Consider the following 144179-nt stretch of genomic DNA (forward strand, 5'->3'; position numbering starts at 1 on the left):
CTGTTTTTGTACTATGTGGAGTACGGTGACTATGGCATCCACACTAAAAAAAAAGAAGATCACCTTTCTGGAAGAAACAACGTTTACAATGAAACCTCAAAAAACCTGGTTAAAGTAAGGAACTGTGAAGCTGAGCAAGTGGGAAAATTCAACCCTGTAGCTTCAAATTGTTATTAAAGCAGCCTCACGTCCGCATTGCCAAGGCCCACCGAAAAGCTGCGCCTTCTAGGCCAAGAAAGCCTTTCAGTTTCTCACAGATAGAAGTGGCAGGTTTCTAACAGTGTTTTGTACATTTAATAACAGCCACAAATAGCAGCGCATAGCGGCGTTGCCAGCTCTCTCAGCTTTATTTATGAGTCCTGCAATACTGGTGTTTTCCTGAAATCCCTGTTCTTAAAGTCCCATTAAAGGAGCATCTCAGCATCCATTTTAAACCAATAGCCAAGTTCCTGATGTACCATGGACATGACCCAAGTATACTTTCAAGGCCAGGAAGAAAGTAGGGGGGGAAAAAAACCCCACCTAATTGCCTATTTTAAAACCTTTTTAAACCTGATTTTTAAGCTGACATTACACTACTCAAAAGCTTGCATCATAATTTTGAATACTTGGGAGTACATGCAATTACTGAGTTTATATCATTAGGGTGAAATGAGTCAAACTGCTAAGATCCGGCAAGAAACTCCACCTTTTCTTTTTTTTTTTTAATTTAACTTAGATGATATGACAGGATTTAATCTTCGCAGCAGCAGTTTCTGTTAATGATTCAAGGAGACATTTAATCACCTCTCCTTGCCTCCTGCCCCATCAGGACACCCCCACGGACCTCTCCAATACCTGTGCAGACAGACAGGCACACAGCTCTCCCGCTTGGCTCGGGCTGGTCCGGGCGGCCAAATGCCGTTCTGCCCCGCCACTGACTCGTTGTGCAACCCGGGCATGTCACTTAACCCGTCCCGGTTACCTCACAGGGGCTTAATCATACCCGCTTGTCGCTTAATTACTCCATTATTATAGTTTAACACCTTCCTTTGCCCACACACCGGGGGGCACCGGCCCTGCCCGAGGGCGCGCGGCGGGTTACCTCAGCGGGGGCGGGGGGGTGTTGAACCGGAGGTTGGGAGAGCCGCCCCTCAGGCGCCGCGATCCCAACGGACGCGGCGCCTGCCACTCGCAGGGCCGCCTGGCGAGCCGGAGCGACTGGGGGGGGGGGGGGGCCTCACCGACACCCTCCGTCCCGCCGGCGGCACGCCGAGGGGAAGGGAGGGCCCAGGCCCCGGCCGCCCGCCCCGCCAAGGCCTCTGCCCACCCGCCCACGGCCCGCCCATGGCCCGCCCCTTCCCTGACGCCCCGCCCCCTCGCCACCGCCCCGCCCTCACCAAGCTAGGCTGCGCCGTGCAAACAGATGATGTCATGCTCTAGAGCCGCGCGTGACCGCCGGGGCCCGCCCCCGCCGGCCATTGGCCGGCCTCCGTCGCCCGTCAGGGCAACGGCGCTTCCCATTGGTCAGCGCCTCCGCCCCGCCACCGCCCCCTGGAAAATAATAAACAATCGAGTAAAATGCGGCGCGGGGAGGGGGCGCGAGGCGGGGGGGTGGGGAAAGGAGGTCCCGGTCCCGGTCCCGGTCCCGGTCCCGGTCCCGGTCCCGGTCCCGGTCCCGGTCCCGGTCCCGGTCCCGGTCCCGGGGTGAGCGCCGGTCGCCAGGCCCTGGCTGGCGGGAAGGCGGCGGCTGGTGCGCGGGCGGGGGGGACTCCGGTAAGGGCCCCTGCAAGGCCTGCCCGGGCCCCGTCGCATGAAGCCGCCCCTTCGTTCAGCCCGCGTGAGCTGCGGGCACCGCCTGCCGCGGCGCCGGGAGAAAAAGCCTTTCCTGAAGGTACCGTGACACCCGCACTAGAAGTGGAGGGTCAGGTGAAGGGGTCCCTCGGTTTCCTGGTTCCCCTTATCTCAATGTGAAGTCGAAGCCCCCCTCTGGGAGTGGTGACTCGCAGCCCTGCGTGAGGGAAAGGGACTGGGTACCTGTCTGGCAGTGGGGCCCGGTGTGGTCAGTACCCAGAGGTAGGGCACCCCTGGGGAGACCTGAAAGCTGCACCTCTGAAACGGTGGTGTTGCTGCTTGCCCGCATTGGGACAAAAAAAAATGTCCTTGAGGTGGCCGTCCTGACTACGTGGAGCTGTGCAGGGATGTAGCCTCAGTCCTTGCTTCGTTAGAGCTGCGCTTGTACATCACGGCCTTAAAATAACTGCCTTTCACAGTCCTGCTTCCCTCTACCTGCAGAGACAAGGCACGCTGGTACAGCTGTGGCTTTAATTGGGGATCGGGTGAAGAGAGCGGGTGGCTGCAGGAAAGGGTTTCCCTTTGCTGGGGCTGGCAGCCTGGCCTCGCCTTCTGAGAGCAGGTGCCTACGTACAGCCTATTTCAGTTCCTTCAAAGAATTAATTATTCTCTCCTGTATGTGGCCCCTGGAGGATGAAGTCCAAGCACCTCCCTCCCTCTGTCGTTCTGTCTCTGCAGTGATCAGACCACTTGCTTAGGAGCTGGAGATGTGGCTCCTGGTCCTTTTCCCAGAACTTTGTGTTTTGTCCTCTGACAAAATGTTCGATGTATAGTACATAGTGCAGACTTGGAAAAGGGGACTGAAATCCAAGGCTGTTCCACTCCCTTCCCCGTGGCAATGTTATTATTGCTAGGTCATGGCCTCTTCCTTGATTGCTCCCATGAATTCTGAATCCCCACCCTCTCCCCGAGGCAGCAGTACGGGTTCAACAGGCTGGTTGAAAATGGAGCATGTATTTGGCTAGCCTGTCTCTCTCCCAGTGGTGGGTAAGATACTCTTTGGAAAGGTCAGAGGGAGGCATTGGAACCCCATCGGGCAGAAGTGGGCGAGAAGTTGACCTTGGGTCTCCTGGCGTGGGGGGCACTGCAAGGCACATGGAGGGGTGGGGGAAGGAAGTTCCCCCTCAGGGAGTTGAGAAAGGGTTCAAAGGGGCTGGTGGAGTGTTAAGCAAAAGCAGTCAGTGGCTCAGCACATGGTGGGGAAGTTGATGATAAGCATTTGCAGCTGGTTCTCTCTCTTCCTCCCACCCGGGAGGAACCGGGTGGCTGCTGACTCAGGAGCTGCATCAAGTCAGAGGAATGAGACTGGGGGTCACGTTTCCCGAGTGCCTGGGACACGCTGCAGCGAGCTATGGCATAGCGACGGGCACCTCCTACCTGCTGTCCCGTCTTGGAAGAGCGATCAGAGCAGCGTGCTGTGAGGAGCTGGAGCCCGCTGGTATGTGGTGGATGTGGTCTGAGCGGGCTGCGCAGCTGGGGCTGTGGGTCTCGCCTTGCACCGAGACGTGTCTGAGCTCCGAATTCCAGTGCTGGGCCCAGGGATAAGAGAGGCACAGAGCTGCCCAATGTGGGGTGGTTCTGGGTGTGCCAAAAGCAGAATGCCCTGTATCTTGGGATGCTGACAGCCTAAAAATAGGACTCCAGAGCCTCCAGGATTAGACTTCGGTTGAGCTGTGGCTTTTGGGAGGGCAGTTCTGAACTTTAATACCTCAGTTCTGCCCCGGTCCTGCTTCTGGTATTAAAGGCCTTACATTCCTTGTGGCTCATGTGAATGTCACTTAAACGTGCTCGGGGCATGCAATTATAGCTAACTGCTCTGCAAACTCCTCCTGGAATCTGAAGAGTTGAATTCTTCCATTTGCGCACACCCTCGCCCACCTTGCAAAATCATTTCCTTCAGTTTAGCAAACGGCTGTGTTAAAGGTGTGCATCTCCAGTCACTCACTGCTGTTTTACCTGTGGAGAGCCAATGACAGCAAGAGTGAGACCCAATTGTATTTTTTTTAATTATTTTCTGGGGGTATCATTTACGTGAGCACACATGATTGAATACACACTGAGAACCGATCTGCTGAAGAGCCTGCTGTTTCTAAATACAGTAGCTACCCTTCATAATAGGCATTAAATATATAAAGCTTAAAATATATCTAGGTAGAGGTATTATAAGCCTTGTTTTACCAAAATGGATTTTTTTTTTTCCTTGGAAGTAAATACGGAAAACTGGGGAGGAACTGTAGCTGAGGTCTGACAGATGTTCAAGTACGTGAAGCTTAAAGAGGAACGTATGCTATTCAGTTTGCTCACAGAGGCTTTGTGACCTGTGTCTTCGCAGTAATGATGACACAAGCTTTTTTGAATAAAAGGAAGAAATTAACTGCCTTGGCTAATTGTACCCTTGCTAGCTAGCTAACCAAGGACACCATTTGACTGTGAAAATTGTTGGTGCACCCAAATCTCTCAGCTGGGAAGAATATCTGAAGTGAGAGTGTTTCTATATCTGTGGGTTAGAAGGGCTATTTAAAAATCTTCCTAATTGGAAAATTAAACGCTATTGCTTTAAAACAGTGGTGCACTGCCTTGAAAAATTAAGACCATATGGAATCATTTATTACTTTTCAATATGTATTCAATCTCTGGTGCAATTTTATGTACCCACTAATGCATAAAGTCTTTTGGAGCAGGAATAAAGCACCACAAAGCATGATTTAATGCTATAGGGTCACCAAATCTGTTTCAGATTACTGGATGTTTCAATCTGCTGAAAAGAAGGGGATGTCCCTGAACCAATGAAACAATGACTGGGGGAGCGGGGGAGAAAACCATAAATCTGAAACACTTTGGAAATATAGTGCACATATCAACAAAAACTTGTAAAGGATGCAGTGGGGTTTTGGTCATGTAAGAGATACAGTTATGAAAAAAATTATACTAAGTAACAGGAAAGTTAAAACAAAGTCAGTATTAATAGTATAATACTTGGTTGCAATTTAAGGTGTCTTAATGAATTATGTTTTCAAAGAGTACAGGGCCACTTAAGCATGTGACTGTAAGAGAAAATAAGAGCAAGTAATCCATGAGTGCACAAAAGTGCTTTTGTTTATAGTTGTGCGGTCACTGGAAGTGCTATTCTTGTGCTTATTCACAAACACCTCTAGCTCTTTCTTCCAGAAATCCTATCCAAACATTTTTGTTCTGACTTTGTTAGAAGAGGACTTTGTGCTTCGCCTCTTTTCGTACAACTTCTACGAGGTTCAGTCTTACAGTGCTGTTCCTCGGGCAAGGGGCTGAGATGGCTCCAACGCCTTAGCTGCCTTTTTTTTTTCTTTTTTTTTTTGTGTGTGTGTGTGCTGAGTGACAAGCTGTGGGGCAATCTTTGCTCTCAGGGCCTGGGCATTTTCTTTTCACTGGTTCAGCAGGGACCAAGAAGAGGCCAAGGCTGACAAGTTAACCATGCGTGGTCCGTGCCACCTGGCAATGAGCTCTGTAGGCATGGGAGGCAATCTTTATGCCTTTATCATGAACCTGAGAGCAGTATAACCCTCTGGCTAGTTATACTTTAACAGAAAGCCCATTTTTCATCTTGCTGTGGTGATGTGCTTTCTTTTAAATGTCATCTGTAGAGTCTCCCAGTGAGTGGGAGCTTTAGTTTTGCTTTGTATTTCTTACAGCTACAAAAAATTTTCATATGAACCTGATCCACTAGGTTACTGAAAAAGAACCAGATTCTTTCTTAGAGGCATAAGCAAGTTAAAAAGAGTTTGCAGTAACTTTTACACTTCAATCAGACTATTTTGTCAGTATATATTTGTCATAAACAGTAGATTAATTGACTGGTTCTTTTATTAAGGTTGAAATCTTACATTTTTAGAGAAGTTATTAAGCAAGTAAATTAATCTTCAGCTTTCCTGTAGCACTGAAGCTTGTTCATCACTGCTGTGCCTTCCATCATTCTTTAAACATTTGATAATTGATAGTAGTAATTTCAAATAAATTCAGATCTTTTGTTTAAAATATATAGAGGATGTGTACTTCTTTTGGATTGACACCTTAATTTGACCTCTCCCACCTGCTCAAATTCTAGCATCAAAATAAAATTCTTTAGGCAAAATGAAGCCAGTTGAATGAATGCGTACTTAGGATTAAGACAAATACCATGAGAAGTAATTGCTATCTGTGAATAACTTTTATCCAGATCCCATATCTTAGCCACTGGAAAATCTTAAATAAAACCCTCTTTAAAGTCCTTTAAAACTTTGCTGAGAGTAGTTGTCAGCTTAGGTATGTACTCCGACTTTAACTTGTAAGTATGACTATTACTTGCCCATAGATGGCAATAGCATTACACCGTTCAAGTAGCCCCCAGCCTATGAAATGAGGCTGTGGTGGTGGTGAATATTAACGTGGGGAAAGGAAAGAAAAAATATCTTGCCTTTTTTATTTTTGGCTGCAGCAGTGGTGATGGGGACTGTTCTACTTGCAAGAATGTTGGGACTAATCATGTGAGAAAAGATCCTGGAGTGATGAGGCAGCGTATTTCCCATGTCTGAGGTCAGGATTTGCTCTGTGAAGCTGACCTTTAAAAGAGCTTGAAAATGAGGAATGTGGCACCAGAGAGCAGAGCAGGAAGCATGAAATGATGTAAGATATGTTTCTTCTGCATATGAAACACTTTTTTTTTTTTTAAAGCTCCAGGTTTGTGATTCAGCATTTTCTGCCACTGACAGAATATAAGAAAGGGGAAAATTCTGTGGAAAAGGAGAGTTCTTATTGTTCTATTAAAAAAGTCAAATAAAATATTAGCTATCAAGTATTTTTGTTCCCCTCTGAGATGGGGGTGGGGGTGTATCTTTTCCCCAAATCACTTTTCCCTCAACCTCCTGATCTGAGAACCCTGGAATGGTAGAAAAAGTGGTATTTAGGCTCAGCCTGGACACCTCATCTACCTATATCAGGTGTGAAGTGCCACCAGCTTTGTTGGCGTTGCATACCTGGGGTACTGCTGTTTCAACTCTGACAAGTGACAGCAGGACAGGTCTGCCGCGTGAAGGCTTCAGGATGCCAGTGTTGGCCGGGTGTTTGATGCAGGACGAGCAGCTCAGGGACCCCGCCATGGCTAAAGCATCAGCCCAGGGGAGGTTGCCAGCCTGGTTTTGGTCCCAGTTGTATGGTGATGCAACACCTTAGACACAAGCCCTCCTCTCTGAGCTTATGCAAAAGTGCCTTTACTGCCTTTTCTTCCTTACTTCTTGCCTTTTCTTCCCGTGTCCTTTCTCTTGCTGAGACTCGTGAAGCTGCACTGAAAGGCCCAATTTGCCTGCCAGAGGCTCTGCTGTGATGGAAATTGTTAAAGAAGTTCTGAACCAGTAATATTCCATATTCCTTTACAGCTATCTTGCCTCTCTGGTGTCAGTGTGAGCCCTTAGACCACCACTGGGCAGGAAAAGGATGCCCCAGCCTGTTGCCACCTCTCTGATCTGAAACCCTGCTGACCTGTCAGGAAGGGGGGTTTAGAAGGAGACAGCGAGGGAGTTGCTTCATCCTCCACCCTTCTCTGTCAGTAAAGGGGGTGGCAGGGGGGAGCACTGCCAGGTGCTGGAGCTCAGCTGAGACTGTGGTGAAGCTGCAGAATTGTCCCTGGCACAGTGTTGGCCCAGGTTGCTAGTGTTTTCCCAAACAATTCCCAGGCATGGATGTAAAAAGTCTGGCTGCAGCCACTCCGCTTAGATACATGAGAGGGTTTAACAGCCTGGACATGGCTGCTCCGTGCCTGTTGGCTAGTTTATCCCTATAGATGTGGTCTGGGTGTGCCTGGGGTGATCTGTGCTCAGGGCGGTATCCTGTGCTGGGGCAGCCTTGCTTTCCAATGGTGACTCACATCACAGCGAACAAGCAGGGAGACAGCCTTGTCATACTTTCTCTTTACCAGCTGAGGTGGCAGCACCACCAGTGAAGGTGACTGATAGCTGTTTTTCGGTTGCTCCAAATGCCAGCCAGAAGGAAGCTAGTTTGCATCTGCCGAAGCTTCTGAATAGATTTTTTTTTTTTTTTAAGAATCCGAAGGGACAAGCAACTGGATTATGAGCACGTACTGTATTCATGAGACCGGCACTGGGATGGCTTGTGTGTTTTAAATTGATGCTGAAAAATGGGTGGTGGAACATTAGAGCCACATGAAATGATTCAGAGCCTGAAAAAAATGCTTTGCAATGTGAGACATGAAGCACTCGGTCTCTCTACCTTATCAAAAGAGACTGAGCAGGGAATTGATTATGGTGGTGAAGGAACTTCCTTGGGAGAAAAATATCAGGTACTGAAAGGCTCTTTAATCTAGTAAATTATGGGAATGTGTAGCAGCACAATGAAACCAGATAAATTCATATGAAAAACTGGGCACAAATTTATTGGAATGAAGGTGATTAATCACTGTAACAAGCTGTCAGGGCGGTTGGCGCGTTTTCTAGATGTGTCCAAGCCAAGACGGGCATGTTTCTGATGGATGTGCTCTAACCGCAGTTAAAAGCACGAGCGACCCAGTAGTCGAGTCTCAGGCAAGGTAAGCAGGTGAGGTTTGAAGGGCCATGACATGCAAGAGGTCTGACTAACAGTTCCCAAAGGAGCTGCAAAGATCTAATGGTCCCCATCTGTCCTTAACCTCTGAGAGGCTGAGGAAAAACAGCACTTAGCAGAAAGGGGGAGAGTCAAAATGACAGCCCTGTCACTGGCACGCTAATGTGCCCTCTGTTTCTGCAAGGACTGTATCTTTCACCTGCTCAGGGCTTTACTAATGTATTCTCAACACCTACTGCAAGACGGATCTTTCTCCAGTCCACAAGCCCTCTGTATGGATTGGCGTCAGTGCCTTTCATCTTAGGAGAGCATAAGCAAAAATTTGTGATGCTCATTGGCTCATGTGGTAGCTTGGATAAGTATTTTCCTTTTTGCTAGTTGTGATTTCATCTTCTTGAGCTTTGGACTTGCCTGTTCTCCATGCCTCCTAGTTTCCTGAGTACCCATTTCCTTGTATTGCCTTTGTAGCCACCAGGCTCAGCGCACTGTGCTGCATCTATCATCTCTGTTGCAGTAGAACTTGGAGGCTGCTTGTTTCTCAGTCTGGCACAATTTGTTCCTCATAATTTGACAAAATGGACTCTGTCTTTCTTGCACAGATTTCACACGGGATGGATATGTCAGTGATGTGCTGCATAGATAAGAGCTTGTCAGGAACTTTTTGATAAAGTGCCTTTCATCCAGAAGTGTAAATTTGTAGATGCTGTAGCTATTGACAGGAATGCACTAAGGTATCTTTGCAAAATACCTGCAATCTGTATCTAGAAAAGTGCTCCAATCTCATTTTAAAAACAAGACTTCTCTCCTGGAAAACCAGTTGGTGGTGGAAATCAAGAATTTCTCATTCCCGTTGCCTTTTCCAGGGTCCCAGTGCTTTCCTGCTTCCTCCCCATCTGCTCGGGACGGTGCAAGAATTGTATTCTCTCAAGCCCTGAGTCAAGTCTGCTTACTTCTCCCTGCTCCAGAGGGTAATTTTGTACAGAGTCGGAGCTGAAACAAGGCAAATGAAGGGGTGGAATTGTCATCCAGTTGTCATCAATACCCATGAGCCATTAACCTGGTGCATGCACTCTCGAACATGGGAAGTCAGAGGCAGAGCAGGATTTTGAACTGAGATTTTCAAATAGTGAGAGGCCTGAGCTCATTTTTACATGGGGCGGGGCGGGACACGACTTTTTAAGAATATGAAATGGTTTAAAATCTTTTTTTTTTTTGAGGAAGTGCAAGCATTCTCCCATGCAGTTTTCCAGAGGCCCATGTGCCTCTGGAAAGCAGTAGAAGTATCCACATGAGCAAAAAGCTCCAGCTCAGGAAGGTCCAGAGGGCGTGAGAAGAATAAGACTGTAGCTGGAGAGACAGAAATGGCTTATTTGGGGCACCAGGTGAAGTTCTGCAATGGCTGATTTTATTGGCAAAGACTGCAGCTGAAAACAGACACAGGCAGGAGCTGATCCAGACTATTCCCAGCCTTTGGGGAACATTCAGTTTTGGAAATGAACGACCCATGTTTTAAGCCTAACTGAACCCATGAGTCTGAACTTCTTCAAAACTCTGGGCAGATGTTGCTTTTCGCTTGGACCCATTTGCTTAGTCACTAACCAGATGAAGATCATTCTCAGTATCGGGAAAAGATCTGCCTTTGCTTTCTGGCTCAAATTAGTTTAATGTCGTCCCTCCCTCCCCAGTTTATATGCTTTTATATGCACATCCTGCTGCTAAATGTGGTAAAATAAGGGGCTAGTCCTTTTACTCTCTTTCCTTCAGCTTGTTGATCGCAGGATTCAGTCATACACATAGTAATGTGTAATTGAAGGATGGTAGCTTTGCCCAGCTGTCTTAGATCTCACCTCTAAGCCTGTACTCAAAAAGACCTACCTATTCTGAGCGACATGGGAAACTCTTCAGGGCCCAGAATGTGACAAGTAATCAATTCTTGTAGAAACGTTTCTGTGATGCCGTGGAATCCAGCCAAGAGACATGATGAAAGTAAAAACTGTTTTCTAGGACATCCAGTTTCATTTAATTTTGTCATGCCCCTAGAACTTCTCGGCAAACGTCTGTACCCTTCCATGTGCTGATTATGTCCTGTGTCCTTTTGTGATTTGGTTACCTTGGCAATCCAGCTAATTTTCCAGAAAAGTCAGCTCCATCAAAGTTCATTGACTTGTTACATTAATGGCCTGCTTGCTCCGCCAGTAGACTTCAGCATCCATTGATTGCAGGTTCTTTCATGGTCTTGGACCCTTAGGAGAAGAGATCTGCAGAGACGGTTATGCCCTGGCATGCTTGATTGGAGTTAGTATTTTTTTTTTTGCTTGTTTCTTCTTCACTCTAGCCAGACTGATCATCTTGTTTCTTGAAACACTGGGGCAGTTTTTCTACGTATTACCAGGCTTCTGTTCCAGCAGGTTCTCTATAGGACTGAAGTTTTCCAGTAAAAGTCTCTTCTTACATGCCTCCCTTCGACATGTTTGTACAATAGTTCGGCTTGAAAAAGTCTCAACATCATTTCTGCCTCTAGGCAAGCCACAGAGGGACCAATGCATAACAAGCTCATCTATATTTTCCACTTGAATTTAGTTTTTTTTAGAGCTTGCAGATAAAAAGATAAAGCCTAAAACATATTTAAAGATGCCACAACACTGAGCATTCAAATGCCATGTGGGGTGCTTGTACTCTGTATGGGGAGAGTCAGCTGCCTCAAAAGAACAGAACTTGCACCAGCTGGCAGAGAATATGAGCCTGGAAGGGTAAGTCATGGGGAAGTCCGGGCAGTCAACAGCTGTTCACATTTAAAAAATAAAAAATAATTTTAAAAAACCTAAACATGAAATGTTAACCAGAGGTTGACCCATCTCTTTTGCTATCTTCCTGGCTTCTTTGCCCATGTTTTGGAGAGGATACAGTCTGCATGTTCTCGTCAGGATAGTGGCAATGGAGAGGATCACTGCAAGCTGAACCACATGGGAGGAGGAGGAGCGGAGACACTGTGGTGACGAAGGGGTGGCAGAACAGGACCGGGGAGTTTCCTGAAGCTTTTACTGAAGCAAGCCCAAGCAAGGGCCATCTCTTTTTATAGAGGCATAGTCATGGGGTTTTCTTTTAGGAGTCCACTGTAAGCCATATCCTACAAGTGCTCTGGATCTCAGAGCATGGGGGTTTCAGGTTTGTTCAAAAGCCAGGCTCCTCCCAGATGGAAGGGCACTGGCTTGTACTACTGGGGAAGAAATGAGGCTGTATCAACCCCAAATCTGCTCCAGGTGTCATGATTTTTTGAGAGCAACGTCAGGATCCCAGCAGATGAAGGAGAAGAAACATGGTATTAAGGAGATCTTTTCACCGAGATACAGAGAACACCTTGTCATCTCAGCTGCCCTTGAAGTTGAGTAATTCACAGTTGCACGTGAAGTTGGGTGAGTCTCCCTTTCTCATAAGACCACTTGTATGCGCAAGGAGCAGTCCAGAACTAAATACAGTCCCAGGCATGGATGGCACTACTCACCAGCTCCACTTGCCAAAAAATCCCCGCATGCAGGGGCAGCAATGACTCCTCCAAAGAGCTTCTGCATCCCAGGGTGGAGAAGGCCTCCCAGCACCAAGCCAAGGTGGTACCAACACATGCTAAAAATGGTAGGCTGGAGACAGCGACCCAGGCAGGGATATGCCTGCCTGGGAAGTCACAAGGTAGCTATGCAGAAGCCCTGGGCTTCCCAAACACTTTCGGGGGGCCTGCCGGTCGCTTCGCTCAGGAGCACCCATGTCTCGTTCCCCACACCAAGGCGTCCTGCGTGGTGCTGTGGCTGGCTGGGAGGATTTGCTGGAGGCATCGCAAGGCAGAATCTGGCCGTGGGGGGGAAGGCTGGGACAGGATCAAGTGATCCACGGCAGGGGCGTCGGACTTAGATGATCTTTAAGGTCCCTTCCAACCCAAACCATTCTATGACGTGAAATACCACATTTACCTGAACGTAAGGCAGCCTCACTTCCAAGGAAGCCCTCACTTCACAAAACTGAGTAAGAATTGCCTGCTTGTGGCTTAAAAACATAAATCTCCCGTGTCCTGGTGAGGGTCAGGTCACCCCAGTCCTGCACGGGGCTCCATTGCCCCCCTGCCCCACACAACCGCCCCTCCGCAGCCCCATGCGGAGCCCCCCGCGCCCTGTGTCTGCCGTCACCCTGCCCGAGAGGGGACAGGGGTGTCCCCAAGGTGCCCGGTGCCACCACACGCCTGGCTCCTGCCCCCGCTCAGCCATCCAGCGTGCCCCAGAGCTGCTGCCCAAGGGCCCTGCCGAGGCGCTTGCGGAGGGTTTATTCCATGCCAGGAGCGTGGGTGTTGGAGTCTCCTTCCCGCCCCCCCCCCAGCACTTTCTGAAGGGAATCTCTACCGGGCATATTTTATCCACGTCTTTTTAAAATTGCCTTTGCAGAGGCGGCTGAGGCCTTGTGCCGTGGCACCTGTTACCCGGCCAGCGGGGCCGGGGCCGGGGCCTGGTGTGCCGCGGTGCCGTCCTGCCATCTTGTGGGCCTCGCCCGCCTTGCAGGCCGCCCGCAGCACAAACCTGTCTGCTCATGCAGCGTGGTGTTTGGGTTTTTTTGTTTGTTTTTTCCATAAGTTTTCCAAAGCAGTTTTAAAATTTGGAGGATATTTTAAAAATAGGAGCCGGGGAAAGCCCCCCTGGGTCACACAATCCGTGTAATTAATCACCAGGGAAATGACTGACTGCAGAGCAAGTGGACGGGACAAGTTAGTTGCAAGCTTTGCGGGGGTCATGTACCGTCCGGATGCCTCCTTCTGTTATCCTAAGGGCATGTATCCCGATATATCTTTGCCAATCTAGAATTTTGTAACCCCAGATCGCTAATTTTTTTACCATCGGAGAGGCAAGCTCTTGGAGAAGGCGAGTGAAGGAGAACAGGGAATGGATTTCAGTTAAAAGTGCTACCAAACCGCACAAATAACGAGCATGCTTTACGTGGAAAATGCCTGCTTGGTGCTATTGGAACACACCACTGAAGAGAGAGCATTGCTAGTGCTTGCACGTCAGCGTGGGAAAGGGTGGAGAGAAAAATTCCGTCCCCTGTGGCAAGAGGAGAGATCTCGACGCATGGTGGAGCTAGATGATGGCGTATGATGTGCCCAAGCACAAAGATATTCCTACAAAACAGGATTAGAGACTAGCTTTCTCTTCTCAGTCAGCCTTTCAAGCTTAATTTACTGCTTATCCTCTCTTATCCAGGGTTCTCCATTTTGCCTGGATCACGGAACAGTGGTGCCTCAAGTCGCTTAAAAATACAGCATTGAACTTCTCTGTTGCCACTGATGCACCAAAGTTAGGGGAGAAGGAGCCACAAATCCCGACTGTGTGTCTAGCCTCTCCCTTTGTTGGGAGCATCTCAGCACAAGTGAAATGGTAAAATCTCCCCAAGAGCCGCAGCGCAACAGGGCTTTGTGCATCTCCCTTGCACGCCCGCGGGAGAGCTGTGGAGTGAAGGCAATGGGAAGATGGGAGTTTGTGTCTGGTTTTAAGCCAAGAAATGGGAAGCTCTGCTGAAACCCACATTCCTCTGCTTTTAGCCTTTGCTTGTTTGCTCTTGTTATTAGCAAGACAAAAATTCAATCATCTTCCTGTTTAAAGGACAGGAGGTGCTAAAGCCCAGCTCCTCCTTTGTAGGGACCTAACTTCCACTCTAGCCAGGTACCCAAGAACATTGCAGGATTTAGACCCAAGGGCTGAGGTTTTTCCAGCTCTCTTCTCATTTGGGACACAGGCAGAAGCGTGTGGCTTTAACAGCTCCAGTGGCTTCAGCTGCAAACGAGCTGGCAAAGGTGTTCTCAGCCCAGAAAGCTTTTCTCTTTTCTTTCCAGCTGTAGGAGTTGATCAGAGAAGCAGGTAGTTTACCAGGCGGTTGTGCTGTCCTTGCAAACTTTGTTCCTCTTCCACACCAGACACTTCGCATTTCTTTCATCATCACTTTGCATTTTGGAAAACTTTTAAGTTAAATAAACCCTGTACCAAACAGAAGAGAATTGCAGGGCTGCCTCCTGATGTTAGGATGCTGAACTGTGGTGGTGGATGGTTAAACGGGAGGCGGCTGGCTATCAAGCCTTTGAGTTTCACAGAAGGAAGGGCTGAGGTGGAGGAGTGGGGCTGCGGGAAGAGGAACAGTGGATGCCCAAGCAGCACTGTACAGCCGACCAAGGGCAAGCAAAGGGATGGCAGGTGGGTCCCCACTGGGCAAGGGGACGCTAGTAGACCAGGAAAAGGCAATCTGGCAAGGACAAGGGCATAGCTTTGTAATGGTACAGGGGACTCCTGGAAAGACCGTAAAATGAGAACAATCAATTAACAAGCTGCTGTGGTTTCAGGAAAGCTGTTACAGACATAGTGGTGTAATGAGCACATCTGATGCACAGAAGATATTTAACCTTCAGCCTTGTGCCTTATAAAGCACCTCTGGGGCACTGAGTAAGGCTGTTAATTATTAGGGTCAACCTTAGCAGACGGAGGTGTCCTCAAGTATGGGTTGCTGTGATACACTCAGATAATTTCTCCATTATGTCAATAACTAATTTCCTAAATAGTTCAAGAATTGACAGACTGCGTCCATTAACCAAACCTTAACTCATGGCTATGGGAGCAGTTACAGGCCACAAGGACTGCAAAACCCATTCATAGGTCCTTGAGTACGTCTCTCTCTGTATATATACACACACACACACGCATACATACACACTACTGTTACAGCTTAGTATTAGCCATTAGTAAAATAAATAACCAATGCATATAAAAAAGCTAAGTAGACAATGACAGATGTTGGCTTGAGCAGATGTCTTGATGCTTTCAGTGCTCTCAGAGGATGCTCTCATCAAAGGATGAAGTCAGTCTGGCTTTTAAAGAACTGTGTATTGAGAAACTGTAAATGAACAGAATCACAAGCAGACAAAAATACCATTATATTTACTACCAGAAGTGTGTATTTTTTTTTTCTGAATAATATTCTGTACAGCAAACATTTCATGGATTTGATACGTTGTGACTCATTACATCGTTATGTTGCAAGACAAATCTCATTGCACTTATTAATACAGGCCATATCATTTTTTGTACTTAAATTCAAACATTTTTTTCTAAGCGCAGCCTGTGAAGAACCAGTACATTTGGAAGCTGCAATAAGTAGGCAGGAAATCCCATTGATTCACGAAGGGGTTTTATTGTTTTGTCTCTGCCTTTTATTGTTTTCCACGACTGGAAAAGCAACTGTCCTAAGCGGAGCTGTGGCAAAGGGGCACAGCGCTGAAGGCTTTGCTGCCCAAGCTGGCACGCTGGCTGCACGCAACTCGTGGAGGAGAAGGGAAATGGCCGTGTTACTGAGTCACAGCGTTACATGTGTCTGGGCTTACCTGCCTGAGACTCCTCTGGCTGGCTGCCTGGAGTGAAATCAAAGGAGGCTGAGGAAAGACAGGAGAGAGGAGGAAATGAAACAATGATGGCCATAGAGCCTAATAATACCGATGGTCCTTCAGGGGATCAGTGGGGAGCGTGGTTCTGGAATAACTGCTGCCAGGCTGCTGCCAGAAGGGTGACAAGCTGTTTTTCCGAGGCCAGTGATGAACACAAAAAGATATTAAACCCTCTCGCAGCACAGATGAAAGGAGCAGGGAGTCGGGGTGTGGAAAGGAGGGAAGAGCAGCCTCTTAAGGAGAGACATCACTGGAGTTGCAGATGCCCCTGGACCCTGGGTTTGCAACCAAAGCCAGGGACTGATGGGCTGTGGGGGGGATTTCAGGGGCTTCGAGCTGCTGGAGAGGTGATGAGGGGGAAGCCCCAAACACCGAGACCTCCCGCAGGCTTAGCTCTGTCCCCTGGTCTGTGGTGGGTTTTCTGCTGTACCACCAGCCATTCTGCCCTGAAGGGACAGTGACAGCTGTCCATCGCAGGCTGTTTGGAGGGGAAGGGGCTGGCAGGCAATGGGTTCAAAAACAGCAATCCTGTTTATATACCAACACTGGGGGGGGGAGGGGGATGGGACGGACGGACAGACAAAATGGGGGTGCCCAGAGGGAGGTGAACATGACAGCAGCCCCCATCTACTTAGCTTGTACCCTGGCAGAGATGGCAAAGCCGGGGTGGGGAGGGACACTGCTCCCCAACCTGGAATGATATCTGGCTTTTTTTTTTTTCCCCCACAGACATCCTTTATTAGACCAGCCATTACCACCTTTCCCCACAAACCTCATCTTCCCTGTGTCCTTAGACTGCCACGGCCGCAGCATCACTGCCGTACCTGTGAGCCGGGGGCAGGTGCCCGCGGGAGAGGCTGCCGGGGGGAGAGCAAGCCCAGGTGCACCATGCGCTGGAGCCATCTTCCCACCAAAACCGGCCAGGCGTCTGTGACTGAAATTTAATTTGCCTGGTGCGTTCAGTGGACATTTTAATCAGCATTTCCTACAATCTACTTGGCAAAGAGGCTCAACTGGCAGCTGCCTGACTGAATGGGCTTTGCACCCAGTCTAACCTTCTCCATTCGCAATTTCCAGTGCTGGAAAACCTCTCTGTCTCGCTCTCAGAAGTTTCTATAGCAATCACGGCCGTCCTAGCGAAGCACTGAAAATGGCAGCCCATTCAGATTGTAATTTTGCTGGTCAGTAATTGCTCCTCTTTCCATTGGCCTCTGAAACGTCACTTTTGGGGAGCTATCAACCACAACTGGAGGAGACCGGTCCTCTGCTTGTGTTTTCAACAAACTTCACTCTCCCCAACCCCAACTAACTTTGTTAGCTGTTTCCGGCTTGTTTGAACCTTGACTAAGAGGGAAGTGGTGTTGGGCACATCACACCTCAGCTACAGGAAAGACCTGAGGTGAGTGATGCTCTTAACAAGCCTGCAGGAAAAAAACCTCGTTGCCTGTTGTGACCTGAACATTATCCACCACTGTAAGTAGACAGAAGTTACATGTGCCTGTTTGGCTTTACTAATTGTAAAAGACCAGAGGATACGAAGAAAGCTTTTTCTTCATGTCATTGAGCTTACTTTTCCTGGTTCAGTTAACTTCAGCTTAAACGATCACTTGATCTTTTGTTCTGTGCTTCATCTTTCAGCAGCTGTCATCGCTCTTAATTACCGTGACACTGAAGAACAGCACGCTAAATATATTTTAAGTAACAGAACGGAGGGTTTTGCTTCTTGCAAGAAGAGGATGTGGTAGCAACACACCCCAGCTTGTGAAGGAATCGATCAACCATTTCTCGAGCTCTTCTAGTAATCTTTCCCTATACTTTTACGGCTATTGTTGCCTGCTGGAAAAAATTAGCTTAAAGCTGAGTAAGGGGAATTGTGGATAAGTGTTTGCAATTTGGCTTTGGACTGACACAGTATGATTGCACTCAAAGAATGTGAAGTCTTTGCACTGGCAGCAATACTCAAATCTGGGAATATAGGATTCGCATTGGAAAAAAAAAAAGTGGATTTTTATAACGATTTAAATGAACAATTTCAGCTAGAGAGTGGATTAACAGAGCCAACTAAACCCTTCACCCTGACAAAGAACTGGCGGGAGGACTATAGAAACTCATCCAAAATTTTACCAACATGAATGCAGAGTAATAGGTCAGCGAGAAGCATTTCTGTATTTTAATGGCGCTCTTAGAATTCAATTCAATTTAAAACAAAAGTTGTTTTACCAATATGTGGAGAATGCAGAAGGCTGGAGAGGGAGCAAGTGGCCTGCATCCTCCATCTGCTCCATCCTCCCTCTACTCTGTGCGAGGGACTGCCACTGCGCGTCCTCCTTCTCGACAGACAGAAAGACAAACGCAGGCACTGCCCCAGCTCAAGCGTCAGAAACGTCTCCCATTCTGCAGGGGCAGGGGTGCACCCCCAGACCCCACACCCTGTGTTTCATCTGCACCAGAGACCTCAAGGCCCAAAGCCAAGCAGCAGGAAACTCCAAGCCCAGTGAAAGCAGATCTTGAACAATAAGAATCCCAAATTAACAACAAAAAAAAAAAAAAAAAAAAAAAAAAAAGGCACTTTAACTGTGGCTTGCACTCAGCCGGAGCCCCCCGCCCTCACATTGCTGTGGAAGAGAGTCAGAGGCATGGAAAAAAGGTTTCAAAACCCAAAATCAGGGCTGCCGGCAGCACTAACTGAGGAGGACAAGTCGAAGCTGCCTCTGGAGGAGGACCTTTCTGACAAGCCCTGGATACACCTACCAAAAGCTGAGCCGTGTGCAGAGCAACGGCCCGCGGTGCTATGGCTCAGCCAGGCAACCAAGCACCCAGAAACTGGCAGGGCTGCCAGTCCGGGGTTGCCCCCTGGAGAGAGAGGCAGAAAAAAACCCCTCTGTCACCAAGTAATTAACACAAGGCCTATCTATTCAGAACAACATACCTAAAAATAGCATGAACAGTAAGTGAAACGTTTAGAAAATCTGGATTTGTTAGTTTTTCTTTATTACAACATAAATTCTTCTCAAATAACAGAAGGATTTAACAGTGTTCAGTTTGTTATACATTAGACTCAAAATTATGTATTTTTTAAAAAATCTCTCCGTTTATAACACAAGGAAAATCCCAACAGAACTTATAAAGGCACTGTAGTTCACAAGTACTGGAGCTAAGGCTGTAATGAATCATATAAGAAATCTGTCATTAAAGGTAGAAGAAAAGCCACATGGATTGGTTAGGGTTTTAATCACAAACTTTTTGTTTTTTCTTTTTTCTTTAAAATAGATGCATTATACAAAAAAAAAAAAAATCATCACTACAGAGGGGCACGTGGTGTTTAGTTGATGGCATTAATTCTGTAACCCAAACAAGGAAACTAATCCACTTTGAGTAGCTAAATTATTTTTTGCACTGTTTACATACTTTACTGAAGTATTTTCATCCCAGAGCCTCAGCAAGCATCTTAGAATATTAATGAGTGAAGCCTGGCAGCACTCCAGCGTTACCAAATAAGAAAGTAACATCGTTCCCACTTTAGCAACAGGGAAACTGAGGCACTGGGATTATTCAGATCCGGGTAATTGCAGAAAGAAAACTCCTGGATCTTGATCCTCTTAGACAGGTCTTGATGGGGAGGACTAGTCTTCCTCCTTGTTGGATGGCTGGTGACTGTGCTGCGCGCTGTTGGAAACCTGGTCGGGTTTTTTCATGTTTAAATTGCTGCAAAATAGGTGACATCTATCCAGCTATAGTGACATTACGATCACCTTTACTCAAAAAAAGCTCTTAATGGTTTTCCTTTATAGATCAAATAGCGACAACTGCAAGAAGTGCATCTTCAATCCCTGCAAAGACCCGTGGCAGGCGGCTGTCTCGTTATACCCAAAATACTGCAATTGTTCCCTTGATCTGTGCAAAGGTAAATACTGAAAACCAATAGCTTTGAAAGACAGGATTGCAGTATTTATTAAAAAAAAAAAGGTAAGTAAGAGCTACTGCACAAGAATATGAAATGAAAATACAGCTTTAAAGATAAAACGTCTATATGGATAGAGCAACTATGCTCACAGAAGCTGTAATTTAAATTTTCAGGCACAGGGATCATTCCTTTGTCAATCAAGTATTTGAAGTTAGCTAGCTGAGATATTCTCAGCCAGGACGTGGCCTTTATATACCAACATAAAATGTTGCACGTGGTCCGTAATCACAAGGATTTTACTTCTTGTGACAGCAAAATATCATACCACATCAATATGGTTACTCAAAAAGACCTTTAAAAATAACTCAGCAGTAATGTTTGCTGAATGACTAAAAGGGAAATAAGAACACGTTGCAGATCTGAGATGAAATGAATGTGCAACACTTGAACTTGGGACAGAAGCATCCAGTATAAATCCAGCAATTTTAAGGCCACTAAAGAGTGTGCATAATTTATTCACAGGCATCTCACTGTTTACATTTTGCCAACTAAAACGTCTTAAAGTGGGAATAAAAAGTCATGGAGGAGCAGGCCAGACAGCAGGGGACAGGACTGCTGAGAGCGTAGGTGACCCAGCGCCCTGGGGCAGGAAATACCCAGCGTGGTCCACCGTGCCCCAGGGAGAGATTCTGGCCAGCACCAATTGCCTGGAAGTTGTTTGGCCTCAGAAGAAGCGCCTCCAAATTCCCTATTGGAAAGAAACTCGATACATACCACAGCATTATTAGCAGCCTCATAAAATAAGCACACGGGGCCTCTGTTTTTTTAGGGAAGCGGATGGACATAAGTATGCTTCTGTGGGTACTGTGGGGATCTCTGCCCTGGCATCCGGGCTGGCTGACAAATTGGTCCCACCAGTCTCTCCTTCTGGTCTTGACCTAAAAGTGGCAATCCACACTCTGCAGTGCAACCACAAATACTGCACAGTCATTCGAGCAGTTTTTCTTGTTTTCAGCCCCAAAACACTTCTATAATATTCTTCATTTCTTCTCCTTGATTACTGCCAGCACCTACCAATGGCTCCCAACACACAGTTTCCTTGGTGGCCAAGGAAAGACTGCACTATGGGTTTTTTTAGCAATAAGCCCTGGAAGCAGGGCTGGCTCTGGAAGCTTTTAGGAACTTCCCTCCTGTGGTTTGACAGAGCTCGCCTATATCCCAGGAGGCTTACAGTGATTCCTCAGTCCCACCGCATTTAGAAGCTTCCAAAAACCTGGGATATCTGAGTTTGGGATGGGCGCTCAGATTGCGGAAAACCCTCAAATACCAACAAGGCAAAGCTGCACCATTTTGAACACAAACAGATCTGCCCGGGGGGCTCCAGGGGGCCCCTGGTTAAATGAGGTTGGTCATCGCCCACACAGACCACAGAGAAACTCTGCAATTCCCTGGCCTAAGACAGTCTCCATGGGAATGCAGAACCTGCCAGAACCTCCTCTCTCACACGTCCCGAACGTCTCACCTGTGTCGTGCAGAATTATGCATTTCCCCTGTACCACGTGACAGAGGTGGACATACAGGCTAAACATATAAACAGCTTTTAAAATAATGCAAATAAATATCAAGATGCTTCAGGGTATTACCACCACCTCCCATTTTCCCACAATACGTTCTGGTTCAGACAGGGCAAGAGGCATTTGATTGCTACTAGAAATAAAGTCAAGGCTGAAGCTTCAGGAAAGTTACTGGTGCAGGCCCAGGCCGATGAGTATAGACTGCCATGTATAAATATAGAACCACACACACTTAAATGACATATATTAGTTTTATCTATATTTTTATATATATGTATAAATTAAGTATACATATGTGTGTGTATATACAGACACACACATGAAATCTCAATAGTCTCTCTATTGAGAAACCTAATAAAAATTTCTGAAAATATACATCAATTATTTGGATATTCTTAAGTATAAGCAATGTATTCAGATTAGGTGTTTCATAAATACGCTTTAAAATTCTCCATGGTAGTCGCCTTTGTGGGAATAACAACATAGTTGCATAAATTGTAAATTATAAATATAGGCTTTTAAAATTCTTTGAACAACGGGTATAGCCGGTATAAGGTAACTTCCAGGACAACCAGAAGTGATCAGAACAGAAAACCAGACTTGAGCACATGGCTGCAAGACACCTGTATTGCCGTAACACACGCAAACGCACAGGACCTCCAGTGCTCCCCCACCCCCAAAAGTCCCTTTTAAAAGCTTTCTGTAATTGCGATGGGGGTTACAATCGAAACAATTTAATTAGGCTTAAAGGCAGAGAAGAGTATTTGTGATAACAGATACAGTACAAGAAAAAGGTCACATTGCAAAATCCAAGAAACGCCCTCAGATTTGGGGACAGCATGTTATATATTGCCTCCCTAAGAAATGGGGGCAATCTTTTCCAGTCCATCTGCATAATATTTTTTCCCTATTCAGGGTTTCTAAATATGCTTTTAAAATTACTTTTTATAAAAATACAGTATAAGCCAATATGCACGATACCATATTTTGGTTTAGTTAGATTAAAACCAAGAATGACACAATTGTATTTTTACCTAAAAGAAAGTTTCCAACTACAAACACGAGGATGGGTGATGTGTTTTGAGGTATCAGTGAATGTCCCATCTTTTCCATAAAACACATCCCTATTGTCACATGATGAATTGCCTCAGCAGTACTACGTACTACTCCTCCCAGATCAGAGCAGGTGTGCTAGCAGCAACGGAGGGTTTCATATAGATGAAGTCTGAGAAAATTCAGGGTAGAAATATGTCACTGGTGTTAGAGGCAGCATATCCAGGCTTGCAGGAACTGCAGAATTTAGGAGGAGTATTAACTTGCACTGTTATGTTAGAGTATGACCTGTCTTATCATAGTTTCTTTTCCCATCCATGATTACTTAGATCTTAATCCTATGCAATTTCCAGTACCTTCGAGCTCCTCCTCAGGCTTCTCTGTTGGTTCAAACCATTAGTTTTCAATGAACCAGACAGAGCAACAGTTTGATTACAAGAAACTCTTAGAGCTTGAAAATCAGCAGATGGCTACACACAGGAAATAGGAAAAAAAAACAACCCCGAATACACTACAGAGGAGTTCCAGGATTCTAGCTTGGACCTATACAATATCAGGAGTTTTATAAAGCAAGCATTTGATTTTTCTTTTGTGCAAACGGCATTGTACGTGACAGAAGGCAGTGCACGAACCACAAAGCGCCCTCTTCACATGACGTTATAAATCTACTGCGAACCCTGCATGGCCCATTAACTTTGTCTCTAGACCAATTCTCCAGAAAAATTCTAATCCCATTAAACTTCATGACTGTCAAAGTTGTATTTTACAGAAAAGAAAATGAAGGCAAAATTTCACATGTCCACAGACTGGTGGTACAGAAAAGTAACTGAGTCCTCATGTCTTAAGCACAAAAAACAACTGATGAAAGAAAGGCATGGTCCAGATGATAAAGTGCAATTATTATTTCAGTTGTGCTAAAAAGCTTTCCAATTCTGTAGTTTTACTTCTTGGTGATTTTATTCAACTTTTAATTATGAAGTTTTTTTGCTTCTGTCCCCATCTTTCCAGTACTGTTCAGTTTGCATTTCTGTAAGCCGTGAGACAGTACGCTGAAAGGCAAAGATTTCCTCTTCTCCTGTAAACATGGAGAGTCCTTTGGCAGAATCCTACATTAATACACAAAAACAGTACCACAAAACTGTGAGAGACGCAGCTGTACCGAAGTGCATCCTATCTAATTCCTAAGGCCGAGTGCTTTACAGGCTTTGACAGCAGCATGGCACCAGAAAACTAACATTAACATCAAAAATTAAAGAAAACCAAAACAGCTAGGTAATCCTGTGAAGGAACATAGCTAAACAATAATTTGGATTTAAAACAACACGATGACATGTTCACCATCTATTTTCACTTTTCGTTTGACTAATTGTATGCTGATTTAGACAAATCATTTAAAAATTCATTAACAATAACTATGTTATAGGGAAAAGGAAAAACAGAATAAGCAGCATGCAAAATAGCACCATTTGTGAGGCAGTCCTATACAGTCTAGGAAGAAGTAGAACAATCTTTTATTTCTGTATTTTAAATGTAGGAGATAAATCAGTATTTTCATACATGATTGAACGGATATAATGATTAACAATTAAAATGACCTTAAAACTTACGCAAAATGATCCTATATATTGTGACATTTTCTTTGACTATGAATAACTAACATAACATGCAATTATGAGTGACGGATACACTGCAGAAAAAGCAGCAAATCACTAGTTAAATGTTTACTTGATTCCTCTTCCTGAAATGCTGCTGTAATTATGAGACCAAAACCAATTTTGTTACAAAAGGGAGACGATGTTAATATCATGTACCTGGCTCAAGTCCAAATCATCCATCAGCACTCTGTTGTCCTCTAGCTCACCATTGTCATGTTCTACCAGGAACAAGCTTTGGAGAGGAGTCACTGCAGAACAAATAATACGCACCTGAGAGAAGGAAAACAGGCAATAGTATCATCACTTGGGCTTTGCAGAAAAGGGATAAAATACATGTTTTATGAAAAGCAAACTTTAAATTATAACGTTGGGGTTTTTTTCCAGGTATTTTCCCTTTCTCTTATTAGGACTGCTGTTAAAGATTTACCCGACTTTGTCATTTTGAATATTAACCTTACAGGATCTTTTTCTCAAAAACAACTCATGTAACTTTTACTGAGGGAAGAGCATAACTGCTATTAAATACTCAGAATCTCTACTATATAGGCAATGAGTTCACAATCAAGTTTACTTTCTAAAATTAGAGCTATAAAGTATCAGTAACCAATGCTTTCTTTCCCTCCATAGTTATACTCCTCTAAGCAGGTAAGTGCACCACTCACATATTTCCATCTAAAGAATGTTTAAATTCCAAATTTCCCAGAAGGCTGACCTGAGCCACTCTCGCTTTCACCTATGCCACTCAAGTGCACATTATTTGCTAACAACAATAATGATGCTGCTTTCATGTCTGCTGGGAGGAGATACAATGTGCAGTGAGCTACAGTATCTCTGGGGGGCTGCAATGAAGACAGACTGAAGGATTACTACAGGAGACACTTGTTGAGAGCATGCAGGCAAAACGTTTGCGTTGTGGACAGGTCTCCACAAATACGCTCTCTCAGGTAGTTTTTCCAAACAACTACTTGTGATGGGAGTTTAACACTTGCAGTTTTCCTGTGGAGGAAGTAATAGAAAGCAGCTGTTTGCTTGCAATTCTTAATGACAGCACATACATAGAGCAGATCACACATTCCCCCCTATTTCTAATACACTATTACTAGTTTATAAATATAGAGCATATCCTCTTAGAAATTGTCCACTTCCAAATCATAAAGCACAAAAGTATCTGGCTGACCTGAATGAAACTACTCATACACTTCATTCAATACCTTGCTGAATCAGGGCCTTTCTAAACATCTTGCCAGGACATTCTTGAAAAAAAATCTCAATTGATATTTCCTGATTGCATAAATATTTAAGTGTGTGCATATACAATCACACATAAGATAGGGTTTCATATCTTGTATTACTTTTTAAAAAATCACCTTAACTATGAACTTCTCTTTGTTTTAGTAGTGTTGATTTTGCTTCCACGATTGAAACCTCTGTAAATCCACATGAAGTGCTACATTTATCATTACTATTCCATTAGCAGTTCTGCAACCTAATGTAAAGCCTATAGTGACTGTTTCCTTTAAACTGAATGATGTAACGATACTATTAATTCCTCAGTACCCTGTTCAGGAACACACTGATTCTTGACCAACTGCCCATACAGATTAAAATGTAAAAAGTTTAAATTTACTCCAGCCCAGTTGGCAGCACAATCTTTCATTATTAAAACGATGACATGGCTTCTGCAGTTTTCCTGGGTTAGAAAAGAAATAACATCCCTATTCAAGAAAAGCAAATGAGCTCAGGCTTATATTTATGGTCATGCTTAATACTCACAGAAATAAAAAAAATCAATACCTGCTTATTTGCTTTTATTGCAATGGGGCCTTTTTTGTGAAGCTGGGATGATGCTTCTTGGCAGTGCTCATTCATTCTGTTTATGTTTTCCAAATCATTACTACAGAAAACCTTACTTCAAACCAGTTACAACAGTCAGGTTTTAGGGCTCCCAATATTATTCCTATACGTACAGGAAAGGTTTGGTTCTCACCTTATGCTCATAAAAGGTATCGATAAGAGTAATGAAACGACGAGCTTGTGTCCTTTTTGCCATTGTAAGAAGTGGTATGTCACGAACAAAGACGGTGTCAAAATGCTTTGATACTTCCAAATAGTCACTGGCCCCAAGTGGCTGAAACAAAACAAACCATAAGAAATGGAAACCCAGGATAGAATGACACATAAACACCGTATCTTGAAATACTATAATTACAGAAGAGAGGGTGTAAAGTCCTGATCATATTTTTATTTTTGTTTCTTCATATCTTGCTTCAAGAATGCTTGTTTGCCCTTACTGATATAGGTATATATGGGTGCTCATTCATACTGTTGGCTTTACCTGAACAGTGTTCGATAGTTAAAAATGTGGCTCTTCTGCATCCTGACAATGTTACGATCTCTCTGACAACGTCAAACAAAATAATCACTATAAACCATAATCCGTAGAAGAAAACAAAAAACGTGGTTATGCTACAAAGTCAACCTAAAGCATAAATAATTTGAACAGCTATGAGGATGCTTTCCAGCAGCAAGATTTTTAAAAACAAATGCATAGGCTAGTTACTAAATCATAAGCTGACCTGCATTTAGTTCACCCAAGACTAACATAGACTGAATAAAAATCTTATGTTCTAAGTACTGAAAGCAACAGGAAACAAACAAAAATACAACTTTGTAGCAGTTCCTTTGTTCATGGTTTCACCTGTAATGATGAAATAAAAATCTGTAATAAGAACTTACTAGTTTCTATTTGTGTATCTAAACCATCAACAGAAGATATGAACAAAGAGTAGTAGCACATTCAAGTAAACATTTAAATATATTAATTTAAAATTACCTTTTCATTCCACGGAAAGTAATTTTTTCTGCAAGATCTACCCTATTAGTACTGCAGGCAGTACTTTATCTGGAGGTATTAAGTTGTCATATTTAGGAGAAAAACTTAATACGCCTGAAACTCATCCCATTAGTTTTACTTGTGCAAGTACTTCAGTATCTTGGACACAACTACTCCATAGAGCAAGATCAGCAGCATTTTGCATGAAAATGTCACAGCTCCCTTCCCAGGTAATGAAATGTGCTGTACCAACAGTATAATATGGTTATAAAGCACTGCAATATTGCTTATATCTTAAAAACAGGAAATAAAAAATATTTTCTCTAACCGAAATTGCTAAACAAATTTGCTGTAGGCCAAGCATAACTACGTAACTAGAAGCCTTCCGCAAGAAGATATTTTGAGCAATTATTAAGGGCTGTCCATGACCAGGGCTTTTGGTTTTATTTAGATGCAAGAATGAAAAACCCATAGAAATGGTCTATACGCAAGCACAGGAGAGTGAAGCCCTGTAGGCATTCCAAAAATTCTTCTGAAAATTAATGTGAATAAGATAGAGCTTCTCACTAGCTAACCCTCCAGGCAGGTATTAAAGTCTCTGACTCTAAGCCAGTTCTCCCATTTGCAGTCTCACGAATCGCCCTGCTTTCCCATTCACACCAGCACAACTTCCCTGAGGCATCTATGGAAAACAATTATTACAAAAACTTTCAAGTGTTTTTAGCAGTGTTTAAGAGCAGTATATACTATATCCTCTCCTCAAAGTTATGTATACTATTTATTTTCTCCCTCCGTTTCAGGCCCCCAGCCACTATTATGAACTTAACCAGGAATCAAGAAACTGATCATCATGAGGGCCATCAGCAACAGCTTCATGCATCACCTCTGGAAAAAAAAAAAATCTCATCTCATCGAAGAGTAGCTGAACTTGAAATGTTTTGATGAAATTAAGCATGAAAAGGTTAAAGAAAGTGAAAGGAACTGGTGGATAGCAACATCAGAGAGCTAGCCCACCACCTATCTCACCATCAGACACAAGTAATAGCCGGCTGGACAACAATCATATCAAGTGCAAAAGAAAACAAGGGAAGCAATCAAAGCAACACATACTAGGATGCTGCTGGAGATTTTAAGATTGGTGGTAGGCAGTTTAGGTAACAGTAATTTTTATTTCATACTTTGGGCTGAAGTACTAGTAAGTACAGAGGAGATCAAGTACGGCTGTGTGTACCTGAATACCTGAAAGGAACAACAGCAGCGATACAATTATGTGTGAAAAAGGAAGTCATTTGTCATGTCTCTCTTTAGATAAGAAATCATAGACACCACTGCTATTCAGGTTCATTCATTTATCACATGAAGAGCCCAAGCACTCTCCTGCCAAAGCCCAAAACCCTGAGGAATTACTCTGTCTTGCCCCAAATGTGATATACTTTCTCACCTAATCCATATGAATACACCTTCCTCAAAGTATCAAATATTAAAAGCAGAGTCCTAAAATAAATAAAGAAAAATTAAAGGCTTAAAACTTGCAAAATCTGCAAACTGAAGTGCCAAACTGCTGAGCTATATATATACATCTAAGAACTTTGTGGGCACCTTGGTGAGTGTCCAGACAGGAAAATGGAAAAGCTGGGGAGTTGGAGGGCAGAAACAGGTACAGGACAAAAATAAGGCTAGTGCATTTCAAATGGGAAGAAAGGATGATGGAATAATACTTCTGCTTTTTATACAGACGTAAAGGCGTAAAGTTCATAGAGGGTTACAATATGTATCTTTATCATGGGTTAAAAATAATTCAATCTACTTCAGCAGTGCAAAAAGCAGGAAATCCAAAAATTCCTCTAATTAAGGAACTAAAAGGCAGATCATTTCGAGCTGTTTAACAAGAATTTCTGAAACCCCTACACCAGTGCTAAAAGATAACATCCTGTAACTGTTGGCAGAAACGTGCCTTTGGAGACTCCAAAATCTTATGATCAGAAAGATCTGAGCCTAGCAGCCATGAGTATTTTAATAGAGTAAGTTTGTCCCTCCCTGCCAAGACTCAAGTTTGGTGAGACACAACTGAAACTCTGAGTCAGCCAGTCTGTTGCTATGTATGGCTCAGCTGTAATTCTTTACATAGAAAAGTTCTCAAACCCTCTCCTTTTAGAGTTTAGAAAGACATAACCCTGGAGATGAAGACAGAGCTTTTAATATTGCTCTCAAAATGACGTACTCTCATATTGGACAAGTCCTTTAATTCCTTCTTCCTTACTCTACTTACTGTAAAAAAGAAGGAAAACCAGCAAATTTGCAAATGCTACAGGGACAGTTTAAAGCCCTTTTTGTATTCCTCTAACCTTGGTATTGGCCCAATTTCCACGCTGTGTGCAATTGCTTCGAAGCTCTTCTAACTCACCAGCTACACTCACAATGCTCCGAATGCAGGAGGACTGTGATGCAGGGGCACCCTGACAGCTTCTCAAGTCACATTCTCACTGAAGGCCTGTTGCCCTTGCAAAACTGGCATGAGGCTGGCACAAGCGCCCATCTGCCAAGTCTGTGCCATGCAGCAAAGAGAGCCAGGGAAAATGGGTTCAAGGCCAGATGACACCACTGCTAGAGATTCTGGCCGTACAGTCCATATACAGAAGGTCCACTGATGAGCAGATTTCTGCTGTTTCAACAGACAACAGCCCTCCCCTCCCCTTTACAGTATTGCCTGCGGGCTCTTTTTCCTCACTTTGCAGCAAGCTACTGGCTGGGCCCCGACTGCCAACAATGCAGGCTTGGGACAAGATGACTAGACTAGTGGCAAATGATTTCAGACACACACCACTGTCCTCTGTATAATCCTCCAAGGCTGACATTTATTTTGCAAACCTCACCCAGTCACAGCAAGTATTCCATTTTAGTCAGCAGCATAAATGAAGGTATTACTTCCTCTGAAGTTGCTAATGAAGCTACAAATCCTCCCAATATTGACAGATATATATGCAATCCTCTTATTAAAACTTTAGCCTGATTAATCTGGTCCTCTGAACAACATTCTAAAAACAACAACTTGATTTAATGTGTGTTTCTGGTACTGTCTGATCTTTTTTTGTTTTGTCAATTATCGATCAACACTCAACCATAATACATTTATGTAACAATTGTCACCATTTGTTACCAGTTCTTTCACATGCTGCAATATTTTATTTTTTTAAAAAAACAAACATTAACAGAGAAGAATCTTTCTTATGGTATTATTGTTCCTGCTTGTCTATCTAAGGTAAAACTGTTGTAGATTTTTGTCATTAACTCTGATGCCAAGAGTCAGTATTTTACAGGCATCATACTAATGCAAAATGCATTAGCACTAACAGGGGCTACCCTCCTCACAAAGTGTTTACTCCACTTCAGGCTGCTTGACTGAGTTCTCACCTGCGTTTGGTTTTGTTTCTCTGTCTACTTAATGCATTTTCAGCTACCGTGATCTCAGTTCAAGTAGGACGTTTATTATTTGGGGCTCTCTGTGGACTGTTTTAAGAGTTAGTTGTCTCCTGTTTCTATTATATATTCCATTTAATTAAAGTATAAAGCATCCTTCTTTGTTGATACTCATCAATGACAGAGTAGCTCATCTTTTAGAGATTGTCTGAAGAATACAGAACACTTTACATATGTTAGAAAAAGATATTTCATCTCAAGAGAAAATTTATTTTTGTTTATGTTGGAAGATATTCCAAGGCCAGTTCCAGTAACGTCCCGAAGAGTTGTGACTGACAATAACTACAATTTAGTGCAGACACTTCAACACTCCAAAACTTCCTAAAACCAACATACAGTTTAAGACTAGATAATATCTGCAACTTAGACATTAAGCAAGAAAAGAAAAATAAATATAGAGCTCTTTCTGTTATTTCCAAAGCAGCCACACACTACCACTAGTAGGGCTGATAAAATAGGGCATTGAGGTAATATTTCAAGATCATAATTCAAGAAAGGAACAGAAAAATCTAAGGTGTGTTCTGTGAGGCAGCTGCCTGCTGAAGTTTAAATAAAATATGTATGATAGTTAGGGTATGGCTAACTTGGTTAAAAAATTTAAAGACACTGATGGCAGTGCAAATCTATCAGAAAACTCCGTAAGTTACAGGCAAAGATAAGAAGTTCATTTGAAACATTACTAATGGAATGAGAATTTAATGAAGAAGAAAATTTTCTATCAAGTTTTACTGAAGTTTTCTGGTGGGGAAAAAAAACCCAAAACATGTCACCGTGTAATTAGAGATCACATCAGAGGGTATACTGAGGAAAGATTAAAATAACATGCAGTTTTGTTTTGAGGCTTCCTAACTAAGCATTATGAGTTGGCCCGTAACTTTAAGATCATTATTTTAATTTGTTTGAACACTACTTGACATGAGGCTAAACAACTCGTTTGTTAAAATATTCACTAATTGATTCACTATTCTTTCTTTTAAAATGTTCTTTAATGTACGTTTTAGTTACTAGGAGGGAAGACACCAAAAATAAACAGACCAACGATGTTTCCAGCAGTAATCACACAAATGAAAGCTGCATTTTAAAAGTGGTATTAAAGCTGAAAAGTTAGACACAGATGTTAGACAGCAGTTGCCTGTGCACCCTTAGTCTTTATCTCTTGGATACATGCTATAGTTTTGACTTACATTAACTGATGCTTCCCCCTCTCCCAGGACCCTTGACCTACCCAGTATGCAGAACAGTGGTTCTCACATAATGCACAATTTTCAACATGTGTTTTGTCCTCATTTCTGGTGTGTCACAAGATCTCGTTTTTCACAGACTTTTCAAACGCTTGTGTGGAAGAAGAATTATGCACTACTTCTTCAGGTTTTGTTACCACAACAGCTAAATTCATCACTGCATGTGAAGTACCTATCTCCGCAACTACAGCTGTGAATCAAAAAAGTGATACTACCTCCATTTTACAAACAGAAGACAGAGAAATTCAAGTTAAAAGCATATGCAAGCTCTTGGTGCCAGGTTAAGGACTTCCAAAAGCTGATTTTTTTAGGTTTCAAGCAACACTGCCAATTCAAAGTACAACACCCACTGACTTCAGTTAGACTCATCACTACAGCAGTCTAGAACTCAGTGCCTCAAGAAGAATGTCCAGAAAAGATTACAGTTGCCAGCAGTGAAAAGGTGGGCGTTTGGTTGCGGGGTTTTTTGTTGTTTGTTTGTTTTAAATAAGAATAGTATCACGCGCTAACTCTGGTGCAGACTATGACAGAAGCCAATTATGCAAGGCAGCATTCAACTGTATGTGATCATCCGCTTACAATATCACATAGCAACGATTATTATTGCACCGCCTCTACAGAAGGAGGGAAAAACTCAGATAACACAAGCCACAGCCATTCTGGAATTTCCTAACTGCATTTTGGTGTTGATAGCACCTTATCTTATACCTACTGCACATCCTTTGTGTAAGTTGTTTTCCAGCTTTGACACCCACATGGATAAACAGTACAGCACGAATCTGAGATTTTCTACCCTGGGGTAGAAGATATTTTCTAGAGCAAATACAGCCCCTTGCTATCTCAGGTTACCTCATCACAGAATCCTGCTAATAACTGATTTTGCTTGATCTTACAGCAGAAATTTTTTCAGTCACATTTCTCATAGTGGAAAGTTGTTTCAGACCTTTGTTCTTCTGATGATTAAGATGCTGCTTGTAACTTCCAGCTTTTTTTTTTTATTTATAAACAATTTTATATTTGTGTATGACAGTGCTATCTACCAACTGGAATAGTGCTTTTCCATTCTTGGTCTTTATTTGGGGTGACTGATGTGGATAAGGTTCTCACATTTATTTTATTTTTTTCTCCTGTGGGGAGAACATGCACGCCATCCTAGCCTAGACTCTCCCAAGTACACCTTTTCCGCACCTGCTCTGCTTGAGTTCATTTTCTTGCAGACAGCTGAATACTGCTTTAGTCATTGATATTTGCCCGTTTCCCCGTTTTACCCCGAGTTGAAATGTGTCAGTCTCACTAGAGCACACTCCTGTGTTCATTCATCATTCAGCACAATCACTCCGGCCTTAGAAGAGCTTACCTACTAAACAGCAACGGACATCCATACTGAACCCACAAGAAGTGAGATGTCTCAAAGACCTATCAGCTGGTCAAAGCTGGCTACAGCCTGGTGGAACAGCAAAAGGCGTGCTTCTGCTCCCAAAGCCCTCACTGACAAATTCCCAGTGCCAACCCCAAAGGCATTTGGCAACAAAAAGGTCTCCAAAAATACTTACTTGAAAAAAAAAGTTTCTGTTACTTTGTACAGTAAGCAAACAAGCCTACAACCAATTTCAACAGGCATAAACAGGTAAAACACAAAAGACCATAATAAAGAAGTGTATATACATAAAAATTACATGTAAGTTCCCCTTAAGTAAGCTACTAGATCACAATTCAAGTGATCTGGTGATTTTTTTAAGTTTTCAAAAGAACCTGGATTTTCAAAAGAACCTACAGGATTTATATATGGGTTTATAGGTTATTCTATTTATAGGTCTACTTAAATATTGGCACTTCCTGCTAAGATTTCAAAACCATGGCCAAGAAAGCTTTAAAAAAAAAAAAAAGTACATTCAGGCATTTAAGAAACAAAGAATTGAATTAAAAAGGCAAACCCATAAAACTACAATCAGCTTCAAAAATCTTGTCTTTGTGTATTCCCCCAAGGTTTATGCAGCTTTCTCTGGAGGGAGTGCTTTCTAAAATTAAGCCCCGATACACATAAAATAAGGTATAAAACAGAAAGGAGGTTTGACTAACAGTATTACTACATTACAATATTTCCACCTGAAATAAGTTTCTTACGTGTATTTCATAAAACATACTTGTGAGTTACATAAGGCAACTTTTTTGGGGGGTGTAGAAACTGATTAAATTCCACAAAGAAAACGTAGCTTATGAAAGACGGGCTCTCAGTCCAGATGTTAAGCTGCAAAAGCTAATCTCCTGATGGGAATAAAACTAAGATCAAAATCAAACTAAAGAAAACTATGATTCTAAAGTTACTGAAAACAGTGCTCATTTCTGAACAACTCCATGGTATGTTTATTTACAGCCAGCAATCCTAAAGATGACACCAAATTATACAGTGGATACATTTAGCAGTTTTTAATGAAGGTATTTTCCTTGAAATGATTCAGAATCATTAAACTGCAAACGCAGCCGAGTTGTGTCATCATGTAGGGGAGAGAGACAATTGACTTGAAGACAGACACTTGCATTCCTAAACCACTGGTTGCCTGTGAAAATGGTGACTTTTTTTTCTTTTTTTTTTTTTTTTTTTTTTTTTTTAAAGCTTAGTTACATCTTTCATTTTGAAGTGCAAGCTATTCAAGTTCGGAACCACATCTACCCCCTGGTCTGTAGAGTGTGCCTTTTGCAATGGAATAACAACCTAACAGAAACTGTTTGCCACTTCTTTGTTGTGTCAATCTACACAAATACTGTGTTTTGCCAATTACAGAAACACTAAACAACTTAGAGAAAAAAAAAATCACAGTGAGATAGCCTTTTAGAACATAGATATTAAATTTATTTTCTTAGCTTTCTTATGCCGTAGCATGTTTGCAAATGGTTCGTAACCCAAATTCCCTGGCTCTGTTTCCCAGCTCAAACTGAAAACATGACCTTATTTAAATTACTTTAAAAATAAGAAACCCCATAGATTCATCCATCCCCATATTCTCTAACAGGGGCCAGAAGCAGTTGTCTAGGGTGAATACAGGAATAGGATATGCATATGGCAATACTTTGCTGATAAACTTTCCTAGGTACCAGTAACTTGTTGTTCATGAACTTCCATGCATTTCTGTATTAAACCTTTTGCATTTAACATGACTGTTTGTTCTTTCGTTTACCCACCCACAAAATCAATTATATAGATATACTTTCCTATCACGTTAAGACACTATGCTCGTTGGTACTTGGCAGCTGGATGAAAGGATATATTTACCTAGTGAATTTAATTACCTACATGAAACAAAGTTATTCAGCTTTTGTAAAGAAAAGGCTAAAATGTCTTTGAGTACACTAAAAAGTCAGTATTCCCAGCAGAGGGCAGTAGTTGCTATGCACAAGTGAGAGGAAGACTTTAAAAGATAATATTCTGAGGGACACTGTATCTCCTTACACCCTTAGGACCTTGGAAGATTACATATTCGGTACACTGTTGTCTAAATTATTTATACCAGATCAAGATTCAAGTCAAAGTGTCACAATTACCAGTTTTTAAGCAAAATTTTAGAAGGGAAGTGAAGAAAGAGGAATGGCAGAGGGTGATTTTTCTAAGGCACAATGAACACTGACTTTTATGTGTAAACACAGCGAAATGAAACCACTTTGATGGGGCAGTAAGACTGACATTTGCGTGATTGCTAGTTTAGGACATTGAGATTTTTAAAGTCAAGTTAATATGCACATTTGATTTTAAAAAATATTTTCATCTGAACCTGGGATGTACATACAACTGCTGAGAAAAGGGATACGGGGAAAAAAAAGTTTTTTATAAACACGTTGTCAAGTTCAATTTATCAGACCTGACCATCCAAAAAGCTTACCAGAATTTGTCAAGGACAATTACAAACTCTACTTGCTTGTGAAGAACTAGCTCCTGAGAATCCACTATCACGGCAATCTTTTATTCACGCACTAACTCAATGTTAATTAAGCATTAACGTTGCTTAAAAATTAACAAATTATGTTTTGAAACAATCTAACTCCATTGGTAAACTTAGCCCTCATTGTATAGATGGAGAAACTGACAGGAAGAAATGAATTAAAGGCCATGATGTATGGGGGAAGTTAACATTAGCATTAAAATTCAGGAACTGTATGTCAGTATTCTGCTTGGTGCCTCTCTCAGCCTTCTCTGGCTACATTTGTTCATTTTATGGGCCTTAGAGAAGATGGTAAGATAAAAACACTTTGATAAAAAACCACCACAGTTCTCCTGGATGATTACACTGGAGAAGCACATTTACAGGACTCCATTCTAGTGAGCAGGTAACTACTTTCAAGCCACAACAAACGCTACCACGTGCCATACTGCCACATAAACCCAGGTGTCGCATCTGAAAAACGACTTCTCGTTTTGCTCTGAAGCAACTAAAATAGATCAGTATCCTCTTGTCCAGCATTTTTTAGTTCTCCACGTGTTCACATAAGCCAGTAATGCAAAAAAGTTAAGTGTATCGATTTGATCTTTACTAAATTAGCTAAAACTTGTAATTTTCCTCAACTGAGAAATTATGATTTAAAAATTTCTGTAAACAATAAAGTAACAAGATGCTTCCTACCAAGTCAACTGCATATTGCACCAGCGATCAGCATTGCATACAATATATTCTCTGTGTTTCATTTTTAGAAGTAGTAATGGGCAATCAGTAATTTACCAATCTCTGATGCCTTTTTTTTTTTTAAACGCAAAATACCTTGTTATTTTCTCGACATGAAAGAAATTGAGGCTAACCCATGAAAAAAGAAAACGCGGACTATAATACTAGAAGGGCACTAATTCTATCTCCCAAGGTCATTAGGTATTAATTACAAACGCAGTTATTTCAAAAATTACACTTAAAACTAGGAGATGCTTCAAATAGTATGAAGTTACAAATGCTGATTTTCTATTTTCATCTATTATTTATTGGCTGACATTTCATGAAATCATGTGATACCAAAGTGGAAAATGTTTTAACACTTCCCTTTAAAACAGAATTTTGATTTTATTTCAAAGCAAACATCGCTGAATTTGAAAAGAGTTTCACAGACTGTTCAGATGAAATGTCTCATTACAGAAGTTACTGTCTAAATAAGTAATCGTTTGACCAATTTCAAATGCATCTCCTTAATCCTACACCAACAAATTTAGGTCTGGATGCTCACCCCTCTGGACTGTGCAGTTACAGTTATCCAAGACCAGACTGTAAGACATATTGTTGCAACTATGTGAAAACAGAGTCATTTGGGCGACAAGCTATTTCTCAAACGTAACAAAAGCATTCATCCTGTCGCACACTGACTCTTGCAAAACTTAAATTCTTCTTTCTGGAATCATTAAAGGTTATGGATGGCCAAAGGAATAAATTCACCACATTTTGACTACGATGTTGTTTGTTCGTGCTGCAATGACTATTGAGAATGAGCACTGGTATTCACCAGTTTCAGAAGACTCCAAAAAAATGTCTTCCAAGATATTGTTGCAACAATTCAATGTAATCAAAAATAACTTCCTAAAACAACTGATACCTTTCATTACATTCACGGATCCCTCTACCTTAAGTTATATACTGGGTTTGGAATTATGAACCAAATATTACAGAGGAAATAAATTTAACCGCAATTAACCGCATTAACTAAATCAAATTGTATGGTATTTTAAGTTGTTCTGTCAGAAGATTTTGACAATGTAAACTTTTCCACACACACAAAAAAATCTTGCTATCTTGTATTTAGTAGATGGGAAACGTGCAAACAAAAGCCAAGCCAGAGTCGATATCCACCTTATATTATGAAACTAGTTTTCATCTTCAAACTTTCCCATTCTGAATGGATGCCTCAAACTGACTTCATATGGACATGCATCTCTGTGTGTGAGTGAATATTTATTTGTAAATGTTTCGGTCAATTACTGTATTTCTGACAGTAAGGCTATTACATACACTGCTGCTTAAGCTAGACTTTCCTTTAGTAGTGGCTTTGTGAGAAGTTGCAGTTCTTCCATGTTGTGGACCGGGAATGTCAAATTCGGAGGAAAGGTTGCTTGGTATTGGGGAAATGTCTTATATATGTCCTGTGAAACCTCACTCAAACCCAAGGAAGTTACAAGCCTCAGAAAAAGGCACAAATTGATAGACTAAGCATTGTCTGCTCCCAAAAGCAGGAAGGTGCTGAGTGCAGGTCATTCCCTCAAGACAGATTGGGCACGTTCCCCTGCCAGCTGCTGAACTCTTACTGCAGGTACAGCGAGACAGCCGCCAGCAGGGACCCTGACTCTCTCACGTCCCTAGTTTGTGATGGTTTAAGAACAGAACAGAGGACAAGATCCTCCAATTTCCCGAATTTTAGAGACAGCTAAGCTCAAACACTTCTTCCTAAAAGGACACACAGTTTTGATCTGAAACACAGTACAGAGGCTCTGCCGCTTCCTTCTCTGTTTCAAATGTGTGCATGGATGCTTCCCCCCCACCCCCCCTTTTTTTTTTTTTTTTAAATCTGAATCTCTCTGTACTCTGCGGTTTTCATTATACCTTCTTCTGCAAGATCAACCTGGTCTAGTGGGAGGTGTCCCTGCCCATGGCAGAAGGGTTGGAACTAGATGATTTTTAAGGTCCCTCCTAACCTGAACCATTCTATGATTTAGGAGCCCACTAATACCTGTGGTGTTTTTTCCCTGTGAAAACAGTTGTACATTATAAAATCATCATCCAGTCTTCTTTTTGATAAGCTGAACAAATTGAACTGTTAAGTCTGCCATCTAACTGTAAGTATGTCATCTGAGGGCCCAAATTTTCCAGCTCAAATGATTTGTGGCTTTTTCAACAGCCTCTTCAGGCTTTTCAATGTCTTTTCTGAAATTCTGATGTCAAAGCCACATCTAACATTCTGACATCAATCTGAAATATTTTCAAAATTAAAATAATCTTTCTACCCTCCTGTTTATTTCAACTCTACCCATCTCAGATGAAATAAGGTCTAAATGCACTACCACTGGACCACAAGCTCCTTTTGAGCTGCTTGTCCATTACAACGCTTACATCTATTTCCAGTCACTACACCTAGAACTGAGCCTCCCCCTCCTGTAGGTATGACTTATGTTCCAAATTTCTAGATGTAAAGTTTTGTGTTTGCTCAGATTTAAAAAAGCCAGAACAAACCCTCTCCCTCCTCCCCAAAATCTCAGTTCTGCTGAGAAATAAACTGCACGCAGCATCCTGGTTTTCATTGCTCCCCCTCCATACACAAACCCCACTCTTCGTATTTAGAGCAAATTCGTACCAGCGTTTATATTATATTCAAAACTGCTGCGGAAAAAAAAAAACCTTACTGTAATGGGCTTAGTATAAAAATATGCTCATTAGAAATGCTGCACTCAACAACAATCCTTCAGTAATAATTCTTTTTATATGTTACTTAAGTAACTTATCAATTAATTTAACAAATACTTTCTTGACATTGCATAGTGCCAATTTCTTACTAAGAACAGCAGCTACAAAAAACTCAACATCTTCCACAAAATCAGGGAGAATGGAATTAATTTCTTTTCCATTCTTTAGTTATCCACTGTGTGAATCCAGAACCAGCTTCTCCATTACCCTTTCTGGAGTAAAACCTGAGTGCAGTTATACCAGTCATCATGCTTGGGGAGATTTTTCTTATTTATTTTTTTAATATTGGCACACAGTAGCACTTTTCTAGTGCTGTGGAATTTCTATTGAACATCAACATTTATCAAAAACAAAAAGCTAGTCAGAGATCTCAGCCTAGTTTTCCAGGACTCCAATGATTCAAAATGTATTTGCAGGCTATTTTTAACATATGCTAATTATTAACAGACTGAAAGTTATTTTATTATCCTTTAGTGAAACAAATATCTCGCTCTGCTTCACTATAGAACAAATATTTTTTGCAAAACCTTTCCTTTTTCCACATCATTATTAAAAATTCATCTACCTCCAACTAAGGATAAGCCAACAACATCCAGAAAATACAAACCGTATCAAAACTCCCATTTTACTTAACAATAACAAAAAGTCTTATAGCTAAGCAGACGTGATATTTCCCCATGACCTTTAGTTTCTCTTTAATTTTACCACACTTCATAACTAGCTACCATTTATTCTATACTACTTGATTCTGTCTCAACAGTGACGCAGGATGTACTTTTACTGTCTTCTTCCTCACAAAGTCCTTCTTGTTCCTTTTTGTTGTTATTACGCTTCCCTTTGCAGTTAGTTTTGGTCATATTTCCCTTTTGCTTTTCAAAATTACTCTTCCTGAACACTCTAATATGTAATTTCACTGTTTGGAAGTATCTTTAGGTTACACTGAATGTTAGAAAATTATGGAGAAGATTGTCCCTATGCAACACAAATTTCTAGATGAATTCCTCACTGTAAGCTTCCATAAAGCTGCTCAAAGCAAATGACCTTGTACTGGATGCAGAACATTTTATGCTAGAAAATTATCATTTGCAATTTTCAGGCTAATTACATTTCACCATTTCCTGCATTTCATCTACAACATAAGCTTCCCATACAACGGTATTTTTTCTTTATATGCTTTTTACAGCCAAGTGCTCAAGAAGCAATGCACCTCATTCTCCATTTGCGACAGACCCCTATGAGTACTACCCTCTTGGGCCTGTTAATTAGTAGACTGATTGATATGTACTCAAGATCCTTGTACTAATTAACTTTAAGGGAGGTACCAGTGTCTTTAACATCGTATACTGTCCTCCGCTCCTTTTAGCCACTGTCCTTAAGGAGGCTATAAGCACTGATTTCGCATTCTTATTTTATTATTGAAACCTCGTGGGACAATTCATATCAATTATATCTCATTTTTCCCCATTACTGGAATTTCCCATTTATCATGCTTGTCACCAGGGTCTTATCACCGACATAAAAACAACTGCAAATCTTGTTTTCAATTCTGTTATACGTTTAATTGGCTCCTACAACACCAACTTTAAGTTGCATTTATCTACCTAAGACACTTTGCTTGGGCTGCCAGTTAAGCCCCCTCCTGGTTGCTACAGGCTCCAGCGAGGCAGATTCCCCACTCCGTGTCCCTTCACACAATCTGCCATCCCATGAGACTCGGTCCCCACATTCTGCACAAAGAAACCTGCAGATTCACTCTAGCCAAATCCAACAAACTCCCCTCCAGTGTTTTCTTTTGTGGATCTTCCTTTTCATTACATCTTTCTCAGCCTCCTAGTTTCCTTGTTCTGAACAGTTGCAATCGTGATGCCTGTCAACTTACCTAGCACTTGGTACCACAAGCAGTACCAAATACGTTGTAGCTACGTATCGCACAGTTTATAGTTCCCACAAATAGTTCCCACTATTAGCCAGCATACTTGAATATATGTGAATAACTTTATACTTCCTGTCATGTTGAATGTTCCCTGACTTTGTTTGGGTTTTTTTGGCTATGAACCACCAGTGCACTCTTCTAGATCCTACCTATTTTTCCTTTTCTTCTGTGGCATTAGTGGGAATAACTTCTCATTTTGACTGTTCAAAAAAGATGTGGCATTTATAAATTTTTTCCATTAAAGAGTTAAAAGATTTCATTAAAAAAAGGAACATGGTTTCATGGTTTGACAACTGAATTTTTCTTTTCCCTTTTAGCAGATTTTAAAGGCAACAGGGCAGGCAAAGTCAGTTTATACCAATGGGAATTTTTTACTGTTGCTATGAAGCCCTATAAAAGTTTACATTCATGAAAAAAAAATCATATTAGAGGCAACTCAAGCCGTTCATCCAAATTTAATGGACAATTCTGAACTTCACAACTATAATTCTCTACATATGAAGCGCACACAGTGATGCTACCTTACCAATACACTAATGTAATACTTATGAAGGTACACCAAGTGATCTGAAGAGAAAAATGATGGCAAAATAAATAACTGTATATAACAATTTAAGGTAGAAACAAATGGAGGCGTATGCAAAGAAAATAAGTGATGACCGAGGAACCTGTTAAAGAAGACATTTATTGTCTGCTGTGTTGTTTTAGTTTTAAGCATGTGATTATTCCATTAGAGACTATCATAACACATCTGCAGAAGGTACCTGAACTGAGACAGCATGACTTCCCAAATCCTGGGTGATCAGTGTAAGAACAATACTGTTAGATTATATTTAACATTTCATAAGTATTCTCTTTACTTGTTGCGAGCAAATACCAAGCAACTCAGCTCTGTTACAACAAGATGGTCTGAATCCCACGTCATTCTTCAACAAGATGAGAACCTTCAGACCCAAGGTAGTGCCCGCTGCCATGTGAGCTACCAGAACACTTCTCTTAAAAGCAATTTATCACCCTATTTAAGTACATAAGGCATTTGCTGGACTAAAGAATTTTACAAGCATCTGTCATCAGCGTAGTTTCCTGATAGATTAAGAGGCACAATGAAGAATAACTCTCAAAACTTTTAGTGAAAAGCAAGCGGTTCTACCCGTGACATACCTCCATTCTCACAAATGGCTAACTGGTTTTGTCTGAAACTAAAAATCAACAAAGCCTAAAACATAGGTCTGAAACATAAGCAGTGAAATTTCTGGCCAAATAGTTACTAACTTGGTAGCTACAAAGAACTGAAAACATAATGTTATAACCAACAGGACCGGTCAGCATCCTGAATCAAAGGTGCTATCGGCCGACTTTAGAGTTGGGATGATTTAACAATAAATTCAAGCATCAGCAGAGAAGTCACTGAAGTACAATGCAACTTCTAGGGGACTGTCTTTGAACTCACTGGCAGTCATATACAAAGAGAGCTTTTCAGGAATCACACCCCACATGTTTAGCAGAGAATCTGGCAGTATTTAGCAAAATTTGGCAAATTTTGAGAAGGCCTGGGACCAAACAGCCCTTGTACAGCTAGTCACAACTAAGTCATGCAACAACAGCTTTGCTCTAGTGGTGCCAGGATTACTACTCCTTTGCTTGAGTAGGTTAAACCCCAGATTTTAAAAACAGTATTTGAATGCTATTTACACGTTGATATGTGGTGACTACTAATATTCCAGCATTGATGTTAGCCCAGGCACATACTGTATTAGGATTTTTGAAGACAATCCGTGATATATTTGAGTGAATTTACTGTATCATTAAAAAGAAAATTACTACTGTTCTTTTGGGGAGTTCTTTTTTTTTTCCTGTTAAATTAAAAATCTTTTTGCCAAGTTAAAAAAAAACCTTCTTAATTTAGTACGACTTGGGAAAATAATGAGTTTTTGTGTTTGGGGTTTCTTGTGTTTTTTCTTTTTTTTTTTTTTTTTAAAACTGTGAAAAGTCTAAGCGTTAACTGATCTAGATTTGACTGGGTACTCACTCTGTCGCACAGCTCTTCAAACGTGAAGTCTGCAATGGTTCCACACGCTTTATTCAGCCTCAGCTCTCTGCCTTGCACTTTTAGAATCCTTGGTCTAGTTACTATGGGAACATGAACAAAGACTCAATCTTCTCTGGATAATTACTATAAAATTCATCTCTTACAGATAGGAAATGCATAGCTTGATGAATAATAGCACATGATTCAACACATAAATTAGACAAAATGCTGATACAATGACTGCCACTTGAGTGTGGCATCAACCCATATACAGCAATGGAACTTATTAATTGGTCAGTGGAGATTGGGCATTGTGTTCTAAATGTATTCTCTTTCAAGAGAAATTAACTTACGTACAATCATTTTGTTTCTGAGCCAGCTCATCAAACAACTTATCCATGACAGCCTCCGCATCAGCTTCACTTGTGCTACAGTGAAAAGAATAATAGAATATGAAATTAATAACACTTGAAGCCAACATCAAACAGCTGCCTGAGCCTGCTTAGCTTTTTGCCCATAAAAAAGAGAACAGGATGTTATGCTCTAAATACAAACATTAGATTTAGAATACACTTAAAAGTAGAGAATATTAACTCTCAGGTAGATGATTCTGCCTTATTTGCATACACTGAAAGACTTCTGTGTTTTGAGCCGTTTCCAGTAATGAGGCAATAGAGGCAGAGCAGATCCATTAACACTATGTGTACACAATGAGAAAAAAGGCTTCTGGCTCTATCTTGCATGCAAAATAAGAGCAAATAGACAAGGCAAGGCAGTCAAGCACCTAAAGAAGTATCCTTTGAAATTTCTGAGGGGACTTTGTGAACTAAATATTGCAGCAGCTTCGGGGGGGGGGGGGGAGGGGGAGGAAAAAAAAAAATCAAAGTCAACTGATTGTATTGATGAAACAATCTGCAAAATTCAACTGTGAAATTCAAAATACCAGCATGATCTCGGCATTAGTAATTTTATCAGTTTCCCTCCTCTGTCCCCAATACTATTTGGGAACAGATCAACCACAGACAGTGAAAATGCAAAATATCTGTGTGCTGGGAGCTGAAGTAAAGTTTATATTCAACTTCTGGTTGTCACAAGAATTATAAATCAGTCTGATTAGAGAATATTTTTCATCACTGAATGGGTTAGAGGACCAGCCTTTCTGTATTTCATTCTTAGAGAAGACAGATAATATTTGTATCTGAGTTTGAAAGCTGAGCTAGTAAATTAACGCTACAGTAGACAACAAACCAGAACTAGGATATAGAATGCTTCACTGAAGTTTGTATGATCTCATTTGGTGTGAAAAGCCTACTTTTATAGATCATGGATACACTGTAGTTGCATTGCGTCACACAGTTCTAGACCTCCTCTAAATGATGAGTGATGATCAGCGTTGATGATCAGCGTGTTACACAATTACTTTTCTGTTCACTAGGCCTTAAGCACCTTAAAAATCTTAACAGCAGAACTGAAATAACTATATTTTAGCTCAAGCTTAATGATAACAAACATCATTGATACAAAGAATTGGGGAAAAAAAACCCAAACCTTTTCTGAATAGGAGATTATATCAAATTCTAACTTCAAAAAAAAAAAAAGCTTCTCTCAGCATTGATGTTTGTGTGCTGCTTTCCTGTGACAAAATGACAAATGAAAAGGAACAGATAAAACCAGAAAAAAGCCAGAAAAAGGGGAAAAAGAATACATATATATTGACAAGTATGCACAAGTGTATGCTCATAACTATCAAAAAGTTTGACGTAAAGGCTACAAGAAGAAACAGCCAGATATGATGCCTAGGTAGATATTTGCACGTAATTGCCAAGAAAGTTTGTTTTGAAAATAGACACCTGAGACTGAGATCAAGGAAGTTCCTTCGATCAGGAATCTTGTAATTGTGTTACACTGATTGCCTTCAGATAAGTATGAAACAGCTTTAAGCAACCCTTAGCTGTGTATTTTAAATTAAGAAAAGGCTACACAAATTACAAAGCACGGAGAAGATTTTTTAAAAAACGTGATGATGATACTATAGCCATTAATAGGGGAATGCAAACATGTTGGACAAGAACACTTTCTTTTTGGGGCAGTACTGCTAAATAAATCTTTAAAATCTGTAGCAAAATACTGTATAGTATCTAATTTTGAATCAAAACAAGAAAAAATCCCCACATACTATGCTAGTTCTGCAGGGTTAAAAGCTCCAATGAACAAGTTTGAACAGAAGAATGAATGAGATTCCCGCAGAAAAAAAGAAAGGACAATGAAGTAAGTATTTTATTTCCATTGGCAGCTACAGGATTTTTTCTTGTTATCCCCGCCCCCCCCCCCGCCTTGCTTCCTAATGATTTAAACAAATTCTAGAGGTAACCAACATCCCTTCCAATAAGAAAACATGATACAGAACTTATCACCAATCTCTGCCACTCACTTGATCACAAGTTTTACAGCGGAACACCATGAAATACTTTGGCTGGGTACTACCTCTGGGGCTTGTTCGTATTTCTTCTCCCCTGAGTACTGATGCCATAGGCACCATGTTTAGCCTGCTAGAAACCACATACGTGCTCTTTCTTTCTCTGGAGTATGGACAGTGAGAAGAGAATATGGTAGGTGGTCTCCACAATTATCAAACAAAGTCGCAGAGTGCAACGGGCACAATAAGCAGAGCCATAAGGACGGACAACTACGTAGACATCGGAACAAGAGCCACAATGAGCAATTCTGAGATAACAGTGGCGGCTTCAAACAGTACTTTCAAGCAGGCACCGCAAAACATAAAAGAAAGCCAGGCAAAAATATAGAACAGAAGTTACTTTTCTTGGGTACAGATGGAGAACGTGCATTTGACCCATTTTCCACATATAAAATTCTGTCATTTCCTTACCGAAGCAGAAAGAGTTACCTGTTGCAATTCTACTAAGCAGTACTCCTCCTTCCAGATGAATAACTACAACTTCTAACTTTATAAAGTGATGCAGACATACTTCGTTTGAAATATATACCACATCGATGAAAATACTACGTATTTCTTAATGGAAACATGATATTTAAATCAATATTGTATGTTAAGTTGAAAGATACAATGGTTATAAATCTCATTTTAAGTTACTGTTGTCTGCCTTGCTCAGGTTGTCATTGATTAAATAATATTATAAGAGCAAATACAAGATAAAAAAATGTCTGCAATGCAAAGGTTTCAAATTATTATAAAAAAAAAAAGGATGTTTCTATTAGGCAGATATAAGCTGCAACCATAAGCACAACTGTGAAAGTACTTTTAAAATATATTTATTTGCAAATATACAATAAAGTGCTAAAGAAATTTTGTCATGATAAACAGAAACAATCTGTCAAAATAGGAGGGTGCTGATTTTTTTTTTTAATCCGCAGCACTGGAAACACCCAGCATTAAATGAATCCTTGTCATTGGATTTCTATAAATACTTAATTACTTAAATACAATAAGGATGTTCTTCTATTATAAGAGAATTGTGCAATCTCTTACAAGAGGATATTCATTACTTTCTAACCATCTGTCACTTCAGTTCTCCAAACACCACACCTCCCCAAAAAATCTAATTAGTTTTTATTCAGTCAAACATTATAAATGATGCTAGTGCAGATACTGAAAATGTAGTTTAATGAAGTTAATATCAAGGCATAATGGAAGGCGGTTTGCTGAACAAAATGGACCAGAAGGCAAAGAAAGGAAAAGTCACACTCTGCTAATTCTACTATACATTTCTCATTTCCCATTGACTAGGAAATTATTGGCTAATAACAAGGAAAAAGAGGGCAAATACCATATCATAGATAAACTTACAGGTAGTAGAGTTTTCCAGCAGCAGGAAGCACTCGTTTCCTGTAGTCTATTCCAGAATCAAGTTGGACTGTGCTGCAGTATTTCTAGAGAGACAAAAAAAAAAAAAAAAGAAAAAAAAAAAAAAAAAAAGAGAATAGCTTTCCTCAAGCCAAAGCTGTAGTTATTATTGTCTGTGTTACAGAAAAGACACACTGCTGTGATAAACTATCAGCAGGAACATCATCTGCAAAAATGAAGTCAAGATCACAAAATTGAAGTCTCCTTTACAATAATCGAAGCAAAGAACTAAGCTGGAAATCATTCACATATTCGAAACAAAAAAGTAACCATTTTCAAAAGTCCATCAACTAGAAAATTAATGTAGATTAGAAGCACAGGGAATTAAATGAGGGTAGATATTGGTCGTTCTCTCTGGGCAGTGCTTTGTTGTGGGGAGGGTGTAAAAATAATTATTTTCATATTAAAGAATGTATATTTAGAAATAGAAAATTAGGAGCAATAAGAATTTAACAGACCACAATCAAATCCTAGCAGAGACAACTGAAACTACTTCTACATATTTCTTTTTAATTTTTTATTTTCCTTTTCTCCTACAAAGATTAAAAATTTTGAGTGAAACATCAAATATATGAACCGCGCCAGGTCTTGTTGCAAAATGGACTGAAGCATAAAGGGGAATAAACAAAGCTCTATATCAAAAAGATCTTGTTTCATTTTTGTAATGTCTGAATTGACTCAGAAAAGGATTTTTTTTCCCCTTTAAACAACCTGTAAGATTCCAAGTGTGATACAGATGTCCGCGAGTAGTCACAATAATTGCTTCTTTTAGAAAACTCAAAACCAGCTGCACTAAAAGGTGCTTTTTTTGATTGAAGGCCTGAGGCTGAGAGCAAAATTCTCATAACCTCAGTGGGATCAAGATTTTACACCCTCTGGCAAAGGGAACAGCTCTGCTTATCTGTTATTACTACTGCCAACATACACAACTTCTGGGTGTTATATAGCTAGAAGGGAAAGAAGCTATAAAAGAAAGGGAGGAAAAGTTTTAATATTTTAGAAAATATACCTCTATCAAGAATTTAATTAAAGCAATAAAACTTTTTTTGGTAGGTAATTCAACACCATTAAAACTCTTTAGATTGCTAGAATCCACTAAATTACTCTGCTGCTTCACTGCACTATGAACTATTAGTTTATCTTTAGTACTCTCATTAAGCATTTCATATTCTGTGTGTCAAATTTTTCAAAGCCTTCTTGAGGCTATTCAAATATCAAAATTGGAAATGTCAAATCTCATTTATAGCAACTACACTGCAGGAAAAAAAACCCTTAAATTTTAGAAGAACTATCATCAGTGATTTAAGGAATTATGGCCTTTTTGAACAAATGCATTGCATAGGACTTACAGATTACAAATATCTGCAGGAGTGTCTGTGATGACGCATTGTACTCATTTTTTTCCCTTGGCTATTACTGAGGGCTGTATACCTATTTTAAACCTCCAACTTGTCTCATACAACTAAAGATAGAGGGTGAAAAGAAATCATCCTGAAAGCACAGAATCCCAGGAAAATCCATGTATCTTTAATTCCAGTAAGTGAGAAAGCCATGCTAATCAAATCATTATCTTGGGCTAAGGCTACTGCAAACACAATAGCATTGGTGCTACAATATTATTATAATCTATTCCCTTTCTTTTCATGAAAGCTTACAAAGAAAGAGAATAACAGAGCAGAAGAAAAAAGTTCCAGAAGCATGTAATAATATGCACAAGGGAGGGAGGATGTTTAAGCTTTTCTTCAGCATCAGTCTGGCAGTCAAAGCTAGAAGGAAGATTCCTGAAATTTCACAGCACAGCCGGTGTACTTAGCTTTTCTTTGCCAGGCACTGATGCTCAGCATCTTTCCACCTAATGTTTTATTTTTCCAAAGAAGTAGATTAGCTCAAGTATTATTTTCGTCGTGTTAGTAGCAAAAAAACCCCAAACACGTTACTACAACTATGCTGACTAGGAAATTATTTAGATTAACTTTAGACATTTGGATAACGCTGTTTATAATTTTGGTTTTTTCCTGGAAACAACAGATAGGGAATTTTGCATTAATTCAGCCTTATCTCTTCAGCCTTCAAGACAGGTTTACAAACTCTGCTGCTCTCTCAGGGTGTCGTGTTGCATATAGACTGAAGAGTGAACACAGAACTACGTACAATTAAGAGCGTGGCATGGTTATGGTATGGCTGAAAGAAGAAAAAGTTCACCTGAACACTCCAGTTGATGCACATTTATTGTACTGATATTTCCAGCAGTGCTTGTGGCTCAGCTGCTAATGACTGCTGAGTAGGGCAGACATTCTGCGCACTCACGCACAGACTGATACTGGGCTTGATTATGCAGGTTACTGTGGCTTCCTGAAATATATAGCAGCAGTTGGTGCTACAGTATTTTCGTCCACTTGTGTTCTGCTTACAAACTTGTAACCCCTGAAATGCACCGGCAGTCTTTTATGACTTCGTGATTTAACATTACAGTGAGTGAGTTCTGGAGGTAAGAACCGTACACGTAAATACTATCGATAGAGCTACGAAGTAGACGCATTTCTTCCATCTTCCTTTTTTTCTTTCTTCAAAATAATTAGTATTATCGCTATTCAGGAAAAATCACTATCATTAGTGACATTAGTTAAGAAGAACTTACGTGCTCAAAAGGTTATTTATGTAAGCTTTTTAAGGTACAAACAGTTGCCTAAATGAAAGATTATTTCTTTTCCCTGTGAACCTTGTCTTGTATACCTACAATGTATGTACTACTATTGATTCCAATGTGATATAAAATTACATAGTTTATTTAAAAAATATCTGTTAGATATTCTGGGCTATAGGACCTTTCAGCCAGAAAGGCAATAGCAGCATCCCGTTCAGTGATATATAGAATACAGTTATTATAGTCCTACTGACTTTTTGCTTCCTTAGGAGGCGAAAGTCAACTGGACCAAACATCAGCAAAATGGAAAAACAGAACTGATATACAACAGTAGTGTGTAACACGTGATATAAGCATAGAAGTAGGGGCCAGTTAGCAGGAACAGAGAAATATTTAGTCCTTTGGAAAACTCTTGGCATTTTACTATACTACTCCTTGGATATTCCTAATTAATTACCAGTTTTGGTTTGGGGTTTTTTTGGGACTTAATTCTGTCCTATGTTTTAAATACAGTTCTGTCTCCTATCTTTCAAACCAGCATTCTCAGTCAAATTCTGGTTTATATTTTACTTTGAATCTCTATCATATTTCTCATCCATTACTGTCTCAAGAACCACTGACTTGAACCTTGAAGTCAGTTTCTTCCCCCTCTTTTTTTTTTTTTGGTCCTCTCCAAGCTGATTCTTTGTTCAGGAAGGTACTCCAGCCATTTGGAGCCCATGTTCTAAACAAAATTAAAACAGCCACAAGAATTTTCTAACGCCTCTACAGGTTCATGTGAGTAAGAACCTACCATTGCTTGTCGTTAATTGTTTTTACTGAGACACTCCAAAGCTCACTCACACCTATTCTGTATAAATACATATAAAACGCATGGCCCCCTGCCATTAGAACAAAACATTATAATCTACGTAGCAATATGCTCCCAGAAAACATTCCTTTAGAACATGGTTGCTGTTGTTAAGACTATAAGCTTTGTAGGGTAGGAACAACTTTCTCCTTACATGAATTTATGACAGTAGAGTACAGATCTATAGGTGCTACTGGAAAATAACCTAACAAAAAAAAAAATCAAACAGAAGTGTGAATAAAGAAACTGATCATTAAATAACAATGTAGAAGAAATTAACGCCAACAGAACAGCATACAAACATGCACTGGTGTGGGCAACGCTATTTACGCAAACTGAGTTCTTCATAGTAGAGAAAAGAAAGAGCGTGATAGCAGTACCAGGGAACTGAAGGGCGGTAACGGGAGGATTGCTTGCACCGCCAGGCAATAACAGCAGCATTTCTGCTCCAAGTTAAGAATGTACTGGTGGAGATGGTTCTAAAGGGGGATTCAGGACATGGTCACCTTAACTCAAACGACGGAGTCAGAAAGGTCACAAAAAAACTATGCACTGAACAGGGATCCAAAGGTTTTCCTTTTGGGGTTTCCTTTCCAGACAAGAGTACTCACCACGGTTCTTTGTTTCTACACATGTAAACATTCACTTATCTGTTTCACAGGAGCGCAGAGGGCAAAATGTTCAAATTTGTAATTTTTTTTTTTCCAAGAGAAATGCTTTAAATGTTAAAGAGACAGCATGTAATCAGAATGTGTAATAGAAGAAAATAAACTACACCAAAATATTATATACTTCCAAGCTAAACACTCAGAATACTAGATTATTTTTTTTAAAAAAAGATGGATAATTGCCCAGTATGGAAAAACAAATACTACTCACAAATGTAAGAATTAAATACTGAACCTCAGAGAGGGTGCACTGTGCATCTTCTTGCCCCTTCACAGGTGTCAATGACATTCTACTCTTGCATCACGGAATCAGAAAATCAACACCATCATTTATAAACCCTGCAAAGTCCAAGGGGGGAGGGAGGGTGTAGTTACTTCTCTACTTTTTACCCTTCAGCTTTTTGCAGCAGGGAAAAACCCCTACTAGGATTACATACAGAAGTTCTAGCTTCTCTCTCCGTCTTTGAACTAACTTCTCCAATACTGGACTGATTAAACCCTACAGATGTGATTGCATCCTCACACTCACTAATCACCACCACGGAATCCTAATCAACAGCCAAAGAACTAACCGGAGTGCTCAGATTGTTAGTACTTAATTATCAAAGCCACGACTGTAACTATCGGTTTCCGTTTTTTAAGATGGAAATTTGAAAGTTAAAATCTCATTTACTTGGGCTAAACTTCTACTTTTCTTTTGAAATAAATACTTAAAATTAAAGCTACAGTTAGTCTAGTCTGTTCTTGTGCAACCCTCTACAGTTTCTAACAGATTTTCTATTCTATTGTGATATTTCAAGTCTGACTTACCCTATTCAATTCAAATGCATAAAATTAATTAGTCATACAATTTATTTTGAAGTCATTTATGTATTTATGTATACAAAGAACAAATACAATTACAGAATTGAAAACGCAATTAGTAAGTTAAAAATACAGCATGATCACACACTCATTTCCACTGAAGTGGCAGAAAAACTTTTTATTCCCAAAGGAAAAAAGACAAAGCCTCAAGGCTCAACTCAAGACAGAACACCTAAAGCGACAATCTTCAGACAGAATAGATAAAATTAGACTTTCAGTATACCTACTGTAGTAAGTTACTAAATACAGACTAATATAAATACATTTTTCTTCCTGTAAGCACCTCTAATATTCCTTTGCTGTTACAATCAAGAATGGTAGATATTAAAATGTTTAACTGCTCAAGAAATTAAAGTATACGACATGGTAGATTGTTACATTGAGGAACAAAGGTCTTAGAAAATTTCAAAAGGTAGTCAAAGTTAACTGGATAACCTGCAAGTTCTCAAGACCTGTGTTTCCCATGTGTCACAAAAACCCTTGAAATGCTAATAGATGGTCTTGTGGTCCGCTGTGCTAAATACAATGCGTCCCTGTGAGCTCAAATACTGCGATGAGCTCACGACTCTTAATAATGCAGGTGAATAGATAACCTCTCAACCTTATTGAGCGAGTCCAGCGTAGGGCAACCAAGATGATTATGGGACTGGAGCACCTCCCTTATGAGGAAAGGCTGAAAGAGCTGGGACTCTTTAGCCTGGAGAAGAGAAGGTTGAGGGGGGACCTGATTAATGTTTACAAGTATCTAAAGGGTGGGTTTAAGGAGGACGGAGCCAGGCTCTTTTCAATGGTTCCCAGCGACAGGACAAGGGGCAATGGGCACAAGCTGGAACATAGGAAGTTCCGTTCAAATACACGGAAAAACTTCTTTACGGTGAGGGTGACAGAGCACTGGAACAGGCTGCCCAGGGAGGTTGTGGAGTCCCCTTCTCTGGAGATTTTCAAGACCCGCCTGGATGCAGCCCTGAGGGATGTGCTTTAGGCAACCCTGCTCTAGCAGGGGAGTTGGACTAGATGATCTCTAGAGGTCCCTTCCAACTCTGAAGATTCCGTGATTCCGTGATTGAAGACCACCATAAGTCAACCCAATTGTCATTGTCTGCCCTGAATTTTAAAGGCATTAAACAAACACCAAAAAACAACATACAAAGTCATACAAATCATCCTGTCGGCCCACAGGATCAGACAAACCCTATCTGAGGACCTGCAGAGAAGGTGCAGGGCAACAAAGATGGGAAAGTGCTTCACCTGGGGATGATCTTAATTCCCACACCAGCTGAGATTCCTCAGCCTTTCACACTCAGGTCAAACCAGACGCCTGCAAATGCAGCAGTGGCATTGCATCTTCAGTATCAAATACACTTTCCATATGAGCAAGGACGACTACAGTTTTATCCCCAGGCATGCAAAACTCCACAATTAATACTCTTGGCCTCTTAGTGTAGTGCAGTTCTTAACAAGCAGGTTAGAACACCTGCTATTAACAACCAAGCCATGCCTAACTGAGAAATGCAACTTCTAACCACTCTTTCTGAGCAAAAGGAATCATAATTTACACATAGGTATCATCTTCCCTTTTCCCTTTTTCAAATGCATCTATCTCTTTTTATTAGCTTATACCCAAAAAACACCACACACCTGCCCTGCTAATTTGGTCTGCGTTAACAATACACAGGATCACTAGTATTCCTTCCCTCCAGCAAATCAGAAAATAGTGAGATCGTTCATTGGCAATCATTCTTCTCATACATTTAAATCTAGCCTAAGAGAAAGAAATTCTCTTGCATCACACATCACGTAGACATATGATGAGAACCCTCAGCCAGCAACAGAGGAAGAGTTCCTCAGTTAAAAAGAGCTCACTAGATGTAACCATTTTAATTTTTCGTTATTTGACTCCATGTAGCGTTAGAATATCAAGTAGAATATTATTTCTTCTTCCTTAAAATTCTTTCTTAGGCTATTTCAATAAAAGATTTCTTCATCCAAAGGATACCATTACAATTGCCATTTTCCCAAATGATTCATAACTGTGGTAGAACAAGAACTCTCTCAAGCAAAAACGCAGTGTGCCATGAAAAAATTATTTCTGACCTATAAAGCATACCCACAGGTTTTAACTTTGGTGTACTCTCAAAGTCATCAGCAAGTGACAATCACCAGCACGTTTCAGAATGTGAAACTGGTCCAACTGGGACTCAAGCTGGGCACGCCTGTCCGCAGCCTGCTGAGAGAAAGAAGCGTACGAAGCTAAGTGCAGCGTTTCCTCTCTGGTGCCACTCTAAAAGGAGATCAACCAGACCATTAAGTCACGAGCAAGCATGGTACAGGTGCAGGACCTTCAAAGGGCTGCTCCATTTATGCATGACTAAATGCCTAAATTACACCTTGTTAAAAAAAAAATAAAAGAGTAAATCAAGTTTGTAACACTCCTAACTTTCTGCTACACAGATCCAAGGAAACGAGATGTACACAGGGGGAGGGTAAAGGAGAAAGGGAATCATCAGGTATTTTGTGGTGGATAAAAACTTGGTCCAAGTGTTGTTGGGTGTGCATACAGTTTTTGTCTCCCTGTTCAGATGTTGTTGAAACAGTAGACTTTAAAGAAAATGTCAATGAATCCTCATAAGCACTATACATGACCTCTGGGGTAATTAGCAATCATTCAAAAGCAACAAGACTAAAATGTTCTATTCTTTATTACTGTCAGCTCTTGTCTTGATCAGCATTTTAATAAAGATGGTTCATTGCTAAGACAGTTTCATGAATCAGTCATAATTACATTCTGACACGCAGTGAATAGTAAAGCAAAACTAAATATCACTTCATCAACCTTTCTAACCTTTATGCAAGTATTAACTGTAAATAATTTTTACACAATCTTACAACAGAAAATCTGCATATTTCTTAGCTTTGTGCATACCCTACCCTAACTGAATATCCTGTGACCTATACCTGAAAAAAATCCCCTTACAATCAGGCATAATTACTTAGTCTTGCATGATATTCAGGTGTTGCCTTTCACAGATCAAATCAACTTCCAGTACAAAAGGCTATTTGTTCTACAAAATAGTGCAATGCTTTAAGGGGTTAACTAAGTTTTTTCACAGTCTTTTCCTCCATATTCTTCTGCAGTAACGAAATATGGGAAATTGCTACAATAGCCTTAGACACTTCATGCTTGTTCGAACTGTCAACACTTTAACAAAACAATAAAACGCAAAAAGACACACAAACAAATTTTGAGGAAAACTTTCAAAATGTTATCTGAGAACATTGTACAGTATCAATGAAACTAATCACGCTCAGGTCAATTTTGAATGACAAGCTTTTTATTTGTGAATTATTTTTAAATGGACCTACAGCATGAAGATCTGGGAAGTGAAATACTGCCAAATATGATTTTTTAAATTAATCTTTTTCTTACACTTGTGACAAGAACATTTAAATTTTAAACTGAAGAGTTCAGCAGAGATATATTTAGAGGCAAAATTAATTCAATGGAAGTTGCACAAGTTTACATTACAGCCGTCGAAACTTTAACAACTAAAAAACCCCACTATTCTTGCTACCACAAGGAACATACGATGCATTGTACAACTTTTCAATAACTTATTTTAATGTCTAGCTACAAATCAGCTACCCCCTAGGAAGAGGAAAAATAGACAATTAACTTGTAAAATAATGGTGCATGAATAAATACAGAGACTCTTAAAATGTACTGTTTTGTGAATAGTATTTCAGATATTCAGACAAAAGTGAAAGAATTCAGGAGGTACAGATGTGGCTGTGCTGGGTAGGAGACACGTAGCCTCTCCTTTTTCCAGCCAGGGAGCAGAAGAATAGCAGAGTAAACTTCCATGCAGTAAGAACTAAACTGAACAGCTCTCCCCATTTCACAGCCCTTAGGGGGAAGAAAAAAAAAATAAATAAAAAAAATCTTCCTCACAGACTAAGTATAAATACAAAGAAAAAAAAAGCCCAACCCAAAACCAACCCACAAACCACTGTATAAACATTCAGTTTTGCTAAAGAACCAATAATGACTGAAACTTTCAATCTGCTAGGTAAACAAGCTGTGGTGTTCTGTGAAAAACAAAGGCCAAGAGTTCACTCCAAATTTATAACATGATGTTTTGTAAGCTAAGGGTCAAATTTGCCCCTAATACATGTACTTCATTGGAATTATACCCTGGATTAAACTATTTGTCTAGATTTCTTTTTTGCTCTTGGTTTTCTTTTTAACGTTTGATTTGTATTTCTTTTCCCATTATTAGCCTTTGCTCCTGCCAGAACTGTTGGCAGGCAAGGAAAAAACAAAAAGAAAAAAAGTAGTACTGATTTACGAAACTGGATTTCCCAGAATAAAAAAAAAAAAAAGCGATATAAGATCTAAACAAAGGCTAAAGATGGCTTACGCTTAGCTCTGATGAGGTCCACTACCTCATTACCAACAACTGAAAACTTCTGATGCATTTTGTTTCTAGGGAATCCAAAAGTCCTTGCTGTAAAGCAGGCTGGGGGGTGCAGGGGCCATTCACTCTTTCTGTATCACAACCATTATGTAAGAAGTATAAAACACTGCCTTTATGCTGCCAAACCACAATGACTCTTCTTACATCAAAGCGTTTTCACCACTAGGGTTTTTTTTCTCTGAAATTTATTCAAGCCAAGGGCAGGGAGACAACAATTCATACACGCTAATTACACCTAATTATCTATTCCTTTTTTTTTTTTTTCCACCAGCTTCGGCCAGTGCTATTTGCTATCTGGGTTTCTCACAACCTCCCCTTGCCCTGTCCATCCAGCTCAACAGTAAAGTCTTTGAAGAAAACAGTTGTGGCTTCTTAGAATTTTAACAATATAAGGTTCAACTCAAATTAAATTATTCTATTATTAGTTTTGACACATTTATGTGTTAAATATGAAGGCCTCTTGGTTAATTTGGCAAATTCCTCACATCTCTTCATGGCTAGAACTGCTGGTAACACCCTCTCTTGTAGGAGCTTCTCCTCATGCTTTCTTTTCATGATCTAAATGAAATGTTTATTGGATTAAAGTTCTTCTCTGCAGACCTCCACGGTGGCCTGTGACAAAGAGCTTAAAAGCTTTATTAATTGGCTCGGGCTTTTTGGAGGGAGGCAGGACCTCATTTCACATTACATCACAAGCAAATAAAACTGCCACGTGTAATTAGACTAATTTACCCTGAAACAGCAGGAATCAACTATTCCATATCTATGATATGCTTTGATTTACTCATTTTAATCAAGGAGTAAACAAACCAAGCAAGAACTTGGAAAACCCTAACGATTAAAGGAAGTGAGAAGGCAGGGAGCCCGATGCTGAGCTACAGTAGCAACTATTTTATCCTCAGTTAAAGTTTTGATCTGCATCTAAACAAACTGTCTAGGAGCAAGCATGTAAAAGACAGATGCAGATGGTAAACAAGCTGAACAGCTTAATATCTAGGGAACGCACTAAAGCAATAGGTACATTATAAAATATTGTAACAGTCAAGTGCTCTGAACTACAGAATTCAAATAATCCTGTTTAAATTTAACACACAGGCACACACACACGCACAGAGGCTTAGAAGGCCGCGTGCAGAAAGGGCTGGTAACTTCTAATCTGACACCTTGCTTTCCAAATACAACATGTTGTTAGTTAACAGTCTTACAAATCTGTCAAACTAAAATTACCCTGAAATTATATTGATGCTCAGTACAAAAATAATCTCCATCATGCTATATTTTCTATTTGTAATTTTTTCCGTGTTTAATTAGGTATGCTTCACAAAAGATGAGTACTTCTATTACTTGCAGAGAGAGAGAACAAGAACAAATGCTCCTTCTACTTAGGAGTTTGCTTGGTTACATACTAAGAAGGGAAACAAAAGGCCCAACATCTTCAGTAATGAAAAAGTCAATTGATAGGCGAAGCCATCACAATATCAAAGGCCTAATCCCTGCAATTCTGACTCAGGTGACAGTTCACAGGGGTCAGAGTGGCTGACACTGACCTCAAAAGCAGGTTTTAACTATTCAACATACTGAAAGCTGCTGGGCTATCACACCATTAGACTGGAACAAACTGACAAATCAATTTCATCAAGGAGATGACTTTTTTTTTGGGGGGGTGGAAAGAGGCAGATCCGCCAATCAACAAATCCCTGCATTTCTCACACAGGTGGTTGGACAAAAGCTGAATGCACCATCAAAGACATTTTACATCTACCAAATGCCTTTGTACAAAACTAACTCCCACAATTTCCTTAGGGACAGCTTGAAACGTTTTAAACAAATATTTGTCACATATTTAAACCCAAGTTACCAAAAAGCAAAAATACTTTTAAATTCCTCCACTTCTTCCTTTGAATAAAAGGGTATATTTTAATAAAAACCAACCGGAGTAGATAACAATGTAAATAATTATTTATTAACCAATTTCGAGAAAGACAGTGAACAATACAATGTATAAAAATATGTTGCTTTCTATTTGAAAGGAGTGTACAATGCTTACTGTTAAAGGTAATTTTAACCAAATATTTTTAAAATAAATAATGATTTAGTCCCTAATAGCAGAAGAAAAAAAAAAAAAAAAGAGTTTGCTATAGGAAGTTTACTGTAATTTCATGTCCTACTGCTAACAGGTTTCTGGTTGATTCTTTAACTAAAGCAAACAATTCAGGTAAGCCAAAGCCAAACATTTTATATTAAAACTGTACCTTTTAAAGGTATACTCAGGCTATGAAAGGCCCTAAAACTTCCTGACTTTCAGTTAGAATTTAGTGCAGTGCAGGTCTACTGCATGAAGAAAACTTGACAAAATGCAGAAGTTACATATTTGGTATTTCAACTCAGCTTGACATTTTAAAACTTCACACTACAGTTCCAGGAAACCTTTGGAAGCTCAAGAACTGCTCATTTAAAAGTTATAGACTCTACAAAACAAACTATTTGAGAAACTTTCCTTCCTGATTGTCCAAAGATTGAATCATTGAATTAGTCACTGCATTAGAATTAGGATTCCAGAACACTTAAGGCTTGATATAAATGTCTTCATTAAACATCTGAAAAATTAAAATGTTGCCAAAATTACTGCCAAACCAGTAAATTAAAGCATGCTTTCTTTTTTTTTTTTTTTTTGGAAGACTCTCACTTCAGATCTTATATCAAGTTGTTACAGATACACAGCTTTATTTGTAAACCAGTTTTAAAATGTTTAGAAATTTTTTGTATTTGTTATTGGTTTAGGTTAACAACTTTTGGAGTATTTCTGCTGTAATCATTTGAACAAAGTAACTGTAAGCAATGAATGTTTTTCTTTTCAAGAACTGCCTTTGTTAAAAAAAAAAAAATTACCAAGGAGTTCCATGCACTTTAATGCACTCGGTAAGAGATGCTACAAGATTAAAAGCTCAATCAGAAGTGACTGAATCTAATTGCAATTATAGAATTAAAAGATTTTCCTTCCTAATACTTCTTATCTCTTTAAAGCTCTATCTTTATACAATTTCATGGACTGAAGAAGCACTCTCATCTGTTGCAGAAACAAAGCCCTTCCATAAAGAATATTGTGTCCCAAGGAATTTTAGCCACAACAATGAACCGATCAATTGAGAGCTTTTCCCTATTTATGAAAACTACCACTTTAACTCACAGGATTAAAAGAATCACTGAAAAATTACATCTCAAAATATTTCAAAAGATCAGGAAACTGGGATAGGTTCAGAATTGGGCAGGAGACACACACACAGGGCAGAAGAGTTGCCAATAGTCTTACTGGCCTGCCCAGCTACACAGACCTGGACATTTTATGTGGCCCCTAAAAATTGGAACTGAACAATTGTACTTCCCACTGCAGGCATTCAGCAACCACTTGTCCCCAGTAATCTACCACCTAGAAAGGCAATACAGACAAACTTTGCCAGGTAACTTGATCTTCCCTAGAGTGCTGTTTCACCTTTTCGCTTATTCTACAGAAATTGCTTTGTAGTTTTCTTTGTGAGAAACAGGAACCCGAAACCAGATACTGGAATTATATAACCTAAAGAAAACAAAAATTACAACAAAATCAAGGATGAACACGGGTAATTCTAGATGTAGGAAAGAAACCGTTTCTTTGGATCATTTGAGGAAAGAAAACAGCCTGAAATCTATTTCAAGTGAAGCATCCGTTCACAGAAATGTACTGCCATTAGTTTCCATTCATCCCATCTTTCCAAGAATATTTAAAGGAATTCGAAGCTCCTGTGTTGAACTTGAACTACTTTTAGTGATAAAGCCTTACGTTAAGATTTATGGTCATAAAAGTTAATTTCCCAAACAAACCAACCCACCCACCCATTCACCCTCATTCAGCAAACCCCAAAAAAAAGCCCTACAGGAGGCTCTGAGTCCAGAGAAAACTAAGACAGAAGTTAGTCCAAGTTGTCAAAGCCACCGCCAGGGAACACGTTAGGTGACATCGACACTACCACAGACACACGTGGCAGTTGGAATGAGGTGAAGGTACAGAAGACAGTAAATCACATATGCAAGCATACAGTGTAATATTTTTCCATTATATTTCCATGCAAAACCTTGGAAAGAGACCCTAAAGTCACACACGGAACTATACACAGCTGATGCAGAAGCTATTCCATCATTAACACCACTGCCATGAGAAAAGATACAGGGATGCCACAGCACGGATTATACATACATTGGGGAGGCCTAAATCTGCATTTCTCAAACAACTACAGCCAGGGTATCAACTTAGTTCTATCCATGCCTTTGTAATGTAAAGGCCACCTGTTAAAATCTTACTTTAAAATACTTTCCAGTCTGTTTTTTTTTAATGCCTAATTCTGATGTGTTGAATTAAAAATGCAGATTCAGAAATTTTTTAATTATTATTAAATTTTGCCATTACCCTTCCACTTTGCAACTAAGGTCAGCGAAGCATTTGTTGATAAACTTCCTCTGATCCACCTTTCAGGCATTATGTTTTTGGGAAAGAATCATGTTACATTGGTAACATTTATTCAAGTGACATTAAAGACAGATACATTTAGAGCACTGTTAAAACACAAAGATGTAGGGGAAAAAATGGTGACGTATAATCCCAAATTTTAGAAAGGCCCTTGTGAATAGAGTGTTGAGTGAAACTTTTTTCTCCCTTCATTCATCATTATGGTGTTGTTTGTCCATCTCTAGTCTGGGGTGTGCTACTTCTTTTTTGCACTACTCTATCCTCTGTTGCAGCTCTAACCCAACCCACCTTTAGGTCTTTTCTCAGCGTTTATCCACAAGGTCCCTTCTAAAAATTTAGATTATCCAGATGAGGTGTTCTGTATGCACAAACTACATTTCACTTTTTTTTCCTTCAGCTAGCCAAAAAGAGAAAAAAAGGAAACTACAAATAAGCATACATGATAAATGTTCTTTAAGTCTGATCATCAGTGAAATTAAAGAGTGTTACATTTATCCAGGAAGAAAAATAAGAGTCAAACAAGGAAAGACACATAGAAGAGAACGAATTGCCACGGATGTTGCATTTCAAAAAGCAAATGCATATGAAACTACTACTGTTCTTGAAAACACTCTATGATCAGGACCTGTCCTGAATCCAATGCAGACAGCTACAGAATAAACCCCTTTCAAGAATCTGAAGTGGAAGTGGTTGTTCATTTATTTTTATGTTTCTTACTTTTCTAAAGCCATCCAGGTAAGAACCACTTTCACCAGTAACCTCCCTGACTTTATACACAGCCATTCTGAGATCTATAGGAGTGCCACATTCATGTCAATGGCATGTTAATTTTGAAACCTGGTAATTGCTCAGATGTCAACATTAGGTGGGATTTTCAAAGGTGCTTAGGCAACTAAGCAATCTTATGTTTCCAAAATGCCCCGCTGAAAACCCAGGACACTGTCAACTGCTTTACTGCTGACTACCTTAACAGAAATATCCAACCAACGTGTCTAATCAGCAATTCCAAATTTCCTCACCTTTCTTTTATCTTAGATATTGATATAGTTAACATTTATGTATTTATGCCGGCAATACTACTGTGAGGTAGTAGGGAAGCATTTGTTATTTCCGTTGTACATGTCACGTCAATCCAGGCGGAGCAGGACACAGACACTGTATGCTAGCCCTCAATAACGTAACAATACAATCATAGCTTGTGAATTAAAAATATCTGTGACTTACCCAGAACTTCGAGGCATGAGTTCAGCATATGCTCTTTTTAATAGCAAAATAAGCACTGACTGTATTATCCAGATCGAGAGAGGATGCTTCATCTTTTAATCTAAATGAAGCAGTTATAGTTTACGTCCCGTCAACCACAACATGCAGACTCCAGGAAGTTTGCTTCAGAACTGCTGCTTGTTGAACATTACATGGAGCCTCACAGATACCCTTCAGAAAACCACTTACACACAAGAAAGACCCAAAAGCACATAACGAACATCATTTTCCAAAGGAACACCAAGTTTTTATAGCATAATAAACATAAGATGTCCCCAGCTACAACATGGTATAACTATTAGAGAAATACTACGTAGATGGCATACACACACTAGTAAGAAAGTCCTATTCAAACGAACAAATTCTGCTACATCAGTCAAATAGATAACTTCTTGTCACATTAGAAATGTCCAGTTTTCCAGACATGTTAATTCTAGACAGGAAGAGTCCCTTTTTGCCTCACCTTCAATTATTTTTGCTCCAAACAGTTAAGGCATATACCTCTTATCTGGAAACTAGTATCAAAGCAATCCTGTACAATTCTCTAATTTATTAATACAGCAGGAAAAATTGAAAAGCATTTAACAAGTGACTCCCCTTACCTTCAGCACAGCAATGAATGGTACAAAATTAGCTCTCTGAAGACCATTTTTATAGAGATCTGAAAGAAAGGAAAATCAGCACCATTTTGCTACTTAGTCTTAATAACAATGTCGGCTTGCCTTTTAGTCTGGCAAATAAAACTCAGCGTTGCTAGAGAGAGGAGGAACAAAAGGCGGAAAAGGAAAGCTGAAATCGATTTCTTTTCTTTTGCTGCATGAAAATTCAATACGTTCTCAAGGAAGATAGGAACATCCTGAGAAAGTCTGAAAAAGGCTGGAAGTGAAAGATGACTTAAATCTCTAATGACATATAACTGATTTTAGCAGAAGAAATAAGACCAGCATCTGTTTTAAATTCAGGGTATAAAAAAGGATTTATAATGCTGGATATACATTGGTATGATTACAAGGCTAAAACTATGCATCTGCTAAGTCCCAAGTATTTGGCAGAGGGGAAAAACCCAACATAAACTAAAAATAAGCTATTTGAGTTTACAAAGTTATTAACATTCTTATTCAGTGTACAGAGGTACACTTTATTGTTTAGCAATTCTATCAGGTACACCCCATTTTCCAAAGCAAGAAAAGGGGTCATCCCTAAGGTTAAAAAAAAAAAAAAAAAGAAAATTAAACTAATATGTAAACTTATGCAAAGTTGCTAAAAATACAACTGAATAAAAAAAAAAACTATGTAACAAAATACAGATCTGCACTCAAAGAAAATACAAATTAATAAAACAAATCTGCAAAGCTGCATTTTATATCTTATTTATCTCTGAATTTTTACAGCATAAACTTCTCTTCTCTGGAAACTCTCCAACTGCCCAACATGTTCATAACAGAATGACTTGTTCTTTGAAAATGTTATCACTGAAACTGTATGATGGGCTGCTCTGTTTCATTAATATTAGGAAGCTTTACAAAAAGGCAGTACAACAAAAAGACAGGAGAAATAAATAAAGAGTATACAGACACCTGGCAGAGATGTACCAAAATTCTCCACAAAGACCGTGCCAGGTTACTAATACCACCTATATTCCCCATAATGCCAGAAGGCTACAACTAGGCTAAAGCTTTTATGCTCTACCAACACCTCATGGTGGACAGAAGATAGAGTATGCATGAGAAACCAAGTTGACACCTACAAAATGGTTTTCACAAAATTGGATAGAGACACAGAAACACACAGGAAAATTGTCAGTGAAGGTGATTCCACACCCTAATTACTAACAAAGTTGTATGAAGTCATGTATCATTCTCATTCATAACTCTGCAAATCATGATACATTTGTTAAAACAGCAATCAATTGCATACTTGCAAAAATTAGTGAACATGTAACAGTACTATAAGACAGCTAATTCTGTTAGGTTTTCTACTTAACAAGGCTGTGAATTTTGTATTATGTCTCTGTTTTGTGAGGATAAGAAAAATAAACAGTAATTTTGATGGAGAAATGAAGCCAGCGTTCCTCAGACACTGCACCCAAATATTTCCCTTCATATTCTTCTGGGACAGAAGTTTAACATGGTAAAGTGTATCACTAATGGTCAGCAGCTGGGTACATCTGCTCTCTAATGAAAAAGCCACTTTTCCCTTTTGTATCCACAGGAGAGAAATCTCTCAATTCAGTCTTAAACCTTGAAGTAGCATACGACACTAACCCAACTCTCCTTCCTGTGGGAGCATTTCAGACATGTGCCATGAATACACAGGAGCAGTGAGAAGGGAAGAAAAGACAGGCATTGACCAATGTCTGGACTGCAACATTAGCTCAGTTCTGGAGATGTCGTTCTTGACATTCTCTGCTGGGCAGCTAGTATGAGTGGATGTCTTTCAGGTGGACACACTGACTTAATATGTATTAAAAAACCCCACATGATGATAATGGTCACAAACGTACGTCTTTAAGATGTGGGATACAATCGCCAAGTTACAATAAAAATCTCTCCTGAACTTTAAGGAGTAGTGCTTCAAAACACACAAGGATGGCTCCCAACTGAGTGAGGCAGCGGCATCCAGTTTGTCTGTAGTTCACCCAGCTACAGTAGTTATCTCACCCTGTTTGCTCAAACAAGGAAAATAAACCAACAAGAAATTATTTCCCCCGTCTAGTAAGAACATTTGAGTGCATTGTAAATCTTTAGTGATTTTCTTTTGCCCAATTAATTTGGGTGGAAAAATTAACTGGTAGTTACAGTTAATACTGTAACTCTTTAGAATTTTTGGCAAACATTTGAAATTAATTATCAGAAGTGTCATAAAAATTGCATAGAAATCATGCATTATGCTAACTGCTAACACTACACTACAACAAACATTTTCCTCATCTACAAAAAATTGCAATTACTGCTTGGCTAAAACGGATACAGATTTGGGGGCTTTACAGAAGGATCTATCTAGCTAGTCATACTCTATCTAAAAATATTGTTACAAACGGTAACAACTCTCCACCTAAGTAATTCCCAACAAGTGACCTCAAAACAGGCTGTGAGAATGGCATCTTGATATTGAGTATGGCTTCTCCTTTGAGCTGGTGAATCAAGTCTTCAAGTTTCCTAGTTACATATCAGTAAGGAATGTACTCTTTCTTCCCCGCTCTTATGCTGAATCTGATCTTTTCCTACCCTGGAATACACACAAAACAGAGGTAATATTTCACCCCTCTCTGTCCCTCCTGTCCCCAGACACCCTCCCGCTGGTTTGATTAGAGTAGAAAGGATCAGAAAACACAGAAAGATTTGGGGGGAGGTGCAGGCAGGAACACCTTGAGTTTGATAGAAGACAGGAGTAAGACTTAGTGAAAAACCTTTCTTCCTTAAGAACACCAAAAAACAGGGGACAAATTGGAGTATCTCAGGTTCTTGGAGACTAGAGAGTTTATTAGTATTAAATATGATTTCAATTCAACTGTTTTGTAAGTTACTGAAATTCACTGCATTTGGATAATACTAGTAGCATGTTTGTTTTTACCTTCTGGCGGCCTGTTAGATGTTGCCACAACGACAACCCCATTTTGGAACAGATTTTCAAAAAGCTGCTTCAGAATCATGGCATCAGCAATGTCAGTGACCTGTAGAAGACAACACATTTGTTTTATCTTGCTTTCAGCTTCCGCCGCAATATATCTGCAAGTGGCTTTATAGCTAGGAAAAATGCTTGTTAGTGAAAGCCACGGAGAAAGATTCTAATTATTGCTTGGTGAGAAAAAAAAATAAAAGGGATAATTAATAAGCAGTGAATGTACCATGGTCTTTCAAAACTTGCCCAGTCTTTATCGCAGAACTCCACCATTTCTTTACCAATTGCTAAATGATTCCATGTTAACCGCTATTATAAAACTACAGGTGGGAGACACAAAAAACAGACCTAAACATTTAAGAGGCCTAATTAATTAGAAACAACATGAAAAAAACAGAAGACAGAAAGAAAATACACACCGATTGTTTTACGTTTCTATTACCTTTGAGGCAAAGGTTTGCAGAGGTGAATTTAAATGGTCATGGGACTTCAGAAATAAAGACAAGTAGCCAACTATACATAATCAGCTGCTGTTGAAAATAGAATGATATGACATAGATACTATTGTGTGATTGTTGCAAAAAACAATTCAACAGATGGCCCATCACAAAAATAAGCAATTTCATTGTTCTTTTTAAGTGCCTTCTATTACTGTCCATGAATAATCAAAAGGCACGGCAGTCACTTCCAGCACAGTCAGCCTCTTCTAACCTTCAGGCACAAAACACTAACAAAAAATAAAAATGGGTGGGACAAGTGATACTGGGGGGAAGGGGGAGCAGCCCGAATAAAAAAAGACTAAAAAAAAAAAAGCTATAAAGTAAAATTTCTTTAAATTTCTAAGTTTAGCTTAACTGAGTTGCTTTACAGTACCAAGAAATAAGAGGAATGCAAAACAGAAACCACTCTGTACAAATGAAAAAAATGTAACAAATTTTTCCAAACAAAAAGCCCCCATTGTTACAACAGCAATTTTTTTTTCACAGGAGTTCACCAGCTGAGATAAGCAATCCTAGTAAGTAAACCAGCTTTATTATCATGACACTTGTTTCTCCTGCATTTCCTTTAATTGTTACATAGTCACTTGTTGCATTTTCACTTACCAAAACAGACCCCAGTTCTGAGAAAATAAAAAAGTGGTGGCATGCCAAGAGTTATACGCACAACAGATTGACAGATTGCCATGCTTTCACCAGTTTAGATGTGTATGTTCTGATGGTAATACATCTGCAGAAAGACTTAACCAGTATAATTTTTTTCCTACTCCATCACCCCACCCCAAATTTCTAAATGACCTTTCTGGGCAGCAAAAAAAATTAATTCTACACCAGAGACAGCAGAGGACTTAAGTTACAATTCTGCGAGCTATTTTGGAAGCAATAATGTTCATAAGGAACCATAAGAAAACACAGTTTCCTTCTGCCAAAGATTTCTTCTGATTACGTCTATGGGATGCATTAATACGGATTTTAATTTTCTTTTTCAAAACCAGTTTTACACAATCAGTAACACACCTCTCCGATTCACACACCTCTGATCTGTAAGATCCAATATTTCAAAAAGCATGCAGTGATTCACTGTCGTACTATGTCTAATGTAGCTGCTTATGCACCCACCTATTGATAATTTATTTCTTCTGAATTTTCGTGTCCCTAAAAAACAACACACAGTGTATATATGTGCATTTTAGGCGTAACAGAATTTCTTGTATCACAAAGAAAACTTAATAGCCAAGTTTTAAAAATGTATTATATAAATCATTTTGTTACACACTTTTTTGTTTTTAAATACCATAAGGCATACTACCTTTAGAAAACAGGGAGTGAAAGAATATTAATGCTCATATAAAAGAAAACAATTAATAACATTCTCATATTAATGAGAACTGTTATTTGATGCTGAATTCTGATGCTTTCACTCCGTTACAAAAAAATTGATTCTTGAAAGTTCTGTCAAAAAGCAAGCATGATTTTGAGAACTGGGATCCAAATGTGAGCTCTTTTTACCTAATGTAGCTTGGGAAAGACAGAAAACGTCTACAAGGTAAAGCAGGTAGAAGACAGTAACTAAAGCATTGTCATTTCTCATGTTTTTTACTGTATCCAGCGTTCATTGCAACAGGGAACAAAAGCAAAGGCTACAAATTACCAATAAGGAGAGCCTGCTAATGGAGAGAATGGAGAAATTTCATTAGCATTTAAAAGATTTTTATGACCTGGTGCTGCTTTCCATTATGACTCACGTAAAAAGAAAAAAAAAGGAAAAAAAAAGAAAAAACCCACTAGACTAATAGTTAATTTACATGTGTAAGTGCCTGAGACTCAGTCATCCACTGATTGGTACAGTTCCACGTAATGAATGACAAACATAAGCATGTATTATCAGTAATTAGTATTAGCACAAAAATAAGAGCCTAATTTTTATTAGAGTCTTTTAATAGCATGCAGGTTAGTAAAAACTCCCCAAATTGTAGTTTGCTTTAAGTCCAAGTGGTACCAATGGCATACATAAAGACTAACACTGTATGATCTTCCAGCTTAGCAAGAAGTAGGGATTCTGTTTTCATTATCAATACTAACATAGGTTACAGTCACACGCCAAAATTAGAGCTTACAATTACTTGTGTATAGTTATTTGATCACTAAACAATAACTAGTCTCTTTTTATTGGCCAACCTCTGTGTTCTGAAACATCAAAACTGTAATTAGAAATGGCTTAATTCTAGGGGGTTTCTTCAAAGTGAGGACACATTTTTAGAATGACCTAAGTCTTTCATGATTTTTAAAAAAAATAGACTTTAATTTTACGGTAAACTGTATGACAAGATCATTAAGAAGAAGCAATGCTTTAATAACCTGAGAGCCCGTGGCTCAGGCAAATGCTGACGTAAAGCCTGCTTCAGAATGGACAAACTCAGAAGCTTAGTGCCATCACTGAGATCCTGGCTATCACACAGTATTTGCAAAAAGAAACATTAAGATATAGCAATTATTTTTTTTTAATACACCATTATCTTGGAACACACAAAACTACTTTTAAAAGTACTGAAATATTTTTCTACATCAGTTAGTCAACTCTCCACTTGTCCGACAGTTCTCTAGGCTTTGCGAGAAGATTCACTTCAGAGTACTTCTGCTTTGTTTTAGCCCACTGTCAAAGAGGAACACGCAACCTCAGCGATGCTTTTGTCTTTTGAAGTTCTGCACTTGGTTTCCTCTGAAATCTGAGTATTAACAATAGTTTTTGCTGTCCCTGTTACAATATCACTTGTCCCTGTGTCTGATCTTAAGATAAATAAATAATTTCTGCTTATTCTCCTTTTTTTCGGACAGGTATTTGGAAAGCAACCTGAAGCGTTTAAAGCAAATCTCTGCAGTTTTCTGATGTTTCCTCCACACACAAGTATTTTGCCAAAGTAGTACAGACCCAACTTGACTTTCCACCTGTTAAAACAGACAGTAGCTTTGTCTGCAAGTCAGAGCAGCGTATGTTCTGAGTCTCCAGCTCTCTTTCCAGTTTTATTTTAATCTAGCAATTCTTTACATAGGAGTGAATCAGATTCCAGTGAAATCTAGCCACTGCAGAAATAAGCTGCAAACATCCTGAATTAGAAATGGCTCCTTGTTATCGATATTAATTGTGTTACCATGTGAGCTTCTCTTCCAGTCACTGCAGTACTTTATGACTATTTAAGCAGAAGGTTTCTTATCCCAAATGCAGTGCCTTCCGCAAAATTTCAGAAAGCCGGTACTGCTTTTCAGAGGGCAAAGCCTACATAGTGTTCCATGCCACAGAAAAATCAGTCAAGAAATCCAGCTGTTCAGAAATCTGTGAGTTTAGAAAATTAGTACACCGAGAACTAGTAGATTTTTTAAAATTCACGTAAGAATGCAAAGTCTTAGGCACACATTTGAAAGTATAATTCTTGTATTACTTTCCCAACTGTGACCCACGGACAAAAGCAGGTGATTTTTACAACTGAAGTGATTGATGTACCTCAAGCAAGTCAGCAGGGGGAGCAGGCAATCAGTTTGGAAGCAAGAAATACCAGTCTCGCCCCTTAAAATGTGGAAAAATGACAGATGGTCTGGAAACACAGCAACACCAGGACATGAAAGCAGTGGACATTTATACAGAAAAGCAGGTATTTACACTAATACATGGTACAGCAAAGGTGCCTCTTTCCACCATTTGAGCATTTGATGTCATGACAGTTAACACTCTTCCCTGCCCTCTCCAAACCTCCCCATTTCTTTATAGTGTAAATACAACTGTCTCTGTATTTAGATCTTATACTGCAAGTTGTGGAAGCTCAGCATTCATATTCACTAGATAAAGCACAATTTAAATGATCAAACAGCACAAACTGCAGCAATTGCAACGACCCCACACATTCTGAAGCTACAGATCAAAGGACTACCCCTTCTCAAAAAATGCAAGAGGAAGTTAAAACAAGAACACCTCCTACTTTACAGCTACAAAAATAGCCTTCATGGGAGCTGATCATAAACTGCTTATTTTCCCGGGCATGCACACTTGTAAAATAATAGCTAGGGCACATAAATTGCTCTATCTAGTTCAGTAATGAATTAATTTAACATAACACAGACAATTTACAGTTAATAGATGATTCTTTTAGTATTGGTGATTTGAGAACTAACACAGATATGTTCTTATCTTGCTCTGCATTTTCTCTCTGAATTAAAAAAAAAAAAAATCTCAGCTGGTTAGAGTTGCCAAGTAACTCTAGTCTCTCTCCTAAAAATTTTTATAAAGTGATTCTACAATTAAATTTTTGACATGCCCTTAAAACAAAACTCACAAGCTGTTAGGTTGGACAAAGATCGTTTTATGAATGTATTTTTAATTTTCATATTTAATTCAATAAAAGTTTCTTAAAATGTTAGTTACGTTGATATAATCTGACACTGCCATGCCAAAGGCTCCAATAACTCTAAGAAAGAATTTAGGTTGAATTTGACATGTTATTTCAACCTCCTTAATCACATTGAGATGATTTTGTTGCATTATATAGAATCATAGAATCATTGAATCTTCATGGCTGGAAAGGACCTTTGAGATCATTGAGTCCAACCATACACACACACAAAAACCCCTACCACCTCTGCCACTAGAGCATGCCCTGAAGTGCCACATCTAGACGTTTCTTAAACACCTCCAGGGATGGTGACTCAGCCACCTCCCTGGGCAGGCTGTTCCAGTGCCTGACCGCTCTTTCAGTAAAGTAATTCTTCCTAATATCTAATCTAAATATCCCCTGCCGCAGCTTCAGACCATTTCCTCTGGTCCTGTCATTATTCGCCTGGGAGAAGAGGCCAACACCCACCTCTCTCCAACCTCCTTTCAGGCAGTTGTAGAGGGCAATGAGGGCTCCCCTCAGCCTCCTCTTCTCCAAGCTAAACATGCCCAGCTGCCTCAGCCTCTCCTCATATGACTTGTTCTCCAGACCCCTCACCAGCCTGGTAGCTCTCCTCTGGACACGCTCCAGCACTTCAGTGTCCCTCTTGTACAGAGGGGCCCAGAACTGAACACAGTACTCGAGGTGAGGCCTCACCAGTGCCGAGTCCAGAGGCACGATCACTTCCCTGCTCCTGCTGGCCATGCTATTCCTCATACAAGCCAGAATGCTGTTGGCCTTCTTGGCCACCTGGGCACACTGCTGGCTCACGTTAAGCTGGCCGGCCATCAGCACCCCCAGGTCCTTTCCTGCTGGGCAGCTTTCCAGCCACTCTTCCCCAAGCCCGTAGCGTTGCTTGGGGTTGTTGTGACCAAAATGCAGGACCCGCCACTTGGCCTTATTAAACCTCATACAGTTGGCCTTGGCCCATCGATCCAGCCTGTCCAGGTCCCTCTGTAGAGCCTTCCTACCCTCAAGCAGATCAACACTCCCACCTAGTTTGGTGTCGCCTGCAAACTGACTGAGGGTGCACTCAATCCCCTCATCCAGATCATTGATAAAGATATTAAACAAAACCGGCCCCAAAACTGAGCCCTGAGGGACACCACTGATGACCGGCCGCCAAGAGGATTTCACCCCATTAATCACAACTCTCTGGGCACGGCCATCCAGCCAGTTTTTAACCCAGCGAAGAGTACACTTGTCTATGCCAGGATTCGCCAGCTTCTCCAGGAGAATGCTGTGGGCGACGGTGTCAAAGGCCTTACCAAAGTCCAGATAGACAACGTCCACAGCCTTCCCCGCGTCCAGAAGGTGGGTCACATGGTCATAGAAAGAGATCAGGTTGGTTAAACAGGATCTCCCTTTCCTAAACCCATGCTGGCTGGCCCTGATCCCTTGGCTGCCCTGCACTTGCCGCGAGAGCTCACTCAAGGTGATCCTCTCCATGATCTTTCCTGGTACTGAGGTCAGGCTGACAGGCCTGTAGTTCCCCAGATCCTCCTTCCGACCCTTCTTGTAGATGGGCGTCACATTAGCCACCCTCCAGTCATCTGGCACCTGCCCTGTTGACAAATGATGGAGAGAGGCTTGGTGAGCTCTCCTGCCAGATCCCTGAGTACTCTTGGGTGAATCCCATCTGGTCCCATAGACTTATGTGTGTCTAGGTGCAGAAGGAGATCATTGACTACTTCCTCCTGGATTATGGGTGGGTTGTTCTGCTCTCCATCCTTATCTTCCAGCTCAGGAGGCTGAACACCCTGGGGATAGCTGGTCTGACTATTGAACATGGAGGCAAAGAAGGCATTCAGTATCTCAGCCTTCTCCTCGTCCTTGGTTGCAACCTTTCCCCCCGCATTCAGTAAGGGATGGAGATTCTTCCTGACTCCCTTTTTGTTGATGTTTTTATAAAAACTTTTTTTATTGTCCTTTATGTTAGTGGCCGAGTTGAGCTCCAGCTGGGCTTTTGCCTTCCTAATTTTCTCTCTGTATAACTTAACGAGATTTCTGTACTCCTCCTGAGTTGCCTGTCCCTTCTTCCAAAGGTGGTAAACCCCCCTTTTATTCCTAAATCCCATCAGAAGTTCCTTGTTCATCCAGGCTGACCATTTTCCCCACCCTGTAATCTTGCGACACATGGGGACAGGCTGCTTCTGGGCCTTTAAGATTTCCTTCTTGAAGAGTGTCCAGCCTTCCTGGACCCCTGTGCCCTTCAGGACTACCTCCCAAGGGACTCTCTCAACCAGTGTTCTGAACAGGCTAAAGTCCACCCTCCGGAAGTCCAAGGTGGAGGTTTTGCTAACCCCCCTCCTTACATCACTACAAATTGAAAACTTGACAATTTCATCATCACTAAACCCAAGACGGCCTCCGACCACCACATCTCCCACTAGTCCTTCTCTGTTTGTGAACAGTAGGTCTAGCGAGGCACCTCCCCTGGAAGGCTCACCTATCAGTTGTGTCAGGAAGTTATCTTCCACGTACTCGATGAACCACAGCAAAGGCTAGACATGCCAAGCAAGGATCAGGAGGCTACTCTCCTGGGCACTGTACAGACTCAGTACAGGATGATGGTTCCTGCCCTGAAGTACTCATGAGCCTCTCACCAAACTCCAATACTCCCTTGTATGACCAGTAACTAGACTGGTAAATGAAAACACTATAAAGGGACTTACACCACCAACTTGCATCTTATCTCCTGGGAAAAAAAAAATCATCCTACCGTGTTGAAAACTGAAATGACTACTACTCTTCAACTTCTACAGTTCACCACTGGTCAGTGATTCAAATGCAGTAACAAGTGTCATATTTTAAGATCAAAAGTAATTTTATGAAGTTTCCCTTGACACGAAGGAGACTTCTTACCTGAAATTCATCAAAACATAAGAGAGCAGCCTCTTCACTTATTTCCTCTGCTACTGGTGCAATTGGGTCATATGATTTGGCCATAAATCCTGCCTTTCTTTTTGGCAAGCTCTGCTTAAGGCGATGTATTCCTCAGTTGATAAAAAGAGAAGAACAAACATTCCTTATTTCTTTTTCTAAGATAGGGAGAACAAAATTATTTAGCTACCGAATAAAAAGTAACCCAGTCCAGGAAAAATAAGAAAGCTTCAAATTCAGCACAATTTCAAGAAGGCAAAACAGTTTTCAACCACATCCAGGCAACTACTAAAACCTCATAGATTCTGAGACTCGTATTTTCTTGTTTAGAAATACGCAAAACAAAAATCAAAGAACCCTTGAATGCTATGCACCTATACTTTATCTTTTAAATATTGATATAAATTACAGTTTTATCTTGCTGCAATTCATTACCTTAGTTTCAGTTTCACTTTGTAATTTGGCATTTTCTGTCAATCTTCTCTCTCAGTATGAAAAACCCTCACAGTGTTTACAAATCAATGGCACAGCTCTGTGCACTGCATTCTCTAAAGGTATACTTAGAATGCATTTAGTTAAAAGAACTCAGACATAGCAACACAGTTGTATTTTAAAACGTAGAGATGATGATACTGGCACAAAGTAAGTAAAGTATGGATGTAATAATCTGTCTTGTGGATTGTATTCCACCTGACTATAAACAAACATTCAGAAAACAAAGATTCTGCAGTAAGCAGCTACCTTTGTTAAGATTAAGCACAAATGACAAGAAATGAAAACAGAAAATTTCAGTAGTGACCCAATGATGACAGAAAAGAGGGCACTAAAAGTGGCAGAAGTTGTTTACATTGATGAAAGCTTCCCAAGAAAAATGCAGCTGTCAAAATACTTGTAAATTACAGTATTACTCACAATTTCACAGTATTTTAAGGTCACAGAATTTAGAAAAAGAAGCAAATTTTGAAATATCTAAAACAGTATCTCCGTCAAAATGAAATGCCTTGTTCCCCCTTGTCAGAAAATTTTCTAGAACTCAGGATGAACTTTCTTCTATTTTTTTTCCTCTAAATTACTGATAGTATTACTAAGTTTGCCAGTTGTAATTCTCCTTAGTGTTTATACCTGATTTAGTTATTGCTTATTCAAAATGCAGACTGAATTTAACCTTTACTGTTCCAGTTTTCGCAATTGCCTTCCTAAGATTGCATGTAAGCTAACTGGTAACTGTAAAACATTTTGTTAAGGATTTAATCGTAAATACATACCCAAGTTTTCTATACAATCAGGTAAACATAATCTTTGAGAAAAGATACATGAGAAATAATATGCAATTAATATCAACTCTGATATGACAGACAATGCTAAAATCCTTTAACTTCTTTCCTATTTTTTACTTTTTTTCTTAAATACTTAAATAAAATTACACTGATTAATATGAGAACGAGACATACTTTTAAATAGATACTGTATTTAACAAAATTCTTGTAAATACCTGTGTCTGCACTTACTCTGGTGTACATCTAGCATGAAGCCATGAAAATGGACTCTCTTTTTCCTTTCTACTTCTAAGTGAGAATAGAACATGTCCATCACCATTGTCTTTCCTGTACCTTCAAATGAAAAACACAAAAAACACCCAACAGGTAGTTAATTTAAGAACAGTATGTACTGATTACAATAATGATTGTTCATTAGCTTTGAAGTAATGAAACTATACTCTTCCATAGAATAAGTACAAGACCAAACTATTTGTGAAGAACAGTTGTATTTTCTGTTCAAAAACTTGGAACAAGTGCATTTTTATTTTTCTGTTTTAAAGTTTTGATCCATACAGAGATGGCCCAAAGGTTGCACAAATGGCTCCATACGCATCCAGAAAACATACTTAGCATTTCCTTTTGAAAAGCAAGTATGTTTTCATGCTGCACTGTTACAATCAGAATATATAAACTCTCTCTGTGGCCCCCGCAATTACTTCCCAACTTCTTAAAGTTACATTCTTAAGTATTAGTGAGTGGTTAGTGTTGAAAAAAACTACACATGGTCACATGGTAACGTAGTCCAATCCAGCAGCTTCCAGAATTCAGATTGTAATTGGATTAAATAATATCAAAGTGGAAGAAAATTAACTCTGGAAAATTCATTAAGGCAGTAATACTACACAAACATAAAGCTCTTAGATACTTCAGAATTTGATTAAACATGCATTTAGAGAAAATTCCATTGGAATGGATGCAACCAAAACTTACCAACATCTCCATAGACATAAAGACCTTTTGGGGGTTTGTTTTTTGTAAAGAGCTGCAAATCAAGAGAAAAAGAATAAATATGAATATGGGGTAAAATAAAAGCAAGCACATTGCTGTGGTAAAGTAAGAAAGTATCTACACTTAACCACCAAAGTAGCACTAGCTAGCAAAGTGTAACCTTGAATAAATCATTATCTCAGAATTGGTAGGCCATCTTAATGTTGTTATTTGTGCAAATTCTGCAAAAGAGGCCAAATAGTCAGCATTTGTTTCTTTTTTTAGATCATTGTGAAAATATCCCTATCCCCAGTCCTAGCACACATGCCTTTTTACCAGAACACATATAAAATGATTAAACGTTTCCCAATCCATCATCATCAAAACAAATCCTTTTCCTCATTAAGCCATTTCAAACAGTCCTAGGAAGAAGGATACAAAATTAAGCAGTATTGTAGTATTCACAGATATATACCTATTAAAGCAGTATTGTAGTATTCACAGATATATATCTATTAAAGCAGCTCTGCTTAAGATATAGACCATTAGGATTTAGAAAATCAGTATTGCAAAGCCAGTGAGCATTGTAGGTCCCTCTTCTCTCCACTTTGAATCTTAAATGCAGAATCATCTCTGGCTTAAACATGATTAAAATCAACAGAGTTACAGTAAAAATATGTACCTATATACACAAGTGTGTGTGTGTGTGTATACGTATATATATATAAAAGGTTATTTTCAAAGTATGCCTTTTATTAATCTTTTTCGCAAGTGAGTTATGTTTAACTTGAATGAATACTGCTTAAGAATTTTTCATCTCTTAATATTACTCTGGACATATGTTTGACACCTGATGGCTTGGTTTATTCTATTTTACTCAAATATACATATTTTATAGAAAAATTTGCAATAATATCAAGACTTTAAATTTGAAACAGTCCTCCTCCCCGCAGTATTCTGCATAGCCACTTACAAATATAATCCTAAAAAGAAACAGTTTCTAAAAATCTGGAAATCTTAACAAAATTCTCATAAAATCTATGAAACCGAACTGACATCCACAAAAACACTGCAGAAGAGTATTAGCTTATTTTAAAGTGCTCCACTTTCAGAGTTCTATGAGCTGAGTCAAAACAGAGGAAAATTAAAACTGCAATCCTGCGGTCTCATTTGGAGCTGGGTAATTGCTAAACAACTTGAATCTAAAGCGCTTTTCAAAATACAGTGCCATGTTAAAGAAATGGGGGAGTCAGCAGCAAAACACTAATTAAATATGAAAGAAAATATATGACCAAAAGGTAGCAAGGTAATGTCTCAGCCCTATAGTACCAGTTTATTCAGAAAATATGCAAGCATAGCTCTTATATAAGACCCACTTATAGATTTAATCTAGAGCTATATTAATAGGCTAATCAAAAATTTGTATCATCAATCTGTGGCTGAACAGGGTTTCAGATGTTCTGAAACCGTTCCATTAATAGACAAGGCTGCAACTATTTGCTAGTGCTTTGAAAGCACTGCAAGACAATTTAATTGACGAACATTTTTCAGTGTGCACTTTTTAAGAGCTTGCACTCATTAAAACTACTGATACTCAGTTACACAGTGAAGAAAGGAGAAATGGCAAAACACCCAAATGAGAGAGACATTCTTCCGAATTTCTTTGAGATCAACAATAGTAATTTTAACAAAATAAAAGACTATCACAATAAATTTATTATATAAAAAGGCTGTATTAATGTGATTTGCAGATTCACAAGGAAAAACACAAAGCTAGAAAAACAAATCAATGTTTAGAGTACTGCTTCACCTGTCTTTGTAAAGCTTATATAACCAGAACAAGTAGTAATGCCTACACTTTTACACCATTTTTTTCACTGTAAAGTGTTTATTAATTACATTTAACCATTTTGATGTTCATCTTTTTAGACATATTTTATTCTCGCTCCAGTACTTACCATTTCCAGCAAATACGTTAGAGAAAAAGGTTTTTTTGGCTAAAGGAAAAATATAATGGCTTAGGCTCCATAAAAGCCTAAATCAACTTCTGGTTGATTTAAAAAATGGAATTAGTTTTTTTGTGAAGACAGCAATTTTTGAGTGATATCTAATTGCTTAAGAAAAAAAAAAAAAAGAGAAAAGGATGGATACTGTGGCAGATTCAAACACATTTGCTGAAGCTGATCATCTCTAAAAGCAAACACAATGCCAGAAAAACTCTTATCCTCTTTGAGCAATTAGAGAAGTTCGTAGGAAATATTTTACATATACTTCTGCCAGAAGTGACACTATTGACAATTTTAAGATACTCACATCTTCAATCCTGTCAGGTATTGTATAACACTACCAATTTACTTCTATACTCTTGGGTTGTGGGTTGGTTTTTTTTTTAATATATTTTATTTTAAAAAAATAAACTTGATTGATAAGACTTTTAATACTGAAACTCAGACATCCTACCGGTCTCAAGCTATTGTGCATGATGGAAAAATGGATTTTTTTATTTTTTTTTTAATAATTTTTTAAAATTATTCTCATGCACCTTCTGAAGCCTGGAAGTTGCGTAAGGAAAAAAAAAAAAAAAAGGAGCCACTTCCACCAGTATTTCTAATGAAATCCAATCAATGCTGTTTGGTTCAACTTAGAGCTCGGCAAGTGGTCAAGAAAGCCAGTGGTATGTGGGGGTGAAGAAAGCAGAAGACTGACCTTGGTTCTATAGAAACACACACTCCAAAAGGAGGGGGGAGATCTAATCCAGAAGATCCTCTGGTTACTCTTAAAATAAGGGTAGTCTTGTTTGTTTCAGGGAGGGAAGAGAGAAAAGTGGGAGATGCAGGAAGACAAACTAAATGAATGTGCTTCTCCTCACTTCCATATTATCCTGAGGTATATTTGGGGTTTCAGTATAATAATGTTCAATTGGTTGACAATAAATTTGCTTTTCAACAACGATTAAGATTTAAATACGTTAAAGCTAATATTTAAAATGTATAAACCCAAAGATATTAAGGGAGACACAAAATTTGAGTTTGAAGGAGAGAATTTTGAAATCCTTAGATGTATGTTTTGAATGCTCACCACACCCTTTCAAATGAGGGCATCACCACAATTGTGTCCTTGAGTCCTCCATGTTTCTTAATTCCCAAACATTCTTTGCAATAATGTAAGAAAGCACAACTTAAGTGCTTCACCGAGTTTCACTATCATCAGGACAAGCCAGAGCAGGAGCTTTTTTTTCCTTTCATAGATCAGTTCACTTATAGAATTTTCTTTGAAAATCATTCATATGCTAAAATATTTACAATTCCACAAGACAACACACACATTAGTGTCCCCAGATTTACAAAATTCTCTCCTCTACTATCAAAATGTTTTACACATTTCTGTTTCAAAACTGCATGCCTTGCTTTGATTATATCACATCAGATTTTTCTGTTTTGTTTAAACTTCACTTTAATCAATCAGTATCCTACTTCATCTAAGGAATTATATTAGTCAAAACATCTCATTCTGACAAATTCCGATTCTTTCTTAAATATCTTTAATAACATGCCACGTCTTCCCACCTTCTCCCATGCTCCCTATCTCAGACACCAAAAGCAAGTAACTCATTTCCTGGGAATATTTACACTCTGATTCTAACAACTTTTAAGTGAAAATGCATGTCAATACTAAGATGGTTAATTAAAACATGCAAAATTCAAGAGACAAGTCTCCAAACCGCATATTTTTTTTGTAAACACTAACAAAACTGCCTCTTTCTCCCATTCTTTCAGGCCTCCTTTTTAGTTGCTGTTGTAGCTGAAGACATTTTCAAGGTCTTGAATGGCGTTTACTATTGTTCATACCTCTTTTCAAAACATGACCTCACTTATAATTGAGCTTATTTCAAGTCATTAGTACAGCAACTCAACAACTCTTAAGATGTCCCAATTGGTATTATTTGAAAAGCTAGAGATCTGAAACGTCTATGCAAACTCTTACGGCCTTGAACTTCAATTCAGAGGATCTCAAAATATCTCAACATACAAGGCCATGCTTTCACCAAGTTGAAGATCAAAGTCATTGTTCAAATTTGAGTAATAATTTTGAAAAACAGAAGCCTGCTTGGATTGCAGCAAGACTAATTGTTTTTTCCCCTCAAATTCATTCTATGCTGATGCCCCAAAAAGCCTACATCATAAAAAAAATACAGTTTTATTTTCATAAAGAAAACAGCTGGTGTCGTGTCCCTTCCCCTAGACTACTGATTTCAGAAAGCTTTGGTCTGTGAGGTAATGCAAGTCTCTTGGTTAAACACTAAAACACTTCTGTTGTATCTGATATAAATATTTGTTCCCTAATCCTACTTTTGCCATATTTTTAGTGAATAAAACTATTCAGACAGAAAGTGACAAATACAGAACAAAACTAAAACCAAAGCAGACCATTCTTGTAATGGTTCAGAAGTGCAAGAAGCTTCTATTTCTGGAATAACTTATTTTAGAAGAGGCTTCTGCAATTCTATCACAGAATAAATCATGCAATAAAATACAGACTATCAGACTACAGAAGAGGCTGACAGAAAGAAACTTCTCTCTCTCTTTTCTCCCTTTTCTTCACTACAACCTCTCAATCACATTCTCTTCAATGACAGAGCCAGGAAAAATGAGCATGCTTGAATTGCCAAGCACCATTATTTATTTCTAAAAAGCTGCCAGTAGATTCTTTTCAATGCAGGAGATTTCATACTAAAAGCAGGTTAGTCAAGTTGTTAGAAACCTCCTGAAAAAGCAAAAAGCCAATCTACAAACTACTATGTGTAACTGATTAAAGTGTTTGATTTATTTCCAAAGAGTCCTTGAGGAATTTAAAATACATCAATTTATTTCATTTGCATTTATTAAAACCCATTAAGTAATAATGTTAAGCAAACCTAATGGCAACCATTTTATCACAGAAACAACTGAACATCTATAGTACAAGATTTATCTTTTACTTCCTAGCGTATTCAAAGTTACAAAGTACCAGGCCTCATGGGAGGAGAGTGCCAACGAGCTATTCACAAATACAGGATTTACCTGCGCCCTATGTCATTAGCACTTCCTGGAGACACCTTCTACTAGTTACATGAACTACCTCCACTCATAAGCCTACACAAATCCTATTGCGCCCAGGCCAATTCCAGAGATTAGTACTCACCACCTCTTATAGGCACAAAATGCCTTAGTTCTACTCTTCAAAACTGAACCAAGTCTGCAACGGTATCCCTACCCTGAAAGTCCATCATAGAAAAGCATGTATTTTGCTTACTTAGAAAACTCCAACAGATGCAGACATATAATAAGTATATGATGCCACTGTCTACGAGTGGTACAGTGCCTGAGGGCTATGATTTTACCAACTACCTAGTCACAGCTGTGACACTTATTCTGGGTAAAACCTTCATTAAGGATGTTGATCACAACTTTGCTGAAGCAAAACCTGGCTCACATTTGAATTTAAACCATACTTTATTTGGCTTCGTTTTATGTCAAAAGGAGCTCTGCTTGAACTGACGAATAACTTCCTCAAAGACAGTAGAAGAGAAACAAAGTTGTTGCGACTTCTCCATCATGAATCATGATTTGATTTAATTACACAAGCTAGCAGGCTTGCTTATAAATCTGTTAAAGATTTACACAAAACTCACTGCTCTCCTCCTTTCCTGGGGTTTTGATGTATGGCACAGCATTATGGTGCTCAACCTGGTTATCAATCTTCTTATGGTTTCCACAGAGATATCAAGCTCTAGAAGAAAAACCTCAAACTGCAACAACATTTATCCCAATAGCTAGTAGTTCTACAGCTGCTTCTCGCTCACTGCGGCCTTAGTTCCAAGGTATCTGAGAGCCATGCAACCATTTTTAATAGCTGGTTTAGAATTAAAGCATGGAATTGAAGCAATGTTAAATGAGAGGAGTGCTTTAAAGGAACTAGTAAAAACCACATTCTCAATCTAAAAAAAATTGCATTTGACTTCTTCTTTTTAAGAAAGTGTCAGCCAGTCTGGCTTTATTGTGATTAGCTCTGTTATACAGGGACAAAGTAGCATCACAATTTCCTAAATAGAATAAGATTAGTATTTGTTCTCTGCAATAGAGACTTTCTTCCCTATTCATACTTCTCAATCAAAGAAACAGTAAATAACAAACCCACATAATGCTTGATCTACAAAGCCATTAAAAGACACCTGCTCTAACAACTATAATGACTCAGGGCACTCCAGTTAACACAAGTCAGCTCTCAAAACTATTCTCAAAGGCAGCGCTTTTAGAACAGAATACCCACGTCCAAAACAGTTTACCAGAAAAGATCAAAATGCTCTAGCCTCCTGATCCTCAGGTTTGACAGTAAGACAACCGCCTTCAAAATAACATCTTTTCTAAAGAATGAAAATGAATAGTCTAGCAGTATGTCCAAAAGATAATGCAGCAGCAAGCCAGATAACTGTCTTCCTTTTGAGTGACCTCCTCTTTTACAGTCCAGGTACAGTCTAAAGACACTTTTGAGATAGACAGTTTTAAAGATTACAACCCCAACACCAAAGCTTAAAAAGAAGTCCAGACAAATTAAAAAACCTTTTCACATCAAGCATCCTCAAGATACAAAACTCCAGCCTACTGGATTATACTTACAGAAGTAGTTTAGCAAGCTGAATCCAGCTTGATCTCCTTACACTTAGGCAAAAATAGTTCTCATTCAGGCACACTGCCATATTGCTTTGGATACCAAAGATAACCGATAACCATTTTTGAAAGAAGAAATTCCTATTTTTTATTTGGTACTTGCCCAAATTTAATCAGGACGCTGGTTCGTAGGCAAACTCAAGAGCTGGCCTATAAAGACATCATGACAACATGGATCCACAGGCACACACCCACATACAATATAAATAAATGTTTTAAAATACTATAAACATACAGCTTACAGACTATATTTATCATTTTTATACTGCTTTTATGTTTTAAATAATTTTAATTAAAGAAATCCCAAAAGTAAAAAGATAAGCAATGTGATGAGCTCACACACCAGCCAGAGCAGACAAAAGTATACCCCAAACCATTGTTTGGCTCCAATTCCAGCATCAGAGTTAGAAACATCGAATTATTTAGGTCGGCAGGGACATCAGGAGATCATGCGGCCAAACCCCCTCTTTAAAGCTCAAGTTTAATATCTCAAGTTGGAAGGGACCCATAAGGATGATCGGGTCAACTGTTTCCAGAACAGAACTTCTGAAGACACATTCGTTGCCCTCTAGCAGCAGTCCTGCCTTAGCACTTTGCTTCCTGTACTTCACTACTCTTGGGTTTTTCCTTCCAGAGTGCCTGACTTCAGCTCCATGGAATTATTTCCCATTCGGGTTTCTTCTCACTGTATCTCAATTAAAAAAAAAAAAAAAAAAAAAAAAAAAAAAGAGAGAGCTCTTTCCTAGGTGTTTAGTCTGCTTCCTTTTATCAGGAGGCAGGAAAACATTTATGGCATTTCCAGTCAAGCATGTGGTTAGCAAATACATGATCTTCAGCTACACAGATGAGTTCAAAGCATTCAAGGGATGCTGGAGGCAGTCTAATAGGCAAGAATGTGTCCCAGTGCTACCCTGCTATACCCAGTGCACCCTGCTATATTTGCCTATTTGAAACAGGCACATCTATAGGTATAACACAGGCTGTTATAATACTTGTTCTCATAGCAACAGTCTCTTCTCTACTTTTTTCATGCCTTGAAGCTAATACATATCGCAAGAGCCTCAGAGTGTTAACTTGTCATTTGGTGCAGAAAGGGCAGAGGACAGCACATCATTTAGAGGCACTTGAGCCCTGTAGACTTTGGCTCCCCTGATTTCACGCTACACCACTTAGGCTTGCCATGCAAACAAAATACAATATTTGTGCCAGGTAATAGGAGAATCTGGGGTTCTAATGGGAAGTACATGGTTATGTAACAAGTTCAATAGAGTTAAGATACTTAGATTTATGCCCATGAGATGAGGTGTGTTGCATAATGGATGCTGACAAAGGCTGGCATGGAGATTTAATAGCAAGGTCTGCAGCTGACAGCATACATTGACTGTAAATGTGAAAGTTACTTGTGACAAAAAATAAAAACAGAAGCAGTACAAGAGAGAAAGGAAAAGGAAAACACTCAGTCACTGGCTGGGGAGAGCAGTGACAGCTTTGAGACATCCTCCTCTTAGGGGTAGGGAGGTGTCTCTCCAGTGCAAAGCAAAGATAATGATGGCAATGAGTATTTTGCCATGCTTTTTTCCTAGCTCTATACTTTTATCATCAGACTCAGTCAAACACCCTATTCTTGTTTCCCTTCATCATGTTTATGACTATTTGTGCTAACAGGAGTATGTTAATCAGGTGCAAATGAAGCATATTCACTGGTCGTTCAGCTTCTGTGCACATCTATGATTGCCTAATATTTACCAAGCAACTAAATGTCTTGTCTACTTTACTGGGCACTATGTTTAGTTTTCTAGGATATAAACTCAAATCTACACAACAAGAGGCAAGGAAAGCTGAGGAGGGTTTCTCACACCAGTTCTAGTTGCTTCCCATGAGAACCTGCCATAACAACGCTATCAAGATTTGCAGGTGCAAGGCCATGAGAGCAACAATCTGAGAATACAGCATGAGAACAAGATGAAAAATACTGCGACAGAGGTTCTGGAAAACACTGTGTCAATAGCTTCAGGGAAAAGTTACAGAGCTGCAACAGCAGGCTATTAGCATTACTAATGCTAAGGCAGTATGGTTGCTAAGGCGCTGTGCAACAGGGATGTGTCCGAATTTTTCTTAATACTTTGAAAAGGAGCTGTGATGCACCCAAAAACGCAGATCACACCTCCTCCTTCTTTCCTTACCTCACCTGGAGACTAACAACACTGGAAAGAATGGACATACTTTAAAAAAGTCATGTCTGATCTATATGACAATGTTTTGCAAAGCCAAATTATTTAGACTCTGCTGGCTAATTTCACTTATATTCATGGAAGATCTATTAGAAGAACACAGAACAGTGTTCAGTATGTGTAACCCAAACACACATGTGTTATATCAGTGCTTGAGAATTAAGATCTGGTCTAGGCCCCCTTCTCCCATAGCCAAATGGCATTTTTGGAAAGGCAGACAGTGGACATAACCAAAGCCATATCAGTTTTTCTTACAGAATTATTTCAACAATATTTTACTTGGTTGCTTCTAGAGCGTCACTGGAACTTTACGAAGCAAAAGAGAAATAACAGAGATCCAAACACAAACAATGATCTATCTGTAAAGACCCAGCTGCAAAACTAAGACTCATGTTAATGACAGAAATTTATGTATTTTAAGCACATTCTTAGAAGCAAATATACATGCAAAAAATATTTTTATTGTTATAAACCTCACCTTTGAGAGAAGATTTTTGGAACTGATGCTGTAGCCTTTAAGGCTTTCGTGCAACTTCTGCAGGTGCTGTACAACTCTTCTCTGTTGCTCATCATTCCTCAGCTCTTCCTGCTTAATCAGAAAGTCATAATGTTCTAAAGGTCCGTTGCAAACCAATAAGGCTCTGGCATTAGCATCTGTAGGAGTACCGGGGACCGTCTTCTCATCTCCCTGAGCTGTGTACGCTGTAAAATAAAAAACAGATTAATAATAAAGAAGTTCTGAAAAGCATTCTCTTATATTCATAAACTACACACATTCTTAACAGTTTACACCAAGACAAATACACATTACTTACCTATACAACCACTAGAGTATGTTACCCCTTTGATTTTCATTAAATCAACCTCTAACTTCAGTAGTAAACACTTTTAGTGGCATGTTTTAGCATTTATTTTTATTATTAACAAGCACACACACTAAGAGCTGAGCTGGACAGTTGGTAAGATTTGGAAGATTTTTTTTTTGGCAAACTGTGGCAAAATGATTTAAAAATACCAAAGTGCATTTCTCTGAATAAATTAATCCTTTAGAGAGCAGTGGGCTAAACTAGTCAGAAAGAATTTTATATCCAGCAAACAGGAGACCAAAACAGAAGTTGCGTAAGCAAGTTGAAAGAGTCAAAGACCACACTAAGCAAGGCAATAGCTGTGAAGCCCTGCAATGCCATAGCCTGCTCTGCTGACATTATCATCTTCCTAGAAGAGACAGGGCCATGCGCAAGTAGAAATTCTGTTTATTAAAAGAAGTCAGAATTGCTAGACTTAAAATGAGATATAACTAGGAAAGGAAAGAACATACAGGATTACAAAGACGGCTTGCTAAATAAGTAAGATCAGAAACTTAACAATGAAAAGGCATTTAATATCATCTTTGCTTCCACTGTCATTTAAAAGGTTAACCATAATCTTGAGTAACACAATTTGTAGCAATAATAAAAGAAATAGATTTGAGTACGAAAAATGTGTATCATCGACTACATAGATATTTTGCACACTGTGAGATCTAAGCAAATTAATCCCTAAAGGTAAGTTTCCTAAGCAACACAATGGCCTCCAATAGCTTTCTCTGAGGCCTCACTGAAAGCAGGTGAGGTTCCAAAATAATAGGAAAATGAAACAATTTTTGTCTTTAAAAAGGAGATTAAGGCAAATCCAGAAATTCATTCATCAGTCAAATCAACTTCAAAACACTCAGAAATACTGGAACAAGTACAAGCAAATTATTTTTTTTTTTTAAATAAAGTACTTAACAAGATAACTACGTAACAAATATAAGGCAACACCAGCTCCTCAGGAGCAGCACTAGATCAAGAAGTATTCCTCTCTTATCAGATAATATGCTTAGTGGGTAGATGAATAACATCTTAATTGCAGTAACACTTTTGTCACTGGGGCACGTAGCATTCTCATACATAAAGTAGGAAAATAAGTTGCAAATGAAATTACTTGAGCAGGTATAAAAACAGCAAGAAAAACTACATGTAATGAATAATTACTACAGTCAAACCAGGTGCATATTTGCAGTAGAGTTGCAGAGAGGGTCAGAATCTCAGCTTGGTGCAATCCAGAATTTCCATTTGTGACCTGTATATAGCAAAATAAAACTAACATGGACTGGAACACAAATAACAGCAAGTCAGGAGGGGACTGCAAACACCCTGGGAGGCAAGGCAAGTCTGACAAACTGACAAAGAATCTAATACAAATAGATTGCAATTCAACAGGAACGAAGTATAGTGCTTAGGGGAAATAAATAACAGAAGAGACGGGGAACGATCAGCTAAAGAGCAGCTCTGCAGAAAAGGATCCAAGGGCTACACTAGATCACAAACTGACAATGATAACACTACTAGAGGAAAAAAATAAAATAAAAGAAAATAGATGCAAGTACTCTGACGTATATATATGAGGGGCAATATATGCAGACATGAAAAAAACCTGTTCTATTCAATACTGGTATAGTCCGCCCTGGAACGCACTTTTCAATTTTCACATCGTATTTCATGACAGGTATGAACTAAATGGGAGAGCAGAAGATGATTTAAACGACTATTTGTTAAACCGTAGGTTGTGACCCACAGAGAAGTTGCAAGAGACACAAGAAGAGTTTTAAATTGTTATAAGAAACATAAAATGAATATAGTTATAAAAAAGAAGGATAAAACTGAGCAATTAGATCAAATTATGTTTATTTATTGCAAGTAACACCTTAGTTTCTTCAAAGCAAGACAGTCAGTTACATCTCCAGCCAATCATTACACACCAGTGGGTGTCAGGAGGATGGGGCCAGGCTCTTTTCAGTGGTGCCCAGTGACAGGACAAGAGGTAACGGGCACAAACTTGAGCATAGGAAGTTCCACCTAAACATGTGGAGGAACTTCTTTCCTTTGAGGGTGGCAGAGCACTGGCACAGGCTGCCCAGAGAGGTGGTGGAGTCTCCAACTCTGGAGACATTCCAAACCCATCTGGACACGTTCCTGTGCAACCTGCTCTGGGTGACCCTGCTCTGGCAGGGGGGTTGGACTAGATGATCTCCAGAGGTCCCTTCCAACCCTACGATTCTATGAAATCCTCCCGCCCTGAAGGAACTGAATTACTGCTATGAATTAAAAGTAATTAGCTCATCCCTAGCTAAAGAGATCACATAAAGAAAGGTGAGTTCAAAGCCTGTTATTGCAAAAATTTGAGTGAAACCTTTAGACGTGACTAAAGAAAAGCACACAGCTATCTCCAGATACACACAGGGTACTGAGAAAAGGAAATAAGCTGTATTTATACAGTTACTTCAATAACTGTAATTAAGGCAGTGAAATCAATTAATAGTCTAGAAGTTATAAAACCTTCATTGATGGGGAATGAATTTTAAAAATAAATTTGACAAAAATCTGTCAGGAACAGGACAGCAATACCTGACCCACCTCCAAAGGGAAGGGGAAAAGGCATAGATGATCTCTCACGGTTTTTTAATCTTGTTTTCAGCCATTCCACTCCAACGTAAATCAACATCAATTCTGTGGTCTGTACCTCTAAACTATTCGTGCCTTCACAATGCATAGGGCTTGATGGCTCCGAGAGCTTCAATCTGAGGGACAGACAGTGCCCCATAATACCTATAAAGCCACCAGTTCCTACTGCTTACCACAAGATTGGAGAAGAAAAAAAAAAAAAAAAAAAAAGCTGATTCAGGGATAAGAAAGGGTTTGTGGCTCATGACCTTCCTGGCCATGGACAAAGTACACCAGTGGGACTGCTCAGAAGTGTGTTTTTTGTCTCAGATTACATGTATTTACAGCTAACCATCCCGGGAGTGGAAGAAAATACTTTGTCATTAACAGATGACAGAGATGGAGAATATGCACAAGTGATGACAGAGGGTGTCATGGGACAAATTACTCACTGTTCTCCTAAAATAATATTAAACACTGGTATTTAAATATGATGAGATACACTATAATACACTACCTGGAGATACCCAGTAACTGGTAAGTGATAAACTCAAACTTGTAGCTGCAAAATAAAGGCATATGCTCTTAAAAAGCGTGTGGAGGTTTTAGAGGTAAATAGCAAAGACAGCTATTCAAGTGATAACTATCCTAAGAGACAAAAAAAAATGAGGGTCTTCAATTCTAATCTGCATTTTGTGGGATAGATTGCAAAAATTATTCACACAACTGTGCTTCTATAGTAGTCTATTTCTGAACCGATACAGAAAAGGAAACTTCAGAAATTTTAATATATAGCAGAGGAATACCAGGCAATTACCTACCATAATTTTACATCAAGGAAACTACTGTTAGAACAGGAATCACTTACAATTCAGCACATTAATCTTAGTCCTACAGCCTTCTCCTTTATATTGCAAAAGATGGGTTTTCATTTATCTCTTCCTGTTTCATTACCGAATCTTTGTGTTACATAAACTGTTAATTGATTTTTATTAGCTCCCCTCTGAAATCTTTAAGTGTCACACACAGAAAAAGCATCTTCTATCTCTATGCAGCATTCTAGATACAACAAAATCACAATGTCAATTCGTTACTCACCTAGTTTTACATAAAACAGTGTGCTTATCCATAACCTATCTTTCCCACCTCCAGGGTGCACGACAGTGTTGGATGTTATCACATTTAGCCTGACATTAACTGCTTCTTTAAGAGTTGACACCAGGTTGCAAGCTTTTATTAAATTCCTGTTCCTAAAACATACATATTTAAGTGTAATCTCACTTTATTTCAAACCATAAAATTAACTGCTTGCATTTGCCTTTCTGTTTGCCTATCCGAGGATCACAGACCAAGCTGCAGCGAAGACCTACTGTGGTACACACAAAATCCTGCCTTGGAGAAATCGGAGAGGAAAAACTCACTAAAGCCATAAAAACTTATTAATGTATACATGCCTAATGAAAATGCCAGTCTGAAACTATAAAAATTTCCTTTAAAGTGGGGAACTTAAAACACCATCAGTAGACTGGCATTAATTTACCACTGCCAATATAAGTGCTAGATAAAAATATAAAAAGTGTTCTTAACTCCAGGGACCTTCTGCTCTGGAAAAGAGCAGCAAATTAAAAAAACTAATCAGTATGTTGTTGAGTTTTCCTACTGCCACTTAGAACTGATGTCTGAGATGACACAGGAAAAAAGCATGCGAGTTTCAATGACACCGCTTATGAAAGCGACAGTCACAGCTGAGGCAGGCACTAGAGTTATTTATGTAAGAAGACAATCTGAAATGGAAGCTAGATTGTGGCATATCAAAAACTGATCTTGACAGTAGCCAGGAGGCTGAGAGCACAGAAGGGTAACTGAGGTAAACACCACTCACCCTGGTAATCCTTTTTTTTTTTTTCCCCTGGTAGTTGCATTTCATTATGTAAGGTTTTGAACTGTGATGTCTAAAATTTGTCAGAAGAGAATTACCATGAAAAAATCCTAGCGGGTCCTTGTTCCTCCATATTTCAGAGCCTAGGAAAAGAACATGGGCTTCCCTGACACGAATTTTATCTTTGCTATCTTTCCACGACTGCAGAATTTACTAATCTGTGAGTTTTCAAGTAACACAAAAAGATTTCATGTGAATTTAAGATGATTATTCACTTCTGAGAGAGAAAAAGTATTGTACATCCACAGAAGAATTCAAATTTGGCCTGCAAGTTCTCTTACTGCCCTCAAACTAAACATCTTTTAAACACACGATTAGAATTGTAGACCTTCAATGGGACGAAAAAGAAAACCCACGACAGATAGGTAATATCCAGCTAAAGAGGCAACGATCAAACAAATGGAACTGAACTCCTATTGTAAAAGGTAAGTCACGCTTCAGATTACAACATTCACCTCTCTAGATACTTACATACAGTACACATAAAAACACCTACTATTAATTCTAGAAACAAAGTTGAAACAAGCACTTCAGGGGACTGAGGATGAAAAATAAAAAACATCAGCTTTAACCCTTGTGCTGTATGTATGCTTCAAACCGTTCCCTCCTGAGTATGATTAGACATAGTCTTCATTCACGGAGATTAAGGCTGAAGACAACATTCACCTTTCTAAGTATAAGGGAAGCTAAATTTATCTAATTACCCCTGAACCACACTCAAGAATTGTGTTTGATTACAGCATATTTTGAAGAAAATATATTCTGAAGACATAAGAGATGGAGAATTAGCCATTTTCTGTGCCACTTTGCTGTAATGGTTAATAACTATTTGTCTTAATGATAAAACATATTTACAACTAATAGTTACTCAAGAACCGCATCTAAACCAAACTCACGGCAGTTATAACTGCATCAAAGTTAATGACCCCAAAATCACCCAACTGCCATCTTTGCGGACAGTCACAATCAAGAAGCTGGAACAGCTTCTGCTAAAACAGTGTTAAGGGAATATACAGGAATAACGTTTCTTTCATTACTGCTCTGCCAACAGAATTCTGCCTTAAGAGCTTTTCACAAACTCTGGAATTGGGGGGGGCGCAGAGAGGAGAAGGTAATATACAGCATCTTTTAAAAACTGTCCTGTTTTCAACAAGCCAAGCTGAAATTCATAATACTAATTTGGGTCACAACGAAGCCAAATTACTTCAAACCCCCAAACCCTTAAACTGCTAAAATTGTCTATGAAACACATCTGCCATGACAGAAGAGGACTTTGAAGTTAGAGGGCACTTTTACGAACAGGCAGATGGTGGTATCAGAGACCTCGCTAAACTCATAATTAAGCTGGTAACAGAACTGCTGCATAATCTTTCCTTCTTAGATGATACCACAATGATGGGGAAGGGCAGCGGTACAGTCTTGTAGCTCCAAAGGTTATTTTCCTGCAGGAGAATGTGACTGAAGGTAGTAAAAGATCAGAAAAGACAGGGTTTTTTGCAGGCTAGTACCTGTAGATAATAACGTTTTCTAGTTTCATCTGTTATTAAATATATGTGTAAGTTTTGCAGAATCAGTCTCAAACAGGTAAATTGCCCCATGGCATACAAGGATTTGGATGAGTTCAGCATATGCACTGAAGTTAAGTACATACGTTAAACCTACAGAAGAACAAAGACTTGGCATGTAAGCTTCTAGGGAAAGAGAGCATGTGCTAGTCATAAAGCAGAAAACACATTTATAGTCCTACAATAACACCAAACAATTGCTCGTTTCAAAATATTTTACAATGCTAAATGAGAAGAATGGGAGAGGAGGCCATCTGAAAAAATATTTACTTTCCAATGCTTAACAGAATGCTTAGAAAAGCAAAGTCCAACCAATCATACTGGGGGGTGCGGGGGGGAAAGAGGCAAAGTTATCTGCACAAATTGAAAATGTTAAGCCAATATCACACAAAACAAATGAAAAAAAAAAATACACCTGGAAGAATGGGCAGTTCAAATCAAAGAAAAGGCAGGTTGCAGCTAAGGTACGAGAACAAGGACATAGACTGTCCTCCCACCTTTGTCTTATTATATGGCCTTGGGTGAATCACTGAACCCCTTTTTAGCCTTCTTGTAGTCCATTCATTTGGGCAGTATACGAAGCAGTATTTAAGCTTTTAGAGAATCATATCAATTGGAACTAGAATTCTGCTTTTTTGCATACATGCCTGTGACATTATTCTGTAAAAAGATTACTTGTACTATTTCTATGCACACCCCATTTAACAATCTGACCTACTGATGAAAAGTAGAAAAAGACAGAGAAGTTTATCAGTCAAATTGCAACTCTACACAAACACTACTTGTGAAGTCTTTTAATTAAGGAAAAGGTACAGAAGTGAGGAAAGCAAATCACAAAACCAAATAAAAGACTATGAACTAGTGATCATAAAAACAAGACTATAAATCAATTCAGTGGTTGCTGCCTACCCCTGCAGATGTCCTTAAGTAACATATGTAAGGACTGCCTTCCCTTTAACGTGAAAGCTGAGGATCTATGCCTAAGTTCCTTTAACATGGAAGCTGAAGAACTATGCTAAAGCCACTGGATTTGCTCTGACAACTTTTTAAAAGTGGTAATATGTTGGCTACATATCTACACAGATTTAAAGCGTTAGACCAATACCAAATAAAACATATACAACTACAGTACTGATTGTAGTACTATATAGTACTACTACTACTGATTGTAGCTTGCCTATTTTCTTTAGGATGTACAAATATTGTACTATTGCAACATAACACGTGTAAGTGAACATGTATCATCCCTCCCAGATCCACTGACTGACTTTCAGGCCTCTGGGACCCACCATGAACCCATGTGAATCCCCACACTTCTGTCAGACCTGCAGCGGACGAATCTCTCTCACTAAAGAAACAAAACCTCTGCTTCTAACCTAAGCCTCCGGTTAACAAAGCCTAGCTCCCCATAAATTTGTGTATTACACTCACTTTTTAACCCAGACAGAGCTCAGCTCTATACATCGGAGAAACCTTTTAAGGGTAAAAAAAGCCCCCGAGACAGCCTAAAGCACAGCGAACGCCTTGGCAGGCACCCCGGCCCACTCGCCACAGCCATCTGAAGCCCCTATTTACACGGGGGAAGCGGCACCGTTAACTCGAGAAGCCGCGAGGCGGCCCACGGACCCCCCGCTGCGGCGGGGGCCGACTCCCGGCGCCCGTCCCCGGGGACCGCCGTGCCCCTCGGTGGCCGGCTCGGTGGAGAGGCCGCCCCGGCCTGCCCCGGCGGGAGAACGTGAAGACACGGACAGGGCGCGCTGCCGCGGCAGGGCCAAGTACGCGTCCCGCCGGCGGCTGCCGTCCGCCCGGCACCGGCAAAGCCCTCTCCCCTCAGCCCGGCCCCACCTCCGCCTGAGGGGAGACCCGCGACGCGGCGGGGAGGGACGCACCGGCTCCCGCAGGCGCTCCACGGTGCCCTGTGTGCCTGCCTCCCTTCCTCCCTGCGCGGTGCCTCAGCAACCCGTCGCTCGCCCTCCCTTCGCCCGGCAGCGGGGCTGGCGAGCCCCCTCCCGCGGCGGTACTGACCTCTCCGCAGGGCGGCGGGCGGCGCCGGGAGCCCCAGGCGGGCGGCGCGCCGCGCCCAAGCCCGCAACAAGCAGCGCGCAGTAACCAAGGGCGACATGGACGCCGCCATCTTCCCGGCCCGGCCTCTGCGGAGAGGGCGCAGGGCGCGCTGGGAAATGGAGTCCCGGCACCCCCTCAGGGGCAACGGCCGCCGGCCTTCCGAGGAGCCGGGCCTCGGCTGGTGCCGGCTAGCGGGGATCCCCGGCTGCTCGCCCTCCCCTGGCCCCACAAACGGAGCCGCAGGCTGGGAGGCAGCCCCCGGGGGAGGTAGAGCCGCGCCGGCTGCTTGCTGGGCACAAATCGCACCTCACAGACCCCCCAGGTGCCACACTGGTGCCATTGACAGTCCCTTCCTGCCGTATCCACGCACTCCAATTTTCCGAACAGCCTGCACGTTGGCTATGATTTGTACCGTGTTGCACCGTGGCTGTATCAGATGCAGCAGCTTTCCGTCCTGCTTGGCCGTCACTGAGGAGTTTTGGCAACTGAATTTGCTGTTTGTTGACGATTTCTAGCTCATGTTGTCTTTAAAAGCATGGACCATAAAATATTAAGGACAAATATTTGTAAAACAGTAAGGACAAATATTCCTGGCCAGAGTTAACAGCCGATCTGCACATTAGCAGTACAACCACTTTTATGCCAATGAACGTATATTTAAACCCTGACAGCAAGATACGTTAACATAAAAGCAATTTTCCTGAAGACTGTGCCAAACCTAGAGGCTGGTTCAGCCCTGTACAGCCAGTGTGTGCTCGGCACACAGTAAGTAAGCCCTGCCCTTGCCAGTTCACCCACTTGGGGCTCCGGTGAGCTCCTCTGGAGAACACCGACCACCTTCCTCCTTCGGTAGGTACCTGACGTTCTTATTCAGCCACCTCCGTTGTGGCTACAAAGCTCTTTTGGGCAGAAAGGCACGATGCAAAGAAGCCCGCTCTCCAAGGGAAAGGCGCTGGCACTCAGGAATCACAGGCTGGCCCTCCGTAACCATCAGAAATGCACCCAAAGGTCAGGACGGGGCTCCAAAAGATGTTGCGACGGAGGGCATTGTGCAAGAAACGGATAACAAAATGTCGGCTCATGGTAAAAGCACACAGGAAATGCTTTAGCTGACTTTTGGGTTTGCAATATCAGAATTCCTATATCTTATTCTAGCATTAAATTTCTGTGCAACATGAGAAAGCGAGCAAGTCATTTTCATAAGACTATTAAATTTATTTTTTATGAGAGTATAGCAAAATGTTGCATCAGGGCACTATGGAACAGCTTGCAAACAAAATTTGATTACATCCTGAATAGTATTGCTAATTTCAAAAATAATGTTTATGATCTTGAAAATATTAACAGTGACTGAAGTTATGTTCTAACATGTTCAGCTGTTTTAAAATATGTAGTTGCTCCAGACACATCTTCAGTACTAAATACCTAATTAAGTAGTGAACTAAAGTGCCAATTTATCACGTCTTTAAAAAGATGGTTTCAGTGCATTTTCTTTCATCTTTCTTTTATTGAGCACTTACTGGTTTTGACTCATTTTAGCATGTTATAGCTATCAACACCTGTGCCCATTTAGGAATGAATTCCAGTACAAATCATAGTGAATTGAATAGACATCTCAAAGATGCATCACAATTGTTGCAATATTTTTAGAAACTCAAACAAGGAAACAAACAACTTCAGTAAAAGTGATTTAAATAACAAATAACTTATCTTTATAAACAGCTTATCTCCTTGAGAACAAAGAATAAACAAGGCAACAAGAGCCGTTTTTTCTTCCATTATTAACTCAGATCACAATATGAATGGGTGAAATGTCAAGAATAATTGGAGAAAATGACAGCATAATCTTCAGCAAAACCATCTGATTTATTTAAATTGTCACTGTTTTTTTCTTAACCTTGTTATCCAAGGCAGCACAGAAAAACTTCCCATTTGGGTCTACTCTGACATCTTCTACCTAAGTGAATAAATCCTCTGCAATGCTACGAGTCTTCCATACACTGGCAAACTCTGTAATGCCACCGCGCACTGTATTGCGGACCCCAGCAACCAATCTGCATTGGCTGTAAGCGCTTGGCAAAAACATGTTTTGGTGTTAACCTAAAAGAACAGGACTTTCAAGTATACTTCTATAGATTAGCATGGTCAATGTCCTGTAACAGATACACATCCATTCTGCAATGCGTTTGTATACTTTGTTCACTGCACCTGTCCCTTTGCTCACCTCCAAAAATGTGACGTTTCAATCGTGTAGAAATTAAATTGACACTTGTTCAACCCAGCTACCCAGCTGCATTATTAGTCTGCCAGCTTGCCAAAAGTATAGGTGGTCTTTAACAGGAATAAAAATCAAGGGTATAATAAAACCCCTCCAGAGGCCCCCTCTGGCCTCTAGGGGTATAAAGTGCACTCCTTTTAGAAATCCTGAGGTACTGAATCCTATGGGGATGTAAGTGTCCAAGGGTCTTTGGGCCTCTGCCAGACCTTCTCTAAGTTTCTGCAGAAGGTGGCCAGGGTCTACCTGCCGGCAAGGCTCCAAGATATTCCCACCATGGGAAACATCTTTGGCTCCCATACACAGGCGTACTTTTGATCTAATACTGACCAGCCTACTCTAAAAAAATGGATTTTGTGGCTCAACACAGTTTCCATCAGAAGCCTTTTTCCTGGGATTAGAAACCCTAGAAATTCTTTGCACAGTTTTCAAGTTACATGGACACTACTCACCATCTCTCGGAACAAGGGGTTCACAGTAGAAATGAATGCCTGCGAGTTGGTAGATGACATTTTAAACACTAAAGAATCTAAAAGTGTATATGAGAATCATCCCTGTTGAAAGGGATAATATAGTGTAAAAAGGAAAAAGAGGAATTGAATGCGACACTTAAATCTGAATATAAAAAAATATGTTGATGTAACAAATTATATTTATATGCTTAATATTTTTATCTGGATGATAAGTATACAATGCAGACATCCAAACACCATGCGTCAAACCACTGGCAGCTAATGCAGGAATCAGGAAGTCATTTTTCCACATAAAGCATTGCACAATTAGTTCAATGCCTTGTGGGTTTTGCCTTATCCTGAGTCAGCATTCCCCACAAGTTTTGACGAAACATGCCTGTGCCAACTAAAATGTGTTAACCTGGGCACTCGTCAGAAGGCTGGAGAATCCTAACTGGATAATAGAGAGATCTGGCTTCCTTTCCAGTTAAATGTGACTTTCTTTTAAAAGCAAAGAAAGAAACAAAAAACTACTTGAGAGGTATTACTATACCAAATTTAAGAATTAATCATCTGTTAATACCTGCTTCTGTAGGTACATGATATAAGACTCTGGTATTCACATTGCCACTTGAAGATATGCCAGAAAATCTTTGTGTCATAGCTGAATAAATAATGTGTAGTAATAAAACCATGAGTACCTAATCTCTTGGTTGTTACTCTCAACGCTTGATTTCTTGCATCTAATCTTTGGACCTACAAACACAGCTGACCTCTCTCCCTCCAGATTTGAAATTTGGCCCAAAGTTCATGTCAGAAACAGAATTAAAACTTTCTTTTCTGAATTTTTGCTCACCTTCATCCTGAGAGAACCTTTCTAGCAAGCAGAAACAGCTACAGATAGTGTAACTCCAGTCTTATGGATTGCAAAAAGCCATCTGAAACAGAACTCGAAATAAATGCATTTTCCGAGGGTTGGAAGGAAACAAGGAGGCTCACAGGACTCTGATTTTCCCACCTTCATTCCTTCTCTTTGCCTCGTTAGCCAGCGTGGCATGCATGCTTTCACGTGATGTAAGGGGGGGTGTCATGAAGCAGGGCATCTTCCTATTTGTCTCCCAGGTCAGAGGATTTGTATCTGACCTTGATTAAAAAAAAAACAGAGATATGAGACCTTACCAAATCACTGTAACTTCCTTACTTACCAATGCTATTGACATACGGGCACTAAAACATTCAATCCCTGTAGCCTGCCCCCATACGGCTCTCCACCACCAGTTATCTGTGTTGGGAAAGCAGATAGAACAATGGTGCTCAGACGGTATGCTGTGAGAAAAGCATTCAACTTCAGCCTCGCTCTTGGTATTTACCCACTGTGAGAACAAATTAGATTCTTGATTCATCATAGGCTGACCAACTAGCAGTGGATTAATATAATTTCTATTCAGTGATGTCCTAGATGCATCAAGAAGGCAAACATTCCACTTCTTTTGGCAACACACCATCTACTTGAATCAGGTACTGAAGAATCAAAGACCTTATGTCTGGAATGGAACAATTCTGTCAGCTCCCCTTCTCCCTTTCTCTTTTTTTTGTTCTCTCTCTCTTCAAGTTACTAAAATACCTTTTCTTTTTAATTATTCTGTAAAACCATTTTTCCTTTCCTATCCTTTATGAATGAAATGTAAACAAACTCTTAATCTTTGTAAGCTATGAGGATACAAAATCTGGGCCAGTTGGTTATACTGCTATTAAATGCATATCATTTGTGAAAAATCAGTAGGTTTTAAAAGCTTTAATGCTACTACAGACAATATTGCCACCTTGCTTGCAGCTTGGGTCAATAACCTAGACTTTGTTTTCAATGCAGAGCTTTTGGTAGGCACCTCGTCCAGCCTACATTTGTACCTGACCAATTCCTTTTGCCCTACACCTTGCATATACAGCATTTCCTATGCATTCTTTTCATTCTGGCTCTCACTGTGTCGTACCTTGATTACAGCATTGCCTTTTCCCTTGATCTTGATATGTGGTTTTTTTCATGTCCATTAACATTTAGGGCCATGAAGATGATCAGAGGGGTGAAGCACCTCTCCTATGAAGACAGGCTGAGAGAGCTGGGGTTGTTCAGCCTGGAGAAAAGGCGGCTCCACGGAGACCTTAATGCGGCCTTCCAGTATCTGAAGGGGGCTACAAGGCGGCTGGAGACGGACTTCTTATCAAGGGCATGTAGCAATAGGATGAAATGTAATGGCTTCAAACTCGAAGAGGGTAGATTTAGATTAGATATCAGGAAGAAATTCTTTACTCTCAGGGTGGTGACACACTGGAACAGGTTGCTCAGAGAAGCTGTGGATGCCCCATCCCTGGAAGTGTTCAAGGCCAGGCTGGATGGGGCTTTGAGCAGCCTGGTCTAGTGGGAGGTGTCCCTGCCCATGGGTTGGAACTAGATGATCTTTAAGGTCCCTTCCAACCCAACCCAAACCATTCTGTGATTCTATGACAATGCTCTTGCAAAAATCACTTATTCTCTTACATCGAGACCTAGGTTACATTTCTGGCTAATATACCAGCCTAACCATCTTGGGATTCCCCACCTGTAATGAACAGCAGTCCTTCCTTTATGCACTCTTTAAGGGCCGCAGGTGACAAGCTGCAGCCGGGAGTAATGCATTAGTATTGTCATGTGTTGTCAAAACCTTTTTTGGTTTTAAAAAAAACCCAAAACAAAACCGTTACGTTGCTGCTGCACTGGCTGAATCGCATCGCCGCTGCCTGTGCCCCCGATCCGCGATACAGCACCACCAGAGACGCCCCCCTGCCCCGCCTCGGCCTCAGCGGCGGCGGGGCCCAGCCGAGCCGCCCCGGGCTCGCCTCACGGCGCGGCCTCACGGCGCCGCCCGCACCGCACAACCCTCTGCCCAAAATAACGCGCCCCGCACAGGGGCTCCTTCCCTGGACGACAGAAGGGGACTCACTGCGGGCCCCAAGGCGGAGGCGGGGAAGATCAGCTGGACGACCCTGGCCGCCCCCTCGCAGCCCCCGCGCGCCCGCTGGAGCCAGGCCGAGCTCCGCAGCCTGCGCCGGGCGGGCGGGCCCGACAAACCAGCTCTCAACAGCCTCCGCGCCAAGCCTCCCCGCGCACGCCGGGATCTGTAGTTCGGCAGGCGAGGGGACGCGCAGGGCGTAGCGAGGGGGACGACCCGTGAGGACTACAGTACCCAGGCTGCCTTGCGCGCGGGCGGTGGGCGCGTCCGCTGGCGGCGGCAGCGTGGGTGCGCGTTGCCGGGCAGTCAGCTGGCCGCGGGGCGATAAGAGGGCGGGCGGCGCGGGGCGGCGGCGCTCGGTGCTCGCTCGTGTCCTGCTGCGCTCGGGAGGGAGACAGGGAAAGGGCGGGAGAAAAGAAGAGGCGCCCGCTCCGCCATGGCCGAGACGATCGCCGACACCCGGCGGCTGATCAGCAAGCCGCAGAACCTGAACGACGCCTACGGGCCGCCCAGCAACTTCTTGGAGATCGACGTCGGCAACCCCCAGACGGTGGGGGTGGGCCGCGGCCGCTTCACCACCTACGAGATCCGCGTCAAGGTGAGGGCCGGGCCCGGCTCGGTGGGGAGCGCTGGAGCACGTCCTGCTCCCCCTCACCGAGGGGCCGGCCCTGCCGCCCCGGCCCAGGCGTGTGGCCGGGGGAGCTCCACCGGGTGCGTCCCCGCGGTGGGCCCCGGCGCCTCGGGAGCAAATACGGGGCTGGAGAAGGGGAATGTGTGTCGGTGTTGGGGTCCGGCCCCCTCCTCTGTAAGCGGGAGGGGTGTCCCCGGGGCCGGGGCTGGCCGGGGTGACGGTGACAGGCCGCTGCCGTGTCCTTCAGGGCCTGTTTTTGAGGTAGTGTGGTGAGCGGTGCTGGGGAGGTGATGGCTGAGCAGTGGTGGACTTCATCCTTGGTGTGAGAGCAGGCCCCAGCTTCTGCGAGCGACTGGAGCTGATAACTGGTGTGGTAGCTAAGATGACACGTCTCGGTCAAGAGATAACCAAAGGGCAAATGTTCTTTTGGCACTGCTGGGTGCAGCTGCCATTAGACTGAAATATCGCTGTGCTGCGAGCAATTGTGCAGGTTTTGGCTGGGATAGAGTTAATTTTCTTCCTTGTAGCTGGCACGGGGCTATGTTTTGGGTTTGTGCTGAAAACAGTGTTGATAATACAGAGATGTTTTCATTATTGCTGAGCAGTGCTTACACAGAGTCAAGGCCTTTTCTGCTTCTCACACCACCCCACCAGCGAGTAGGCCACATTAAGCCACAACAGCTTGGCTGTCTCTAAGTAAATAAAAGAGTGCAAACTCTCAGCAGTCTGCGATGTAGTAATATGGGTGTATCTGCCTTGAGAAGGAGGTCAAGTTCAGGATTCCAGCAGCCTCAAAAGTCCATAGAGAATGTGTAAATAAGTCTAGTGGGCACATGTGCTAGATCAAAGTTAGCTGAAGTGATAAGGTGAGTGTATATGGGGGAAGCATTCCTGCTTTCTTTTGCCCCTGAAATATAAATTGTGTGCCTAATGAACAGGGCTGTTTCTCACCATGGGCTATCACATACTCTCTCTCAGTAGCATTAGAGCCCTTCCTAGCTGAAAGGGCTGTGTTCACTGACTTGCCCCAAAGGCTAGTAGTCTTGACTTCACATAGCTTTTCTCAAGCTCATTACTGTGTTCCCTCGATTTTCTAGTTTCATAAACAAGGCCTGGAGGAGTGGACAGACAAATGCAGTATCTATGGCATGGTCCTCACCTGTGGCTTGTAGGGACTTGAGACAGGGCACCTTTTTAGTTTATGCTGCCAGGGATAAGCTGGGTTGAGAAAGATGACCTTCTACAACTTATCTTTTTTGTAGCTTGTGGTTGAGTCTACTGCCTTGTGTAGCTTTACTCTGTCACAGCTGATTGAACCTAGTCAGTTATTACAGGCTGTAATAAGAGGGGGAAGAAGCTTCATTAAGCCCCTGCACACGCTTTCTGCAATATGAGTTCAGCTTTCACTGAACGCCATGGAGTGCATATGCCTTCATGGCAGGGAAGGCTTCAGGTGAAGACTGCTGCCTTGGTCACTAAAATTCTTCAGACAAGACTAAAACCCTGTGTGGATATTCCAGTGTTAAAGGTCTAAGTTCTCAGCTTAGTGTAATTTTATGTAAAAGAGCAAAATCAACTGAGATCTAAAGCTGCTAGGGAGGATACTTTTTTAATTCTGATGCTCCTAAATTGTCATGTCCAGTAGCTATTCCCGTGTTTCAGGATGTCTTCATAGGGCAAGAAGAATAAACTAAAATAATTGTAGCCTGTGTTTGGCCTCTGTGTGAGGGCAAACTGGAACTTGCCAACTTGTGTTGCATTACACTGCCCTTATCAGGATCCTAGTTGTCCACTTAGCAGAAAGATGTAACTCTACCTTGCTGGGAAGTGTTTGTGCCTGAAGTTCCTGATGACTTTTCTTTCCATGAGACCAAACATTTGGAATTGCTGGATCCAGGGAAGATGATACAAAAGGGACTGAGCCGTCATATGGCCTTGGGAATGAGACCTTTGCTGGCATTAAAAAATAATATTTTTTTTAAAATCCCCAACTGAAGTTCTTCAGCAGAAAGGAAAGCAGAAAAACAGGTTTTGAGACAGGTTACTCTTAGCCCGTGTGCTGGTTGGTGTAGAAAATTCTGGATTCCTGTTGTAACGAAGACCTAGAAGTGACTTGAACAAACAGACCCTGTGATAGTACTGTGACCTTCCTCAGTTCTTCCTCCCAGTCCAATTACTGTATAAACATTGCTTCCTCTGCCCTCCTTACTTGCATCTGTGCATGCCTGTATATGGGACTATCTCCTATAATATATGATCATTCCCTTTCCAGTTGTGCACTACTGTACACGTACTGTATCCATGCTGTATACATTTATAGCTATCATGAACTATAAAATTGGGTTTTATGGCTGTATGCTGGAAGGCTACAGAGCAGGTAATACAAGTCATGCAGAATTATGTTCACTGTCTAAACTTGTATCAATTAGCTGCTTCTCAGCAGAACACAGGACATGTTGCTAATATGCAAACTGCAGCATGGGAGAAGAGTTCGAACTTGAATTGCTGTAGTATCGTATTTCTAAAAGGTAGGCCTTGTACTATAAGCCGCTTGTTGGAGCGTGGCAGACAATAGCCACCAGCTAGCCTCTGCGGTTTGACAATTGCATGTGGTCACAGAAAGTAGCAGCTGACATTGGCAGTTTCCCCCAGCAGTGCTAGAAGTGTCAGCGGAGCAAACCTGAGAAGATGGAGCGAGTTACCTGTGTCATATCTGGAAAGCTATGTCTTCAACTAACACCAATGTCAAAATGTTCAGTGGTGCAGAAATGGATGGGTTAACTGCTGCCAAGTTCTGGTAAAAGCTATTGGACAGCCTCATGTTATGGTGGGAGGTCATGCTAAGTCAGAAACATTGTCAGAGAGGACACTGAGATTCAAGTTGGTGTTGAAGCAATTAGACTTGTACCATTGTCATGGTGTTCACAATCTTGGTCCAAGGGTAATTCTATTTTTATTGCTTTGAATCTCAAAGCTTAACTTTTTGGGGGAAGACTGAGCTTGCTATCAGACTCTTGAATTGATGCCTGATAATTAACATCTTGCAAAAAGTACTTGTGTTGAAATACTGCAGGGTTTTCCCCAAAGCTTTTTATTGGCAAGCTTTCTACTGGTATTGCAGATAAAGCATATCTGTCGCTTGGAGAGCAACAAGTGGAACAACTTAATGCTTCAGTTCTTGTATCTCTGTACTCATCAACTTCTGGTGGAAGTTAGAAAACCGAATGCGGAACTCAAAGGTTTTGGGTAGACTGCTCAGCAATATACTACTGGATAAGCAAGTCAATTGTATTTCAGTACTTAGGAAAGTTTTTCATAGCGTGTGTCTCTGTGCAGGCTAGTAGGATGGCTGTGCATTGTGGTAAAGAGGTAGGTAGGGGGCCTACAGGAAGGATGGGGAGGGACTCTCTATCAGGGAGTGTAGTGGTAGGACACAGGGTAACGGTTTCAAACTGGAAGAGGGTAGATTTAGATTGGATATCAGGAAGAAATCCTTTACTGTAGGGGTGGCGAGGCACTGGAACAGGTTGCCCAGGGAAGCTGTCGATGCCACGTCCCTGGAAGTGTTCAAGGACAGGTTGGATGGGGCTTTGAGCAGCCTGGTCTAGTGGGAGGTGTCCCTATCCATGGCAGGGGGATTGGAACTAGGTGATCTTTAAGGTCCCTTCTAACCTGAACCATTCTATGAAACGCATGGTGCTTTCACAAGAAGTCAAGGTCTGAGTGCTGCAGGTAGAAATATACAGTAGTTCTAGTGGGCAACTTACTTCACAGATGGTCAGTTGGCCAAAGTACTGACTTTCTGAGCCTGAACTTGCATTAAGTAACATTCTGTTATCAGCAAACTGGACAAGGTGGCGAGAGAAAGCTTCCCACTGTAGCAACCAGTATAAGGCGCACAATGTGGCAGTATGCCACTACAGTGCAGCTTGGCAATGAAAGTCAAATGTCTTGTTCAGTAATGGTAGATAATAGAAAATGCCATCCTGCAGTGCTAAAATAGCAGATTTGAGTGGGTCATGTTCTTGACAGCGTACTTGAGAATTTGCTTTCCATCAGCAGCACTAGGCAGTGAGTTCGTACCATTCTAAGGTGTCCTTTGTGTGAAGGCTTAGGGTGAGCTAAAAAGGAGAACAATGCAGTAGGGTATAAAGCTCTAAGTGCTCTTTCTGGTGAAGTGAAACTTGATAAAGTAGTCCTCTCATCTAAAAGTATCTAGATGATCACAGCATGGTGACTGTGCAGTGGTTAAAACTAACACAATCAACTAGACTGCCTGCAAAAGCAATACAACAATCCACTGCCTTTACCTCTTGAGGCAACAGTTAAGTTCTCAGTGTGAATAACTTTGCATGACATATGCTGTTTCTCAGGAGTTCACTCAGGAACCACCACGAGAAGGGTGGTGGTTCCCTCTACTTGTTATACCTTTTCAGGGTGGGCTTGTGCAACAACACTCAACACTCTTAAAGGGCATGTGGATACCTGTTACTATTTATAGGCTGTAAGCCAGTCCTCTCTCTTAATTCCAGGAAACATATGTAGAACGAATTACAGTTGTCATATAATCATCCTACAGCATGTCTGTGGTGCTCGGTCCAGTTCCAGGTATCCTTTAACTTCTACTGTAGTTGAGACAAATAGTTTTCCTGGTAAGTGGGTCAACAGGAACATCTTTGCTCAAACAGATTCTGTGCAACAGCTTCAGTTGCTAAATCCTTTAAGGAGACAACATGTAAGCTTTACAAGCTAACTCCAATCCCAGCAACTGGTGACACACTTCAGAGCCATACACCCATTGTAAAAGCGGTGCCGTAGGAGTTAAGCACATTGGTTAGAATGCTGTCAGCAAAGCTTATGGGTATCCAGGAACCTGCTGCATTTGGGGAAATACCCTTTGTTAACACTATTTCATCTGTTGCTGTAGAGGTAAAAGTGACTTCTGTGCTGCCTATTCTAGTTGGGTTTCTCACCTAGACTAAAAGCTTACATTATCCATTTATGGTTAGTGAGAACTTGCAGAGAAGTCATTAATATTCAAACTGACAGTTAGAACTAAAAAAAATACCTTTTACAGGAGCTATCAGTCCAACTAGTTAAAGAATTCTTTTTAGTCAAACCAAAGTTAAACAAAAAGCCTTCGTCTTAATTCTGTTTTTTAATGTTGAATGGCCTGTTGCCTCTGATCATACTGACTAAACTCGGTACTAAGGTACACCTTAGTTTCTTGAAGTTCCACAGCTCAGTAGCTTGTCTTGAGATGTAGAAAAGTAATGCCTTGCTGCTGTGCGTCCAGTTGTTGTGAAATGTATCACTTGGGTGGTGCCAATGCTCTTTAAGGCAGCAGTTGCCTTTCCTTTGTCTTCTGTAGAAAGACTTCTGGAGACCTGCAGAGGTGCTTGGCTACATAGGCCCAGCGTGGGGAAGGAAGTGAATACGCAGGCTAAGAATAGTATTGGTCCCAAAGGATTGGGGAAGTATATCAAAATACTGCTGAACTTGAGCTGCTTTTGAAAGTCTGTTCTCATTTTAACACATTTTTTTCAAGACTTAACTTTGATGCAACATTTGCATTTCAGCATATTTATACTAGTCTGACTTGAGTGACTGACTGATTTGACTCTGACTTCTGTGATCAAATCAAGTCAGGGTAAGATGGTAAATGAACTGAAAATGTAACTTGCTCAGAAAGCGCTTGTCTTATGCCATGGTTTTGCGAAGTGGCACTTTTTATCTGGTGAATGTCTTTGAAATGTTCTGTCCTTGAACAGTACAAAATTTCCCATTCTTCATGTGTTCATCAGGGTTTGAAGTTGCAGACTTTTATCCCGCTATGGGAAGAATCTGCTTGTATGTGTAGTTGACTTCAGCATTGTTCGGTTTCATAGTTAGTGAAGCTTGTGGTGGAGTAATGACTAAACACTGACTCAGTGTGGATGTGTTTAGGAATGCATAATCAGCACTAATTCTCTCTTTCTCTACAACTGCAAATCTTGCATCATGCTGCAAGGCTGCTCTAAGTGTAGTTAATTACTCTTTTAACACCCCACTCTAGACACTGCTGCCAGTTAGATATTTTTAGACTCCTCTTCAAATAATAAAAATGCAGTGATTCAAGTGGCTTGGTTTTTCTGTTCTGCAGCCCAGGTACTGCACCTTCACAAACATTAACTGTTCCCTTGAGCAATAATTCAGAGCGGGATAGCTGGAAGGCTAAGATCTTCCTAGGACACTGTCTAGGGAGACATGGAAGTGGCTTGGAAGAAAGAAACTTCCAAAGCAGGGAGAGTGGGTTTCCATGTCTATTGCATGCATTTGCTCTGAGTAGCTGACTCTTCTGTAGAGGTTTTTGATTAAACTAGGTTCAAGAGCCTAGTCCAAAGGTACTGAACTAGTTTGGAGTTGACATCTGTTACTGTGTAAATAAAATAAGTCTGAGTAGTGCTTCTTATTAATATATTAGTTTAACTGGTGACTTGGACTTTCTTTACTTCTGCGTGTACAATGTGGGCCTTGATTGTCATGTATTAAGAGGGCACTCTAGTACAGTGCTGAACAGACCACATCAAATGGAACAATGACTAATCTTTGTAGGACAAATGGCTGTGATCCAGGTAGGCATGTGGTGCCAGAGTATTTTCATACATCTTTATTTTTAGATGGCTTGCCAAAAAAGTGTCAACTTGGACTTTAGAGCAGGCAGGTCTCTACCATTTTTCATCTGGGGAAATAAATAATGCAGTGTAGACTTATGAGCTTCTAACTCTAGGGTAAGTATTTTCTTTAAAGTTTTTTCACTTGGTAATGCAATGCCAGTTGCACTACTGGAGGCTGTTTTAGCAAGTACATAATCCAAATGCCCTACAGAGCACTGAGTGAAGGGTAACTTTCTTGTTGTGAGAATGATGAAGAAACCATAACTTTCTGGTCAAGGTATAAAACCAAGTATTTTATTAACTGAAGACAGGTCCATGAACATATTCCTTCTGTGGTTATTTGAGAACCCAGCTCAAAAATTCTGTTGTAGGAGGATCTTCTGGGGCACATGACAGTATAGTTTGTGTTGGCCATGAAGCCAATTTTGAAAGTATAACTACAAGCTAGTGTAAAATCCAGAAGAAAGTGAAGCTACATCTTAAGTGGTTTAAAGCCACGTCTATATCTGGAAATAAAGCTTCAGAGACTATTTCTATGGGCCTAAGCTGCAGCACCCCCTAAGTGTTAAGGTGTGCTACAAATTAATTAACAGGAGCTATTGGCCTTTATGTAGCTCTGAGGTGGCTACTTAAAGTGAATTTGCTGATCCAATAAAACTGGAACTATGAAGAGATTTTTTTGCTACTTAGTATACTTACTTCTATACTAGTTATTTGTCTCTTGTTTCTTGCAAGTTCTGAAGTGTAGGGATAATGGACTGTCTCCAGCTCGCAAAGCACATTAAAACTTTTGTTCCTGATAAAAATATCAATTGCAGCAATTCACTGCAATTTTGTCAGCCCCATTTGACCGTAGCTGGTAGATGTCAGCTAAGGATGCTAAAGCATCAACTTAACGTGATCCCTCTTCAGTCATTCTCAATGAGAAACAAATGGTAACCTGAGAGTAGGCCAAACCAGAGCATATGGCAGTCGTACCTTGCAATTGTGTAAGAGTAGGAAACCCTTCTCTTTAAAAGGAATATTTGGTATTTCAAAGGAGGCTTTGGCTGGCTAACCCTGAAATAATTTTCTAGAGTTACTAATTCTGTCTGGGTATTATAAAAGCTTTTGCCTGAATGTGTACTTCTTGAATTGGGTTCCTGTTCTTACCCTTGGCTTCTGAGGATACAACCTGAAGAATAAAGAATCACTAAACAATCTGTTTTTCTAGACTTACTCTGCTTTGAGCCTTTTGACCGTGGCATACCATAATTCAGCTGTTTGTGATGTTGGTGAACTTGATCAGGCAATGATAGATGCTGCTTGGCAAAAACACAGGCAACCCTACACTAATTTTGGTAGAGCAGCTCTAGCTAGGCTCAAGGCATTGAACTTGGCACAGGTTAACTCTTGTCTAAAGACTGGTAGTCCTTGTGGTTGTGTTGCTATTGGGATTTTACTGCCCTTAGTCTTTAAGATGGAAAACATACTACCTCCATGTCTCAGTACTGTGGAGTGGGAAGTTCTATAGTTCTTGGTTTATCTTAAGTCAGTATTGTTTAAAACTTGGGTGTATACATATGGTCAATTTTTTTCAGTGTTCTATTAACTTTAGACTTCTTGCACGTAATGTACTTCCAGTAGACCTGGACACCAAGTGGATAAAAGGGGAGGTAGGACTCTGGTTTGATCAAAAGGACTGAAGCTTAGAAAAATATCAACCTCTTATCTGACCTTTTGTGGTGGAGAAAGAGGTTTTCCTTCAGTAAAGTACACAGCAAAAATCTAAACTTCTAACAACTGAAGTTTAGAGCATGTTTGCCTTCTTTCTTGCTTTTTATAATTGCAGGAAATGGGGAGGTAGCTGCTTATGTCAAGTCGGGAAGGAAACAAACCACTGGCAAGGGTTCTGCAATAACAGTGGACTGCTGGAGCCAGTTTCTTGTACTAAAGGACAGCAGGCTCTTGCATTAAGAAAACCATAATACTTTTTTATCCACCCTGAATGCTACTTACTGGAATACCCCAGAATTCCCATTGGCTGACTGTAAATGTAGCCAAAGGGTGTAGTCTCTTGAGAAAGATTACAGCTTGTATGAAGAGATAGTAAGAAGCTTGAATTTAGCTTCTGAGAGTCAAGGCCACAAACTTCTATCAAAAGTGAGCTGAGTGCTTTCTTTCACTCTATTTTAATGGAAATAGAGTTGTATCAAGGCTACCATAACCTACTTGAAAAGACAACATCAAAGTAGGTGCTATGGCAACAGTGCAGCTTTATTCTCAGTCTGTTAAGGAGTGGGAGACATGGGCAATGCAGTGCTGCTGATGAGTGTTACACTGGCAGATGAGAAAATGAATCAAATTTACCTCGAACTACCCTGGGCAGCTACAGCTGTGGAGTTTCTGCAGTTGTGGGGGTGGGCTGGGCTGCAGTGACATTCAGAGTCGATCTTGTGGAGTGTCAGCATGATCTTTGAAGGAACCCAAATGCTATTTGCATTCAATTTTTGTCTGAAAACAAATTTGTAGGAGTGAGTCTGGCTACTTGCAAGGCTTTTTCCACTCACTGGGTAAATTAATCTAGTCTAGATAACAGAACACTTAAAATTAATTAGAATTCTAAACTGATGTATTTTAAATAAAGTATTCTGGTTTTCCTCCTGCATTTAAGGTAACTTGCATACCAGTATGGCTGTATTGGAGAGCTGTGTATCTGAAGCTGAATGAACAGTATTGACTAGTACTCAAATTACTTGCATTCTGCCTGTGAAAGTCTCCTCACTTGTATACATAAATGACTTTTGGATTTCTAACTGGGCATAGCTCAAGGATTTACCATAGTAACAGCTGGAAGACTTATCTGTTTGTCCAAGCTACTGTCTTAGCACTGTCATTTGCTTATGAGCTGAATTGGGAACTTCCTGAGCTTGGAGTTGAGCTTGTAGTTTGAATATGTTACAGCAACATAAATGTAGCTGAAGAAACATGCGTGGGTGTTTTTTTTGGGGGGGGGGGGGGAGGGCGGCTGCCTGGAAATCTATTAGCAGGTAACCACTGCTTCCCATTACCTGTTTGAACACTAGCCAAATGACTGTAGAAACTTGTTTGGCATCTGAGTGGAGGAATGCAGGAGTGACTTGAGGGTCTGGGTTTGTCATCTGCTGTTTAACTATGTAATTTAACTTGGCACCAGTTCTGACAATGTTTATTCCAGTATACTGGCTTGGCCATTAACTCACCCAGCAGAATACAGAATATAAGTCCGACAGTAGTCAGAGAAAGCCTAATGGTTGTATACACATAGTCTGACACAGAAACAGTATCTAGACAGAATCTGTCTTGCCTTGGCACCTTTCTGTGCTTAATTTTGTGTTACGTGGGACTTCTGCAGAGCTGGTTTACTGATCCTTCTAGAATTGCTTTATCTGCAGTTCTGGCTAGTGACTTTTGGTTGCCTAATGTCTTAGGTAATGCATAATTCTTTCATGTTGAGGACTTGCATTCAAACTGCTAGGAGGCATGATTTCAGACTAGGAAGTTGTTGAAAATGCTTTTGATAAAAATGAGACTAATTATTACAGCGTAGAAGAAACAATTGCTGCAGTAATTATGCTGAATTTATCAAAGGAATGAGCTATGTTCCAGGGGCTGTGCCAAACTGGGTCATGAGTTTCATGACAGTAGACTTAGCAGATCAGCAGGCCAGAAAAATGACACTATAAAGCGGAATGAACGTGGGGAGAAACGTTTGTAAAAAATGAAACTAGCCTGACTTCAAGTTTTGTGCCTTAACCTCATCTCTGTTCTAGCAGGCAAACAGGCACTAACAGTGTTTAGAATAGCTACTGGCACCTCAGTAACTAAACAAGGATAACTCTCAACATAAACTGTGAAGCTGAGAATTACTTTGTTTTACATACACTGTATGGTCTTCAAGTGACACTTCAACAGAAATGGGATGTTTTTGTTGTCGTCTTCTACCAAATTCTTGCCCAAAGATAGCCTGTGCTTCAGCAACTGTCTAGCTTACTTAATGAAAACCATCTATCTGTGGTAGATGGAGGCAGTAGGACATGCAGAAACCCTTCCTACTGAAGGAAGAAGTGGCCTGCTCAAAGAGGGTAATAATCCTTAGTGAGAAGGACTTCAGTTGTGAATATATGCTGTGTTAAAAATAGGGACCTAAGATGTAAATGGGTTAAGCAGTATAAAACAGGAGTCTCAAATTGCTGTTTTTAAATGGATCCTTTCTATCAGCTGCTTATCTGAAGAATACTGCTCTATCAGTACTAATTTCTGGAGGAAGGAAAATTGCTGTGGTTTCTGGGTTTTAAGGAACATGAGGCTTAAAGTTGATCTCAACAGATAGCTCTGATTTGTATCCAGACCAAAGGACACGCGCTTTCCTTTAGCATGTAGTTGTCAAGACTTAATGTAGTGGGAGCCTTCTAGCATACGCTTCAGTTTGAACATTTCCAGTGCTTATGATCAAAATTGGAGAAGATTTTTCAACTCAAAGGGAAAACAAGTACTCTCTCTCTCCTTTTCCCCAACTTGCTAGCTGGATTAGCATGTCAAAAGTTCAAAAAGGAATGTAGAAGGTAAAATGAGCTCAATTGGCACTTCTACCCCCGCATTGTACCTGTAAGCCTGATATGTTATTTAGAGATTAACTTTATAGACTTCGTGCCCAGAAGCATTAAAAGAGTTCCTGAAGACCTGGGAACTCATTGGGACTTAGCTGCTTTTATTCAGTTCTAATCCCTCTTGTAAGTAACTTGAGAGAAGAATGGAATATTTTCTGCAGGTGAGAGCCTATATGTTAAATATTGTAAAGGACTTTCTACCCAAGACACTGACAAAGAATTGATGTTGTAATGTGGAAGGCTGAACTTGGTTAAAAAGCCAATAGCTGAAATCAGAGAAAAATAATCCAGTACTTCACTTCTGGGAATCTCCTTCATGCACTGTGGGGGATCTAGCTTTATTCACTCTTGAGTAGAGTATTCTTATCCTCAAGATGAGAGTGTTTATAAATAAAGCCTGACTTCTGACTTCTGACTTAAGTGCAATTTTATTGTTAGTCACTAGTACAATCAACAATGTTTTATCTGGGAAGGAGAGCATGAATACTTCTAAACATTTAGCAATAACAGATTTCAGAACAAAATACTGTTCTGTACTTTATAATCTGTAAATTATGGACTAAATAGCATAATGTGAAAGTAAACAACTAACTTCTCAAGTACTTTTGAACTGTGACAGCCAAAAAATCATTGGCTGGCAGTAATACAATGGCCTGTAGTCATAGGGCTGCCTGGTGCAGGAAAGTATCTCTGCAGTTAAGCCTGTTTTGAGCAGCCAAAAGCACCACTCGATAGCTTAAACATAACAGCCTACAAATGGCTTCGTATAGGGATATCCACTCAAACTGGGACCAAAAGCTGAGTGAGGTGGCTTACAACTTAAAAAATAAAACAACAAAAACCAGAAGGCAGTAGCTAAGAGTGACTACTGTGCTTCTGCGAGCAGGAAAACTGGGGATAACTGTAGTCTCGTGTGAACATCAGCTTGCTAGGGTACTCCTCAAGAGTCTTTCAAGGTTTATAAGACAGTGAATGTGCAGTCTGACAATGGTGAGCTTTATTCTGTTAGTGCTGGTTATGTATGGTAAGTACAGACTCTTGGTCTTGCTGTTAGTAGGTCATAACTTCTACAAAAACGTTTGTAGCACTCTAGCCAGTTTGCCATCTCAACAACATTTAAGCTTCAGATTGTGATTGTGGCACTTTCGATTCTGGGGATGTCATTAGGAAAGTGCTTTCTTGATGTCTAATCTTAAAATGATGTGCAACCTGGATTACAGCAATGGGATAACCTGCCCCCAAAGAATGAATAGCAGTAATATAGGTTTTTAGACAAGTTAGTGTAGGACACCTATCAAAATGCTCATGTATTTAACATGGTCTTTTGCAGTATTATAGCTTGGCTCCCATTTGATGTTTCTTTCAAGGCTGTTAGAGTTGGGTGCTGACTCCTAGCCTTTTTGAGGAAAATTCTGCTTGGTTTAACTTTGTAGCAAAATAGTCTGCCCTCATCAGCACTGAATGTTGTGTTCCATCTTGGCCTTGTTGGCTTCCTTGGAGCTATCTAAACTCGGCAGCTTGGACTAGGAAATCTTCAACTTCATCTGGCCTGAATGGATTCACCGTAGGACTTAGTGGTTTTGCTTTTAAAGATGTTGGAGGCCATGTTGTATCTGGTAGCAAAGAAGTACAGGAAGCTTGGTTAATGTCCTACGCTGGTACCTGAAACACTCCATTGAATGCAGTAAGAGGAACCTGCATGGATTAAGAAGACTTTTTCTTCCCCCCAAAGTTTGTGCATTTATTGGCATTGGGAATCCAGCTCCTGCGAAAGTAAGAATAGCAGATGCTTGTGCAACCTTAGGAACATCTCATGTCACCAGTAAATCTGTTATTCTACTAGGTGATATGGTGACAAAATACCAGTGATTAGGATGCCATATAAATGAGGCCCACAGTTAAGCAGTTTGAGGCACAGCTTACTCATTTAGCTTACAGAGCTTTATCTGTATTTCTGTATTTTGAGTGGTTCTCAATACTGTTGTTGCTGAAGCAGAACTAATTTGTGATTTAACAGCTTGTTTCTTGCCTCTGCTTATCAAAACTTCTGATTTGTGTAATCAATAGCTTATGTTCTTGTTTTCAGACAAATCTACCTATCTTCAAATTGAAAGAATCTACAGTCAGAAGAAGGTACAGTGACTTTGAATGGCTAAGGAATGAACTAGAAAGAGAAAGCAAGGTGGGTAAAATGAAAGGTAAATACAAGTATTCATATACTTAAAGCATATATATCATATAGAGCAGTTATTGTTGTTGAAAATGTCCAGAACTAAAACACTGTCATTCAGCAAACTTCAGTTGTACAATGCTAGAGACTATTTAATGGTTTTGAGTTAATTTGGAGTTAAACTACTTGAATTCAACTTACCTCTATGGCAGGTACTGTTCTCCTCTGGTCATGTTGTATTACTTCACTAGGGACGTGATTGATGAGTTGGGTCCTCTAAGAGGAAGAGGTGGCACAGGAGGTATGTAAACTTATTTACAGGCTGCACTTAAGGATACTTTTCTAAATCTTTCAGGTTGTGGTACCACCTCTACCAGGAAAAGCTCTTCTCCGTCAGCTCCCCTTCCGAGGAGACGATGGCATATTTGATGATTCCTTTATAGAGGAAAGGAAGCAGGCTCTTGAACAATTCATAAACAAGTAGGTGTTGGGTCTAGTTATCTGGAGACGTACTCAGAACTCAGCTCTGGAAAACTGAATTAAAGCTGTTAATCTTCTGTGGTAGCTGCACTAGGTTCAGAATAATAACTTTCACATAATCCTGCAGTAGAGCGTACTAACATTGCTCAAACAGTGTTTAGTTTGGATATCTTAATGCTTACCTGAACAGCTGAAATGAATGTTAGTGTTGTTGTTAATTTATGCAAATTACTACTAAAATTATAGCATTCAAAATAGTTCTACTTTTTCATTTCTGAAAAGGTATCCTCCATTGGGTGAACAATGGAGCTTACAATGGGCTTACAGCAGTTTACTTTGATTGCAGATGTGAGGCATTATCAGCTTGTGTAATGATGCATATTTTCTCTAATCATCATGAGAATCTTTCTGAAATGTAAAAACACTACCTGAAGTATACACATATATAGTTTGAAATAGACACTTAAGGTTTTGTCACTGCCTTTCAAAGGGTGAGCAGAAATTATAGTAACAAAGTCTTATGATTCTTTTTCTACCATCTTGACACTACTAACCGCACTCCATGTAGTGACCTGAAGAGCTACTTTAATCTCTTTAACAATGTGGATCCAAGCAGTGGGTAAGAAGGAATACTGTTGGTTAACCAGCTCTTCTGGTCTCTAGAGCCAACACTGTTCAGACCCAACTGGATTTGAGACTGCTGTCTTTAAACCTTCAAGCTTGTCAGTTCCACTAGCATTTTAATGTTGTTCAGTAGTAATGCTGTTTAACAGGGACAGAGGATGTCTGTGAGTTAAGCCAGAACTTCATCTGCTTGTCAGTTATTGTTAGTTCAGGCATGTGGCTTGGAGTTGCAAGTGACTAATTTGCATCTGTCTTGTGCAAGTAAGCTAAGTGTGACTGTATGAAATCTCAAATTTTTCTTCACACAGTTGCTTGTTAGCTCAATTTAGAGGTATTGCTAATGGTTCTGAGCAGGTAAAAAAAAAAAAACTTCAGAATGCTCTTTCCTCTAGTCAAAGACAAGCGGAATGAATTTCCAGGGCATCTAGTTTTGCATTTATGCTACATGAAGGCAGATGTGCTTATAGTAAGATGGAATGTGGGGTTTTAAGTGTATACAATCAAGGCATTCATGACTGCAAAGTACAAATTTTATCTGTGCAGGCTTGAGACTCTACATTAAATGTGGAAGAAGTGCACTTACTGAAGGTTTTGTATGCTGAGTTTAGCAATATCTGGGGGAAGAAGACTGTTTACATTCTGAAGCAGCTGATAGTGAAACAGTCATCTTAACTGAAATCTCTAAAAAAACTCAATATAGGTGACAGAAGTGGAGTGGCCAGTTTACTGGTATCATTTGTTCAGTCCTACAGCAAGTAATACATTGATCTTGTAGAAGTGTAAAACTTTTTGGTCAATTTTTCCTCCATTGAGACATAAAAGCAGGCTGTTAATGTAGATATTGATGTAGTGGCAGGCTTGAGTACAGCTGGAACAAGATTCTTCAGGCAGAACTCCTAGTTATTCAGCTGCATCAATTTATTATAATGGCATGACCAACTCATCAAGCAAATATTACTAAAGTTTCAAACCATGTAGAAGCTTTAAGACTTATAGTGAGTACTCTAGGTACTAGTGAAATTGGTCCTGGAGTTAATTTACGTAATATGTCACATTACTGCATTCTCAAAGCTGGTCTTTGCTGCTAGAACTAGAGAAGAGTCCCTCAGATAACTGATATCACTATCTAAAAAAAGATCTTGATGCACCAATGCTAGTTCTTGATCTCTAGGATGTTATTGAGAAGCTTTGTCCTTCTAGATGTAAAATCTAGGGGGACTAAATCACAGCAGTGCAGGTTGCTTGAGTCAGCTCTCTTGGGCCAGCTTGCTGGCACCACTACCTATAGTGACATTCACAGGGGTAGCTACATTGCAAAACATTTGTCTGCCTGAATGTGACTTTAGGGTCCATGAACACTTTTGAAGTAGCAGCTGCTCTGTGTAAGGGTCACCTTAGAGAATAATTCTGAGGAAAAGCCAATGCAGAGTGAGGTAGGTATTCATGTGAAACCAAGGGCTGAATCTGAGACATCAGATCTAGTCTTGCAATTCAGCCACCAATTTGCAAGCCTCCCTGAAAGGGAGAAGGAATATGCTGCTGCCTCATCTCTTGTGTATCTTTCTCTTGAAGTTCAAGGCCCGCAACTGCAGTGTGATGGGGGTGAGAAACTCAAACTAGTTATTCCAGACTGTCTTCCTCATGAACTAGTGCTTGAGACTGCTGCCCATTTACCAGAATGTGGCAAGATTAATAGGCTTAATGACTGCACTTGAAATAATCTGTCAATGCTGAATAGGAGAGCTCAGCTTCCCCATTAAAGGGCACCCTTGATGACAAGTGAGTAGTGACAGGTGAATCTGTCCTGTTGTGAAATAGGCAGTAATAGGTACATTTGGAGAAGATGCACAAAAGTGCTTGGAAGTACCGATGCTGAGCCACTGGAGTTGACTGTATTACACGTGTTCAACTAGATAACTTCCATTTGAAGTAGAAATATTCTGGCAGATATGGAGGCCATAAGGCTGACACAAGCTGTCCTTGGGAGGGTGGGAGGCTTTCTCGCTTAAAGGGAGAAGCCTGTCTTGATTGACCAAACTGGATGTAACTTTTTTCAAACCAAACTGCTTTCGGTTTTTGTATCCATAAGCGATCAACTTCCAGAGATTTTGAGTCTCTTGGATTTTTACTTACACAGAAGACTGCATGGTATTTTAAGGGCTTAAATGCAATAACTTGTGGTTTTCTTCCAAGCCTGGGAGTGTTTTCTAATTCAATGTCAGCTTCTTTACTGTTAAAAGGATGGTGTCCCAGTCTATATGTGGAACAAAACTAAATCTGCAGTAGAGGTGGTGGTCTCTTCTAGAGCCAGACAAAGTCTGTGTCTCCCATGTTTCATATCCAAAGACACCAGTAATTAACAGAATGGCCAGTACCCTCTGGCTGTGCATCAGTGCTGCTTGTGCATGCTAGGAATAGTGACCGTGGTAAGTCACAGTGTCAGAGCCCTCAGAAGACCTTCACACCCTTTGGTGGAGTAAGTCTTTAACTCTGCCTGGGCTAACTGCTACTGAATTAGACTGAGAACTGAGGGGTTAAGCTGCCTTTAGAAAGGTGTCCTGTGTCAAAGGTATCAAGACCTGTAAAAATCCACTTGGCTTGCTTAACTCTACGTTTCCTAATGCTAGGATGGGCACTTTGATAGTCCTCAATTGCAGGTGACAGATGATAATGACGTGACACGCTTCCAAATGATCAGAGGTAGCTCAGGGTTCCTATGGACTAACTTCATCTGGGGGAGAATGACAAATCTTGCTGCCAGACATCATTCTAGTTGCCAACAGTGAACTGGAAGAGTGATCTATGCCTAAGTGCAGAACCATAGGTTATAAGTATAAAACCTGCTGACTGGCTGCAAGTAGACTTGATTTGTTAGCACTAATGCTTTTTTTTTCCTCTCCAGGGTTGCAGGCCACCCACTGGCACAGAACGAGCGCTGTCTTCACATGTTCTTGCAAGATGAAGTAATAGACAAAAACTACACACCATCCAAAATAAGACATACTTGAGTTCCGAAACAGTCTTCTCAAACATTAGTGGTTCTTATGCTTGGTTTTAAGAGGTTGTAGTTTGTCTTAGCATGCTGAGGATAAACAGGCACGAAGTCTCCACTAACATCAGTACACTGCTTGGGCTTTTGCATATGCTTTATAGCATTAAAGAACTCACTTGTCTTCTAGCTAAATCCCTCTGACTCCTTGATTTAAGAGTATTATACTATGAGACCATCCACCCCTTGCAATGTCTCACAGACCTTTCCACTCTTATTTGCAATGACTTAACAATGTTTACTGACTTGGCCTTACTTGAACTTGCACAGTTGTAGTGTCACGTGTTCACTTGTATTTGACTAAACTGCTATGCTGTTTCTGAGGTAGTAATCTGTCTGAACTTCTGTAGAAAGATTGCTTTATTTCTGATACCCTGTGTGAGAAACACTTATGCAATTGTCTTCAAGCTTGTAAAAACACTTTATACTGAAGTAATGAGGGAATTATCTTTATATTCTGTAAGAGGAAAAAAAAAATCAAATTTATATACTAAAGTAACTTGTCTAAAGTTTTGAAATAAAAGTGAAAATGCACTTCAAATGTTTTGTCACTCTTGACCTTGAGTGTGGGGTATCTCATGCTTTCTGAGAAGCAGGGACTTGACTATACTAAGTGAACCGGTGTTTCAGCCTTGCTGTGATGCTCTTCAATGTAGTCTTGTGTTACTAACAACCACTAAATACCCTTAGGTGCTGGCACTCACTGATCAAGTGGTTTGGGAAAAGAGTACCTTTCTACTTGTCATGAGAAGCCTCAATCTAGCTTCGACTAGCGAGTGAAAATTATACCGTCCTACAGAGAAAGGAATGTTGACATAACCAATTAGATTAAAGTAGCTCTGCTCTACAAATACAATTATGGAGCTGAAATTGTACAAGCCAGCTCTGAGATGTGATTGTAGACCACTTCCCTGAACACTAAAGGAAGCGGAAGCTGTAGCATTGTGCTTGTATGACCACGGGTGAAATGCAGGTGGTTGGTGCCTGAACTGCAGTTCACAAGCAACGCTGCTGAAGTCATCTTTCTCACTAGATGCCTCTATGGCTGGAGGAGCTTCCATAGTGCTTCCAGACATGACATTGGAGTTTCCTATCCACATGCTCTTGAAAACAGATCCAAGAACACTCTAGTAGCAATCTGATACAGTGTTTTGTGCTATTTGGTAACAAGCTTAGGCTTGGCTCTGCTTTTCTTTCCTTCTTATAATACTACTTATCACTGCTGAGAACGTCCTGCGGACTTACTGGCAAAGTTATTAGTTTCCTTTAAATAAGACTATTAACTTCAGTCATGGAAATCTGGATGTAGAAGAGCGAGCTGACAAAAGTGGTGGCTGACTGGATTATATGTAGTACTAGTGACTAGCTCAAATAATCGCTCTTTCCCCCTCATACTTAACAAAAACTGTGTTGAATCTCTCCAACAGTCCTAATAATGAAACCAGGGACCAAAACTGACACAGTCCACTTGCAGCCTAGAGCTGTCTAGCTTTTCAAGAAGTTTTTGATGATGTAAAATCAATTCTAAAATTCCATGTGCTTGCTGAATCACACTTAAAATTTGAGTTACTCTTGGAAATGGGGGAAGAAGGGCTAAATGTATATGAAATTTTATTATTTAGGTTTACATATGTAGTAAAGTGTTTTTTCTCAAATGTTCTTTTCTGAGAGAAGCTTCTTTCAGAAATCAAAGTAAATGCCCCATCTTATCCTTAAAAGATGACACAATCTGTATCATCGGCTGTGGAAATAAAAGAGTTAAGCTGAAGAGGGAGAAGCTGTGTGCTTGATGTCAAAGTATTCCTAGTTCCAAAGTGAGGACTTGGAGATTGACAGGGCATCTGCACTGAACTCTGGGATTTTGCCTGGGCTTCCATCCTTCAAGGCTAACTGGAGACCCTAATTCTAGTGTAGTGTAACTGGTTCTGTGTCTGTGCAATCTGCAGTACTGGGAGGAAGACATGGCCTGAGATCAGCTGTGCCTAAACCACAGGGATCTGGGCATTGTTCCCAGCTGGTGAGTCTGCTTTGCAGCTGGGCTAGGTTCCTGCAGGTAAGAGGATGAGATATGGATGTGCACTCATTGCTCTCCCTGCTCTGCAACTGGGAGAAAGCCAGTACACTCCGTTGCGTCCTCTAGCCTGGGTGATGTAGGGAGTAGGACTACAGTGCGCTGCAGAATACGGTTGCCTTGCAGCGTGAGTGCAGTTCATGTTTATTGCTGCTCCGGGACAGCAGCATGAATCTTATTGAAATTAGTGTTCTGTCATGGGTTCTGCACAGCACTGGGTTCAACTGTTTTAGCTCATAAACTGAATTGTCGCAGAGTGGAGAGCCGCAATTGATTTTCTGCCCTGTCTAGTTCTTTTTAGTGTGGAGAGCAAAAAATGGTTGGAGGTTTTTACAGGTACAGTAAGAAAACTTCATAAAGTGTTTGTTGGTTTGTTTCTACGAATGTGCTAGGCCTTGTGGTAAATGCATTCTCAAGTGCTCCATGCTGGTTTGTATAGAAGATGATTCAAAGTCCTGTAGTCCATACTTTGTCTCACCTGACTCATTAAAAGGCTGGTCTCAGATACTTTATGGGCCTGGCTGTCTTGGAAAGGGCAGAATGTGAGACCTATCAAACTGCAGCAATGGGAGAGAGATGGGGTGAAAACTCTGACCTCTGAAACACGTGAGATTTTTGTGGAGTCTTTTGTTTTTTTGGAGTCAACGGAGCTAGGGTTTCACTTGTGACCCTTGACGCTGGAAACCAAGGAGCCATTGATATACACTACATTTTAGCCTGTCATTTTAGCCTGCGTGGCTCTTTGGTCACTCGTTGCCACATGAATACTGTGTTATATTTCCATTCTCCTATTGCCAGCTTGTTCCTGTGCATTGGGAGTTGCTTAAGTCTTTCTTTGGTGTGATTACACAATTGGACGCCTTAATAAAACCTCAGAATGTTTTTAATTGAAGCAGTGGTTTTGTACTCATCACCCTTTGTTAGCTGCACAATTCACCAATATTAAAAATTGTAATAACATGAAACGGAAGACTTGTACTAGGTTAGTCCTGTGATCTGTTTAGTATTGTGTCCTAGAAAAAGCTCTGTGTTAGCTCCTTGAGAAGGAAACCTTGCAGCAGGTGTATATTTTAATCATAGAAAACAGCTCTGTGCAGGACCTCAAAGTCCCTTTGCCCCAAGGCAGGATCACCAAAGCTATTTCTTAAACGTTTTTCTAACCTATTTTTTAAAACCTCTTTTGTGATGGAGACTCCACAGCATCCAAGGCAATCCATTTTAGTAGAGAATATTTCTGTTCCCTGGTAAACATGGTACAACGGAAGAAACTAATCCAGAAATAGAAGGACAAGCATTAAAAGAACAGTGGAAAGTAATTTAAATTCAATATATTTTTATTCTTTGTAAATACAATGAGTACAACTTTTTAACTTCACAAATCAGTTAATCCACTTTGTACAGGAAAAGTTTTACTCATTCTATGATAGTCCAAGTGCTGATTTTTCTCAGTGCTAGTTCCTAATAACAAATCAAATTTTGAAAAGTACAGCAGCTATCTTTAAATGTTTTTTTTTTCTACATTTTTCTTACATCAAATAAGCAGCTTATAACGTTTTTGTGTGTGAGAGGGTGTAGGCGAACAAGGCTTCAAAATTAGAACCTGGAGTTTTCTAAAAAGGCATTGGAGACTTTTGGAAATTGTTAGCATTGTATCAGTCAACAACTCTTATTTCTTTGAAATAAAATTCCTTCCATTGATTTTTTTATTATGTTTTTTATAGTCATTTCACTTCACTGCACATCTCATTGACAAAGAGTTTGGCCACCGTTGCCTTTGGTTTCAGCACTGTGCCAACGGGACACCCAGCAGGTCACTGACGCGGTCATCTCCATTGTATTTGGTTTTGCTGTTTTAGTCTTCCTTTCTTGACTTGTATCTTTTCAGGTGTGTGAACGTGTGTGTCTGTGTGTGTGGAAAAAGGAGGAGGGAAGGTCGGGGGGGAAGTGTGTAAAGCTCTTCTGTCTTTGAGATGTTAACTAAGTGCATTGTGGTGACATCCGCATCAAAGATCACCAGTTCGTTTTGCAGGAAGAATGGAGCTGCCGTCATAAGCTACTTTTTAATCAGTTCTGAAGGCCACTTCATGATGTATTATAGCAGAAGCAATGTTTTGGTAACCTGGTCTTAAATGTTGCCTATCATATTACAAACGTTTTCCCAACATAGGCTACTTTCAAAACAGTCCTGAAGGCCACCGCATCTCATGTTACAACAGAAGCCAAGTTTGGTCACCCGGTTCCAAATACTGAACAAACTAAAGTACCTTCTTTCACATTTTGTCTCAGATCTGCCAGTTAAATGAGAGAATAGCGGAGTCTTTGTTAACTATGACTGGCATCTGAATTGCCTCCATCCTGTAGTAACAGGAATAGCAGCCAAATTCCAACCACTTTCACTTTTTCTGTAGAACAAAGCATTCTCTCCATGATCTAAATCACTCTGTTCAGAGCAGCAGAATCATATCTACTGGGGTATTTTTTGTCAATGGGTTTAAAGGCTAAACATTCCCAGGCTTATGCTTCCTGTAGATTTTGTTAGTTGAGGCTTATTCTCCATAGATAAAAGTTCTTCTCAAACTGTCCATCCTGATTGTTTATTTTAAGGTAATTTATATGTCACTGGATTTGTACATATCTGAAAGCAGTCTTGTGATTGGTACATTCCCAATGGTCTTTTTGAAAAACACTTCTTCTATCGTAGATGGACTAATCGAACGTAAAGCTGGTAAAAGCAATAAAAGTTTTCCAAAACGACAGGGTTGTGTGGGGTACCTGCATGGGGAGACAGAGAGAAAAACATCTTGAAGTTTTTAGATATTTTTCCAAAGAAAATCTTTTATTTTACAGAAAATACCGATACTCAGCAAATTTTTCAGATGGGTGCTAACCTCTGCTAAACCCCTGTGTTTTGTACTCACGTGAGCAAGAAGGTTGACCCCAAGGAAAACTCTCTTAATGGAGGGTAGCAGAACATAGACCAATGTCTCTGAGTTTTGATTAGCTCCTTTGTTTATTCCCTCAGAACTGTAGTAATAGAGAGACAGGATCTGCTCTGACTTGTCCCTCAGACAATAACTATGTCCTTGACGCAGTTCAGGGAAGAGCTTGACCTACAATAAATACCCTGTCATGTAAAATGCAATTTAAACCTAGCCGCATTGTCATGGTAATCATTTTGCCCCCTTTTGGTTGCCTTATACATAGAAAACCAATTCACATTTGGAAATACTTTTTGTTATTAAAGAAGCTGTGGTTTATCCCCAGGTAATATATTTGTGTAATAGGATATTTTCCATCCTTTCTCCCAGCTTTTGAGGCCAACACAACATAGGATATGTATTCTAGTTGTGTTTACGCTGGCTTTATGCCAGTGTGGGTCTCAAACCTCTGCTTACAGTGGTCACCCTAAAAGGAGTAGATCATTTGGAGATCATTTGCTTCTCCAGCCTGCTCTCCCTTGCGTCCTGTTGAGAGCGACTCTACTGCTGTAGAGGTAGGAAGGTAAATTGGAGCCTGAGGATGAAACACAAGCTGAAAGCCCTATCCTGTTGGAGTCAATGTGACAATCTGTCAATGGACTGCACTTTCTTCCTTGTCAAAGCGTATCTTTTGCAACAGATGCCGTTTAGCCCAGTAGTTAGATATTTCCAGCAATGCAGAAGTGCAATGGAAAAGTTGCCATGCCTGGAAACCATGGCCGTGTAAAACTTACTCCCTGGCTTCTTTCTCCAACAGGCCCTGGCTCACGCAGAGTCTCTAGGGAGCAATCTTCATGGGAAAGGCCTTCCGTAAGACTAGGAAAAGGTTGCTATGCAGAGGTTATTCTTTTTGCTCTGAACTAGCCATAACTGGATGGTATTTGCATTTTTGCTCCCATCCCCAGGGCAGGCCATTCCCTTTAGACTAAATAGAAGTGCTTCAGAGACTGCTGCCATCTAATCCCTGATACTGAGTGAACTTCTGCTAGACAGAGACATTATGAGAGCAGATCAAAGTTTCAGAAGGAAAAAATGGTGTAAAAGTTTCTCTTCCACTGCTCCGTCTCCCACTGTCCTCATCTCACGGACATGCACTGCAGCTAAAGGACTTAGACCTGGACTTGACCAGACTGGTTGCAGCTCTCCACAGAAGCCCTGAACCAACCAGAGCAGCTGTTGCAGAAGATGTTAGGTGCAGTCTTCAGGCTTCTCCCCTGTCCCACCACTCTGAAATGGTCCATAGGAGGAGACTACTGATCCGTTCACAGCCAGCTATTCTAGGGTGTGGGGTTGTACTTTGCTTACTAAATTTTGTGCGTTCCTGGGCTCACCCCTGTACTCTTTGTGGGATGACAGCTACAGCTTTTACAGCAGATTTTAAGATTTCTGTATCCCATGGGATTTATCCTGAATGAGATGGGGGAATATTTTCATCCCAAACAATGATTCTTATCACTCTGCTGCAGCACCAAAATGGGATTCACAAGTTCTGGGCTTTTCATGTCAACCTGGAAACAGACTCAGGGTAGCATCTTGGAAGAGCCATTTAACTTCCTTGTGTCCTGATTTCTGTGTCTGCAAAATTGGGGAAATGACATAAGGATTGGAGAATTTGGGTGAAGAGCGCTCGTACTGCTGAGAGATGTGATGTTGTTTTGAGCATCTCTATTAGCAGTATTTAATTGAATAAAATGTGGAGGGAAATGTAGCTTTCTGAAATGAAAGCATTCCATAGCAGGTATCACTTCCCAGGGGAAGATCTCTCCTTTTATCATTTTTCCATTTGTCTGAATAAATTGAGGTGCTGGAGCGTGTCCAGAGAAGGGCAATGAAGCTGGTGAGGGGTCTGGAGCACAAGTCTTATGAGGAGCAGCTGAGGGAGCTGGGGTTGTTCAGCCTGGAGAAAAGGAGGCTGAGGGGAGACTTTATCGCTCTCTACAGCTACCTGAAAGGAGGTTGTAGAGAGGTGGGGGGCTGTCTCTTCTCCCAAGTAACAAGTGATAAGACAAGAGGAAATGGCCTCAAGCTGTTCCAGGGGAAGTTTAAATTGGATATTAGGAAAAATTTCTTCACTGAAACAGTTGTCAAGCATGGGAACAGGCTGCCCAGGGAAGTGGTTGAGTCACCATCCCTGGAGGTATTTAAAAGATGGGTAGGGACATGGTTTAGTGGTGGACTTGGTAGGGTTAGGTTAACAGTTGAACTTGATGATCTTAAGAATCTTTTCCAACCTTTTCTATGATTCTCTTTCACCAGGAAATGCCAAATCCCAGCAGGCTGACAGCCAAGGTATACTTGCAATAACAGCCTGGTCCCCATTTCAGTCAGTGGAAATGTCACCTTCACTACAGCAGGAGCAGGATTTTACCCCTACACCTGCAAGAAGTATTAAGAGAAGACATTGCTCACCTGGTATGAATGTAGCTGTTCAGAGTGAGCTGGGCTTCATCTTGGAGGGCTGCTATGGCGGCAGCGTTTCGGAAACTCCTCAGTTCGGAACCACTGTGTGTAGGCACTGGAAAGCAGAGCAGTTACTAGTTCAGCTTGGCTCTTGGGTGGGTCAAAACAGTTCAGCTAGTGCTATCAGTGGAAATTAAATGTTCCCATTAGTTCCCCAGCACTGCACTGTCGGCCTTTCCTAATGCAAGACTGGCTATTGGAATTCAATACCAGGAAACCTGTTGGATGATATAGAGCTCTGTCTGATATAAAACATCATTTTTGCTTTAAAGTAGCAACCTCATAGTTACCAGACCAGACAGGCAAGAGATTCTTTCTGCTTACCAGCTTTAAAAGTGACAATGCATTTGAGACAGGCAAATTCGGTAGCATCTAGCCGAAGTTGTCTAAATCTAGCCACAACCTCCTGTAAAGCCTGTATTTCTGAGATAATTTTATTCAGCTTCTGAGAATCTGTATTGTCACCATTCATGCCTAGAACAGAAACAGATGAAATAAATAATATTAAAGGCATTTGCTTTATTTTATATTGATTTCTGACAAAATCCTCTATATCAATATCCACTCTATTGTCACACTTGTCTATCTGGTTCCATGTAAACTGACTATATTGTATGAAAGTTAATATAAAATCTTCTCTTGGATGATAACAAACACAGTAATTTGCATCTAAATGACAATGCAAGCAGTCATGAATACAACAAAACAACATTATTTGCATTTAAATATAGATTTATAAATGACAGGTATGCTCTATTGTTCAGTAGGAATTTGTTATTCTTTACATGTTGTTCTTTTTTCAGTAATGTATTTTTATGGTAATTTTTGTAACAAAGTCATTAAATTGTGCAATTCTTACCAGATACAGCCAGTAGAGTGTTAGCATCAACTGGAATGGCCCATTGTGCTATTCCTAGAACAAACAGTTCTCTCCAAGCATCTTCCAAAAGCATCAGCTGTCATACAATAGATGTACAATATAACATAGTGTATAATTTATAGATTTATAAACAATTTAAATATGTAAATTTCTGTTATTTTAAAAATCACTTTAAATGCCTGTCATGGTATTTTCCCCACAGCATTCGTTAGCTCTTCTCTTAGCTTTTCGAGAAGGTGTCTAGAAATAAGTCTATGCATTGTAGAAAAACACAGAGGGTTGGCTCGCTGTGCACCATGTTGTGGACCAAAAGGGATGAGAAAAAGGGAAAGGAGAGTGAGAACTCCCGCTCCAGGGAGCTTGCACACATCGTGAACGCTCGCCTGTGTTTCTCAGCACAGCATGGGCTCTCTCCTCCTCTCCCTGGCCACATAGACCCGTCCTAGGACAAGTTGGAAGAGTGCACTCCTATTGCTCTCTAGGGATTACCCTCCTTTCCCTTGGGAAGGCAGGATTTGTGAAGAAAAGCCTGGAAGACGTCCTGAAATTACATCACTTGGAGCACTGCTTTAGAGCACATATTTAACTTTAACCCCTTCCTTACTAAGCAAGTCTTTATCTCTTTCAAGCATAGCATCTCGACACATATACGGTTTCTCAATGTCACCTGTTTTCTTGCTTTTTGCTTGAAATCACTCAGAAATTCCAGGTTCTAAGAGCTATTTCCTTTCAGAGAACTGAGTATCCAAGCATTGACAGCATTGCTAGTTCTCTGCAATTTTTGTGCACTGGCTGGTTTTGTGGAGGATGTGTTTTTCTCTGTTTGGAGGCAATGCCTTTGATTTCCGTGGAGAGGCAGTGGTGCGTCTGAAGCGGAGACGTGACTCCTGGTAATGCAGACTGGCAAAGCCAGAACAGACACGTTTAGTCTTGAGGGCATTTATGGATTGTTGTCCCAGACCAACTCTTAAGAGGGGTTTGGAGAGCCTCCCGTTCAGGTGAAGTCCACAGCCTAAAGGACATTGCTGGGACCTCATGTCTCACAATAGGGTGGGAGAGGGTTGGAAGGGCAAGAACTGTAGTGGACTCGGGAGGGATCACGTGGTGGCTCCATGCAGTGAAAACAGATTGCCCAAAACTCACGCAGAAAAAAAAGCAAACCACAAGTATTAATATTGCTGTGGTCCCTGAAAATATTGGCAGCTTAGCTTTTAGGAAAATAAGAACGAGGGTATTTTAAGTCTATAAAGATTCTGTAAAAGGAAGAACAAAGCAAAAAAATATGCCTTACCAAATAAATTATGATTTCCTTGGGATCAGATATGTGAAAGTAATAGATGATACAGAAAGCATGCAGTGAGAGTGAATCCTTTATCTATGTGCTAAATCTTAACAGGATTATGAGTTTTAAACCACCCTGTTCCAATCGGAATGAGAGGAAGATCTCTCAGAGTCTCTGCTCTCAGTTTATCACTGCAGGCTTATGCCCGTTTTGTGCCTTTTTGTGCTATGTGCTTTACAGAACTTCTATATAACGTGACTAAGGAAATGGTGTTGGGAAAGTATTTCTGTCTCTGTTTGCATGTAGTTACTGTTTGAAATAATTACATTGGATTTGACAGTACTGGAAGCTGCCCGGATTGTTGTACGTAATACAGAGGGGAAGGGGGTCCAGAGCGCAGTGCCCGTCTCAGACCTGTTCTGGGAGCAGCTGAAACTGCTCGTAAGGCTCCTGACCGCTGCAGCCTGCGAACCCAGCCCCTCCTCCGGGTAATCCTGCCTGATGGATGTGCAGGATTCTATATGACATAGGAAAAGATTCGCCAGCCTTTTAATCGCTTTTGTAAAACTTTTTTTGTCATTCATTCATGCAGATACAATGGTAATGAATGGTGGTTCCTGGAAGATATCAATTTCATATGTTCTTTCCCACTAAGTCTTTAAAGTCAGAAGACTTTAGAAACAAGAGACTATTCCAATAGCTGAAGCTTTCTTCATGCCTATGCATAAGTCTGTAAAACCACCAATTAAAATAATTCATGCTGAAGTCATACTCAGCCCTCCTTCTTCAAAGAAACAAGAAACACCAGGATTTATGAAGGGCTGGTTTTTCCTTGTTAATCGACCCCATCCTGTAAGTACAACCTTTTGTTGGTGACCTGCACTGAGCCAACCTGTCTTACGGACACAGTGGGCAGGTGTGCAGGCCAGCAGAACTTGAAGAATGGCATTTTTGTTGTGTGGCTTCCAATCCACGATGGGATTAGCTTTAGGGAGCTGGGGAAGGGATACAGCCTCGGTTTTACTGAGGGCAGTAACACAGCAATCCTTGGGCTTGTGTTTTGTCAGCAAATTGGCTTTCTACTTATTTCCTTGCCTTTGAGATGAAACTGACACAGAGTCCTGGAATCACAATGAGCTTGCCTTTTCGGAAGAGCACAAACAAAAGCAAAATCCAGCAAAAGCTTTTAGACTCTCCTTGGCCAGATGTCAGGGACACAAAAAGAGAAATGCAGACATTTACAGCTGGGCCACTGACAAATTAAATAATGCAATGGCATTATTATAAAAATCAACCATCTGATTATTCAAGAAATAAGGTGATTAAAATCAGAGTTATTTCTTCTCCAGCTCTCCTGAATATGACAGGTGAATCATGCAGAAAGAGGCCCAGGTCAAAGCTTTAGAGCTGAACAGCTCTGAGTTTTGAGGAAGCTGGCTCGCATTGAGGTACAGCAAGTCAAGGTGGTGTTAAGGAAAAGCTGGGATTTTGATATGTAATTCACTAATGTTAGTCCCTGATGTGAAAGTCAAAGAGGCAGTGGGTTATTTAAAGATAAAGGGAACACTCAGGTACCTACGCTGTCTCAGGCATACTTGATCATGTGCAATGGAGACTTCCCTTGCTCCCAAATCCTGCTGCCCCCTCCTCCACACACTAACAGAGATGACCTTGTGGGAAATGCATCCGTTTTATGTCAAATTAAGCCTTTGCTTCATTTGGAAGGACCCTCCTGTGGACCTCACTGGTCTAGAGAAGCTGAGCCTGCTTTGCCCCTGATATTTCGGCCTGTTTCTTCAGTTGCTTACTGCAACAGAGCCAGTGCTCTGCAGGATTAGCAGCAGCAGAAGACAACATTCAAGAACAGCATGCTGCACTGGGACCACTGTCTTCCTAGTAGCGTGTGTTACTTCCCGGGCCCCATCTCCTTGCTCCCCTCACGCTTCCTCCATAGCAGTGCTGCAGCTGGAGCTGAGCAGCGTCCCCCTTTGTCTAATTTCACGACAGGGATTTCAAAACATGGGTCTGGTGCTAGAACAGGAACATTTCAAGGTGCCTTAGCTTTATACCACATTGTGACAGTCATGATTTACCTTTTGGTAGAAAACACTATTGGTTTCCTAAGAAGCTCTTCTCTTTGAGTTCAAAATACGTATTTGCATCTCAACTGCAACACTTGCAACGTGCATCTGTGGAAGGGAACTAGTTCCCCTGCTGACTGCTATGTAACATCTAAGGCACAACATTTCTAGTTACCATTTTGGGAAATTAGCTTAATCATATCAAAGTATTAGATGTCTTTTGTGATTGGAGCTTTGCGTAGATTTCTCCCCTTCCATTTTATAATTATCTGATTACTTTTTTTTTTTAAATTAGTGCATTATACAAAGTACACTAAGTCCTCATCAAGAATCAAGTCATTAAGAAATTGCTTCAGCTCATATGGTTCACGTATGATTTACCTGAGGCAAAGGCAAATTGTCATAGAGGAAAACAAGAGAAATTAAGGAAGATATTCATTAATGGTGAAAAATATTGGGGGCTGGCCAAATTCTGCTTCTGCTGTATTGGTGTAATTGTAAGTTCACTGAAGCCAATATGAATAAGAAAAAATGTTGGCTGTGTAAACAGAGGAGAGGAGAGGAGAGGAGAGGAGAGGAGAGGAGAGGAGAGGAGAGGAGAGGAGAGGAGAGGAGAGGAGAGGAGAGGAGAGATGGTCTTCAGAAATCACCTTAGTCATATCCTGAGACCATCTGCTTAACTAAGCACTTCTCATCCCAAAATAGCAAAGTAAGATGCTGTTCCCCATTTTATGGAGGGGAAAGTTGTCCCACAAGTAGAGAAGCAGTTTTGACACCCTGAGCTTGGTCTGCAGCCTGGTGATTTTTCCTCTAGAACTTGTCCTCCCATAATGTTCACTTTATATTATATTTTTTGCTGGCTTGATTTTCCTTTGCTTCATGAAATAATAGTTGGAGAAAAGCAGTTTCTAAATCTGTTTTTTAGGAACAGACCAAAACTCTGCTCTGAACTTCAGAACAGTACATTACAGATTCAAAGGTCTAGGGCTGAAGGTTCAGGACCCAATCTGAGCTCTAACCATTCTTTAACAGGCAGTCCAGGCCAATGCCACTAGCACCGCAGGTGCCTTACCTGGTCTTGTAAGGACAAGGTGGAGAAGGCTGGGACACTCTTGGCCCACTTGATGCTCATGAACAGAAGTCTGGCTGCTGACTCACAGACGGATTCGGTGGCCACTTCATAGAGATACATAGGGGTACCATTGACTTCATGTGGGTACTAATGTCAAAAAGAAAATAAAACAACTTCATAAAATGTCACCAAGGCAGCCTAGTCTTCCTCTCCTCTACAGCTGCCATTCAGTGCATCGTGCTTATGCCCAATACAGTGTGCACTCTCTTATTCCACAAGCAGAGGGCATTGCTTTCAGTGGGCCCCCTCCAGCCTGCTCTCTGCTGCTCATCCATGTGGATGAACTGTACTACAGAAACGGTTCTCCAGAGGAGGTTGAAGGGAGAATGAAATTATTACCTCAGGGGAGAAAAAAATCATCAAACTGCGGTGTCATCCTTTACCCTGTTACACAAGAGCACACCTCTGGTAGCAGAGCTAAAAGAATACAAATTTGATTAAGAATTTGGTGGTTTGTAACCTGTGCTTCAGAAGCTGATTTAGCACTCCAGCCTTGCTCAGCACAGCAGTAAGTACTCGATTAGCCTTAACCTTCATCTGGCTCCCTGACTGCAACAGGCTGTAAGCAGATGCGTAGAGCTAAGCATAACTACCTAAAGGATGTGTAGCGTTGGAATGGAGTTACGTTTTCAAGCATGTGCTGTTTTCTTGCTAAATAATTTCTGATTCAGTATTTTCCAAAATTATAGTATAAAACTATAGTATAAAACTATAGTATAAAACTATACGTTGTGATCACGTTCATGATGGGTTCTCCCAAGATACCAGCTCTGGAAATGGAGAACTATTTAAGTTGTCTCTTCTTTGATTTTCTAGCTGCTATAAATATGCAAAATGCCATTGCAAATGAGTTAATGACAAACATCACCTTATGGCTAATTCCTGTGCAGTTAAGGGCACAGCAGCGCTTCCACTGGGCTGCTTAGGAAATGTCACAGCCAAGAAGCTCAGAGACAGCTTAGAAATGTTTGTGTCTTTGTGGACAAGCTGCAGGTTTTTGTCAGTACAGATAGTACTTTCTGGACTACACCACTATGGAAATGGGCATTTTGCTGAAGAAAACTCAGTGATTGCAGCTCATCGTCATGAAAGAAGGTCTAAAATTGACTTGTGGATGGGCTCCAGGTGGGACGAGCACTTCTGCAACCATGAGGGTTTGAAGATGTAGGAGAAACAGAGAGACAGGGTTTGTATGGAGTAGGTTATCAGTCGATCCTTCTGCATACCACTTCTGCAGAGGGCCTCTTACCCCTTGCACCTCGTATCTTCAGAGATTTTAGGGACATAACAAGAGAGTTCCCACCACAACCCACAAGGCCTCAAGCCTTGCTCTTTGCCACTTCTACCCTGGAGGGTGGAAGGACCTGGTGGGTTGCAGACACCCCAGCAGTGGGGTCTGCAGGCCCACCGGGGGCTGGGGCAGTGGCTGACCTTTGGGGTGGGCTGCGCCAGGCCCACCAGAGCCTGCCTCTCGGGGGTGCTGGCGACGGCAGCCAGCTCCAGGCTGTGGGGCTCCAGCTGGGAGACAGCAGTGAAGAAGGCGGGTGCTGGCAAGGCAGCAGCAGGGAAGTGCGGGGCACCGCCACTTTCTTCTTTGTGCCCACGGAAGTAGAGGGCCACCTGCTTCCGTATTGTCGACGTCCGGGGGCCTCGCTCATGCTGCACCGCTGTGGGGCACCAAGAAGAGGTGAGGGGGTCACCATGGGGTCCCACACCAGGTACCCCATAGCGGTTAACTGGGCTTCCCTCCCTCCCCACAATTTCTTGGAGCCGGCCCCATGCCTAAGGGGTGTCTGGGGAGAAACGGGTGGGGCTGCCAGGGGCCTGGGAGGGGAGACCCTGCAGTGACACACTGCTCCCTGGTACAGAGCAAGGCCCAGCTCCCTCCCTCCACCGTGACGCCCCGGCCCGGGGAGAGAGAGAGGGAGCAGGTACCGTCTTTGTTCATGTTGACCTCCAAGCACTTCTTCAGCCGGCAGGCCCGGCACTGATTCCTGTGCGTCTTGTCCACCGGGCAACCTCCCTGCAACACAGTCATCCGTCAGGCCGGGGCGACCAGCGCACTCACCTCGCCGGCCCCGCGGCGGGCCGTGCCGGGGGAGTCCGTTCCGTGCCGCACCGGGGTGCTTCCCCGCGGTGGGTCGGGCCATGCCGAGGGGGGCCGTGCCGGGCCGTGCCCGGCGGCGGGACGGGATGGCCGCCTTCAGCACCCGAGACAGCGACGGCAGCGCCGCCCCCTCGGGGCTCCCCGGTCCCCTGTGCGCCCCCCCCGCGCCGCCTCCCCATCACCGGGGGCGGCAGGGGGCGGCCGGGGCTTCACGCATCTTCGCCGGGACGGTCTCCGGGGGCGGGAATGAGTGCGGCCGGAGGAGGAAGGGGCAAAAAGCGGAGCTGCCTCCGCCCCGGCTGCGGGCGCGACCCGCCGGGGATGGAAAACGTTCGGTTTGTCCATCGACTGGGTACGGGTTGTGGCTTACCGAGGGGCTGCCCCTCTCTTTCCTCGCCTCCCCCCCCCATCCTCCCCTCTCCCTCCTTGCGCATTCCCCCCTCCCCGGGGCGCAGCGATGGGCTGCACGGCCCGGAGCGGGGGAACGTGCCGGGGGGAGGCGGGCTGGGGCACCCAGCCCCCGGCCTCGGCCCGGGACCCCGTGGGAAGGGAGGGGGAGGCTGCGTGGGCAGCTGGATCTTACTGCTGCGGGTGTTTCTCTTGGCGGGGTGGAGGGCAATACGGGGCCCTGGGGAAATGCAGGATAAGAGGTGCAGGCGGTGAAGGGGGGCTGCGCTGCGGCTGGTACCTGATTTCCCGATTTGCAAACATAGGTCCTATTCCTCCTGATGCTCCGCTTGAAAAATCCCGAGCACCCATCGCAGGCGTAAACTCCGTAGTGTTTGCCGGAGCTGCGGTCCCCACACACTTTACAAGGGATGTCTAAAATGCGGCCTGAAAGCAGAGGAGGGAGAGAGAGAGAGAGAGAGAGAGAGCGCTCAGCAATCTGACCTCCGGAGGGATTAGCCCCAGAGCCGCAGTACAAGCAAATAATGAAGTGATTTTATAGCCAACTTTCTTTTCCTTGAGCAAGTGTCAGTTTTCTACAATGAGCATTATTCATGCCCCGCTACGTTTATTTGGATCTTCTATAATCGCCAAGACCCACTTTGGAAGGGAAGATTACAGCAGCGGGAGCAGCAGACTTGCCTGCTAGAAGTGGGGATACAGGGGAGGACGCGGGGGGGGGAAGACGGACGGACTTGAGGGGGGCGGGGCGCGGTTCCCTCGCTTTCTGGCGCTCGGCAAACAGAGGACGGCACTTTCCCTGGGCAGGAGAGCAGTCAGGAGACCGAGTCACAGAATAAACCAAAACAAAATAAAATGACGGGGAGGCCAAGTAACCTACTCTCCCCCCTAGCAACCCCGGGGAAAGGGGGCTGGTTCCTGCCGCAGAGGAGGCGTGCCATTTTCTTCACCCCAAAACCTGCCGCAAAACTTTCCGCCTCGCCTTTGTGCGCGGAGGCGGCTGCGGGCGGGCCAGGGCGCGGGGCTGGCGGGCGGGCAGGCAGCGACCCTCCGCGACCCTCCGCTCCGCCAGTACCGGCTGCTTTCGTACCGACTTTGACTAGAATTGTAAATTCTATGAGTGTGATGTAAAAATTCATACAGAGATTATTGCAGCCCGGTTCAAGAAACCCGCCAAAACCCCACTCGGCTTCTGCTCTTTCTCCGATTTCTCTCTTCTAGTGCTTTCTTTTTCTTTTTCTTTTTCTTTTTCTTTTTCTTTTTCTTTTTCTTTTTCTTTTTCTTTTTCTTTTTCTTTTTCTTTTTCTTTTTCTTTTTCTTTTTCTTTTTCTCTTTCTTTTTCTTTTTCTTTTTCTTTTTCTTTTTCTTTTTCTTTTTCTTTTTCTTCCCTTTTTCTTCCCTTTTTCTTTTCCTTTTTCTTTTCCTTTTTTCCTTTTTCTTTTTCCTTTTCTTTTCCTTTTCCTTTTTCTTTACCTTTTCCTTTTTCTTTTTCTTTTCCTTTTTCTTCTTTTCCTTTTTCTTTTTCCTTTTCCTTTTCTTTTTTCTTTTTCTTCTTTTTTTCTTTTTCTTCTCTTTTTCATCATCTTTTTCTTTCATTTTTCCTTTTCCTTTTCTCTTTTCCTTTTGCCTCTTCTCTTCTCTTCTCTTCTCTTCTCTTCTCTTCTCTTTTCTCTTCTCTTTTCTCTTCTCTTCCTTCTTTTTTTTTTTCCTCTGCGTCAAACAGCCTTCTTCCCTCCTGCTAGAACTTAAGCTGGAGATTCAGTCCCTCTCACCAAACCTTGGTCTCCAAACTCCGACGAAGAGTGTTCGGGACCACTATCTTTGGAAGTAGTTCAGTGAAAGCCCCGGCTGCGGGTGGGTGGGTGGGGTGAGGGCTGGAGGGGGAAGGTGACAGCGTGCGGTGCGGAGCACTGCTGGGGAGGGGGGCCGGGGCGGGGGGGGGAACAGGCCTCAGGGGCTCCTCTCTCTCCCTAGAGAATTTAGGAGCCCGAGATATTTTCAGACATGTCTACGCTAAGGCTCTAAGACAATGCCTGCTGGCAGACAATAGGGACATTAGATAAAGTGTTAACTTAATGATTTTGCCCATTGAAACTCGTTTGACTGCCTCCAATGAGCACAAGCTGCCAGCTTCTCCCCTAAATGAAACCCGACAGCTGCTATACACAACACGGCGAGAGGGACGGGGATTAGGTTAGGGACTGCGAGAGGGAGGGGTGGCGGAGGGGAGGGAGGGAGGGTGGGAGGGAGAGAGGTTAAAGAATAGAAAACTTTTATGCAATTAATAAGGAGCGCAGCTAAAGGCAGCCCCCCCACCCCACCCCACTGCCGCGGCTTTGGAGCTGCAGGTAGGCGCCCGTGAGGAGGGCTGAGGCCAAGGCACGGTTTCTGGGAGTGTGTAATTACAAGCCCTCCTTGCCACCTGCCCATTGGGGCACCAGTGACCCGTCAAAAAGTGTAGCATGGGAATTCGGATATCGCACAATGCCAACGGGGGAAAGCGCTCGACTTCCCTCTCCAGCCCTCAGCATCCACGGGGAGAGAGAGGGTCCACACGCACGCACACAAAGGAGGAGGAGGAGGAGGTTGAGGAGGAGGGGCAGGCTGGGGGTGGGGGGAGAGACACTGGAGCGGTACGTGCAGCGGTGGTGCATCCCGGCACCGCCGAGCCGCCCCTGCGGACCCCGGCACGGCGCCGGGGACACCCCCCCGCCCCGCTCCCCCTTCCCTCGGAGCGGGCCCCGACCACCGCCGCACACCCGGGCCCGCCGTGGGGGCTGCCGCCCGGGGCACTGGGCAGCCGCGGGGGTCCCCGCTTCCCCGGCCGGCCTGCGGCAAGGGGCAGCCGTCTCGGCTTCGTTGGCGCTGAAAGCGGGCGGAGGAGAGGGAAGAAACTTGGGTCGGTTTTACAAAACAGTTTTTCCCACACGGATTTTAAGTTTTGGGAGCCGCTTTAAAAAAAAAAAAAAATCATATGCATTATATACGTACACGTCCACACTATATATATAAACATATGTTCCCTATATTCCTTACACGTTCACATACTCCATCTATAAAAACCGAGCACCTGGAGGAATCTCGCCAAACCCAAATAACCACGTTTCCAGCCGTCGGAGCGGCGCGGCCCGACCCGACCGATCAACTCCGCGGCCCCCGACGAGGCGGAGGGCGAGGAGAGGGGAGACAGCGGAGGGGGCGGCTGGACCCCCCCGCCCGCCCCCGCCCCGAGGGGCCGCCCCGTCCCGCCGCCCGCAATCCCGGCCGCGCTCTGCTCGCCCCCGACACCCCTCCACCCCACCCCCCCCCATCCCCGCCCCGCGGAGCCTGTTATGAGAAAACTTTCGTGCAGGGCAAAATATGAAATAAGTAGACGGGGAAGAGGCAGGGCAGGGGGTGGGAAGGGAAAAATGTAAGCTTGACACGGGGTCATGAGATAACTGATTAACTCTGTTTAAAAGCGCTCCGGTTCCCCGAGGTACCGCTTCGTCTCAGAAGTTTAGCGCTAAGAAAATGGGATTTCTGTTCAGCTGGGAAGCCGTTTTGAACATCCCACGACAGGGGGTCCTCGGGGGCTTTTTTTGTGTGTCATAATTGCTTAAAGGATATATGGCAGCCCCGATTACTGTAATTACCATCAGAGGCTGTTGAAAGAAGTTAGTCTGGGCTCGGGGGACGGCGGGATGGGGTCTTGTTACCACCCAGGCAGACATCGCAGCTGACATCGCCAGACGCCCACCGGCGGGCAGAAAACCTAGGCCGGAACCCCCTTACCCGGGAGCCCACCGGGACCCCCGGGACGGGCGCCCAGGCCTCGGGACAGCGGGTCGGGCTTTCGCATTCGCTGCCGAGGCCGGCCGGCCTCGGGCCCCGGGCCGGGGCTGTCTCGGCCTGTCCCCATCCCCGCGGGGCCTGGCCGGGTCGGGCCTGGGGGTCCCTTTAGGGCTGTCGCCGGGAGTCTGGGGCAGCGTGTCGGAGTCAGCAGCGAAAGCGGCGGCGATGGCCAGGGGTCGCCCGGCGCCGTGCGGCCGGAGGCGCGGTCCAGCCCTGCGGGTTTTCTCCTCCGCAGAATGTCTCCGGTAGAAGCTCCGCCGTCCCTTGGGGACGAGGCTCCCCGGCCCTTCCTGCCCGGTCCCCGACACTCAGAAATCTGCCGGGACCCCCGACAACGTCTCGGGGCGGCTGCCCACGGGCCCGATCCCGCTCCGGCTCCCCTCCCGCTCCCCGGCGGGAAGCAGCCCCGGCCGCCGCTGCTTTTTTTTGCCGCTGTCCCCCTTCCCCTCCGCCGGTTATTACCCCCACGGCGGCTCCGCTCCTATCTTCTTTTCTTTTCTTTTTTTTTTTTTCCCTCAGGCGGTGGCTGGAGCGGAAAAACCCCGCTCTCAGCCCCACGGGGGGAAGAAGGCAAGCCAACCCACGCCGAAGCGGAGGCAGCTCGGCCGCAGCGCCGGGCCCCCGCCGCCCGCCTCTTCCACGCGCGATTTCCACTTCCACGCCGCGGCCCCCACCTGCCCCCGGACCCCGCCGCCGCCGCGGACCCCCGGTTTCCCGGATCCCCCAGACAAAGGGGGCACCTGGGTTAAAATGATGGAGGACAGCGGCAAGGAGAAGGCCGCGGTGCTGGCGGGGGGGCGGCCGGTGGCAGGTACCGCGGCGGGTCCCTCCCGGCCCTGCCTCCCGTTTTCCGCCGCTCCGCAACCCCGGGACCCCGCCGGAGAGCAGAGGAAATAACTGTCCGATCCATCACTTGTCAGACATTAAATTGGATTGGGTATTTTTTTCCCCCCTTTGTTACTGACTCCATCCATATTACAAACTCCGAAAGTCCCATTGGGATTATACGGATTGAGCCATTCTGTAAGAGCGGTTAGTCATGCTTTAAATTCCCCAGTTATGAGGTGCATGGATTTAGGATTAAGGAAAATGTGACTTTTAAGTTGTTTCTGCTTTCCTCGTTGCAGGATTATTTGTTGTAACTGGAAATGGTGTGCAAAGTATTGCATTTAAATCCTCCTTCAATAGAGTTGCTTACGCGATTCCGTGCAATTGAGTGACCGGAGTTTCAAACTCTTAAAAAGAAATTATTATGTCGCAGAAGATTGCATAAAGTCCGTGAGAAAAGCAGCACGTTTCAACACCGTAATGCCCTTTAAACCCAAACCTTCCCCCCTCCGCCCCAGTACTGGAGACCCACAGACAACCGCCCGCGTCCCGGTGGGACGAGCCCCCTCCCGCCGCCGGCGACGCTGCATTTCCCGGGGCTCGCTGTTCCCGGGCTCCTGCCCCCGTTCCCGGTGCGGAAAGCCGGGGTCGGCAGCCGGAAAGCGGCTTTTCGTAAGCCCCGGGCCCAAACTCCATCGGGGCAACTCCGAGCCTATGTATTCGTTGCCGCTCCAGATGGAAAAATACACTTCTTTTTTTAATTTGGGGGGGGGGGGGGGGGAATGCAAACCCGAACCACAACACCCCCCCCTCCCCTTCCTCTCCCTCCCCTACACCTCCCGCCCCCCAGGCCAGGCTGCAAGCCGGTCTCGGAAAGGCTGCTCGAAGCCTCCACCGCGTTATTACCCACTTGTTGATCCCGCCGGCTTGCTCATGCTCGAAGCCCCCGGGGAGTCGTTAAACTCGGGGCGAAGCGTCGGCGCCGGGGCGAGGCGGCGGCCCCCCTTCCACCTCCCCCCCCCACAACGCCGGCTCCGCGGGGCAGGTGCCTCCCTCGGGCGCTCACTGCTGGCTCCGCCGCGGGGGCCGGCACATCGTCGCCGCTGCCCCGCTCCCCCAGCGATGTCCTCCCCGAGGGACGGGGACACACGGCAAGGGAAAAAAAAAAAAAAAAGGAGCAAAAAGAAAAAGAAAAAAAAAAAGAAACGAAATGACCCAAAGTCGGCCGCCGCTCGTTGCCCCCCTGCAAGCAGATGCTCTCGGGACCCCGGGAGGGTGCAGAGGGGTGCGAGGGGGCTCGCCACCGCGCTCCTGGAAGGCAAGCGAGAGCCACAGCAGCCAGGACAACAATGAGACGAAGGAGAAGGTAGGATGGGGAGCGGGGCTCTGCGCCGAGCGCCTCGGTGCAGCGAGCAGGGAGATCAGAGCCTGGAAAAATAATGGAAGGGGGGAAAAGGCGTCAGAGGAGGCTGTCTCTGCCTCTCAGAAACTGAATGGTATAAAAAGGGAAAGGTTTCCAGAAGTTCATTACACTGGCTGACTTTCCGCTTTGAGCTCCAGGCTTCGGCCCCTATAATATCGGCAGAGAGGCTGTGACAGGCAGCGGCGGGGAGGGGAGAGGGACGCCCCTTGCCCACTGAGCTTCCCTCGCTTTCCCCCCAACTCCTGCCGCCGCGTGACGTCACCCTGCGCTGGGAAGGGGAGGGGGCAGGGAGGGGGTTAAATGCTAATGATATTAATGAACCTCCGAGCGGCTTCCACACAGAATGCAGCGGCTGCCGAGATGATTCCGCCTCCTCACTCGCCTTGTGCCCTCACTGTCATAAAAAGGGACACCATCACCCCCCCCCCAGAAAAAAAAAAAAAAAGAAAAAAAGAAAAAAGAGGAGACAAAAGAAAGGCAGAAAGAAGGGATCAAGATCCCGTTTCTTTTGCATTTTCCTGTGTCGAGGTGGAGCCCGCCTGCGGTTCGCCCCTGCCCTTGCCCTTGCCCCGTCCCGGGCAGCGGCAGCGCTGGCGGCCGGCGGGGGCAAGCGGGGAGCGGGTCGGGGCTGCGGGACCAGCCGAGACGAACCTGGTCGAGCCGGGCCGGGCTGCCAGCCTTCCCGCAGGGCGTCTGGACCACTCTCCCTCCCTCCTTCCCTCCCTTCCTCCTGCTGCGGGAGCCGGGGGCTGGCAGGAGGGGAGCCGAGGCGGGCTGTGCAGGGGGAGCAGGGCGGGAAGGCTGTTTTTACTCCTGGGAGAAGCGGGGAGCGCTCTGCCCTGCCCCAGCCTGGAAAACCTCCTCGTTTCCCGGTGCCCGGAGCAGGAATCGCCTCCTCCTGCCGCCCGCTCAGCCGGGTGACCCGGCCCCCGCCGGGTAAGGGGTACGGCCGGCACCGCCGAGCTCAGCCCCGCGGCCGGCGGCTCCCCGCTCCCCGCTTCCCGGCGCCGGGACTTGTTGCACGGCGGCCGTGCAGGGAGCCGGCCGGCAGCCGGGGGTCACTCCTCCCGCCCCGGCCCCGGGGGGATCGTAGAGAGCCCCGCCTGCCCCGCAGGGCTGCTCTGATCCCTGTGCACCGCCGCGCTTCAGCAGCCCCCCACCCCCTCAGTGTCTCAGCAGCGCTGCCAGGGCCGGGGTGCAGAGGCGAGGGGTCAAGGGGGGGACCCGCTACCCAATTCGTCAGCTCTAGTTGCACCGAGAGGCTGCCGAGCTCCCCCAACCCCGTTGGAAACTCTCTGGGAGGTGGGAGCTGGTAGAGCAGCCCAAGGGTGGGAGAGGTGAGTATCTGGGAAGGGAGGAAAGAGCATCCTACGGATGCAAGCTGAGGTGAGCAACAGCACCAGAGAGCAGGGCCAGCAGTTGCTGAGGAGTTTGCGAAGCCCTCGGGTGTCCCTTGGTCACTGCTTTCTCGTCCCTGCCATGGGTGTGAGGTGTTAATGCACCACAGCTGACTTCCCCCTCACTGGTTGTGATCTAGGGGAATGTGGTGCTCAACCCAGCCCCAAACACACTGTCTCTGTCCTTCTGCACTTCATATTTTGTCCTTCCATCCTTCTGTCCCAAGTCATGGGTGATTCCTCTTGTGCCTGTACCATACCTGTGTCACAGGGCTGCATGACTCTGGACATCACTGGGACCTCAGTGACTTTATGCTCTTTAAACCCAAACCTTCCCCCCTCCGGGGCAACCAGTGCCTCCATGGCACAGAGGGAAGTCTTCAATCTGGACAAGCCTGGTCCTGCCTAGCACTGAGGGACACTGTCCAGAGGACTGGGAAGTTGCTCAGGGAGATCCCAGAAGGCAAAGAAACTGGTGGATCAGGGAATGCAGACAGATTTTCACTCCAAATCTGCTCGCAGGGAGGCAGGGAAAAGTTCACCTCCTTGAGCAACGTTCAAAACAATAGGGAAGGAGAGGACCATGCTACATTAGCAGGGTCTGGAGACAAAACCAGAGAGGATTAATTGGCAGGAGGGCCCAAACCTTGCCCTGGGCATCCCTTGCGCTAGTGAGGCAGATCTCTGGCCCTAAAGTAGCCACAATTTTTTTGCTCTGTAAACTCAAAGCCACCTGAAAAACATTGCATAGGCTGGTGAAACTGCATTGACAGTTTCCAACCACACCTGAGACAGGCTGCTCTGAACATGAGCAGGGCTTTCCCTCCCATGTACAGCATCAGGCTCTGCCGAGAGAGAAAAAGAAGAGCTCAAACTACCCACCTCTCCACCCAAAACTCCACTAACATAACCCAGACATCCAAAGTTGGTGTCATGGTTTAACCCCAGCTGGCAACTAAACCCCACACAGCCGCTCGCTTGCTTCCCCTACTGGGATGGGGGAGAGAATCAGAAGAGTAAAACCAGTAAAACCTGTGGATTGAGATAAGGACAGTTTAATAGGTAAAGCAAGAATCATGTGCACAAGCCAAGCAAAACAAGGGATTTGGTCACTACTTCCCATTGGCAGGCAGGTGTTCAGCCTTCTCCAGGAAAGCGGGGATCTGTCACACTTAACAGTTACTTGGGAAGGCAAACACTGTTAACTCCGAACGTCCCCCCCTTTCTTCTTCTTCCCCCAGCTTTATATGCTGAGCATGACATCATATGGCATGGAATATCCCTTTAGTCAGTCCTCCCAGCTGTGTCCCCTCCCAACTTTTTGTGCACCCCCAGTCTGCTCGCTGGTGGGGTGATTTGAGAAGCAGAAAAAGCTTTGACTCCACATAAGCACTGCTCAGCAATAATGAAAACATCCCTCTATTATCAACCCTGTTTCCAGCACAAACCCAAAACATAGCCCCATACTAGCTACTATGAAGAAAATTAACTCTATCCCAGCCAAAAGCAGCACAGCCGGCTCTGCATATGGGCTGGGGCTGCCAGTTGCTGAGGAGGGAGCAAACCATCAGCCCTTCCCTGTCCCTTAAGCTGTGGCTGGTGTTGCTTCCCAATCCTGCACCAGCTGAGGTTTGTCCTCTGTCTCTTCAGAGCCTTTCCTGTGGTTTCCATGGTGGCCAAAAATATCTCAGCCCTGAAAGTGAAGGCAGGGTGCATCCTCCAAGAGTATGGGGAAGAGCTTCCTCCCCACTCCAGCTTTTCACTGCAGCTTCTGTCAAAGCTGTTTCCATGGCCATTCAGTGGAAAAGTATACCAGCTCCAAAAAGGCAGAGAATTTGTTTACCATTATTACCATTATTTACCATTATTCTAGTGGGAGGTGTCCCTGCCCATGGCAGGGGGGCTGGGACTAGACGATCTTTAGGTCCCTTTCAACCCGAACCATTCTGTGATTCTATGATTCCATGATTACCATTTAGCATTTACCATTATATTTAGCATTTTGTTTATTAAGCAGTTCTACATATACAGAAGATGCTAATAGAGTAAAGAAATTCACTGTCTCCTTGTAATGCCTTGGAAGTACAAAGAGTTATCAGTTCTGCTACAGAAGCTGGCATGTGTTCCCTTTTCACTATATCTCCTTCAGGGCTCTGGACTATAACTACAATTATGTGGTGACATTTTTCAGCATTGTGCCACAGTCTCTTGCCAGCTATCTTTTCTTCTGCTGGAGTATTAGCAGCAGGAAAAATCCAACGGGCGACCCATCTCTAAGTACACCATTCCTTCTGCCTTTGCCTTGATCGTCTTCTCTGCTCTTTGGATGGGGTCCCAGATGATCTGCAGTGAACAAAAAAAAGGAAAAAGGAAAAAGTGAAGGAGGTCAGGTGAGGGAAAAATGTAAGCCGCCAGGGGTGTGTGGATGTAGCAGCAGAATATACAGATGTTCTGTTTTCATCCGTTTCGCTCAATGGGAAGCAGGTGGGTAAGATCAGGCAAATCTAACATATCCATTTTCTTGGAAAGGAGATGAGGAAGGACAGGATAGAGGTATTTTCTCCTGGGAGGAAGAGCTGCTGTTGCTTTGGGGTGCAGGGGAAGCTATCTTCGCTCCCCTCCTTCGGTGCACGTGCCAGGGAAGAGCTGGGGGCATCCTTCGGTGCCCCAGCCAGCCCCGTGCAGGGGGGTGAGCACGGCAGCACCCTCGCAGTGTAAATACCCACCGGGTTTTGTCCTTCTGGGTTGCTAAATCGCCTCTGAGGCCTGCGGCGCCTTCCCTTCTTGGTAGGTCACCATCTGTGTTTTTGCAGCATCCCCACAAGCTCCTCTCCGCACCCACCTGCAGGCAGATGGAGGGGCAGCGGCACCGCGAAGGCCGCTGAAGGGACCGTGCTGCTCCTGAGCCGCCCCGCCATGCTCCTGGCTGCGACATGGCTGTGCTTGATGCCCAGCTTGGGCTGCCCACCACGAGGGTGGTGTAAATGAACCTAACAAGCTCTTCTGCGATATTGAGTCTCCCTTGAGAAGCCCTTCCCTCATGGACACCTTCTCTGGAGGGCTATGCCTGGGGAGGTGTGTGGTGACACGCTGAGCCTGCAGTGTGCACCCATCGATGGCGGCGTTGGCCTTCCCCACACCCTGCCTGGGCGTCACACCCAACATGGCTGATCCCGGGGGCTGAGGACACTGTCCGGCAACTGCCCTGGTGGCCATCTTGGCGCCACCTCATGGCTACCCTGAGGCTGGGCACCTTCGGGAGCTGTAGGGCCCTGCTGATTTTCCCTTCTAATTTTAAAAACAGTAAACACCGCAGCTTCATGCTGTAGGTTTTTTCCAGGCAGGGCTTGAAGACAAGGCTTTTTTTTCCAAAAAGGGAAAACCTGAGACACAGAAAAATGATCCTGTGAAAAGACTCTCCTGTGAACGCTCCCTCTTCCCTGGCACAAGAGGGGTTTCCTCTTGATTATGCATTCTCTATAAAATGAATCCACCTTTCTGTCAGCCAGGGATGCCTTTCCCTGTGCCCTGTGTTCGATCTCTGTGTGATGAGGTGTCCCCATGAATGCACCACTTAC

At 42.0% G+C, this 144179-nt stretch overlaps 3 protein-coding genes and 1 long non-coding RNA gene across 12 annotated transcripts; 2 read left to right on the plus strand and 2 right to left on the minus strand.

The window, feature by feature from the left end:
• Positions 1-1611: 1611 nt before the first annotated feature.
• LOC128907463 (uncharacterized) lies at positions 1612-32541 on the plus strand. 2 transcript variants are annotated; one of them, XR_008465622.1, is made up of 5 exons: positions 1612-1873; positions 3112-3271; positions 11661-12030; positions 16592-19766; positions 27682-32541. It is a non-coding gene; the product is annotated as an uncharacterized LOC128907463 (long non-coding RNA). The 2 variants fall into 2 exon arrangements; XR_008465621.1 differs by lacking the exon at positions 27682-32541 and having other exon boundaries at positions 16592-18809; positions 19654-21539.
• AFG1L (AFG1 like ATPase) lies at positions 21552-99599 on the minus strand. Of its 7 annotated transcripts, XM_054196370.1 has the most exons (15): positions 99474-99599; positions 97718-97777; positions 97514-97638; positions 85215-85438; positions 75802-75853; positions 75061-75162; positions 73535-73665; positions 65704-65803; positions 62733-62791; positions 46809-46891; positions 43340-43410; positions 42983-43083; positions 26036-26176; positions 24205-24318; positions 21552-23499 (listed from the first exon to the last, which is right to left on the minus strand). In XM_054196370.1, the coding sequence occupies exons 3-15, from the start codon at positions 97596-97598 to the stop codon at positions 23365-23367; spliced, it is 1398 nt and encodes a 465-aa protein (XP_054052345.1). In that variant the 5' UTR covers positions 97599-97638; positions 97718-97777; positions 99474-99599; the 3' UTR covers positions 21552-23364. The 7 variants fall into 7 exon arrangements, with proteins under 7 accessions (XP_054052345.1, XP_054052346.1, XP_054052344.1 ...); XM_054196371.1 differs by lacking the exon at positions 97718-97777; XM_054196369.1 differs by having other exon boundaries at positions 97514-97777.
• Positions 99600-99762: 163 nt separating this feature from the next.
• Positions 99763-120683, plus strand: SNX3 (sorting nexin 3). 2 transcript variants are annotated; one of them, XM_054196375.1, is made up of 4 exons: positions 99771-100080; positions 113484-113579; positions 113923-114047; positions 117574-120683. In XM_054196375.1, exons 1-4 carry the CDS (start codon positions 99919-99921, stop codon positions 117677-117679), a joined length of 489 nt encoding a protein of 162 aa, XP_054052350.1. In that variant the 5' UTR covers positions 99771-99918; the 3' UTR covers positions 117680-120683. The 2 variants fall into 2 exon arrangements, with proteins under 2 accessions (XP_054052351.1, XP_054052350.1); XM_054196376.1 differs by lacking the exon at positions 113923-114047 and having other exon boundaries at positions 99763-100080.
• A 1602-nt stretch (positions 120684-122285) lies between these two features.
• On the minus strand, positions 122286-138716 carry NR2E1 (nuclear receptor subfamily 2 group E member 1). The gene is made up of 9 exons (XM_054196374.1): positions 138692-138716; positions 133400-133545; positions 132540-132627; positions 132036-132271; positions 130545-130691; positions 126089-126185; positions 125554-125703; positions 125179-125284; positions 122286-122563 (listed from the first exon to the last, which is right to left on the minus strand). Exons 1-9 carry the CDS (start codon positions 138714-138716, stop codon positions 122401-122403), a joined length of 1158 nt encoding a protein of 385 aa, XP_054052349.1. The 3' UTR covers positions 122286-122400.
• Positions 138717-144179: the final 5463 nt, after the last annotated feature.

This window comes from Rissa tridactyla, chromosome 3 (genome assembly GCF_028500815.1).
Source record: "Rissa tridactyla isolate bRisTri1 chromosome 3, bRisTri1.patW.cur.20221130, whole genome shotgun sequence".
In the NCBI taxonomy this organism is placed as follows: Eukaryota; Metazoa; Chordata; class Aves; order Charadriiformes; family Laridae; genus Rissa; species Rissa tridactyla.

Excerpts from the sequence above, each read along its gene's own strand:
- NR2E1 (XM_054196374.1), bottom strand. The coding sequence starts at position 138,716 with ATGAGCAAGCCGGCGGGATCAACAA. Across the intron at positions 133,546-138,691 it reads CAAGCCGGCGGGATCAACAA|GCCGCATTTTAGACATCCCT; the intron begins GTGGGTAATAAC and ends CTCTGCTTTCAG. Across the intron at positions 125,704-126,088 it reads CACTCTACTGGCTGTATCTG|GCATGAATGGTGACAATACA; the intron begins GTAAGAATTGCA and ends TTTCTGTTCTAG.
- AFG1L (XM_054196373.1), bottom strand. The coding sequence starts at position 93,838 with ATGGCGGCGTCCATGTCGCCCTTGGTTACTGCGCGCTGCTTGTTGCGG. Across the intron at positions 43,084-43,339 it reads GGCTCAGAAACAAAATGATT|TAACTAGACCAAGGATTCTA; the intron begins GTACGTAAGTTA and ends ATGTTCCCATAG. Across the intron at positions 23,500-24,204 it reads ATGATTTGGACTTGAGCCAG|GATTCTGCCAAAGGACTCTC; the intron begins GTACATGATATT and ends GTATTAATGTAG.
- SNX3 (XM_054196375.1), top strand. The coding sequence starts at position 99,919 with ATGGCCGAGACGATCGCCGACACCCGGCGGCTGATCAGCAAGCCGCAG. Across the intron at positions 100,081-113,483 it reads CCTACGAGATCCGCGTCAAG|ACAAATCTACCTATCTTCAA; the intron begins GTGAGGGCCGGG and ends TCTTGTTTTCAG. Across the intron at positions 113,580-113,922 it reads AACTAGAAAGAGAAAGCAAG|GTTGTGGTACCACCTCTACC; the intron begins GTGGGTAAAATG and ends TAAATCTTTCAG.